The 144,179-nt window shown below is 40.1% G+C and overlaps 1 protein-coding gene across 2 annotated transcripts; it reads left to right on the top strand.

Annotated features, from left to right (window-relative positions):
- Positions 1-40,419: 40,419 nt before the first annotated feature.
- Positions 40,420-110,200, top strand: TMEM200A (transmembrane protein 200A). Of its 2 annotated transcripts, none has more exons than XM_032651869.1 (2): positions 40,420-40,632; positions 107,233-110,200. In XM_032651869.1, exon 2 carries the CDS (start codon positions 107,249-107,251, stop codon positions 108,722-108,724), a length of 1,476 nt encoding a protein of 491 aa, XP_032507760.1. In that variant the 5' UTR covers positions 40,420-40,632; positions 107,233-107,248; the 3' UTR covers positions 108,725-110,200. The 2 variants fall into 2 exon arrangements, with proteins under 2 accessions (XP_032507760.1, XP_032507761.1); XM_032651870.1 differs by lacking the exon at positions 40,420-40,632 and adding an exon at positions 91,589-91,747.
- The last annotated feature ends 33,979 nt before the right edge of the window (positions 110,201-144,179 follow it).

Raw genomic sequence — 144,179 nt, 5'->3', positions numbered from 1 at the left:
CATGCCACTCTCTCACTTTGTCCCAGCTTACCATTCCCCCTCCCCATGTCCTCAGGTCCATTCTCTACATCTGCATCTTTATTCCTGTCCTGCCCTTAGGTTTTCCAGAACATTTTTTTCTGTTTTTTTTTTTTTTACATTCCATATACATGTGGAATACAGTATTTGTTTTTCTCTTTCTGACTTACTTCACTCTGTATGACAGACTCTAGTTCCATTCACCTTACTACAAACAACTCAATTTCATTTCTTTTTACAGCTGAGTAATATTCCATTGTACATATGTGCCACATCTTCTTTATCCATTCATCTGTCGATGGAACTTAGGTTGCTTCCATGTCCTGGCTACTGTAAATAGAGCTGCAATGAACATTGTGGTACATGACTCTTTTTGAATTATGGTTTTCTCAGGGTATATGCCTAGTACTGGGATTGCTGGGTTGTATGGTGCTTCTATTTTTAGTTTTCTAAGGAACCTCCATACTGTTGTCCATAGTGGCTGTATCAATTTACATTCCCACCAACAGTGCAAGAGGGTTCCCTTTTCTCCACACCCTCTCCAGCATTTATTGTTTGTAGATTTTTTGATCATGGCCATTCTGACCAGTATGAGGTGATACCTCATTGTAGTTTTGATTTTCATTTCTCTAATGATTAGTATGTTGAGCATTCTTTCATGTGTTTGTTGGCAATCTGTATATCTTTGGAGAAATGTCATTTAGGTCTTCTGCCCATTTTTGGATTGGGTTGTTTGTTTTTTTGTTATTGAGCTGCATGAGCTGCTTGTAAGTTTGTGTATGGTGTTAGGCAGTGTTATAATTTCATTCTTTTACATGTAGCTATCCAGTTTTCCCAGCACCACTTATTGAAGATGCTGTCTTTTCTCCATTGTATATCCTTGCTTCCATTGTCATAGATTAGTTGACCATAGGTGCATGGGTTTTTCTCTGGGCTTTTTCTCCTGTTCCATTGATCTATATTTCTGTTTTTTTGCCAGTACCATATTGCCTTGAATACTGTAGCTTTGTAGTATACTGTGAAGTCCAGGAGCCTGATTCCTCCAGCTCTGTTTTTCCTTCTCAAGATTGATTTGTCTATTCGGAGTCTTTTGTGTTTCCATACAAATTGTGAAATTTTTTGTTCTAATTCTGTGAAAAATGCCAGTGGTAGTTTGATAGGGATTGCATTGAAGGTGTGGATTGCTTTGGGTAGTATAGCCATTTTCACAATGTTGATTCTTCTAATCCAAGAACATGGTATATCTCTCCATCTGTTTGCATCACATTTAATTTCTTTCATCCATGTCTTATAGTTTTCTGCATACAGGTCTTTTGTCTCCTTAGGTAGGCTTACTCCTAGGTATTTTATTCTTTTTGTTGCAGTGGTAAATGGGAGTGTTTCACTCCCATTGGTGGTGCTGAATTGTCTTAGCTTTTTCTTGTGTGTAAAGGTTTTAATTTTTCCATCAAATCTGAATGAGATCCTTGCTAGGTAGAATAATCTTGGTTGCAGGTTTTTCTCCTTCATCACTTTAAATATGTCCTGCCAGTCCCTTCTGGCTTGCAGAGTTTCTGCTGAAAAATCAGCCGTTAACCTTATGGGGATTCCCTTGTATGTTATTTTTCCCTTACTGCTTTTAATATATTTTCTTTGTATTTAATTTTTGATAGTTTGATTAATATATGTCTTGGCATATTTCTCCTTGGATTTGTCCTGTATGGGACTCTCTGTGCTTCCTGGACTTGATTATTTCCTTTCCCATATTTGGGAAGTTTTCAACTATAATCTCTTCAAATATTTTCTCAGTCCCTTTCTTATTGTCTTCTTCTTCTGGGACCCCTATAATTCGAATGTAGGTGTGTTTAATGTTTTCCCAAAGGTCTCTGAGACTGTCCTCAATTCTTTTCATTCTTTTCTTTTTTATTCTGCTCTGCATTAGTTATTTCCACTATTTCATCTTCCCGGTCACTTACCCATTCTTCTGCCTCAGTTATTCTGCTATTGATTCCTTGTAGAGAATTTTAAATTTCATTTATTGTGCTGTTCATTATTGTTTGTTTCCTCTTTAGTTCTTCTAGGTCCTTGTTAAATGTTTCTTGTATTTTCTCCATTCTATTTCCAAGATTTTGGATCATCTTTACTATCATTACTCTGAATTCTTTTTCAGGTAGACTGCCTATTTCCTCTTCATTTGTTTGGTCTGGTGGCTTTTCCCCTTGCTCCTTTATCTGCTGTGTGTTTCTCTGTCTTCTCATTTTGCTTAACTTACTGTGTTTGGGGTCTCCTTTTTGTAGGCTGCAGGTTCATAGTTCCCATTGTTTTTGGTGTCTGCCCCCAGGGGCTAAGGTTGGTTCATTGGGTTCCTTAGGCTTCCTGGTGGAGGGGACTGCTGCCTGTGTTCTTGTGGATGAGCCTGGATCTTGTCTTGTTGATGGGCAGGACTGCATCCCATGGTGTGTTTTGGGGTGTCTGTGACCTTACTATTTTAGGCAGCCTCTCTGCTAATGAGTGGGGTTGTGTTCCTGTCTTGCTGGTTGTTTGCCCTAGGGTGTCCAACACTGTAGCTTGCTGGTCGTTGAGTGGAGCTGGGTCTTAGCATTGAGATGGATATCTCTGGGAGAGCTTTCATCATTTGATATTATGTGGATCCGGGAGGTATCTGGTGGACCAATATCCTGAACTCAGCTCTCCCACCTCAGAAGTACAAGCCTGACCCCTGGCTGGAGCACCAAGATGCTGTTAGCCACATAGCTCAGAAGAAAAGGGAGAAAAAAAGAAAGGAAAGAAAGAAAGAAAGAAAGAAAAGAAAGTTATTTAAAAAATAATAAAAATTAAAAAGTAATAAAAAAAAACAAGATAGAAAGAAAGAAGAGAGCAGCCATAACAAAAATCAAATCCACCAATGATAACAAGCACTGAAAACTATATTAAAAAAAACCCCCAAAAATGGACCAACAGAGCCCTAGGATAAATGGTAAAAGCAAAGGTATAGAGACAAAATCACACAAAGAGGCATACACACACACACACTCGGCAAAAAAGAAAAAGGAAAAAAAATATATACCTATATATATTTTAAAAAGAAAGGAAAAGAGCATCCAAATCAATAAACAAATCTACCAATGCTAATAAATGCTAAATACTAAACTAAGATAAACATAAAACCAGAAACAAATTTGATGCAGAAAGCAAACCCCAAGTCTACAGTTGCTCCCAAAGTCCACCGCCTCAATTTTGGGATGATTCGTTGTCTATTCAGGTGTTCCAGAGATGCAGGGTACATCAAGTTGATTGTGGGGATTTAGTTCGCTGCTCCTGAGGCTGCTGGGAAAGATTTCCCTTTCTCTTCTTTGTTTGCACAGCTCCTGGGGTTCAGCTTTGGATTTGGCCCCATCTCTGCGTGTAGGTTACCTGAGGGCATTTGTTCTTTGTTCAGACTGGACGGGGTTAAAGTAGCAGCTGACTGGGGGCTCTGGCTCACTCAGGCCGGGGAGAGGGAGGGGTACGGATGTGGGGTGAGCCTGCGGCGGCAGAGGCCAGCATGACGTTGCACCAGCCTGAGATGCGCCGTGTGTTCTCCTGAGGAAGTTGTCCCTGGATCACGGGACCCTGGCAGTGGCGGGCTGCACAGCCTCCTGGTAGGGGAGTGTGGATAGTGACCTGTGCTTGCACACAGGCTTTTTGGTGGTGACAGCAGCAGCCTTAGTGTCTCATGCCCGTCTCTGGTGTCCTCGCTGATAGCTGTAGCTTGCACACGTCTCTGGAGCTCATTTAGGTGGTGCTCTGAATCCCTTCTCCTCATGCACCCTGAAACAATGGTCTCTTGCCTCTTAGGCAGCTCCAGACTTTTTCCCGGACTCCCTCCCTGCTAGCTGTGGCGCACTAACCCCCTTCAGGCTGTGTTCACGCAGCCAACCTCAGTCCTCTCCCTGGGATCCGACCTCCGAAGCCCGAGCCTCAGCTCCCAGTCCCTGCCCGCCCTGGCGGGTGAGCAGACAAGCCTCTCGGGCTGGTGAGTGCTGGTGGGCACCAATCCTCTGTGCAGGAATCTCTCCACTTGCCCTCCGCACCCCTGTTGCTGCGCTCTCCTCTGTGGATCCGAAGCTTCCCCACTCCACCACCCACAGTCTCCGTCTGTGAAGGGCCTTCCTAGTGTGTGGAAACCTTTCCTCCTTCACAGCTCCCTCCCACTGGTGCAGGTCCCGTCCCTAGTCTTTTGTCTCTGTTTTTTCTTTTTTCTTTTGCCCTACCCAGGTACGTGGGGAGTTTCTTGCCTTTTGGGATGTCTGAGGTCTTCTGCCAGCGTTCAGTAGGTGCTCTGTAGCAGTTGTTCCACATGTAGATGTATTTCTGATGTACTTGTGGGGAGGAAGGTGATCTCTACGTCTTACTCCTCCGCCATCTTGAAGGTCTGCCCCTGTCTTCTTATATTAAGGAATAGCATTCTATGAGAGTTTTCTGGCAGGCCTTTCCATTTGAGTCACAGAACCAGTTTCAGTGTGTTTATAAGAAGGTAAAACACCATCACCATAATTGCCTCCCTACCTTTATAAATATTGGAACTTCTTTAATATGAATGTAATCTTAGTAAAACCTATATTGCCTTTTGAGAAGACTTCATTTCATATGCAAAGCATTTTAGAACCCTTCATGGGTAGCATTTGTATTAGTAGAAATATTTCATATATTTTATCTCATTATTGGCCAAAGGAATGATTTATTTTACAAGGTTAATTATCTTTGTCTTCTAAAAGTACTTGTTGGTTAATAAAACTATTTAAATTCTTTTTGTTTAAAAATTAAGTCACAATACACCACACTGTAACAAAATGCCTATACATTGTGCATATACATAGCTCTGATTTTGATCTAGGGAACACAATTTTCTTGAATGTTATAGTTTTCTATTCTATTTTAGTATTATAATTTTTCCTGGCAATAAATAATGTGCTTCTATTGAATTCAAAGTTACAGTAAATGTGCTCACTGCAGATAATGTAACACCTGTAAATTCCCAAGCCCAACAATTGTAGATTGCATATCTCAAAGGCTTAAGGATCGGAATTCTATTGCAAAAGTAATGAGCTGAAGATTGATTGCAAATGTGTATCTGTTAAGACAGCCACTAAGTTTTTCTACTGCTTTGGATAGATCTGAGCATGAGGCATTCAAAAGCCACAGCAATGTTTTGGATTTAGCAGGTTTAGACCTTTAAAAAATAAACTAAAATCATAGCTAATACTCTTCTCGCAGGGATTGAGAAGGGAGAGTCGGTCAGTGGTAAACCCAATGGTAGGTACTAGCCAGGAGTACCTTAGGTATATGATCTCACATGGAGCAGTGCAGGGAGGATGGAATAAAGGCTGAAGCAGAGCCAGGAAGCCCTGACAAAGAACCACACATTCTGTGCTCCATCTCACCTCCTCTGCCAAATCACACAGCTACAGACAGGAGGAGCTGTATTTAAAAAGGAAAACCAATAGAATAAGCAAATAGAATCGACCTCCTCCTCATTCTTCTGTTTTTCATACTTTCAGAAGTGATGTTTTTGATTCGAATGTATTTGATTCGAATCTTTTCTTGTAATTGAGTCTTTTCTACTGTGAGTATTGATTTTATTTATCCAGTTATCAAAAGAGTGTTTTATTTTATTGTCAGAATCACAACATATTAGCCCTGGAAGGTTATTTAGAAATCACTTACATTTGATTAAAGATGCATTTGACAAGACATGAGGGAACTGGGGCTTGGAGAAGCTATGTGCTCAGCCAAAGGCCAGAGGCAAGGGCAAGCCCCAACCCCAGCACACTGACCTGCCCTGGACTTTCGTGCAGCCACTCTCATGGTACTGGGTGCCTGCACAGCAGTATTCTGAGTCTTCCTGAAAAAGCGAGGGAAGCGTCTTCCAGGGGCTGACCTTCCTATACTTTTAAAAATCAGCTGAAACGTAGAGCAAGGAGAATACCTGAAGTGTTAAAAATAAAATTTGTAAAGACGGTTGTTGGACTACTGTTTTCTTTTAGGCTTTTTCCTGATTCATCTCCTAGGTTCTAGTCTGGAAACATCCCATTGAGAAGGATCAAATATACATAAAAGGAAATACTTTGCTGAATACGCATTTCCTATCCTAAGGTTTGGATTCGGTCACACACTGGTGGGCTGACCCAGTTTATGGGGCTTCCAGTCCTAGATCCTTTTTCTCCCCAGACCATGACTGAGTTTTTAAAAGAGCAAACTACTCAGTCTTTAGCCAAGGGAAGTGTGGGTAGTTACAACCTGGAGTTGGAGGAGGGGATTTTTTTAAAATTTAGTTTGGGGGGCTGACTTACCACACATTTCCTTGTTGGAGCTTCCCACTTTCTTCCATGTGTATAATTGTACAAGTCTGTAAGAGCAGGATTCAATCTGCCTCATTGTCAACTTGGGCATCAATACAATAGGTGTCAGATATAAAATGATTGAGGCAAAGCCTCACACGTAGAACTTATGAAGAAAATATTTGAGAACTGATTCAATATTTTTTTGACCTCTTTGCCAACTTCAAATGTAAAAGGGCTGAGAGCAGGGCAACTATGAGAAGTTCTTAGAGAGAGTTGTTATACTGTCCCTTCATCCCCACCAAACACAGTGGGAGTCACTGACCTCCAACTCCACACTAAGTGAGTGAGGGGGCTGCTCAGAGAGCTTGGTGCCTGAGTCAACCTGAGAAAGTTTAAGCAGAATGGAGGTGGCTGTGTTGAGGACACAGGCTATGGAAGGGTTTTCTGTGGCCAGAAGCCAGCTGCGTTAGAGAGAGGGAGACGAAGAGCCAAAGGGAACTGGTCTGGAGTAGAATTTAAAGTCCTGTCCTAGAGGAACTTCTGCTTCTACTTGGTTGGACAACCAGAGGACCAGGAACCAAGATTGGAGAGGTAGCTAGAGGAACGGATTCTATCTCCCATCAGGAGAGGGGCCTCTGATGAAACCAAGGAAGTGTCCAGTGAGGGACAAGCCTGTTTGAAACCTCCATCGAGCCCAGAGAGTGTCTCTTCCCCTCTTCTTCCTCACTTCCAAGACCTCAGTTGCTAAACCACTGTTAGCACTGGTGGCAGAAACAGAGCAAAAGAGAGGAAGCCAGAGCTAACAAACACCTCTTCCTAATGAACACCTTCTTGCCTTTGTGAGTTGTAGCTGAAAGACAGGGAAGAGAATAAATTTGGAACAAATAAATATGGAAGTGTTGATTGATATACTGGGCTGGACATTTCTCATGTGTAAATTGAGACTGTGTTTCGTGACTCTAAGTGGTGGTGGAATATTTTGTTAGTTTAAGAGTGAGAGGACATGAAACTGCTGAATGTTTTTTTCCGAAGACAGGAGAAGACAACTTTCACTGAACAACTTTGAAAACCACAGCGGGAAACAAGAAGTTAAGTAGGCACTGATTCCCAAGTCATACATGCTCAAGATATTGTTACAAAATGCTCTTGCCTTGTCAGGAAAGACCTTCCTGGTCTCTAAGTTTTGCAGCTCCCCTCAGCCAGAGCTAGTGTCTCAACGTTTGAACCAACTATCTGTCTGGAATCAATTCAGTCCTTAGAAGATAATAAAGTCATTTAACTCTGTTCACTCTGGGATTCAGTATCAAGTTATCCTTGCTATAATTTGGGACCTAATTTTGAGGTCCCTGTTCTGATTTTGTGCCTTGTTTTTGAACCCCGTCTTATTTTGTTGAATATTCATGTATTAATATTAATTACAGGTATACCTCATTTTATTGCACTTCACAGATATTGTGATTTTTTTACAAATTGAAGGCATCAAGCAACACTATCAGCGTCACTCTTCAAACAGCATTTGCTCACTTCATGTCTCTGTGTCACATTTTGGTAATTCTTGCAATATTTCAAATGTTTTCATTGTTGTTATATTTGTCATGGTGATCTGTGATCAGTGATCTTTGATGTTACTACTACAACTCACTGAGGGCTCGGATGATGGTTAGCAATAAAGTTTTTGTTAATTAAGGTCACGCGTTGGTTTTGTTAGACATAATGCTACCGCACACTTACTAGACTACAGTAAAATGTAAACCTAACCTTTATACGCACTGGGAAACCAAAACAGTTGTGTGACTCACTTTATTGCGATATTTGCTTTTTTGTGGTGGTCGAGAACCAAACCTGAAATATTCCGAGGTATGTCTGTATAAGATTTCAGTGTGTGTGTATGTGTGTGTGTGTGTGTGTGTGTGTGTGTGTGTGCAGCTGACCCTTGAACAACATGGGTTTGAACTGCATGGGTCCACTCGTACATGGAGTTTTTTCAATAGTACGTACTACATGACCCATGGTTGGTGGAATCCGTGGATGCAGAACTGCTGATACGGTGGGCCAAGTTATATGCATACTTTCAACTGTGGGAGAGTCAGCATCCCTTACCTCCCTGTTGTTCAAGGGGCAACTGGACATATATGCACACGCATAAACCTTTTGTTTGTTTTGGTGGCTGACTTTCTCAATAATCTTTTGATGTATCTTGATGTTTGTTCTTTTTAAAGAGTAAAGCACTAACAAGCTGATGGTTCTCACGGGGTAGGAGTGGGTTTCGCATGTGATGAGAATATTGAGGAAGTGACAAGACTTTTGCGTGGAGGATCACCAGCTCTCAGCACCTGTAGGACGTTTTTCTTGGGTTGCAATTTCCTTAGAGCATTGGTTCAGCAATAGTTGTCAAACTGTAGCTGGATCAGGATTACTCGGAGGGTCTGTTAAAAAGGAGGGCTGAGCTTCACCTCCCTCACCGCCACACGCACAGTCCTCAAGGTTTGTGATCCAGGAGATCTCTAGAGACATCTAGGGAGAATTTGCATTTCTGTCAAGTTCCCAGTCATTGCAGATGCTGTTGATCTGGGGACCACACTTTGAAAATCACTGCCTTGGTACGGAGTTTCTCACACACAGCACTATGGACATTTTATGCCACATAATACCTCGTTGTGTGGGGCTGGCCTGTGCATTTGCAGGATGCTTAGCAGCATCCCTGGCTTCTACCACTAAGACGCCGGTACCGAACATGTCTCCAGACATTGCCAAAAGTCCCCAAAGGGGCAAATCACCCTGGATTGAGAACCACTGGCTACCTTATGTTTTTCTGTCCCCTGCCTGGAAAAGAAAAGCCCAGCTATAAGCAATCTGGGAGACAACGGGAGCCTTGAGAGTCTCACCATTCAGTTAGGACATTCAGTTAAGACATTCTGTTTAATTCCCTTAGTTTTGGTTTTGCCTTTCATCAATACCAACACACTTTCCATTTTCAACTGTAAGCCTCTCCAAAGATAAATCTCTTCAGTAGAGGTAGAAAAGGGCCAGACTCTTGGAGAGGGAACCTGGGGGTCTAACTGACTCTCACACAAACTTTCTACTTATCCTCCAGGTTGCAGTTTTGCTCTCAAGTTCTGCTTTCAGAAATATCTACTGTCTCTAGAATTTGTGCCTTTCTGACGTTTAGCAGAGCTAAGCAACTTTCTCTCCGGCAAGCTCACAGTTCTGTTATCTCTGATCTGTTAAATCAATTACTTTTCATCCATCTGCTTCCCTGAGCCCAAAGTTTTGTTGACATCTTTCATCTGCTGCTATCTGTACTTCCATTCTTTTTGTTTTTGTAGATTTATGCCCTTTTATGCATTTATTTTCATTTTGCAGTATTAGAAAGGATCGACAGTAAATGCGTGTGTTTAATTCACTCTGTATAACCAGAATTCCCAGCTACTTTTTTGATATTAGCTTTTGGTGAGAGGGAGGGTGGAAAGGGCAAAAATGTATGTGAATTGGGGAGGTATTATTAATGACTTTGGTTAAAGATGAAGAAGAGAAACTTAAAGATACAAAATACATTCTTTTCACATGTTTTGGCCTAAAGTCCTTAGTGTTATACTTTGTTATCATCTGTTCAATAAAAACAGCATTCGAAGTGGAAAATATAGGCCTTATGAGATTCTGAAATGGAGAAACCCAAAAAGCAAATATCTTTGAGCAAGACAATGTTTATTAAAAACCTTTTATAAATTTCAAATATACACCTATGTTAGGCTATAATTCCTCATTTAAGAATATAAAGATTATAGGTCTTAATTTACCCACAAAATCAAAGCCATATATTCTTATAGTAGACTTGTTCTCTACTTTGAAAATAACACTGGCAGTAATCCAAGTGGCTTAAAAATGAGTTTAAAAGCCCCTGAAGAATTGAGAGATTTTTAAAATTTATTGTTGTTATTAATATTCTAGTCAGCAGAATCACTTGGCTGCTTCCCCCCAGATACTAATAATCTGAAATCTGAACACAATCTGAATGTGTTATTTAGGTATTAGTCATACTTGCTCATGTATAACTCCTCTTATTGTTGAGAGAGCCCAACTTGTGACTTTTGGGGATCAGGTGGGATTTAGTCATAAGTAACCAAAGAGGTTATTGAATTTAAATTCAGTGATTAACAAAATGACAAGTGGAAATTCTTTATAGATACATATCTGGCTCTGGGAAAATTACTGGATCCCTCAGGAGTAAATCTCTCTCAGTAGGGGAACTGTACGAACATCACGGCTGAAATAGACTAAGTGTCCCATGTCTAAAGCTTTGACCTTGCATTTGACTTCTTTTGAGCTTTCTGCAGGTATAGTTGTATGTGACAAAATGCCCTCCAGCTACTTCTAAGAATGATCAGTGCTTTTTGAATACTAGCACTTTAAAAAGTTTGGTTAGCACAGAGTCATTAAATATAAGTGAATAGTTCCATGGCATTATGACTTATTTGGATCTCAATATATGGACAGACCAGTGGGCTCCGTTAAAATTGTGTAGTATATCTGCAGGAATTCCCTGGAGGTCCAGTGGTTAGGACTCTGCGCTCTTACTACCAAGGGCCCGCGTTCAATCCCTAGTCAGGGAACTAAGATCCCGCAAGCCGCACTGCATGGCCAAAATTAATTAATTAATTAATTAATAATAAAAATAAATTTATGTAGTATACCATGCTTTCAAGCTAACAAGCATTGAGAAATAATACAGTGTTCTTGTCCTTGATTTTCACAACATCTGTTGACTTACAATGGCATGTTGTATAACTTGAATGTGCTAGGATGGAAAGTCAATAGAAAGTGTGGGAGGGGAGAGAAGAGGTCATTGCCATCCTACAGTGTGCCAGAAATATATATGGAACATTTATATATTCTCTCTATATACATATATAATATATAAATGTATGTAAAAACAAATATAATTATATGTGTATCAAAAAGAAGTCAAAATGCAGAGATAATTTAGAATGTCGATGAAAACTTGGAATGGAGAAGGCATATATGGGAATAATTGTCATAAGAGCCAGTGATATATGGTGGTATATTCACTGGATTTGACATTTGGAGATCCAGTCTTGTGACTTCAGATACAAGTCATCTGGCTTCTCTGAAATTTCATCTTTTCATCTGTAAAATGAAGATAATATTTGTCTTTCCAGGCTCTCAGGAGGTTTGTGAGGATTTATTGAGATAATAGAGGTGAAATCACTTTATAAACTATATATATTACATGAATGTATGTTGGTTTTTTTTGAATTTTATTTTATTTTTATACGGCAGGTTCTTATTAGTTATCTATTTTATACATATTTTTGTATATATGTCAGTTGGGAGATTGTATGTTGTTGACAAGAATATAATCATAGAAAAAAACAGAACTGCTATTATCCATAAGAGATTGCTTGGTTTATTCACCTGCCAAAGCCATTCAGGAAAGCAACTTATCTGTATATTCCTTTATTTATTTTGATGATATTTCAATTTTCTCCAAACATTTAACAATTGTATCTATTAAAACTGGGCACAGTATTTTTTTAGTATGAAATAGTTTCAAAAATAATTTTAAATTATTAAAAAAAAAATCTATCATGTGAATGGGATTTTTCTTAGACATAAAGATGAGCTCCCCAAAGCAGGATCCCTTGATAGACTCTGGGGAAATTTGTGGCTTCCTTGAAATGAATGTGAAAGTGTGTGTACGTGCTAAGAGGCAACTTCTTGGGAAGAAGAGCCATATCTTTCATCATATTCTCAAAGAGATGGAAAAAAATGGGATATTAGAGGGGAGAAGAAGGAAGGAGAAGAAAATGTAAGAAAAAACGAAAGAGAAGAGAGAGGGAATAGAAAGTGTGAACGCATTGATGGGAAGAGTGTGCTTTCAGTGGCCTGTGCCCATCCAGGACCAAGAAAATGTCTTTTATTTAAAAGGAGTGAAGGGCTTCCCTGGTGGCGCAGTGGTTGAGAGTCCTCCTGCCGATGCAGGGGGACACGGGTTCGTGCCCCGGTCTGGGAAGATCCCACATGCCGCGGAGCGGCTGGGCCCGTGAGCCATGGCCGCTGAGCCTGCGCGTCTGGAGCCTGTGCTCTGCAGCGGTAGAGGCCACAACAGTGAGAGGCCCGCGTAACGCAAAAAAAAAATCTTCCAACAAACAAAACTGCAGGACCAGATGGCTTCACAGGCGAATTTATCAAACATTTAGAGAAGAGTTAACACCCATCCTTCTCAAACTCTTCCAGAAAATTGCAGATGAAGGAACACTCCCATACTCATTCTATGAGACTACCATCACTCTGATACCAAAACCAGGCAAAGATACTACAAAAAAAGAAAATTACAGACCAATATCACTGATGAATATAGATGCAAAAATCCTCAACAAAATACTAGCAAACAGAATCCAACAACACATTAAAAGGATCATACACCATGATCAACTGGGATTTATCCCAGGGATGCAGGATTCTTCAATATATACAAATCAATCAATGTGATACAGCTTATTAACAAATTGAAGAAGAAAAACCACATGATCATCTCAATAGATGCAGAAAAAGCTTTTGACGAAATTCAACACCCATTTATGATAAAAACTCTCCAGAAAGTGGGCATACAGGGAACCTACCTCAACATAATAAAGGCCATATACAACAAACCCACAGCAAACATCATTCTCAATGGTGAAGAACTGAAAGCATTTCCTTTAAGATCAGGAACAAGACAAGGATGTCCACTCTCACCACTATTATTCAACATAGTTTTGGAAGTCCTAGCCACGGCAACCAGAGAAGAAAAAGAAATAAAAGGAACACAAATTGGAAAAGAAGAAATAAAACTGTCATTGTTTGCAGATGACATGATACTATACATAGAGAATCCTAAAGATGCCACCAGAAAACTACTAGATCTAATCAATGAATTTGGTAAAGTTTCAGGATAAAAAATTAATTGCACAGAAATCTCTTGCATTCCTATACACAAATGATGAAAAATCTGAAAGAGAAATTAAGGAAATACTCTCATTTACCATTGCAACAAAAAGAATAAAATACCTAGGAATAAACCTACCTAAGGAGACAAAAGACCTGTATTCAGAAAACTATAAGACACTGATGAAAGAAATTAATGATGATACAAACAGATGGAGAGATATACCATGTTCTTGGATTGGAAGAATCAATATTGTGAAAATGACTCTACTACTCAAAGCAATCTACAGATTCAATGCAACCCCTATCAAACTACCAATGGCATATTTTACAGAACTAGAACAAAAAACCTTAAAATCTGGACACTATGAAACTCTTAGAGGAAAACATAGGAAGAATACTCTTTGACGTAAATCACAGCAAGATCATTTTTGATCCACATCCTAGAGTAATGGAAATGAAAACAAAAATAGACAAATGGGACCTAATGCAACTTAAAAGCTTTTGCACAGCAAGGGAAACTACAAACAAGATGAAAAGACAACCCTCAGAATGGGAGAAAATATTTGCAACTTAATCAATGGGCAAAGGATTAATCTCCAAAATATATAAACAGCTCATGCAGCTCAATATTAAAAAACAAACAAACAACCCAATCAAAAAATAAGCAGAAGAGCTACATAGACATTTCTCCAAAGAAGACATACAAATGGCCAAGAAGCACACGAAAAGCTGCTCAACATCACTAATTATTCGAGAAATGCAAATCAAAACTACAATGAGGTATCACCTCACACCAGTTAGAATGGGCATCATCAGAAAATCTACAAACAACAAATGCTGGAGAGGGTGTGGAGAAAAGGGAACCCTCTTGCACTGTTGGTGGGAATGTAAATTGATACAGCCACTTTGGAGAACAGTATGGAGGATCCTCAAAAAACTAAATAGAATTACCATATGACCCAGCAATCCCACTACTGGGCATATACCCAGGGAAAACAATAATTCAAAAGACACATGCACCCCAATGTTCACTGCAGCACTATTTACAATAGCCAGGTCATGTAAGCAACCTAAATGCCCATCAACAGCCAAATGGATAAAAAAGATGTGGTACATATATACAATGGAATACTAATCAGCCATAAAAAGGAACGAAATTGGGTTTTTCGTAGAGACGTGGATGGATCTAGAGACTGTCATACAGAGTGAAGTAAGTGAGAAAGAGAAAAACAAATATTGTATATTAATGCATATATGTGGAAGCTAGACAAATGGTACAGATGAACTGGTTTGCAGGGCAGAAATAGAGACACAGTTGTAGAGAACAAACATATGGACACCAAGGTGGGAAAGTGGCAGGGTGGTGGTGCTGTTGGGATGAATTGGGAGATTGGGATTGACATATATACACTAATATGTATAAAGTGGATAACTAATAAGAACCTGCTGTATAAAAAATAAAATAAAATAAAATTCAAAAGGAAAAAGACACTGTTAAAAAAAAAAGAAAAACGATTCCTTGAACCTGTGACTGCAGATGGATCAACATAACTGGAAAGTGTTCATTCAAAGTACATTATGGGATGAATGATTTTGTGAACAAGCTGGAAATCTAACAACCACTCATGATATCATTTCTATATTCAAAGGAGTTTTTTATTCCAAGCAATCAACGTATAAACAGAAATTGTAAAGAAATGTGGGCTTGAGATACTTGCATTACAATTTGTCAATCATGGAGGCTGCTGCTAAGACCCACTAGGTGGCAGTGTGTTCGTGATTTGCTGGTAAACACAGAAAATGGAATAACTAGAGTTGAATCTCAAGCTACTATTTCTTTCTGACATTTATAAATTTACAATAGAAAATGTTCCCAGAATAGTAGATGGAAAGTCAAATAATGACTATCATGCCAACAGCCATTGACATATGAAATAAAATTGTTTTACAAGTAGTTAACAATGAAGCATTTTATAAAAGTCAAAACAGCAAAGAATGTTGCCTGTTATGTTCTTTAGTGATTCTTCTGATAGATGAATATTAGACATATCTGAAGTATAGACAGGTGAGAGAATAGGATGATGAGTACCTCTTTGCCAACCGTTACAAAAGCCAGGTTGCCTAGCTGTGCCTAGCAGGCTTCAAGCGTTTTCTGTCCTCAGGCCACAATTCCTCTTAATCAGTCCACATTCCATTTCCTTTTGAAATGCTATTGGAGACAAATCCCTGACAAGTCACTTCATCTGACTTTTTTTTTTTTTTTTGCCCTACGTGGGCCTCTCACTGTTGTGGCCTCTCCCGTTGCGGAGCACAGGCTCCAGACGCGCAGGCTCAGCGGCCATGGCTCACGGACCCAGCCGCTCCGCAGCATGTGGGATCTTCTCGGACCGGGGCACGAACCCACGTCCCCGCATCGGCAGGCGGACTCTCAACCACTGCGCCACCAGGGAAGCCCCATCTGACTATTTTACTTCATTCTCTCCATTTGTATTTCTCTGAAGTTATGTACAAAGACACTCAAACATTTTGCACTGTTAATTTTCTCTATTCCTTTCTGTTTCTGGGACCACTACTTAACTAGCTAGCTGTGTGACCTTGGACAAATTACTTAACCCCTCTGAGCCTCATTTTCTTTATCTGTAAAATAGGATAACAATAGTACTAACTTCATAGGATTGTTGTAGGGCTTACATGAGTTAATATGAGCGCTTAAAATAGTGGGGCACATGGTAAACACCACACAATAGTTTGTTCCCCAACTGTTACTGAATCAAACTTGGGTCTGCTTGCCTGATGTACAATAAAGCCAATCTAATGACACCAGGTTGTGTTGTAGGAAATTACAGTGCATATTGCAGGGCTAAGCAAGGAGAATAGACAGCTCATGCTCAAAGGACCTGAACTCCACAATAGCTTTCTGGGAAGGGTTTTTAAAGGCAAGATGAGGGAGTTCCTCCTCAAGGGCTATAGATAATATACTGAGCCATATCCTTGCATTGTTTTGCAGATACTAAAACCCCCACCAGGTGGAAGAAGTTAGCTGCATGCTTACCATAAGCACATAGATCCCAGACCGGTTGGAACCAGAAGGTTGATGATGTTGACTAGGTGAAGTATCACCTAGTTACCTCACCACCAACCAATCAGAAGAATGTCCGCAAGCTGATCACAAGCCTTGCAGGGTCCTGCTCAGTTTCACCACCAGAATGTAAGGGAAAAGGGGAAAAAAACTGCATTCTTGTTCCCTTTTATTTGTGCCTTATAAGTTCTGGATATGCAGTATATGCTCAGTAAATACTTAAATCAATGAATGAATAAATGAATGGCTAAAATATGATGGTGCTTTTGAGATACACAAGGGAGGACTTAATAAATACAATCTGGCATTTAACTTTGGAACATTTTTATGAATATATTATTCTTGCATGATTTTTAAAAATATTATTTATTAATCTATTATTTATTTATTTATTTTTGGATGTGCTGGGTCTTAGTTGCGGCATGCAGGATCTTCGTTGCAGCATTCGGGTTTTTTTTTTTAGTTGCGGCATGCGGCTTGTTAGTTGTGGCATGTGAACTCTTAGTTGCGGCATGCATGTGGGATCTAGTTCCCTGACCAGGGATTGAACCCGGGCCCCCTGCATTGGGAGCACAGAGTCTTAACCACTGGACCACCAGGGAAGTCCCTTTTGTGATTGAAAAATAAAACGTTTAAAATTTTTTTTTAACATTTAAAATATATTTTTACATTTTATATAGATCAAATGTTATTAAACGTTAGGATAATAGCTAAGAAAGATTAGTTGAATCCCAAAATATTGATTTAGTAGACTTTATTAGTTAGAAACTAATTTTGAGATAATTAGGTGAACTCTCTCAAAACAAGGCCTTTAAATTCAGTAAATTGTTTTCTCCTTTTTAACCCATATTGCTGCCCCAATCTGGTAAAAGCCGTAAGTATGATGAGTATGTTAAGTGTAGTTGATTTTATTGTTTAAAAATATATGTGAGGAATACTCTTGGCATCTTATGTTTTTGTATGGTTGTATCAATTTATGGAGTACCAAAACATAATTAATTTTAGAACTGGCTTCTTTATCATAAAAATATAAAATTTTATTCTTGGATCTGTCTTAGACTGTTTCAAATTATGAAGCACTTTCTGGATGTTTGTACCAATTTACTGTGTGCTTTCCTCTTCCTTGAAACTATTTCTCTTCCCTTGAGGAAACTAGGTTAAATCTCTGCTTATCAGGAAAATTAGGCTTGGAGGGTAGATAAATGATCTTTTAAATATATCAAGTAAATTCCTTAGTTCAAAAGATTTGAACATTATTCTTGAAAATAACTGGAACTAAAATAACAAAAGTTACATTTTGGAAAAAATTTCTTGGAACAGAAAAATGTTAATTCATGCATAAAACTTGCCCAGACGCCATCACCTAATCTGGTCTGGGTGCAGACTTCACACAAGAACTAATCCTTTCCTTGTGTCTCACACTGGAACACAACCCGGCAAGCTTGCCAAGGAGTTAGGGCGTCTTGTGGGGCTTTTTTGGTTTTTTTTGTTTTTGTTTTTTTTTACCATTTTAAATGATAATCTTGCCATTTTTATTGAGTATCTTTTTATTGCCATAAATATCAGTGTAGCCTTAGATGAAATTCTGCAGGTGCAATTCGGCCCTGGAGAATTGTATCCATTTGCAAACAAAAGCTGTACCAAGCAGACTTTTAGTTTAGCAGAAATCTCACTGCCGTTCATTTAGAATTTATATATTTCTTTGTATTCTTGGCGTAGTTCAGTACTGAGATTATTCTTTAAATTTCATGGTTGAAGTGCTTCAAATTCAATGTGTCCTTTACGGAACTTGGCCTTGTCCGTCTCCTTTCCAGTATTACTGACTTCAGGGAATGCACCTGAAGTCTATCCAGTTGTCCATTCAGAAATCCAGAAGCCAGGCTGCATTGCTGTTACTTGCTTGCTTCCACATTTCTCAGGAACCTAATCCTTGAGTTTGTCTCTTGTGTGTCTCCCCTGTGTGATTGCAGCTGCCACGTGGGCAGGGACTTGGTCTATGAACTCAGAGAGGCTATCACAGTCTCTGATGTTCAATAAATATTTGAGGAATGAATGAATGATGAACATTTATCTACTCTATTCCCTCTTCTCCATTTCTGCCATATTGACCCTAGTTTCACCATTCACCATAGTCTTATCTGGATTATTGTAATAACCTCTAAGTTGGACTCTCTGACTCTATTCACATCTCATTGCATTTGCCTTAAGTCTAGCCTCTTCTTTCTTTACTCCTGACCTTATTTTATTAACTTAAATAGTATTGAGCTGGCTATAGCTCCTATATACCCTTATATTTCTTGCCTCTATGACTTTACCCATGATGTTTCTCTCTAGAAATGCTTGGTTATTTTTTTTTTATTTGCAAACTTGGTCATACACATTGCTCAGTCCATGTGACAAACTTCCCAGTAATTCTTTTCTGCAGTCCCAGCTTTTATTAAATGTCCCTTTTCTTTTGTCCCGTTGCACCTTGTGCATTTCTCTAACTGAACAGATGTCTTATAGTCTATTTTTGTCTTTAGCTGCATTTCCCTAACTGAATACACATATTATAGTCTATTTTTCTGTTTATCTGTCTGGCTTTCCTTCTATGCTCCTTTTGGGTGGGAATTCTCTCTTAGGCATTGTAATAAGTTCAGTGGTACACAAAAGTCAGTCCATAAATATTCATTAATTTGAAATGTAGGTATTTTTCTTTTTGTGGAATGAATAAACAGGAATTTAACATTGTTCCTAATTTTAAATGTGTCTACAATATCTTAAGGCCACTGAGTATATTGTATACATCGTGCTCCCTTGACTTTTATGTAAATTATACAAGTTACCCAACTACAGGCAGTTGCCCTGATGGAGACAGAGGAAGCAACAACTGCAAGATGATTATATTTTAAACTGAAATTTACTTTGGGTTTTTAAATATCAGATCTATATTCACTAAACAAATAAGTTGGTGATAATTTTTCTGATACTGTCTCTTTTCATAGGAAAACATTTGTCTTAACACGATCTATTTCCTTCCAGCACACACCTCATAAATTGTGAAATGTTTTACCTTTCTTTCCTGGACCATAGTCTCATTTCTTTGATTGAATTTGCAATCCCTGGAACATAAAGTTTGTATAAAGGGACAGATATAAGCCAATTGATTTCACTATGAAAAATAAACATTGGCTTGTAAAATAGTTATTTCCATCAAACGAATCAGTCAAAATTAGAACATTATTTTTTTAATCAGAAGATAAGGAGTTGATTCTAAATAAGCTGTCAGTAGAAAGATATTACCTTCCTCCAGATTCTAGAATTAGACTTAGTAATTGAATTTATCATTAAATTTCAAATTTATAGCTTTAAAAAAGACATTACTTTTCTCTAGGAAATAGGAAAGCTTAACTCTTAGAGAATTTAGGACTAAAAAACATGAAATTCCATATTTAGTAGCTAGCAAATTATAAATTAATGGACAATAAACCAGATAACTATTTCAAGAAAGTGAATTTAGTAAAAATAGCCATTAAACTTGTGCAACAAGAAAGTATCAAAATAGGGCTTCCCTGGTGGCGCAGAGGTTGAGAGTCCGCCTGCCGATGCAGGGGACGCGGGTTTGTGCCCCGGTCCGGGAAGATCCCAGATGCCGCGGAGCGGCTGGGCCCGTGAGACGTGGCCGCTGAGCCTGCGCGTCTGGAACCTGTGCTCCGCAACGGGAGAGGCCACAACAGTGAGAGGCCCGCGTACCGAAAAAAAAAACAAGAAGAAAGTATCAAAATAAAAATTGGATAAATGGTCAACTTGGCATAAGCCCTAGTGCAGACTTATTAAATGAACAGTTGGTATTTATAATCTGTATGGAACAGATATAGATATTAATATTTATAACAACCACCATATTGAGGGTTATATAACAAGCACTCTGCTCCGTGTTATGTACTTTTAATTTTGTCATTTTAATACTCAAAAGAATTTATAAGATAAAGATGATTACAATGTCCATATGATGATGGAGAAAATATATGTGTGAAGAGGTAAATAAATAAAATATGGAAGAATTGAATGAAAAATTAATCAAAAGGTAAATATTTTCAAATTGACAGTTAACATTAACGAGCCCATCATTGTCTATCCTTAGAAATGAGGTTAAATATAGACAAGCCAAGGAGGCTATAACTCTCCACATATGGTCCATTCAGCCCCTGTCTGTCCCTGCCTGTCTTCCATCCACTTTCTGAGTTTTCCACAGAAACTGAGCTTTGAAATTCACCTGCAGTTCATGTTGCAGATCTGGTATGGGTCCCTGGAAGTAGACTCATGGGCCAATTGACTGGTACCCTTCCCACAATTGCTACTAGTAGGCCTAACTGTGGGATGGACTCATGTCCAATTCTGACTCATATTACAGGACCTTCTGGGCCTGGAGCTATGTGCCCTGGACCCTGACTGCTGGCTACAGCCAAACGGTCCGGCCCTTGCCAACTCTCGCTTCCTGGTGGGCTGAACTCTGTCTCCTACCTAGAGGCACTGACTGGGGTTCTACTTCAGTCCCAAATTCCCTTTTTCCCCACCTATCTTAGGATCCAGATGCTGTCACTTACACGTCCTCAATGCCCAGGAAATACTGATTCCACACATCATCTAAAAGAGTAGACCTTCTGGATATTCACTCTAGCCCAGAAGGGAACTGAGTTTGCCAAGTCATCTTGGACTTGGAGCTTTTTACTACCAGACAACTACACACAAGATCAACCCCAAAGCAAGTTTGGTCCTCTCAGTTTCTATCCAGCATACTTCCAACTCACCTCCCTCAGCCCACAGTGCTGCTGCTAGGATCATAGGATGCCTTGAGGCCAAACCTGCTTAGCCAATAACAATCCTAGAACCTTGAAAATATTTTTCATTTGTTCCAGTCACCCAAATATTAACACAGTTTGCTCGAATTCTGTATTCATGGCATCTATCTATTGTCAACTTTAAGGAATACTCAGGATAAAACATGGAAAATCATTTGGGATCCCAAGTAGATGGATGTAATGTAGAGACATTTAAGCGGAGAGAAAATAAGTAAAGTTTACGAGTACAAAGGAGAGATGGTAGATTTGCCAAGATCAGGTTGATAGTTTCAGAGGGAAGTTAGAACATAAGAGATTGATTTGAGGTGGGCACATTTATATGTATTGATCACTGGATTAACCACTTCTGTTTTCTGTTTTTAATCAGGTAGACCATATCTTTAACAATTGTCTTTGGTATGGTGGCTGCTATCATTATCACTGCCTTGTTTATAATAGCTAAATAGATGGCACCAACAACAAATCTCAAAAAAAATGTCTGGTAGAGTTTAGCACTATTGATTAGGCTTGCCTCTATTACTGAAACTACATTCATTTTGGGGAACAATGACATCTGCCTGACATCTTTACCAACCACTTTCAGATACACAGCACCCAAAGTGAGGTCCTAAAGGGTGGTAGAATGAAACAGCCCAGTGACTCTGTTAAATGTGAGAACAATGAATAATTGCAGGATAATACATCTCATGTATCATAGAGTAAGGATAGTTATCTAAAAGTTAGATAGCCCCAGAGCATGGGAGGATATTGCCTGGGCTTGAGATGGATGCAAGAAGGGGACTTGTAGGATATGGGGACATAATATAAGGATGAAATGACATGTTAGGGTATTGGTGTAGTATTGGCATGGTATTGGAATGCAGTTAAAATGGCTATATTTTGTATTAAAAACTTTCCACTTAAACAGTATTTATGAGTTTATGTTGCCACCAAAGTTTTAATCTACATAACTAATCAAGAAATTACCAACATCAGGACTTCAATAGGGTAGAAAACAGTGAAGAAAATGTAGAAAACAGTGAAGAAAAATGTGAATAAAATATTCATGTACATCTGCTATGATCTGAATGTTTGTGTCCCCCCCCCGAATTCATATGTTGAAATCTCAGTGCCCTGTGTGACAATATTAGTAGGTATGGCCTTTGAGAGGTGCTTAAATCATGAGGGCAAAGCCCTTATGAGTGAAATTACTGTTCTTATAAAAGAGTCTCCAGAGAGATATCTTGACTCTTCTACCACACGAGGACACAGTGAAAATGCACTGATTAGGAAGCAAGAAACCAGTTAGGGGGCTCCTGCAGTAGGCAAGACAAAATATGAGGATGATTGGGTTAGGATGGTAGTGGTAGAAATGGAGCAAAGTTGCGGGTTTGGGGGTAATTTTTTAGGAGGTAGAATTGACAGAATGTGAGAATTCAGACGTGGAAGGGGAAGGAGAGGACAATGAAGTACAGCTCCTAATTTTTTTGTTTTGAGTGACTAAGGCTGTGGAAGGTGGCACTATTTACTGAGAAGGAAAAGACTGGGTAAAGAACATTTTTGGGGGGAAAGCAAGAGTTACATTTTGGACATGTTAAGTTTGAGAGATATATTACATATCCAAATGAAGATGTCAATCCCTAGATCTTGCTGAAGGTCTTCAACACTAAAAACGATTTTAATGTATATTTGATGCATGCAAAAGAGTACTTGCTATGCATGTGTAAGTTATGAAATATACATAATAAAAGGAAGCCTTGTGCTCTTACTGCCCATTTGAGATCTAGACTTTAGAACCTGATCCCAGCCACTCACACCCTTGCGTACTCTTCCCTGATCCCATTGCTCCATCCACCCCCCCAGAAGTAACCAAGATTCTGAAGTGTGTGTTGTAAGCCTAAGATGAATTAGTGATCTAATGCATCCTAACCCCTTCCCGCCTGATAGTTTCGTCACTACTAGCCATTATATTGTTAAATAGATCTGGATCAACTAGCAATTCTAATGGAAGCTCAGTATAATTTAGTATAGAATTTTGAGTAAATTTATATTTAATTCAAGTACACCGTGAAAAGGGAACATTATGACAGATTATAAACAACAGGAAGATGAGTTTGAGTAAAGCTTCCATATGCACTTGACTCTTGTTTGAGTCACATCCAGTACTGTAGAGCAGGGGTGATTCAGTCTATAAACTCTAGTGGCAGGAAATATCGCCTTATTTCTTATTTTAAATTCATATAAAATCTATTCTAAGCTCCCATACAGACAGAGGAGAAATTCAGTCTTAGTCATTAAGGCTGCATGAGAATCAAGGAAGTGTATGTAGTACTGACGAACTGAGAGAAGATTGTTTCATCTCCAGTTTGCCGTGGCCATCTTATCCTCATGGTTTACGCCCATGTGCTCTGTTTCTATGCCACACGGAGGCTGCAAAGCCTATGCTTGAGGCCCAGCCACGATGGGACCAGAGGACAGCCAGACCCCTTGTGGAACTGCCACTTCTCTGGGGCTCTGAGCTGGAGCTACACTCAGGTTCCTGCACACAGATCTCCCTTCTTTTCCTTCTCTGTTGAAATATTTCCACCTCCCTCTGTTAACCTCAAAGGCACTACTTTCTCTTTCATCTATCCTTGGACTTATCATAATAACGTCAAGGAGTTTAGTCTTTTAAAAAACTAGGAAAGTTCTCTTTTTAAAAAAAACTTTTTAAAAAAAAATTATTTATTTATCTTCGGCTGAGTTGGTTCTTCATTGCTGCACGAGGGCTTTTTCTAGCTGCAGTGAGCGGGAGCTACTGTTCATTGCGGTGCACGGGCTTCTCACTGTGGTGGCTTCTCTTGTTTTGCAGCACGGGCTCAGTAGTTGTGGCTCGCGGGCTCTACAGCACAGGCTCAGTAGTTGTGGTGTACGGGCTTAGTTGCTCTGCAGCATGTGGGATCTTCCTGGGCCAGGGATCAAACCTGTGGCCCCGGCATTGGCAGGCGGATTCTTAACCACTGCACCACCAGGGAAGTCCCTAGGAAAGTTCTCTGATTTCAAGTAGCTTCTGCTTTCCAACCTTTCACACATATCCTCTCAGTCCAAGGAGCATAGCCTTGAAACTGGAAGTAGGAGAAAAGAGGAGGAGGGAAACACATTTAAACAAATTACCATCTCAGTGAATAATCCTGCAACACTTCTATATAATGCATGGGCATGTCGTTAAAGAAACTGTTTTAGGGACCCAGCAAAGACCATCAGACCAGCTTGAAGCAAACCATAAGTGGGGACTGTTGACTTTCAGTGCCACCAGCATTCACCACCTGCCACTTGCACTGAGGACACTTGGGCACCTGGATCCACAATTATACTTTCTCCTTTCCAAACCCATCACTCAGAAAATACGACTTCTAAGAATTAATTCACACTGTTAGCTTCTGCAGCAGGTTGTTGGGTGTAGAAGAAAGAATATTACTAGTTTGGATATTTGTCCCAATTCAATGTAAGATGTTGGCCTTTCCCATTCAAATATTCTACATAATTTTCTAAGTCTATTTCTCTCATTTTACCTGATCAAATGTATCCTCCTAATGTAGTCCCTCAAAAGTCAGAAGACTCCTAATATCTTGAAAGCTCCCCCATAGGACTTAATATGTGATAAAGTAGTGGAGATATTTTGTAAATATAATCTTATTCTCCACTAAACTTATTGAGGGTGTCGGACCATAACTTATACCTCAGTATGTACCCTATCTTTAATGCAGAGATGGTCAAACAATATGTGTTTAATAGTACTTTATTTGTCATCTATTGCTGCTATAACAAATCACCACACACTTAGTAGTTTAAACAACACAAATTTATTATCTTATAATTCTGGAGGGCAGAAGTCCAAAATGAGTTTGCCTGGGCTAAAGTAAAGGTATTGACAGGGCTGGTTCCTTCTGGAGACTCTAGAGGAAAATCAGTTTCCTTGCCTTTTCCAACATTTCTTGGCTTGTAGCCCCTTCCATCTTCAAAGCCAGAAGCATAGCATCTTCGAATTTCTCTCTGACTCTCACTCTCTTATCCTCTCTCTCACTTACAAGGACTCCGTGTTTACATTGTGCTTACCTGGATAATCCAGGATAAAGTCCCCACATCAAGGCCATCTAATTAGTAACCTTATCTCTACCACAACCTTAATGCTTCATTACTATGTAACATAATATATTCACAGTTTCTAGAGCATTGGGGCATGGATATCTTTAAAGAGTCATTACTCTGCTGACCACAAATGTTAATCCTTTAAGTAAAAATAAGAAGGGTTAAGGTAAAACCAGGATGGATTCTCCAAACCTCATCTTTTAATTCTACAAGAATTCCTAGGAATCTCTAAAAAAAAAAAGAAGAAGAAAATACTAGATACAATCAAATTTGATATTCTGATCATATTTATATCATTTTGAGACTTTTTTCCACAAACACCTTAGTTTCCTGCTATTGTAGTCAGCCATATGGCATCTGTTATGATTAAGTTCAAGGTTATGTTGCTTCAAATTGTGTTCAATCTCTTCTTGAGACTTTTTTTTTTCTGATGATGTTTCATTTCCCTGATGCAGTCAAGCTTCCAGACAAGTGTGTCATCTTTGAGTGAAATCTGTCTGGAAGCAAAAACTGTTGCCAGAAGCCTTAAAAAGTTTCCAGTATATTTGGACCACACAAAGTTTTAGGTGCCGCTAACGACTGAGCTTTACTGACATTAGATTCCACAGACTCTCAGTGTTAAGGTTTGTTTGTGTATTGTTTGACAGTTTGCTGTCAAGAAATAAAGAAAAGCTAAGTGGTAATAACTAATATGGTCTGTCACTCTACCTTTCTTTACCACAGAACATGACATCAGCATTCGTCAACTAATTGACAACGTAGGCTATTCTATGGACAATGCAAAACGGTTAAACATGAATGACTTTTAGAATAAAGATGCAGTAGGAATGCCTAGTTCTTGCTTTTAATTCAGATTTTAGTTTTATTCATTTGTTGATTATTTTCTCACTTAAGAACCTACTGATACTTTTTAAATAAGAAATGGAATAAAATCAGGCTTCACTTGCCTCAAAAACAAACGAAGTCCAGTTAGTTGAAGCCCACTCCAGCTTAAAAATTCCATTATAAATACAGGTGAATGAGGATATTCTGGGGCTATAGATTCCATGACCCAGGTGATAGGGGTGTGTCTGTAGTCAGAGCTTTGCGTTGGTGTGGCGTGACTTTCATCTGTCCACGAGCAAGGACCCGGAGGGCGTCTTGGCATTGGTGCACTACATGTGGTGTTGATGGCAGCACGTGTGAGTGGGAAGTTGTTGGTATCATAGCATCTTGTTAAACACACTGAAGCATGCTCTTTTGGGAGCCTTTCAGGAAATAAATGGCAAAAGGATGGCATTTCATTATGTCTTCTCTACTTTCTCTAAGCCTACTGACTGGCTAAAAGATTAAAATGCATAATTATGCACTTTCTACACCCAAACACCTTCATGTTCAATAAATTTTCAGCTCAGCTGAAATTCAGCTCAATAAATTTTAACTATTCATAAACTATTTTAATGGATTAAACTTGTCAGGGAAGTAGTTCTTACAAAGCAAAGACATAGACATGTCTCTTGACCTTGACATAAAACCTTGACCTAGCCTTTGGACAGGGGTTCTTAACCTCAGGTTTATGGATAACTGAATGATCCTAAAGGACATCAGGCCAACTGTGAATTCTCTCCAAGCATAGGAAAAAATTTTGGATATGATTGCATGTGTATTTTTCTGGGATGAGAAACCATAGCTCTCATTTAATCCTCAAATGGCTCTGTGTCTAATAAATAATAAGGAAGAAAATAAAATGTTTAAGAACCAGAGATTTAGAATCTTTTTTTTTTAAACAAAACGTTGCTTACAAACCTCAGGAAAAAATTGTTTTAGAATCCATAATGAGCTGGTTTTGGCTAGCATGCATAAGCTGAGCAGCCGCTTTGGAAAATTAATATGAAAACACAAAAATGTAATTGCTAAGCAACCTGTGCATTAAGCATCATTTTCAACTAATTTTAGCTAAGAATTGGGCTATTAATTTTAATATCTTACAATCACATTCATAATTAATTGAAGTTAATCGCTTTAAAACTCACTTTAGAGGCTCTGCAAACCATAGCATGTTTTGATTTTTGCAAGGATTTCTCTTATTAAAAATATGAAACCCCATATCGTCTTGACAGAGTCCCACAATACTGGAAATGTATGGATCTTTTTCTTTAATGACAGCTTAAAATGTGAGACTCTATCATTCAAAAAGAAAATTATTTAACCCAATTCTTAATCATATAACGTTTTGCATGTAACTCAATATTTTAGTTGATTTTTAACTGTTCTTTATCTACTCTAAGAAGCTAACTAGCTTTCTTGAAAGGTAGCAGTAATAAAATTATTAAAATGTTATAAAGTTATCAAAGTCTTTAGTATGTAAAAGAAAAGGAGGTGTTGACCATGCTTTGGTAAGCAGTGTAGCTGATGAACCTAGAAAATTCAGACCTTGCTGGGGGGCCTTGATTCAAAGCTACTAGGAACAAAACCTGACTCTTCTAGAATGGAATCAAATAAGAAATTTTAGAAAACTTCTGGAAGAAGACAACTTTTTGGAAAAGATGATGGAATTTAATTACTTTGGGGATTATTGTTATTGATTTTTATGTACTTTGGGTATTTTTCTGTAATTTCATATTGAATCTGGCATAAAAGGCTATTTCAGGGATGCATTACCAACAGCTCTCAGAATCTTGTCAAATAAATTTTTACTTAGAAAAGATTTCATTTCACTGAACGTTCATTCTCCCTGACATCCCTCGAGTCAGCCCCAAATCTCCACAGCCTGAGGTCTTAAATGAATTACCTGTATTATAAGTCATGACCAAGAGATGAAAGGATGCTTTCTAGTCACACAGAACTTTGTTGGAGAGTTTGGGACAGCGCAAAAATAACATGCCAATGTATGGGTGGAGAAATAATTAATGAAAGGCATGTCTCAGCAGTATTGTTGCAAAGCTAAATGTATCCTATAGCCCTAATTCTCCAGTATTGTCCTGTTTCAAACATTGTCTACATTTTCCTCTCCTAGGGGTCAGAGGATGAATGCTGATTCACTATGAGGAGAGTTCAGTGTCAAGGGCAAAGGACAAGTAGCACAGTAGGATCCGGGCAAGTTAGAGGCTGGGAGTTCTGAGGGAAATAGCAGGAGACCAAGTGCCAGTCTAAGAAGAAATCACTGACAAAGAGTAATGGACACCTCTTCACCCCAGTAAATCCCCTGAGGGGCTTGCTGGAGTCCCCAAGCCAAGAGGCAACCCTCAGGGAGGAAACTATTTCTGGTTTTTGTTTTCCTTGTCTTATTAACAATTTATTTTTCTTGTTATAGAGTAGCAAATCTTCATTGTAGAAAATTTGGTCATACATATATAAGTGTATCCCTAACCAGTAAGAACAACTACTGACATTTTGTTACTTTTCCTCCCAGTGGTTTGCTACATGTCTATTGCTTTCCATCCATATGTTTGCACACTGACAAAATCCCAAAATCTAAGTGGTAATCCAACTTTATTCATTTAATGTATTATGTGTAAATATTTCTGCAGAGACACTTATTTCTGACTTTCCCTGGTTCTGATAGGTAATCCCTCCCTGCTGACACCCCACCCCCCATATATACATATACTTTTCTAAATTATCTGATTTTTAAATATATATTTATTTATTTTGCCTGTGCTGGGTCTCAGTTGCAGCATGCGGGATCTTCATTGCGGCATGTAGGATTATCTGACTTGTTTTTTAAGAGAAAAGTTGAGTATTATTCTCACAAAACCAAAAACAGGAAGGAAAGGAAGGGGAAAGGAAAAGGCAAAAGAAAAGACAGGGGCTGGTGGGGGAAGAGAGAGAGAGAGAGAGAGAGAGAGAGAGAGAGAGGAAGAGAGACTGTGTTAGTTTTACTTTGGCCTAAGAAATGTTCTTTCTGCCATTTCAGGACACCTGCCCCCTCTATGCCCAACTCACCCCCTCCATCTCTTCTGTCAATATTTCTGCACACTTTCTTTGAGCCCCAAACACTGAACAGTATACAAATGGAGGAAAGGGGGACCATTTATTGATCTAATATTGTGCTATGAATACATTTCTGTCAAAGTAACCAGTCAATTTGCTCCAAACCTCTTGAGGTGGGGCAATGATCAAGTGGCCCAATAGCTAATGAGCACTTAATGAATGAGTGCTGAATTGAGGTGAATGTTTTGAGCGGGGAGAGGGCAGGGAAAGGTGGGAGAAGCCTGAAGGCAACAGGAAGGCATTAGGCGCCTGCATGGAAGTGGAGCTAGTAGGGTCCCACTCAAGGGAGAGAGGTGTTGTAAAAGGGGGCCTCGGGATGAAAAAGACAAAATTTCAAAACCTCACCATCTCTTTTCATCAGTCAATCAGAAATGAGCATATGCTGACACCCACTGAGGCACTTCCTGTCTGGCAGCTCTGGAAACAACTCCTCAGCTTCTGCTGCCTAGGAGGGTGTTCCGCATCCTGAAAGGGGTGCTTTGGATGAAGCAGGAAGAGCTGTGTTAGTGTAGATTGAACTGCATTCGCGTTGGTGAATAAGAATCCCCTAGACTGAGACAAGCCTTAGGCAAAATCATGAGGGAGGTTGGTTTTGAGGAGGTGGAGATAGGGAGAGAATCCAGGTCTCCAGAAAGCCCCTCAGAGACAGCAGCATTCAGAGCGCTTTCAAGGCCTTGTACCTGGCACAGGGAAAGCTCTCGACACATGTTCTTTGAACGAGTAAACATGGAAACCGAGCCTTAGGCTCCCTCCCAGCAGGGAAGTGAGAATTCATCAGCTGTCCCCAACTGGCATAAAAGAAGTTGGGCTGCTTGACTTCACATATGAAAACAGGGAGCTCAAGAATAAAAAAAAAAACCCAAAAATAGAGAACCGACCCTCATAACTGGGACTAGAAAATTCTCAGTATCTGTCCTGGGTCATGGATCGTGCCCTGTTCCCAAGTTGAATGTTAGGACAACAAGTAAAGCAATTCTATTAGTGTCCTGAGAAAGGTTATAGAGAAGTCTAGAAAGGTCGAAAAACACACTAGGTTGCTATGGCAAGCTGAATATTTTGTATCTTATCTTTCTGTAAGAGGCAGCCATAGAAGTTTTTAGGCAAGAAAATGACCTGATTAAAAATTAACGCGGTCATTTTGAGAAAGAAAGGAGGGTCAACTCCAGTTAAGGAGCTAAGTTAATGAACAAAGATATTAAGTCTTTATGAGTAAAAGTCCATTAAAATGGACTTAGTTTAAAACCCAAGTGTGACTCACAACTTAAGGAGTTTGAATTGAAACCTTTTCACTTTATGACTTTTCTTACTATAAATAGAACCCTCACCCTTGCCAATAGTAACCACCAATTCTCATATTTGTGATTACAAATTACTTCCAATGAAAAAGGCCCTAACTACCCATCCTTTCAACACCAATGCTAATGTAAAATCAAGGATAAGGCAATATAGCATCACTTAAAGATCATCGAAGAATATGAAAATTTCTCCTTCTCAGAACTTATCATTGCAAGATGTCTGAGATCTTCATGCTCACTGAGTTAGAAATTAAACATTTTGAAGAGCAGACTTTTATTTTCAGTGGAACACATGGTTTCTGTGAGCAGCAAAGAAAGTATACACTGCTCTAGGGAGACGTACGTGTAACACCATGTCTTCATTCTGAGATTCTTAGAGCTTTGATATTAATGGGTCTCAGCCAAAAGGATCAATTGTGATATAGCTTATGTATTTTTGGTTTATAATTGTTGAAAAACTGTACTGTTGGAGGTGGTTGAAACATTTATCTTCCATTTCCTCATGTTTCTATGGGTAAAAAGCATAGTCAGGTGTTGGAGTACATACTTTTCTCTTTACTCCCTTTGGGGTCTCTGATGGACAGGAAGATTGTATTCTTGTTCTAGGCCTGACACTTATTAGGTGTCAAAATCTGGGCAAGTTAAACTCTTTGCTCCAACATTCCAGTGTTTATCTTCTCTCTCAAGGTTAAAAAAGTAATTTCAAATTCTCTATTGGGTAATTAATCAATCTGTGAAGGAAAACCTTCTGGCACACTATACACTTAAACACTGTAAAAGAGCATTGTTCATGATTATATTCGGTAAACTTTGTGAAAGCACTGTTCTCAATTTTTTGTTGGCACTTGTCAACTTTCGTTTAAGTAGTTAATGAGAAAGCCTATAGGAAGACAAAAGAGCTGATTTGGGGCTTCCCTGGTGGCGCAGTGGTTGAGAGTCCACCTGCCGATGCAGGGAACACGGGTTCGTGCCCCGGTCTGGGAGGATCCCACATGCCGCGGAGCGGCTGAGCCTGTGAGCCATGGCCGCTGAGCCTGCGCGTCTGGAGCCTGTGCTCCACCATGGATGAGGCCACAACAGTGAGAGGCCCGCGTACCAAAAGAAAAAAAAAAAAAAAGAAAGAAAAAGAGCTGATGTGACAAACACTTGAAGAATGGGGACTTATCTTGTCGGTAGGAAAAGAAATTCTAAATTTCCTATTCACTGGTACATGGTCAGTGAATAGGATTAATTTCTCTAAAAGCAATAATTATCACTTTCTGTTTTTTAAAAATTATTTGATGGTTGCTAATCAAATATACTACAGCAAAAAGTTGCATTCTCCCATAGAAGCAGATAATGCTCTTGCTAGCAAGATAACAGAAAATCAGGCAGCCATTACCTTATCTTTTTCCACATTTTGAAGTAAATTATTCTTTCACACATCTAAAAGAAAGAAAGACAATGAAGCTGCAGATTGATTGCATTTGCAAAAGATTCCTTGTGACTTTCATTTAGATATAATGAAAGTTCAGGAAGCTTTCAATTCAGTTTGCAGATCTCAGGAAGAATTTCAGAAATTTTATATTTTAGCTGATGAATTATAAGGTGAAACCTGGTTCTTAAATTTGTGGTTGCTTGTATATGTCAGTTTTGGGAAAAAGCTCTGAAAATATGAAGGTGAACTTCCTAAATCTGTCATTTATAAGTAAGATCCATCCTGTTGCTAGGTCCAGAGTTACAGAGAAGAGAAAGGTCTCCAAGGTTGTTATTGTCATTTTTTGAATGTTCATTATAAAAGTAACATAATGTCACTATAAAACCATTTTTATGACAGCCTGGAAGGGTGGGATGGGGAGAGTGGGAGGGAGGGAGACGCAAGAGGGAAGACATATGGGAACATATGTATATGTATAGCTGATTCACTTTGTTGTAAAGCAGAAACTAACACACCATTGTAAAGCAATTATACCCCAATAAAGATGTTTAAAAAAAAAAAAAAAAAAAAAACCATTTTTAAAAACTAAATTGTATAAAATAAAAATTAGAAGAATCCTCTCACTGTTTAATTTTATTCCCCATTGGTAGCCTCTGCTAATATTTTAGTATATATCCTTCCATGCCTTACACACGCACACACACACACGCACACACACACACACACACACACACACACTTTTTAGCAAAGATGGGATCACACTATTCAAGATGTTCTACAACTTCTTTTCTCACTTAACAGTATCTCTTTGACATCTACCCACATCACTGGTTTTAGATCTTTTCTGTTTAATGCTGCATGGTATTCCATTGTATGAACATCATAATTTAACTAGTGATGAGCACGGGATGATTTCCAGTTTTCACTGAGAAACAGTTAACATAGTTCTTGAGAGCCCAGACTCTGGCAGCAGGCTGCACGTGCTCATAAGCCCAGTTCCTCCACTTACTAACTTATTCAAATTACTTAACTTCCTAGGTCTCAGTTATTTCATCTGTAAAATGGGAAGAAATTATCACTTACCCTAGAAAGTTGTTGTGAAGAGTTAATAAGTATACAATGCTTAAATAGTGCCTTCCTCACTGTAAGTAATATGTGAAGGTTCACTACGGTATTTTTGTTGCTAGGGACAATACTGCAATCTATTGCTTTCATATATATCTGAATTTTAACTCTTGAACAGATCGTATGTTTTTAAGGACACAGAATTAGGCTGTGGTGAAAATAGCCCATGAACTCTTAGCCTTCATTTCTTATATAGCAGAAATGTTATGAACAGAAAAGGCAATACATTGCTCTGTTCATGGAACCCCAGTGCTAGAAACCATAAATAAAGACATTTATGTTCTGAATTTCTCCAATTTATCCCTATTTCCAAAGTCCTAGTTCAGTCCATCATCTTCCCTTGCCTGGGCTGTTACAAAAATCTTCTAACATCTTTGCCTGCCTGCTTCTGGGTCCCCCATCCCTTCCAACCAACCTCTACCACTGCTGCCAAAGGGACATTTTAATGTTCCTTAATTTCTCAAGGTTAAAATGTAAACTCTTTAACCTGGGATGCAGGGCCCTTTGTGAGCTTGTCCCTGCCTATCTCTCCAATCCTTTTTACAGCTCTGGCTTACTTCCATACTCCAGCCACACTGGCTTAACCAACACACATCTGAATGTACCACACTGTTTCATCCTCTGGAAATTGCATGCACAGTCCTCCTTCTTTGATTTCTGTACCCCCTTTGTCGATCTTTTGAAGCCTCCTTGTTTTTTAAAGCCAAGATCTTGTATCCCCCTGTCTTTGATATCTCCTTTGAACTATAGCTTCTGAAAGGATTTCTGATGACTTTAACTTTATATCACCATTTTCTACCCTAATTAGGCACTTTTCACACTGCAACTATATGCTTATGGAAGTGCCAAACATACCAGGCCACAAATAGGAAGAAAAGAGCTCGAACTCTGATTTTTATAAGATCCTAACTGAATATAATGCCCAGTACATTATGTGAATGCTTTCTGAATTAATGAATGAACAATCTAAAACTGAGGCTCTACTTATTTTATCGGAAACTGTTTCCTTAGGCATGGTAAGGCTGTTTCCTTAGGTGTGGAGGCATGGTAAGGCTGTTTCCTTAGGTGTGGAGGCATGGTAAGGCTGTTTCCTTAGGTGTGGAGGCATGGTAAGGCTGTTTCCTTAGGTGTGGAGGCATGGTAAGGCTGTTTCCTTAGGTGTGGAGGCATGGTAAGGCTGTTTCCTTAGGTGTGGAGGCATGGTAAGGCTGGGGAAATGTATATACGTCCAGGGATGTGCTGAAATCTCTCAGTCGCCTGGGGATTTTAAAACAGCCTTTCATTAGTCATGTTTTACAAGTGTTGAATAGCACTGAGTAGGAATAGAAAGACTTGGGTTATGATCATGTTCGCACCACTCTCTGGTTATATGATCCCGAGACAGGCACTTATCTTGTGTTCATAAATTTAAAAATGAGGGAGCTGAAAGGAATGACAGCTAAGGTATTTTAAAGGTTGCTTTCCAGCAACTTTAAAAACTGAATGTAGTGCCTAAAAGAAGATTTGACCTGCTCAAGTTCATTACAGCTCATTCCCTTATAGAAACAGGTGCTTTCAGATCAGCAATGGCACAATGAGCAAAGATCCTAAGTGTCAAAACTCATCAAATTACTATTGTAATAGAGCGGATGATCAGGTTTGACATTTCTTTTGAAAAATGAATATTTCAACATTTCCTAATGTTCTAAAATAAATGTGGGAAAGGGTATTCCCAGGGCTTCTAAATAGCACAGTTAAAGCTGCATTCTATTTTACCAACATCATGGCTTAATTAAGGTCCGTACATAAGTGTAAATGATTACTGTTTACAGAGTCAGCTGTGTGATGTACAGATTTCCGTTGGTAGTATAATTAAGACTTCCAGATATTTATAAACATTTTTTATTTCAAAATGACAAGTCATCTTGTACTAAATTAATAAAAATGATCTAATATAACTGTCAAGAAAGACATTATCTTTCTTTACTCCAGATCATAAATTATAGGTGGAATATTCATTACCTCAAAAGGGAAACCCTGAATTCATTTAGCAGTCATACCCCATTCCCTCTGCCACAGATCCTGGTAACCACTAAACTGCTTTCTATATCCAAGGCTTTATCTTTTCTGGATATTTCATATAAAAGGAATCATACAACATGTGAAATAAATTAAATTATGGGTGAAGAAACACTAAACTGAAAGATTTGGTAGGTTTAAAATTTTTGTTTTATTGAATATTATTAATTTAATGTGTATGTAATGTGCTATTGATTTGATTGAGCAGGAACTGGCGATTAAACTTCTTTACAATAAGTTTTCACCATGCCTGAGAATGTTATGTAAAGAGGGCCTCCACCCTGGTTAGAGGATGTAGCATTCACACAATGGTTGAGAGACATCTGCTATGTACCAGGCTCCTATTTTATTATCATTGAATCATTAAAACAGCATCATAAGGACATACTATAATTATTGACACTTTATGAGTGAGAACGATGAAGCTCAGAACGGTCAGTACAAGTTGTTTGATTCAAAGTCTATGCTCTCCGGGTAACACCACACGACCATCACCAAATAAAATGTAGCTAAAAGGGCAACATTTGGGGTATGCCTCTGGAGGGGACTGAATTGAGGGGTCATATAAGCAGAGAACTAGGGAAGTCACAAGGCAGTGAGAATTGTGTCCTTGTGTTAACACTTCTCAAATTTCAACAAGCAGAGTAGTCACTTGAGGTTGTTGTTAACTGCAGAATATCATTCAGTAGGTTTGGGCTGGGACTGAGATCCTGCTATTCTAACAACTCCTCAGTGATGCCAATGTTGCCGAACCTCAGACCACACTTTGGGCAGCCAGGTGCTCACGCACCTTGACTGGTTCAGTACCATGGACAGTAGAACAGGTGGGCCACCACTACCATCTTCTCTGCCATTTCTCTCAAACCTCTAATATTCTCTATGGGTAGATTCTTGTAACAAAACACACAGTCAGAAATTTTTAAAGTACTTCTTGGATTGCTAGCAGCTATGTGGTGATCCTTCCCTTTATATAAGTAGGTACAAATCTGTCCAGAGGAAAGAACTGGGGCTTTATTTATTTATTATTTTTATTTTTTTGCGGTACGCGGGCCTCTCACTGTTGTGGCCTCTCCCGTTGCAGAGCACAGGCTCCGGATGCGCAGGCTCAGTGGCCATCGCTCACGGGCCCAGCCGCTCCGTAGCGTGTGGGATCTTCCCGGACCGGGGCACGAACCCGTGTCCCCTGCATCGGCAGGCGGACTCTCAACCACTGCGCCACCAGGGAAGCCCAGAACTGGGGCTTTAGAAGGGAGAGAGGGTGCCCGCGTCTGCATTTTAAAAGTGTATGCCACTAGTGCTACTCAGGTAGAAAGAATCTAATCAGGTTTATTATCAAATAGGGAATTCATAAAATATTTAAGTAATATCATCAGCCTCAACATTATAAAATATCTATTTGAGATATCTGAGTTGCATATTTGATGAACAGAAACTAGCAACATCTTTCTGCTGTTAAATCTACTCAACTATTAGCCACTTGTACATAATGAGAGGGAAAAATTTTAAATATGGCAAAATGCTACTCAAAATAACAGTGAAATTAAAATGATTTAAAATTTTAATTCTAAATGTATTTCTGCTACCTTTTACTTTCTTCTGGATTCTTTCCACCTAATTCCATATTTTAAGGATGAACTCAGGCAGATAATTTTCTTTGACTTTGTCCTTCTTTACCCCTTACTTTGAAACAGCAACTCTGGGTGCCGGAAAAGCTTGCTCAGGGGCTTTATGACTATCAATCTATTTCACAGCTGGAACAAAATAATTCAGATAAGAGTCTGGCAAACAATTCCATTTGTTTGCCATTAAAGATATTTTTATTTTCTGGTTGAGGAATTTTTTCCTTAGGTCTGGAGATGCTATGGGCTACATTTATGGCAAAAGCAAATGACTACCATCCCATATAAACCTTCTAATAAGCCTTCCCTTAACCTTGTTACACGATCTGCTTATGAATACTTGTTCTTTTTCATTTTAATATATGTTTTCAAAATGAATTCATTCAAAATGTTTTGCCATCCATCGGGCTTATATTTGTAGTGTACCAAGAATGAAAATGTTGGCTTCCCTGGTGGTGCAGTGGTTGAGAATCTGCCTGCTAATGCAGGGGACATGGGTTCGAGCCCTGGTCTGGGAGGATACCACATGCCGCGGAGCAACTAGGCCTGTGAGCCACAACTACTGAGCCTGCGCGTCTGGAGCCTGTGCTCCGCAACAAGAGAGGAGGTCATGATAGTGAGAGGCCCGTGCACGGCGATGAAGAGTGGCCTCCGCTTGCCGCAACTAGAGAAAGCCCTCGCACAGAAATGAAGACACAACACAGCCAAAAATAAATAAATTAATTAAATTTTAAAAAAAAAGAATAAAAATGTTGAACTTCACATTTCAACATTTTTTCTCAAGTCAATTCTTGATTCCAGAGGAAGAGTCTTCTTTTTTACTATGTTAACAGCATTAAAACAAGTTTGTGGTGTGTAACTAAATATGTGTTGAGGAACTGTGTCACAGGTAAAAAGAGTCTTACATGTATTATTTCATTTAATCTGTGCAAAAATACTTTGAAATAGGTTTGTTCCTACTTAAGGGATGGGAAAAATGAAGTTTCAAGTCCCTCTGTTAGTACATAGTTGAGCTTGAATTATAGGGAATGTTCTGTTCCCACTACGCACTCTTGTAAGATGGGTTTGTTCTAGTGGAAATTTACACATCTCAGAAGGACACTGTAAAAAATATTATATGTGAAGTGCAGTGCAGCTTGATGGTGAGAGCTTCCATCCATTACCTCAAAAGAAAATATGGAGCTAAATTCAAAATCCATTACTGACCTGGTATTTTTGCTGCACTTTTCCCAGATGGAGGGATACTGGCCATTAGCAGAGATTAAATAATTTACCTGAGTTTGAGCACTCAATGCCAGGGAAGAATTTATAAATAATATCTTGGGAGTTGCTTGGTCTACTGAATTGCAGATAATCCTCTGTTTATAGAATATTTTACCCCATTTTTTCTGAGACTAATAGTAATTATTTTTAACAGAAATGTAAATAATTCCCCTTTGGTGATCTTATGTAGTCCATTTTTCGGCTTCTTTTTTAAAATCTAAGTTCAGAAATGAATCATCAATATTTGTGGCCAAAAGAATGTGCTTATTCCTTATTTCATGGCCTGCATCTTTGAGGGAGGCTCAGTCTTTCACTGTGTAACATGGCTAGATGACCATTTTAAATGTGTCACTACTTGTCTTAGGATGTCATGTTTAATGGTCCTGATGGACACCATGAGCCCATTCTTCATTTCCTAGAAAGCTACTGAACATAATCAGGAGGTATCCTCTCTCAGGAGCTTTACAGAGAAATGTGGGGTTCAAGATATTTAGTCATAAAAAGTAGAGGCTACGATTGGAAGGAAGGCACCATGGAATCACACTCCTTTAATGGGATGCCTGGGGAAATGTGTAAGAACACCTAAGTGAGTTGAGCAGTTGGCTGTGGGCTAAAGATTATAGAAACAGGTGGGGCAAAAATAAAACCACAGATGGTTTACAGCGGTGACTCATTTCTCCGCCCCCTTCCAACTTCCAACCCTTTTAGTTTTGTTTTTAACATTTCGATTGTGAAATTTTTACTAAAAGTGCCAAATCTCCAAGTTCTTCTAGTCGAGACAGGAAGATTGTACCAAAGAAATCCATTTCTACAGCAGTCTCTCTTCACTGCCCTATCTGATTTCCAAGATTTCTTTTAATGTTAAAGTTTTGCATGGAATTCTATTCTCTCTCTCTCTCTCCCTCTCGCATACATTTTCCACATCCAGAAACAAACCCTTCTTGAAAATGAGATCAGCAGATTGCACATTGAAAGACACAAATACACTGCACTAGAATGCCATACTTGCCCTCTAGTTACCAGCTCAAATGCATTCAGGAGACACATAGGTACAACCCACTCCCTGCGCTGGTGGATTGTATGCTCTGTACCTGCCAGGGTTGTGGTTGGAATATCTGGTAATCCAGAGTTTTACATAAAACTTTATTTATTGAATTGACCGGCATATATATAACCATCAATTCTGTCTCTGCGGAATAGGAGGTAACTATCATAACATTTTACTCTATGAATAGGGCACAGTCCCCACTCACAGGATGTTTGGGGGCAAGGAGGATTAACCTACACCCCTCCTTGACTGTGATGTTTGGAGTTGAACCTAAGCACTGCTCATCGAAGCCCTCAACGATCCGGTTCGCCCTTGTCCTCCCTGCCCATGACCCTCGCCCCCGAGCCGCTCTCCCGGAGCCCCTTTCCGGGCTAGATCTGGTGGGCGCTCCAGAGCGGTGTAGCTAGCGGACGTTCGCGGTGTCCGCTCCGCACGGTGTTTGGCTCCGCTTGAGCAGCGCCCGCGCAGCCCGCCAGGGGGACCCCGACCCGCCCAGGCGGCGTCTGATAAGAAAGAGTCCGAGGGGCGTGGAGCCAGGGTCCTGCAGCGCCTGCTCCAGGAAAACCGGGATTCAGCCGAGTCTTCTCCACTCCTCCGGGGACTGGCGGGACCCCGGCTCCGAGACCTGGGGTTCCAGCGAGAGGCTAGCCCCGAGGGTGGGAGTGTCCGTTTCCACCCTCTGGCCTTCCAGCCCGGAGAAGAGCTCCTGGAAGCTGGTATTTTGTTCTCAAAGATAGGTTTTTGTCTGCGGTGATTCCCTGTTCTGGAAGTGCAACTTTGCGGCCGCTGCACGGGTCTTGGGTGCTGGGGGTCCTGGAGGGAGAGGATTGGATTTTGTCTGCATCCTCGAGGAGGAGGCTGGCGGCGAGATTGGGGGCGGCCGGGCCGGGGGAGTGCCCACGGGTCGTGGACGGCTGGAGCTTGGCGTGCACCAGGTCGCGATCGCGTGGCCACGCTCCTGGTAGCCCGCCCGGCCCCCTGCACCCCGTCCCCAGCCTCCTCTTCGGCGCTTGGGACGTGAGGTTCGGTGGGCATCTTTCAGGAGCCGAGCAGAAAACTTTTCCCTTCCCAGCCCCCGGTCCCTTTTGTCTTTCTTGTGCGGTGGCGGCGACGACTGAGCAGCGATTCCCTGTCCCCTGCCCGGCGCACCGCGCCGGGTGACCTCCGAGGGCGGGAGCGCTTGGACTCCGTGCGCCCTACGGCTGCGGCCGGCGTCCCGGCGACCCACGGCGGGCACAGACAGCGACGCGCCCCCCGCCCAGAGGCCGCCGCCGCCACTCCCCTCCGCCGGCCCGCACACCTCGCCGCCCGCCCCCTCGCCTGACTCATCCGCCTGCCGTGGCAGCGCCGCGACCGCTGCCCGAGCCCCGCCGGGATGGGGAGCGAGACCGCGACTGCCCGCGGCTGCCGAGCTTCCTGCTGACGCCCCCGACCCCGTCGCCTCCTTCGCTCGGCTCCGGAGGCGCCGGACGTCGCACCAGCTCCGGGAGTGAGAGCCGCGACAGGCGCCCGGACCCCCGAGGCCCCGAGCTCAGGACAGGTGAGGGGGAAGGAAAGGGTGCTGCCGGCGGTGGGGAGGTGGGTGGGCAGTCAGTGCAGCTGAAACGGGGCGCTGCTTTATTACCCCTCCCCCGCCCCGCTTGGGACCCCGGAGTTAGGGTAAACACTGTCTCCTGAAGTTTGCGAAATAAACCAAGCCCGCCGTCAGTTCCGGGCTCCCCAGTCCTCAGAGCGCAAGAGGAGCCGTGAGGGGCAGCCTCTCAGAACCCGGAGCCTTGGAGCGCCTGGCTGGGTTTCTCCAAGCTACACCCTCCTTTGTTTTCGTTCCAGAGACTCAGCATTCTCTGTAAAGATGTCCACAGCGTAATTTATAGTAGTCCTTGGCAAGAGCAAAGTGTGGTCAGGGTTTCCTAAAGCAATATCTGTATGTGGTAGTATCTTCGTAGGCGAAATGGAGACGCGAAGCAATTGTTTGCCAAGTTCAGCACTATTCTTCTCCCTATGGAGTCTGTCCTTAAGAGAAAGGGCTGAGGGTTTGAAAGATTTTCTCCATTAATCATTCTTTTGCTATAATTAATTGCCCAAGCCAGCATTTCACATTTTGTAGGTACAAGCTCTCTGTGTGTATTTACTGCTGCTAGATTTCGACTGAGAAGTATGTGTATGTGTGTGTGAGGTGATATTTGTAATAAGAACAGTTCACTATTTCAATACCAGTTTCAGGCATTGGTAATGCCAGATAGTCAGATGCTTCACATTTATGTAATTTACTCATTGAAGTCAGACCAAGTACACCTTAGTCTGGTGTTGGACTAAGTATGTTGGGCTAAAGTGTCTCTTACCCGGATTTTTCTTCTAAAGACCTTCAGAAGTACTTGTGGACAACTGTACATACAGAAAACATTTCAAGAATCAACAACTATTCTTATTTGTCAGTAAGAATATTGAACTTTTAGGTTTTGCTGTCAAACCGAGTTCTGAGATACACTTTCTGTAGTGCTTTATGAATAAATTATTACCAGCTCCTATGAAAGCTATTTACTTTGCTGGTTTGTCACGTCTTGCGTTATGGAAACTCTTATGACCTTCAAGTTTGTTATTTGGCTACTGATACTAGAATATATTACCATTTTGTAAAAAGTAGGCTAAATTTCGGAACTTCTCAAATCTTACTTTATTTTTCCACTACTTTTTCCCCATACAGAAGCATCTGCTTTAGTTTCATGCTTTTCAAACAGCTTAAATGAAGAATAGGCATTCTTCTTAACAGAAAGTAATGCTTCTATTAAGTAGAAACTATAGTTAAATGCTTTAGTAAAGTAATGTTATGAGATATTTTTCACTCAAAATATATATACTGAAGGGTTAGGAATGATTTTCTCTAATGAAGTCCTACCACAGAGCTCATAATTGTGAGATGATTTAGGTATCATTTGTAACCCTGGTTATAATTAGCTTTGTATCCTAGGCTGGGGAATCTTTCAGTGAAAGAGAGTTGTGTGGGGAGCTTCTGTGTGCAATTTCCAGGCAGCTGGCACATAGAGATTTACCTGCTGCTTCCGAGTCAGGTCCAGAGAAACACATGTAGTATTCCAAAGGCACCCATAAGCAGAATGGATTCTTCAGGAAAGATCATTGTAAAGAATGATGGCTGCACTTGTATTCCAACTTGGAGGAATTATTAGTGAAGCTTTTGAATCTTCCCAGAGTGAGATCGCTATACTTGGACTTTTGTAGTTTCAGAATTTTGACAACAGCTCATTGGACGGAGAAAGATAACTACTGACATACAGAGGGAGTGGATTTGAACGGTTTAAGTTCTCTTATTCCCATGATAATTCTCAGCATAAAGGAAAAGAAATTCATTTTAATTTAGGAAAATAGATAAGAGCAAAAATAAAAGCAGATGTCACTTTTTACATTTATTAAACAAAATTAGTAGAAGATAAAATAGTCTTCATGGTAATGCGTATTACTTATCAATAGAACGTACAGTCTAAAAGAGGAGGCAGTTTAAAAATAAATTTCATTTAGTGTTGGTCTCCCTAAATGAGAGACTGCATGGGGAGTTCTGTCAAGCAGAACACATCTGCAAAAAGAACTTGTGTAGAGATGGAAAAAACAAATCTGCAGTGAGATGGACCCCTCATTTTATGATGGAAGATATGATTTGCAGTTTTATCAAGTGTATTCATTTCAGCACTTAAGATATGTTTTGTCTGCTAAGGTCTGATATGTGCCCAAGCATTCAGAAAACATGGGTGAACCCTTGTTATGGTGCCAGGCTTGCTGAAGGACAGCAAAGTAGCCTCTCCTATGGGAGCTTACAGGCTGGCGGGGAGGGGACTGGAAAATGTGCCATAGATCGCTGAGCACCTGGAGGAGTCCTTGAGCATCAGGGGACTGGTTCATACTGGGGGGCAGGACGGTGGATTTCCAAGGACACTGGATGGGGAGTTGGAAAAGCCAAGTTTTTTTCCTGGCTGAGACACTAATGATGTGGCCCTGGGTGTGTTTCTAGGCTTTTCTGAGCCTCTCTGGTTTCATCGACAGACCAAGAACTTCGGACTGTGATCTTCTCATCCTCTTTTTAAAATGCTGCATTATGAGGAGAAATCAGGATGAGGTGTGGGTGGTGGTGGAGTGGGTAAGTAGAGTTTGGGTTGGGGAAGACAGGCTGTGCTGGACACAGGGAAAGAATAATGACCATGATAATAGAAGGTCAGGGAGATCTGACCTGGGGCATCTGGCCCATCGTTGATTATATGAGTTTAAAATACATAACAGGGGCTTCACTGGTGGCGCAGTGGTTGAGAGTCCGCCTGCTGATGCAGGGGACACAGGTTCGTACCCCGGTCCGGGAACATCCCACATGCCGCGGAGCGGCTGGGCCCGTGAGCCATGGCCGCTGAGCCTGCGCGTCCAGAGCCTGTGCTCTGCAACGGGAGAGGCCACAACAGTGAGAGGCCCGCGTACCGCAAAAAAAAAAAAAAAAAAAAAAAATACATAACAAAGTAATAAATAGCAACATTCACTTAGTACTTGATGGTTTTCGATGACTTTTCACACATAATGCCAATCGATTTTCATTACAACCACAAGAGTTTATTCAAGCAGAAAGGTGATGAAACCAGGACTAATTTCTCAAAGCACGTTTGCACCAGTACACTCCATTGCCTTTCTGTAGAAACAGGAAAAGCTAGAACACACTTTGGAAACCCTGTGTAAATGGGAGAGAGATATAAGGGTGGCATCAGATTTTAGTGGAGTTTCAAATTTCTGAGTAAAAATTTAGGTTACATTCTGGAAGGTAAGAATCTCCAATTGTGAGATCAAGACCTGACACATCTGGAACTCTGATTGTTAACCTTTAGTTTGATTACTCCTGTTCTGGGCTTCCTCCTGATCTCATCTCCCTCCCCATTCCCAGCAGGAGTTCTGGTGATTTGATTATTACAGTCATTGATAAGACTTTTCCAAGAGTTTTGAGTGCAATAGGAAAAAGGAAATTCTCATACAAAGCTGGGGATTCTTGGACCATTGTACTGTTAATTAATGGGATATGTTCCAATAGCAAATTGTGCTTTGGAAACTGTCACCAGAGGTGAAATTACACAAAATTCATGGGAATGTGAGCAAAGTGTGAAGAGGTGGATGTGTGCATTCCTTCCTACAGTGTCCTTGTCACTCTGCTCCAAGCACTAAAGGGGTGTCAAGTGCACTAAAGGGGGTCAAGTCCCCTCCCCCTCCCCCTGTGTTCCTGTGGAAGGGAGCTGATCAGGATTCATCTGGTTATACACTTGAGGGACCTACATTTAACTGCGTTAGGCAGAAAAAGTAGATTTATTGGCTCATGTGACTGGAAAGTCCAAACATGGACTTTGCTTTAGTCATGGCTGGAACCCAGAGCCTCACATGACTTTGTTAAGGTTCTTTCTGTCTCTCCTCATTTCTCAGCTTCTCTTCTTTCTGAATCAGCTTCATTCTGAGGCCTCTTTCTACGTGCTAAGAAAGGTGACCATTGGTAGTTCCAAACCTGCATCCTTTGGCTTTTGATCCATAGGAAAGAGAGGTCTTGTCTCTTCCATGTCCCATTTATAGAAATCTCCTGAAAGGGCTATGGTTGGCCCTGCTATGAACGTCATTGAATCGGTCTCTGCGTCCAGCAGACAGTGCCACTGCGACAGTCTTGGACTGGATCATGTGCCCAACCCTGTATATATGTGATGCTAGTGGTGGGATGGGGAAAAGGAGACCGGTAGAGGCACCATGATTGACATGATCTCTGTTAAGATCATATAGATCTCCCAAGACAATGAGGCTGCCAATCAAAAACAACATGCCTATTATTGTGGAGAATTGCCCCCTCCATTTTGAGACAGCCACTTGCACAACGATGTGAAGTTTGCACATGGAAGCAACTCAGGTGACCACGGCCATGCAAATTCCAGAAGTGGGACCTTCCTCCCAGCCAAGGCAAAGCTAGGTGATGAAATAATTCCCTCCATGTCTAGACTTTGCTAAGAGGATCCAGAATTTTTTTTTTTTTTTTTTTTTTTGCGGTACGCGGGCCTCTCACTGCCGTGGCCCCTCCCGTTGTGGAGCACAGGCTCCGGACGCGCAGGCTCAGCGGCCATGGCTCACAGGCCCAGCCACTCCGTGGCATGTGGGATCTTCCCGGACCGGAGCACGAACCCGTGTCCCCTGCATCGGCAGGCGGACTCTCAACCACTGCGCCACCAGGGAAGCCCCCAGAATATTATTGAATGAGGAGCCCACCATTTATCCATGTCCATGTGCTTTTAGCAAATACCCCTGTGCCTTATTTCCAGCCTAGGGATTTTATTTCCAGAAGTCCTGGTCTTCTAGGGATCATTTGATTAGAGACCCCTACTTCGGGCATTATGAGATTAGACACCCAGTGACACAGTGACAGTTTGAACAAGGAAGTAAGGTGATGAACACAGAACTATTGTTTATACAAGTTTATTGAATTTGTGGAAAATGGGCAGAGGGGAGGCAGCAGGCACAGATTAGGGTTACCACTTAGGAGACCTAAGGTAATAGGTCCCAAATTAGAATATTGGCATGTGTGAGCAACATTATTAAGGTCTGGTGAGGATGAAGGAGCATCTGTGTTGACAAAAACATTGGTAGGTTGAAACAGATCAAGGGGAGCCAAACCAGGAAGGTAGGCTGGGCCAGTAGATGAAGTGGCTGTGTGTTGTAGGTAGATTCATAGCAACTGGACTGTATCGAAAGGAGGCCTGTGGCCACCACGTGTCCTAGGGGCAAAACATTTTTATATGTAGCACTGACATTTATTAAAGACCTACCTAGTATGCCAAGTCCCATGGTAAATGCTTTACATTCATTATGTTATTGAAATCTCATAAAAGCCCTCTACTGTGAGAAAGCTGAAAGTTAGGGAGGTAAATAAGTTGCTCAAGGTTATGTGGTCATTAAGTAGTAGACCTGGGATTCAAACCCTGGCAGTCTGAAACAAAAGCCTGTGCTTAAACTACGCAACACCACCTCCCAAGGTCAAGGTCAGAATCTAGTATATCAGGCCAAATTGAAGGGTGGGCCCCATATTGGGCCTCCCAGTAGGCAACCAGAGTGCCAGGAGTCCAGGTCAGACAGAGGGGATGGAATAGAGGCTATCAGGGTGAAGGTGTAGAGCATTTGTGCTCAGTGGCAAACTGGACAAGAGTGCCACAATAAGAATAGAACAGGCGTAGATTCTTGGTTTGGGGTTTGGGTACAGGGAGGAAAGTGAGTGGGAACGGCATCAGGAAGTTGAATAGGTGGGCAGATCAATAGAACTAGAGCTTGATTGTTGATCTGAGAACAGGAACTCTGCCACCTGCCCTGCTTTAAATATCCTTCGTGGTGTAAGTCAATAAGAATACGGCATGGGCAACGGGCAACTCCTTAGAGGGAGACGGAGTTCTATTAGTTGTCAGGTACTATTAAGGGAAAAAAAAGCTAACATTTGTAGAGCATCTGCCATGTGCCTTAGATACATAATCTCACTGAGTCTTCATTAGACTCCTGGGAGGAGGTATATCTTGGCTTTTTTTTTTTTTTTTTTTTTTGAGCAAGGAAATGAAGACTTAGAGAAGTTAAATTACTGCCTGAGCTCCTGGAGCCAGACTGGAAAACCAAGGAGCTGTCATGGAAACCGAGATATATCTGTATCTCCACCTCATCCTGGATCTTCAGGGAGACATCCTGGTCCTGGCAGGGCAAGGTCAATTTCAAGTCTGGGCCATAGACAGGGGGAAGTCAGCAGGGTTGTATGGTTGGGAAGGGACATCGTGAGTGAACGTTTAGACATCTTAATGTGAGCTGAGAGCAGGTCACCTGAATGGCGTTGTCCAGCAGGACTATATCCGGCTTTGGCAGAAAACTTAATAACCTAGTAGGTTTTTCCCCCTCAGTGCAGAATCGCTATCATCATGCAGGATAGATACGTCAGCAAGTCAAATGTTTGGAGGGCTTAATTTTAGTCACTGACTTCAGTTGAAGAGAAGGGACCTCTGCCAGCTGCCATGGCCTGAGTTTACCTTTATACACAAAGGTACTTTTCCCAGAAATATGATAAATAAGAAATAGATACATATATGGAGAGAGTTGGAGAGAGAGGAAGAGCATTAGCACATACTGAATGTAGCAGGTATGTGGAATACACTCCAGCTATAAAGGTCTATACTTGAAGACGCTCTAAATGAAACTATTTACTGATGAAATATGAGTGATATATCCTTCCCCAACAAATGCAAGGTCAAATCGGTCTCTGTGTAATTTATGACTGGATGTAGATGTTCGCTGTGTGCAGTGAACTGTGTATACATATGATGAGAAGAAAGGGGACGAAAAGGTAAGTGAAAAGAAATATTTGAGACATAGTTTTGAGAATTCATAGCCTGTTTGGGGAGGTAGGACAACTCATGCGTAAACTTTTAAAGCAGCACGATGGCATAATATGATTTCGGAGTTGGCAGTACTTTTCAGAGTCATCAGGATCACAGTGCCAGCCAGTATTATGAAATACAAACTTAATAGTAGTAGGTGAACATAAATGTTATGGAAACTAAAAGGAGTGGAACCATCTGAAACCTGGAAGGCTGATCACGGGAAGCTTCTGGGAGTTCCGATAAGTATGTGTGGGCAGAAAGAAGAGACAAGCGTTTTCCAGGTAGGATGACTAAACTTCTCAATGAGCCAGAGACCACGGGGAAATGACTTGTAGTTGAACAGGTTGGGTTTGCTACTTGTTACAGTGAGGGAAAAGGTACACCACAGGAAAACATGGGGTGTCGCAGTAAAAGGGTGTTAGAAATGCGTGATTATAGGATTTGGTCTTGTAAGTGATTTGGGAGAGGGTTTAAAGAAGCAGGACTGGGCTCCCCTGGTGGCGCAGTGGTTGAGAGTCCGCCTGCCGATGCAGGGGACACGGGTTCGTGCCCCGGTCCGGGAAGATCCCACATGCCGCGGAGCGGCTGAGCCTGTGCGTCCGGAGCCTGTGCTCCGCAACGGGAGAGGCCACAACAGTGCTAATGCTATGAGTTTGTATCTTAATAAGTCTCATCTAGAAGGAGCAAGACTAGAGACGCTGACATTATAATTGGCAAAGATGCAGCAAATAGTCATTAGCCAGATTAGGGGAATATTGGTCATTTTGCGGGTTGGATAATATTTGTGGGGTTTTTTTGTGTGCAGATAGGATTACACAGTGGTCTTCTTTCTGTCCTGATTCACCACGGTCACAGAGTGGCCTTGTCTGGTGCGGATGCTCTGTGAAATCATTTCCATCCAACAGGAGGACTTCAGGGCCAGCTCCCGGATATCATGTCTACTGTGCTCTTTCATAAACTGCAAATGATATTCCAAAGTGTACCCGATTTCATGCACCAACTGAGATTCCCATTACAATATGATACTGTTAGTGAATTCTTCTCTTGGAGTTATTGAGGTGATTTTCTTCCTATTTTTTAAAATTTTATTTAATAGCATTTATTAAGTTCCCACTGTTTACCAGGTACCCTGTTAGATTCTGGGGAGGTCAGGATGGCAAGGATCTCAAGAATCTCATAATCTAATGAGAGAACTGCATGCAAGTCAGTGACTATGATGCCTTGAAATAAAGCTGGTAGAGATATGAGAATAGGTAAAGAAGAATAGGGGCTCCTGGGATGAAAGTGATGCTGAGAAAAGTGATGCTCTTTTACAAACAGTGAGCTAATCACAGAGGTGCTCATAGGTTGGCAGCTGCTAAGGTATGTTTGCAGTTTTGAGAAACAGCATCTTTGGGCTGAAATGCAGTATGAACCCAAAGATTCTCAGTCCTCTCTCTAAGCTGATCTTGGTATAGAAGAGGCATGCATTTTTGGCTCACTTGGCAAAGCAAGTATCAGATCAGCTCAGTGCAAGTATGAGAACATACATGTGCAAGTATTTGTGATACAGTAGACTTAGCATTTCTGAAGGGGTGTTATTATTTCTAATAAAAGCAATACATGCTTCTAATGAAAACTCTGGAAAATACAGTAACTGTAAAAAAAATCAGGGAGACAATTTGCCTATAATCCCATGACCCCAAAACACCCATAAGAGTCTGGCATTTTTCTTCCCCTTTATATTTAATGACGTTTTTCCATAGTTAATAACATATTACAATGAGCTCTGTTTGCTTAACCTTGTGTCCTAAATATTTTCCAGCTTCTTGGCAAGCTTTATTAATGTTGTATAATATTTGATTGTATGATTTACCATAATTTATTAACTATTCCCTTAAGATTCGACCGTTAGGCTGTTTCCAAATAACTGGTCTTATAACTGGCATTTTGATGAAATCTTTGTTCATATTTCAGATTACTTCTTTAAGCAAGATCCATGGAAAAGTAATTCCTGGGTCAAAGAGTATAAATATTTTAAGACCTTTGGTACTTAATGCCAGACTGATTTTCAGAATAAGTGAACTTGTGGTTGACAGTGCAGGGGAATCCCCCCTCACCGTGCCTGCACTAGGGGTTTATTTATTTTTTTCTTAAATGAGAAAAGCTACCATTTCAAAATGAGTAACAGTTCCGCCAACTGCTGATTTGGTTCCTTTGTACCCAAACCTCTCTTTTAAAGTGGAGGTTGGTCCAATGTTGTGATGGACCACTCGATTTAAAAAAATTTACTCACAAAGTGGTCCTGAATATTCAGATAGGGACCCATGACAGAGAGAAAATTAGCTTGTGAATGACTTTTTAAAGCCAATGACAGGCAGGCACATCGTGCGAGGGCACACTTCAGACCGTGGCGTGGAGAACCTGTGAGTGAAGGTGATGCTGGACAAAGGCCCCACTTTTGGGAGCAAATGCTCTGCCAAGCCCGCCTCTGTGGCTTGGCAGTCAGGTCCTCGCAGTCCTGGAACTGTGGAACATTTGGAACTGTTGAGCTCGTGGTCCCTACACTGTGTGAAGGGGCTGTCCCCCAGGGAGCATGGTCTGTTTTGTTCAGGGCTGTGCTCTCAGCAGGCGACCCAGGAGCAGTTAGTGCTGATGGGTAGAATCTGAGGTCGGCTGTGCCCTAAGGTAGGATGTGAACACCTGAGAGATCTCTCCTTCCCGAGCCCCGAGGCCCTCTTAGTCACTGATCCGCGCAAAACGAGCCAAACAAAGATCCTGAATTTGGAACCTTCTGGTTTTACTCCCTTTCCCAAAGGCAAGCCAACCATATCGAAGTGTCTAGTTTTTTTCGTTTGTTTGTTTTGTTTTTTGGCGGTACGCGGGCCTCTCACTGCCGTGGCCTCTCCCGTTGCGGAGCACAGGCTCCGGACGCGCAGGCTCAGCGGCCGTGGCTCACGGGCCCAGCCGCTCCGCGGCACGTGGGATCTTCCCGGACCGGGGCACGAACCCGTGCCCCCTGCATCGGCAGGCAGACTCTCAACCACTGCGCCACCAGGGAAGCCTGAAGTGTCTAGTTTTCAGAGTGATAAACCTTGCCTTATTGCACAAGAAGGAGGAACTTGGAGTTTATTCAGACCTCTGTGGGGTGTTTATTGCAAAGGAACTGTTGAACTTTACCACAGCAGCCGATTTGAGGTGGTTTCTCAGTGCCTGTTTCAGTTTTTCCACAACTGCCCTTTTGCTGCAGAAATAATTCACAACTACAATACAAATACTTCTGGTTTTCTTCTAAAAGTTGGAGAATATTATTATAGTGTTACGACTCCATTTTCTTCTGTGGATCTCAGTCAATAATTTGAGCAAAATTATTTTCATTCATTTGTTCACCAAATCATTATTTACTGAGATTCATTCAGTAGTTGCTGTTGAATTATATTTATGACCCATTTTGTCAAATGTGAGGTGTGCCTTACACCATGATAGTGTAGAAAACCAGGTAGGAAAGTATGACCTATACATTTATTATTTGCTCTCTGATGAAACATGTAAAAGTTCTCAAATCATCATGCATAACGTAGTAAATGCAAGCTCTGTAGGAAGTTGATTCACTAATAATTGATTCAATAAATGTTATGTGCCGGGGGCTTCCCTGGTGGCGCAGTGGTTGGGAATCCGCCTGCCAATGCAGGGGACAGGGTTCAAGCCCTGGTCCGGGAAGATCCCACATGCTGCAGAGCATCTAAGCCCGTGAGCCGCAACTACTGAGCCCACGTGTCGCATCTACTGAAGCTCGTGCGCTCTATAGCCCGTGCTCCACAACAAGAGAAGCCACCGCAATGAGAAGCCCGCACACTGCAACGAAGAGTAGCCCCCCGGTCACTGCAACTAGAGAAAGCCCACGCACAGCAACAAAGACCCAACACAGCCAAAAATAATAAATAAATTTAAAAAAAATGTTATGTGCCAGGAGCTGGGGATAGGGTAAAGATCAAAAGAAAGGTTGTGGTGGAGTGTACATCCTAAATGAGGAAGACAGGTCAGTTTCAGGAAGTAGAAAGTCCTATGAGAAAAGGAAGGAACCTGACGTAACAGAGTGCCTGGGGTTCTGTAGATCAGAAGGTCAGGAAAGACCTCTCTGGGTTTGTCATTTGAACTAAGACCAGCCTTGCCTATTGGGGAGGGGAGGTAGGCTTTATTTTCAGGGCACTGGGAAGCCGTTAGAAGGCTTTTTCTTCTGGAGCATGATGTCTGAGGTCATTTATTAAAAATAGTGGTTGAGGTTTAGAATGCTAAGCAATATGGTGATGATGGTGTTGGAGCCGGGAACAAAAGCAACGTTCGCGTTAGGAACTCCCTGTGTAGTTCCGCTCAAGATGTGCCCTGCATCATTATGTGGCTGAAGGCATTCCATAAATAGTATCTCCACCTTCAAAGGGTTTTTAATGTGACTACAAATATTCTATATTAATGTAAGTATAGTTCTGTCCACTAAATATAAACAGCTTAATCAGTCCACTGTGAAGTTTTTATGTAAAGCTTATATTTTTTTAACTGTGCTTAGCGTAGTGACCTGTGTATTGTACGCATTCAGTTAATGTTTGCTGAATTAATTATATTGAATCTTCTGTACTGTCAGTAAAATATCACCCTACGATATAAAATCACATTTAAGACAGAGTATTTTTATGAAAAGACCAAATTATTTCTTAGAAAAAAATTTAGATAAAATGTTAACTGTACTCTGAATATTAATTTTTAATTATAGTCAAAATTAAAAATTGAAATATTGAAAATAAAAATCTAATTCACAGCTATAATTATCTTCTTTATAGGCAGTATAGGTGGAAGTCTCTGGAAAGTCCACATGTTAGATAAAGGTTTCATTAGCAACAGTTGGTTTTATCACACTCTATTTAACACATGTGGAAATTCCTTCTTTATTTTATGAGTCTCCCTATCGTTGAACCAACCTCTATTCAGAACTCTTCTGCCAACACTGGCGTAGTGGAACATAGATGATAATAGCATATAATTAGTGATGTTTGTTAAGCTCATTGTCTTACGGGAGACCGAGTTCAAAATATACTTACTGAGTCATCAGACATTTATGGAGAGTGGGCCAAGTGCCATCCACTGTGGTCGGTTCTGGAAGTTAACAGGCTTCTCGCGAGGAACTCACAGTCCAGAGAGCAATCTGGTACGTACTTAGAGCAAGGGTGAGAGTTTTGAAAGATGATCTTTGGGTCTCCCTGAGTCTAAGCTTGGGGAAAGGAGATGGTAATGAGTGAAACTGTGCATTATTTCACAGAAGCCTTCAATGTGGAATTTGGTTAGGTTTTTTTTTTAAAGACAGATTACAAAAAGAAGACAAAGACAAAAAAAGGCAGCACGTGCTATCCATCTTCTGGCAACAAGGCCACCTGCGTCCCGATTCTCATTTCTACTGATATTACCCTGGGGGTTCCCCAGCTGCCAGTGACTCAGTGTTCACTTGGCAGGAGACCCAGGGACTGGCAACACCCCCCTGCCTTCCCCAACACACAACCCCATGAACCCTGCCCCTTTGGCTCACCAGCCTTGGGGTCTAGGGACCTAAGCTCGTCCTGCACATCCTCATGGGCACCACTCCTCCAGACCTTCATATACTCCTGCAGCTTTAGATCTGCTGTCTTGTCGGTTGCTAATAGAACATCACTTATTCATTGCTTTATCCATCCACTCATTCAATAAATATTTTCTGAGTACCTACTAATTTAGGCACTGGATATATAACAGGAAACAAAATGAAGTTCCTCAGGAGAGAGACAATACATGTATACTTTCTTGTGACAAGTAATATGAAGAATGAAGCACAGCTCAGGGACAGAGAATGCTGGGATGGGGGTAGTGTAGCCTGGTCACGGAAAGCCCCTGTGATCAGGTCTGAATGAAAGGGAGGGAAGGACTCATTAGAACGTCTGGGGGAGAGGAGAGTGCCAGGCAGAGAGCAGAGAGTGCAAAGGCCAGAGGAGGCAGCAGGAGAGGTGGGAGTTGGCTTGGAATGTTTGAATAGCAAAGATGCCATATGGGAACGTGTATATGTATATGTATAACTGATTCACTTTGTTATAAAGCAGAAACTAACACACCATGGTAAAGCAATTACACCCCAATAACTGTATATGTATAACTGATTCACTTTGTTATAAAGCAGAAACTAACACACCATTGTAAAGCAATTATACCCCAATAAAGATGTAAAAGAAAAAACAGAGCAGGGGCTTATAGAGGGCCTTGGGGCCACGAGGGAACTTTGGACTTTACTCTGAGTGCCATAGAGGCATCTGCCAGGGTCCTAACCTACAGTGGGGGCTTTGCTGGGCTCAGTCCTCATGGTCCTTAACTAGTCTCAGAAGGGAATATGCAGCGAGTGGAGGCCTAGGTGTTCTGCCCCCTCGGCTGTAGGCCCGACTTGATGGGCCTGAACTCCAGTTCAGAATTCTCAGCAGTGATCAAATGAAAGTGACACGGATAAAGACTTTGAAGCAAGGATAACCCAGAGAATTCCAAAGGAGACGTTTTACTTTGGGTGTGAGGCGAATTTTGCTGTAGATTGGAAACTGCATTCACCGATCCAGAGTGTGAGAGCCATGAGGAAACGTTTTCATACAACAGTAAGAAATCTGAAGTCTGGAGAAGCAGTCCGCTTTTGCTAAAGTTCACTTACTAAGTATTAGGTGCAGATACAGGATTAAAATCCAGGCCTTCCTCCTCCTGATCTTGGCTCTTGAAGAACGGGGTGACATACATGGGTTAAGGAGGAGAAACACGGTGATATTTGGCCTGAGATTAGCTACCTAATAAGAACCAGGACTGTCAGGGTTAACCTCCTTAAATATCAGCATTCATTTGGTCAAGAGATGCTCGTGGAGCAACTGCTGTGTTCTGGTTACTGACTGCGTGTGGTGCAGGGGGAACAGCGAGCTGTGTTCACAGGGTGGACAGGGAGCTTATGCTCTAGTAATGGGGGCAAAAAATTACATCATAAATAATAACTGTGGGACTGCCCTGGTGGCGCAGTGGTTAAGAATCCGCCTGCCAATGCAGGGGACATGGGTTCAAGCCCTGGTCTGGGAAGATGCCACATGCCGTGGAGCAACTAAGCACGTGCGCCACAACTACTGAGCCTGTGCTCTAGAGCCCGTGAGCCACAACTACTGAGCCCGCGTGCCACAACTACTGAAGTCTGTGTGCCTTGAGCCCATGCTCCACAACAAGAGAAGCCACTGCAATGAGAAGCTCACGCACCGCAACGAAGAGTAGCCCCCACTCGCCTCAACTAGAGAAAGCCCGCACGCAGCAACGAAGACCCAACACCGCCATAAATAAATAAATAAATAAAATTTATATTAAAAAAATAAGTGTGATTCGTGGCATGAAGACACACAGGTTTTTAGGAGAGAGGGTTGTGTGTCAGAGGGTCAATGAAGGCTCCCCTGAGAAATGTCTTGTAAGATGGGACCAGAGACGAGAGGAGCTTGTCTGGAGAAGATCCTTGCCAGAAAGGGAAACCCAAGCAGGGAGGTTGAGGAAGGAAGGAGTTGGGTTGTTTCTGAAGGACAGAAAGCAAGCCCTGTTATTGGTCAAAGTGAGCAGGGGAGAGACGGTGGAAGGAAAAGCTGTAAGCTGGGCCAGCCATTATGCAGTGCCCTGAGGGAAATGGTAAGGGTTTGGTACTTGATCCAAAGAGCAGGCTTTGCAAAAAAGAGGAATGGTGTGAACTGATTTGCATTTAGGTATCATTCTAGGAGTTTCCTGGTGAAGGAGTTGGAAGAAGCAAGAATGCATAAAGGAAGAGGTAACAGGGCCTTCGATCGGGTGGTGGCAGTGATGTTCGAGAGAAGTGGACAGTTAAAGACAGGTTTTGAAGGCAGAACCAGCAGACATTGGTAACTGAGAGCATGTGGGAAAATGTGGTCCAAGATCCTCCAAGATTTTAGCATGGATGGTGATAGTATTCATATAGGTGAGGAAGACTTTTCCTAAGTTCCGTTCATGAGTTCAGTTTTGGACATGTTACATTGGAGTTGCAGGTGAGATATCCCAGGGGAAAGGGCAGGTAGGCTTTTGGACAGATGGGTGTGGAGCTCAGACGATAAATTTAGAATGGAGACGTAAATTTGAGAGTCCTTAGCTTGTAGTTGGTAATAAAGTCCTGGAGAGGATAGAGACCAAGCAAAGAAGGTGACTTAGGAGCATGCTTTGGGGATTTCCACATTTAAGGGTGGTTAGAGAAACATACAGAGAAGTAGCAGCCCTGGAGGTAGGAGAAAAGCCAACGGTGTGATGTCATTTATGAAAGGTACGTGGTATTAGCAAGAAAGCTTTGTTTGCCTGCTCCTTCCTGAGCCCCTTCTGAAGATTTAGGTTCAATTTCTTTCTCCAATTAAACTTACAAGTGCAACCGTGATGTAGTTTAACCTATAAACTTTTGGGTGAAATGGGATTAGAAATTGCTGAAAATCTTTTTTTGAATTCCATGTCATAGTTGTTGACGCTAAATTAGAACAGAATAAATGCACGAATCATACCTTCACAAAAAAATCATGATAGAATAGCATATCTGAAGGTCATTTTCATTATCATGCTGGTTACTCATCTATTCCTACTATCAATTCCACTGCTGCCTTCCAATTTGGTAGGTCTTTGAACTTTTAAAAGCATTTGCATATACATTTTTAATTTAAATTTTTAAAAAAATTTTATTTATTTTTAAAATTTTATTTATTTTTTAAAGATTTATTTATTTTTGGCTGCGTCAGGTCTTAGTTGCAGCATGCGGGATCTTCATTGTGGCGTGCAGGATCTTTCACCACGGCACGCAGGTTTCTCTCTGGTTGCGGCGTGCGGGCTTCTCTCTAGTTGTGGTGCACGGGTTTTTCTCTTCTCTAGTTGTGGCACGCAGGCTCCAGGGTGCATGGGCTTTGTAGTTGTGGCGTGCGGGTTCTAGAGCGCATGGGCTCTGTAGTTTGCAGCAGGCAGGCTCTCTAGTTGAGGGGCGTGATCTCAGTAGTTGTGGCACACAGGCTTAGTTGCCCCACAGCATGTGGGATCTTAGTTCCCTGACCAGGGATCAAATCCACATCCCCTGTGTTGTAAGGTGGATTCTTTACCATTGGACTACCAGGGAAGTCCCTATATATACTTTTTAAAAATTGAGGGCTTCCCTGGTGGCGCAGTGGTTGAGAGTCCGCCTGCCGATGCGGGGGACACGGGTTCGTGCCCCGGTCCGGGAGGATCCCACGTGCCGCGGAGCGGCTGGGCCCGTGAGCCATGGCCCCTGAGCCTGTGCGTCCGGAGCCTGTGCTCCGCAACGGGAGAGGCCACAACAGTGAGAGGCCCACATACCACGAAAAGAAAGAAAGGAAAGTAAAAAAAAATTGAGACATAATTGATGTATAATATATTAGTTTCAGGTATACAACATAATGATTTAATATATGTATGTGTTGTGAAATGCTTACCACAATAAGTCTACTTAAATTAACATCCATCAAATTAATGCATAGTTACAAATTTTTTTTCTTGTGATGAGAAGTTTTGAGATCTACTCTCAGCTACTTTCAAATATACAGTACAGTATTATTAACTATAGTCACCATGTTGTACATTACATTCCCCAGGACTTATTTATTTTATAACTTTATTTTAAAGCATTACTAGGTCATATGTTATCTATGTGACAGGCATTTTAAAGCTATTTTCTTTTCCAGGACACTATAAGGAAAGTATATAATTTAAAAGAGAGTTGCTTGGATAGCTAGCAGAAGACTCAGAGGATTACCCTGGCTCTTATTACAATTGCATTTTAGCTCGTTAAAATTGAAGAGAAAAGACACCTGTTATTTGAGGTTGCCTTTAGCCTCCCCACTTGGGAGCTCAGCTTAGCCCATTCTGTGTGTGACAGTGGACCCTGAGGGAGCATCGCATCCTTGTTTTTGTATTTTCCTACAGGAAAAGACACAGTGGAAATTCACCAGTAGTACATGAAACGAATGTGCAAAATTAAAAATCACCCTTGTGTGCGCATTGTCAAATTGGAGGGGATTAACTACATTTACATTTTCTCTAATCTTCTAATGTAGTCTTATCATTTTTTAACATTTTTCTTCATATTAAAAGATTATTTAAGATTCAGGAATGACCTTATTTATAGTATGAAGTTATCAAAACACTTAATAGTGCTATTATGTCCATAGTACTTTCTTAAGTTATGATTGAAAAGTATATAATAAAAAACTCTCCTGGACTTTGAGTCCTTTGGGAGTTTGCACCTTGCTGCCCAGGGTCCCCTGTGTCAATGAGAATCCTCCAGACCTCCTTTGGCACCTTTCTTTTGCTATTTGAATGCTTAGAAGGTGAACTTACCACTGGTTTTATCCCTCCTGGCGTAAGTGTCCATCAGTTACATAAGACCTTCACAGCAATGTGTCCTGAGAACTAGTGCCAGATACTCCTGGCTATATTTGATGATCTGTCTTCATGCTTGCTCCCAACCAAAAAACAATTTTTTTTTTCCCACATCTGTGCCTCTGCGTGAACCATTTCTGAAGATAACCTTTGAGGAGAGAAGTGGGGCCGTTTTCTGGTTCAGAGAGGACTTTTTATAAACTAGTCATGGAAGTTGACTTCCCTGTGGATAACTATGTCTGGTGCAGAAGATGAATGAGAAATAACTGTCAGCCCTGGATTACTGTGCTGGGGACTCCAGTAACTTTTCTGCAAGTGCAGTTCTTTTAGAATGTCAGCCATCTTTCTGTACAACTGCAGTACATTGAGTGACAGTCCCTAAGCTGCCTTGTGCTATGTCAGACACACATTATAGCATGATATTATTCCTGCAGAGTGGGAGAAAGCCTTTTTTTTTTTTTTTTCTGTCGAGGTGCACATATAAAAAGCAGTCTGTGGAAAGAGGCAGAGTGCCATTTTTAAATTTAAGTGTAGGCACCAGAAAGGTTTATATGGTTCTTATCCTTTAGTTCTATAGTTTAGCCGATGAGATTTGAGGAATTGCTAATTAAAGGTTAACTTTTGAAAGGCTGGCTCCCGGACCTGCTGGACCATCTCTGAGTGGGATCCCATCTCTTACCTGCGTTTTCTCTTCCATTCATTCCAGAATCCCTATCACCTGGCTGAAGTGGCTCCCCTTCAAAGATATTTTTTAAATATAGAGTCAACTTTTGATTATCTGGGCTATTTATGATTTAAGTGAGATTTTGTTTGAAAAAAAGAGTCCCATTGCCAGGGATAATTTGAAAAGCACTGGAGAATTCGTGCTTTACACCCTAAAAGCTATGTGATCTTGGTCAAGTTACTTAACCTCTCTGAGCCTTAGTTCACTCTCCCTAGCGTGGGACAGCATGACTTCCTTGGAAGCATGGTTGGGTTATAAAAGGTCATGTAAGTAAAGGGTCTGGCACAGTGTGAGACACGAAGTGGAAACAGTATGAGGTAGCAAGTCTGGGCGTCCTGTCGTTCCAGAACATAGCCAGAGGGGGAGTGTTCAGTGACAGTAGATAATCCAGTCCTTTCCTTGGCCTTTTTCATTTTGATGTTTTGAAACATCCATGGAGGTATCTTAAGAAAACTGAAAGTTGAACACTTGAATGCCTGGCAGTGAGAAATAATCGGCTTCCCAAACATAGTTCATAACTCAGCTGTGTATCTAGATATTACTCCCCAGTCTCTCTGAAAATACTGATCAATAAAGTATGAGCTGTCAGGCTCAAAACCCAATAAGTGTCTTCAGTTTCCATTTTTAATGTTTTCGCAAATCACATTTGGCTGGCATAGAGATAAAAATGAATATCAGAAAGTGGGGAATACTGTCTTCATTATGAGTACAGAGGATTATCATTCTCTTTTAAAATTTTTCTGAATAATTCTGACAAATATTAAAACTTTGAGGGCCAATGGACCCAAAGAATTTTACAGGAATAATATACTCAAATAATAGGAAAAAAGAAGAAATCATTTCTTAAGTACTTTCTCAACATTGTAAGTTGTCTTTATCGGTACTTTATAAAAAGTAAATTTATTCTTTATGAATTTTTTTTAGTTTATTATAAACATTTGTCATGGTACTGAAGTTTTGATAAACATACCTTTCTAAAGGCTGCAATGTGGTCTGCTACCAACGTTTTCAAATTATAGTTTTTAATTAATTAAAAAGGAAATATTGATTCTTGTGATATTTAAAACTTTCCTTTGCAATTTCTTTGCAATCTTGGGAAAGAAAAGCATGTTTTTCAGATGTATCATTGGATATTTTGGAATTTTTTTAATGAAGCTTAACATTTAACGTGAAGATCGGGTCACACTTGTTAACTTGTCAAGGGGCAGATAACTATCCCCGAAAGTTTTCCGAAGGAATTTTTTTCTCTTAGAAGCTTCACGGTGTCAGACACTTGGGGATTATTTTTGCTTTTCTTCTAATATTACAACAGTTAACATCTGGAGTACATTTATTATCTTTTCGTAAAAGGATTTATCTTTATTAGCATCTCATCCAGTGGTAGAGAGAAACACAGGAAGACTGTCAGGTTTAATACAATCTTTTGGATATAAATATGGAAGAAAGTAGTCAGAAAAAAGTCTTTATCTAGAAAGGGGATTTTCTTTGTTAACATTTTGCTCCATGCATGCATTTTGGAGGAATTATCAGTTATGGAGACCACATGATAAAACTTTTAACTTCTTATAGCCTGAAGCTAGTGCAAGGTCTGATGGGGACCAGGGCTCCTTACTGGGACTCTGTGCCTGGAGGTGAGTGAGCGACAGTGTAGGATGACATCGGGGCCCTGGAGGACATGGTCACCTGGAAGGTGGCTTTCTATGATTATTTTTATTATCTGTTTATTCTTTCAGGGATCTAACAAAGTTCCTTTAAATTCCTAACAGTTTATTGTCAGGGATTTGGCAGGCCATTGCTTTTGTTAACCTGATTATATAAAGCAGTTGTCTTATTTTGCCAAAACTTCTCCAGTAAATACTTTTAATGCACAATAAAGATAGGCTGCTACTCTGGTGAAACACTCACTGTAAAAAAGTTTGCAGATCACTTTGTTGAGGAGGCTGTTTAGCAGGATTGCCCCTCATTCCTCCAGGTCTTTGCTCTCCACCCAAATCCCCAAAAGAAAATGTCCTTAATTAGAAGCTCATTGTCGAAAAGAAAAATTAATTTCTCTGCACTTCTGTAATTGTAAAGCTACATTATGTTCTGCTTGGAATGAAAGGAGGTCTATAACCTTGCAACCACTGATCTTGCCTGTCATTTTCCTTTTTGAAAACCTTTTCTAAGAGTCTGAGCCTCAACTAACTCATAACGCTATGTAACCTCACATTATTATAAATAAACCATAAGAAGAATTTTCAGATGAGTTTTTCGGGGCGACCTTTTGCCCTTTGGTCATGCTTTGAAATGCAAAATGAACAGTTGAGAATATTATCCTTCAGTTGAGAAAGAAACTCCTGTTCTTCTGAAATCATATTGATATTCTAAGGAAAATTGTTAATATATTTGCGAGCAAAGGGCTCTTACATTTACATTATCTAGAATTTTCCTGTATTCTTTATTTCACTCATGTGTATGTATCTGGGTTTATACAGCAACTGTATAGTCGTTGGGAAAAATATAAAGTATGGAGAAGTATTTCACCCTTTTAGGACAGAAAAGAAACAGTAGGTCTTTTTTTTTTTTTTTTTAACATCTTTATTGGGGTATAATTGCTTTACAATGGTGTGTTAGTTTCTGCTTTATAACAAAGTGAATCAGTTATACATATACATATGTTCCCATATCTCTTCCGTCTTGCGTCTCCCTACCTCCCACCCTCCCTATCCCACCCCTCCAGGCGGTCACAAAGCACCGAGCTGATCTCCCTGTGCTATGCAGCTGCTTCCCACTAGCTAGCTACCTTACGTTTGGTAGTGTATATATGTCCATGCCTCTCTCTCGCTTTGTCACAGCTCACCCTTCCCCCTCCCCATATCCTCAAGTCCGTTCTCTAGTAGGTCCGTATACAGACTGCCAACAAACACATGAAAGAATGCTCAACATCATTAATCATTAGAGAAATGCAAATCAAAACTACAATGAGATATCATCTCACACCAGTCAGAATGGCCATCATCAAAAAATCTAGAAAGAAACCGTAGGTCTTTAAAAGCTACTCGAGGTCATTAGCATTGAAACACTTTTTCTCCCACCTCCCCACAGCCAAAAAAAAAAAAAAAACCAAAAAGAAGAAGAAAGAAAGAAACTAGTAAAAATGTAATCTCAGCAGGTGTGACCTTGGAACATTTTATAGTAAATTTGCTTTGCAAATTTTGCTTTGTTATTTTAAAACTTGTGCTCAAAACTCAGTATTCCTTTTTCTTCAGCAGCAGCAGTTGAAGGCCAGATCCTTTAACGGATTTCCCTGCGGGACTCCCAGGCACTCCCTCACTGAGAACCTATTTCTAAATCGGAAACCTTTCAGCTGTGTTGAAGGCAGTCTCACAACATGGCTCACTCATCAATAATCCTCTGATGCTGAGTGAGTGGGTAGGAGAAGGCCCTTTAATTATCAATTCTAAGAGGATCTGACCTTTATGGTCCATTCTAGCTCTATCATCTTGTGATATAGTATGTCTTCCTTATGTGCAGTTGGTGGTGCAAGACTCTGAAATGCATGAAAAGAAAGAAGGAGGGGTTACCTGTAGGTAACTGTCCCCCAGCCCTATTGTGTTTATCATAAAAATATAAATCACATAACAACATTAAAGGCCTTTGGGAAAATTCCCATAATTCCTTTGTAGCAGAAAGGCTGTTTTGTTTGGGTAGTGTTTTAAAAGGATAGGTCATTGGGTGTGGTCTTTTGAGTGTGGTCATGTGGACTCAACCACATGACTTTTCAAGTTTGTTTACAAATGGCTGAGCTAAGGGAACTCAAATCTGTAGAGGGAACTCTAGACCAAAATCATGGTACAGTTTCCATACCCTTAACTGTGTTTCCTTGGAACAGTCATAGCTGAGGCTCTTTGGCTATTGGGTTTGGGAGTATTTAGGTTTAAACTTTTTTGTTTTAGAGATTTTCTGATATATTCATTGTTTTGTATATTTATTAGGTTTAAATTTTCTGATTAGAGTGACTCAGAGTGCTGTCCAATTGTTTTCTCTTTGGAAGTTTCAAAAATTCTGTTTCCCTTTGTGAAAGTAAGAAAGAATGCAAAGATGTGAAGGGTAGGTATTCCAGTGTCTCAGAGAATTGAAAATTTACAGTTAGTTTCCACTTCTCAGGAGAATTTTCCCTTCACAGGTGGACATTTTCATAATGAGTATATGGGAGTGGAAGGGAGAAAGGCAAGTTCCACCCAGGAAAGAGGAGAGTGAAATTTTAAATATCAGTAACATCCTTATACTGTACACTAGTGGAGATCATCCTGTCCACTTCAGTAATCTCCAAATGAAGAGGCCGTGAGGGAGTTGATGTTCAGATGAGCAATAAGCCCTGCTTAAGATGTTGCAAAATGTGAAAGGAACTAGGATTATTCTGGAAAAGAGAAAGTATATTAATAGCTTTCAAATGTAAGAATCAGATACCTCCCTCTTTAGGGAAAAAACAATTCGAAAGGAAATGTGCTTAAATTACAACATTAGGAAATTAGCTATGTAGACACTTCCTAAGTTGATAACCTACAGAATGGATAATCAAGAGAGGTATTATACCTGTCCTCAGGGAAAATGGGACCTATTTCCAGAGTATGACAATTCATTGCTTAGGTAAGTTCAGTGTCTGTTGATGTTACACGTGCATTCTTGATTATGTGTGTTTTCACTCCCTAATCTAAACTCATATAGCCCTATTTTTTCTACTTCTGATAAGGTGATTGATTTAGTGAGTGGCATAATTAGATAACCGTGCTTTCTCAATCTTGTCACTAGAAACAATGACTATTGATTTTTATGTACGTTAAGTACATATTTGATTTTTTAAAATAATTCCAGTACTTGAAAAATACGTGCATCAATCAATTATAAACACTAAAATCACTAAGACTGAAAAAAAGAAGCATTTCAGTATCCTTACAGAAAGCATATTTATTGCAGTTTATGTGAATTACATCAACCTCTGCAGGTATGTGTGCTTACAAAATCATATAACTCATGGCACTCACTGAATGGTGGTAATTTTAACACTGATCACTACGTTAAAGGAGAAGACAAGAAAACTTATTAAAAAAGCAACTGCTCATCATTAATCTAATAAAGGTAAATTGAATATAAATATAAAATAAACATAATTCGAAAATACTACTATATTCTAGCTTCATTATGTTTAGATAATTAGATAAGCCAATGATATCTTCATGGCCTCTCAACAAATTAGAACCTTAGGATATAATTTTAGGTTGTAACTATAGATTGTTGGATTTAGGTAGACTATAGAAGACCTTCTAATATAGTCCTCTGATTTTACATATGAGAGAACAAAGATTTAGAATTGGGATCCAGTCATACTGCAAGATATTAGTGGAATATTAGTGGAAGCAGATTGGGAAGGGCCTGAGGGGTCTCCTGTTTCTCAGCCCAGGGCATGTTCTACTGTAGTGCACTGTCCAGAATGCCAGGTGTAGACTTTGAAAAGGGCAGTGAAGGCACATGCTGGGAATAATGTTGAACAGAGTAGATATATCAGTGCTTGTACCATTAGGGGAAGAGGGAGGTGTGAGCCTGCAGAAAAGGATTGAGGAAAGCTTGGAGCAGGAACTTTGATTCACCAAGCCAGCTCCATTGTACATGACCCCTGTGAAAGGTGGCCTTTCCAAATGGAAAGGTAAATATTACTTTAGAACTTGAATTTCATCTGTCTGTGAAGGAAAATGCCTAACATTTGTTAGTGTGTACTCTGTGTACCTTGCTAGGTACTTTGTCCATGCCTTCCCACTTGATTCTCACTGCACCATGTGAGGTAACAATTGTGCATCTAAGAATATTCTAGAAAAGTGAAGGAACTTGTCCATGGTTGCTCGTCGAGTAAGGGGTCTGTCACTGGAGCTCTTGCTCCTTTGACATTATGTTGCCTCCCTCAACCCACAACTGTACCATCATCTTATGAAAAATTGAAAGTAAACGTTATATACTGGAGAGTAATATATAAGGTTAATGTGGATCCCAGGGCCCTCCACCAAAAATTTTTGAGTATGATAGGAGGAAAGCAGTGATACAGCTCCAGAATTTTGAGAAACCATTACTTTTATTTTTTTAATTATTATTATTTTTTTTGTGGTACGCTGGTCTCTCACTGTTGTGGCCTCTCCCATTGTGGAGCATAGGCTCCGGACGCGCAGGCTCAGCGGCCATGGCTCACGGGCCCAGCCGCTCCGCGGCACGTGGGATCTTCCCGGACCGGGGCACGAACCCACGTCCCCTGCATCAGCAGGTGGACTCTCAACCACTGCGCCACCAGGGAAGCCCGAGAAACCATTACTTTTAGATATAGGAGATCACAGCCAGATTTTAACACCATCAGTAGATTCTGATGATTTACTGAATTTCAGATTTTCCCAGAAATTTCAAACTGTCTCAGAAAAATTTCCAGGTTAGTTGTGCTAACTAAGTAAAGGACATATGTTCAAACTTCTGTGGGCTCATTACATGGGCCCACTTTGTCACAATAAAGCTATAAATTCTCCACCCAGTTTTTTGTTAATATGCTTCCTTAGGAAGGTTTAACCAGGTAAAAATTGCTCATATAGACAATTGAGTTACTAATAAAAGTTATCCTGCTTACAAGTACGTGAAGCACACCTCAAGAATGGCCAGAAGTGTTTTGATTTCTTGGATGTTCTGCTTAACTAAAAATTACTCTGAATGCTTTATCAGTTTCCAAAAAACTGTATGAAAAATTAAATGCCCAACAGCCTTCAAACTATTTTTGACTACATAATTTAATTTTTCTTTGATTATAAAATTTCAGCCCTGATAGACATAATTATAAATCATACAATTTTACTTCTTTTATCTCAGTTGTTTGGATTCTGGAGAAACGAGATCTCATTATACCTCTCAGTCATCTAGTTATTTTTGTTCTTTTTCTTTTCTTTTACTTTATTTTCATTGAAGTATAGGTAATTTATAATGTTGTGATAGTTTCAGGTGTATATAGCAAAGTGTTTCAGTTATACATATATATATTTATTCAGATTCTTTTCCATTATAGGTTATTATAAGATATTGAGTATGGTTCCCTGTGCTATACAGTAGGTCCTTGTTGTTTATCTATTTTATAGGTAGTAGTGTGTACCTGCTAATCCTGAACTCCTAATCTATCCCTATCCCCAGCCCCCCAGTCATCTAGTTTTAACCAGGAAGCATTCTGAAGTTCTTCACTGTAGCTAAATAGCAAACTTGACTGAGTCCCATTTTGGTGAAATACCAGGTGCCTTGTGTCATGTCAGGTGAGTGTGAGCTATGTTCTGCAGGGTGCTATCACGCAGAGGGCGGGAGAAGCAGAGGGTGACATCAGCGTTTGGAGCAACACCACCACTTTCTGTGTGGTCTGAAGTATGTCATTTAATCTCAGTGAGCCATTAATGAATTGACAAAGTGAGGCTAGTACTACCTGCTTCACTGGATTACCCTGAGGCTTCAACGATAAAGTATGTGAAAAAGCTTGCTAAATTAGCTTTCTTTATACCCTTAAGAGTGTGAACCCTGCCTTTCTTATGAATATTTCTCCTCCATATCATGGGGGGATTGCATTGCATATACTAGGTGCTTAATAAATGCTATTAATAAATGCTAATAAATGGATTGGGACTGTGAAAAAAATACGGCTCGGCAAGGAGCACGGGTCCACTAAGATCAGATATCCACTCATTTCCTGGCAGATTCCTTCTGCTGGAATCCACTCCAATGCCGAGGTTGCGCTGATCCTCCAAGGCAGCCCCTTGAGTGTTTGGTCCCTCTGCCCTGGACTTTGCTCTCCTCCATTAGAGCAGAATTTCTCAACCTTCCCACTATTGATTGTTTGGACCAGGTAAACCTTTGTTGGGGAATGTCGTCCTGTGCATTTTTGGATGCTTAGTCCCATCTGCCAGTAACTTCAGCGTTAAGAGCAGACCAAGTTGAACAGTAAAAAATGTCTCCTGACATTGCCGCTTGGCCTCTGGGGACAAAGTTGCCAGCAGTTGAGAATCACTGTATATCCAGCATCCCTGGATTTGTACGTAATAATCAGCTTGCCTGTACCTCCTCCCAACCAGACTGCCAGCCCCTAGGAGGCTGCACTGTGTCTTTCTCTGAGCCTCGGCTCCCACACAGGGCAGGGGTGCATTGAATATGGAAAGAAAAGGAAAAGACACTTAAAGAACTAATCAATTATAGTAACTGCGTTGGTTCATTATATGAATTTTTTGTTTTCTTCTGGACCAAAAGGGCAAGGATCCACCATAATCTCAAGTCTCTTTTCTGCTACCACCTCGTTCTCAATCTTCCTTTCCCCCATGCCCTGATAGTTGACAGAATTATGCAGTGTGTTCACTCAAAGTGGCATTGGATACTTGAGACTTTAGGCTTCAAGGTCCAGGCAGAGATCAAAGGCGCCTCTTTCTCTCCACCTCTTTTTTTAAACTTTATAACACTTTCTGCACCCAGGCTCCAAGTACCACCTGTACCCTGAAGATTCCTAAACATGTATCTTTAGCTTAGAACCTCCCTATTAATTCCAGAATAATGTTTCCTAGCCCTACTAGAGATCTTGTCTTATATATTTCACAAACTCTGGAAACAAAAACCCAGCGTGTATCCAGTTGAAATCATGATCTTACTTCCTTGCCCCTTTTCAACTTCCTTCAGGATTCTTTATCCCAAGGACTGGTGCAGGGCTCTGGAGTCAGAATCTTCCTTTGTTCTTTGATAACTCAGTGACCTTGGGCATATTATTTCTGCTCTTGTTGCCTCATCGTCCTCCTCTGTCAAACGGATACCGATCTTCCAGGGTTATTGTGAAGATCAAATTAAGTAATGCATGTAAATCACTTAGAAAATATTGCCTGGCCTGCTTAATAAATGGTAGATGTTGTTATTGTCCAAAAACATGCCTTCACCAGGTATCTGAGAATCATCTCTTACTCCTTTGCTCACCATTTCCCTGGTCCCACCCAGCAAATCCCTACAAATCCCTTTTGTTAATCCCACCTGTCATTTCAGTTCAGTGAGGCCCATTCTTATCCATTTTAAGTGCAATGGCTGCAGTAAAGACTTTGGTCCTTTCTTGCTTAGATGGTTACAGCAGTCCTTAAAACCAGCCTTTCTGCCTCTAGTTCCACCTTCAGCCTATCTGTTCTTTGTTTTGCTTCCTGGGTGGGGATACTCCTTAGTGTTTCCCGTTGCCTTTATAATGAAGGTCAGCCTCTCAAGCATGACGTGGATGGCCCTTGGTGACCTGCTTACCTTTTAAGGCTCACCATGGGTAATATCCCAACATGCTTTAGCAATCAGACCCTAACATGCCAGGTTCACTCACGCTTCCATGCCTATGCCAACTGTTCCCTCCTCCTTGTTTCTTCTCTTTTCTTTGTTAAGCTAACGTCTATTCATCTTTAAGTCAAAGTTCCATTGTCTCTTTATCTTAGAAGCAGTATTTGACCACCCTTTGCTGAAATAATTTGTCCACTATGTGCCTGTGCTCTTACCACAGTAACACTCTGCATAGGTATCTTCTGGCACTTACTGTGATGACTTATGTTTCTTGATTGTGTTTCCCACTAAATTGTGAATTTTTTTTTTTTTTTTTTTGGCCTTGCCACACAGCTTGTGGGATCTTATTTCCCTGACCAGGGATGGAACCTGAGCCTTCAGCAGTGAAAGCACGGAGTCCTAACCACTGGATGGCCAGGGAATTCCCTAAATTGTCAAATTTTGACATTGCATTCATTTTGATTTCTCATCCATTTTGGTTTCCCTAGTGAGTAGCTCATTTCTTGGCACAAAATAAGGTGACGACTGTAAATAACTACTATTTATAGTTGAGTAAAGCTAGGGTTCCATAAGATTAAGTCAGGCAGTGTAGACTCACAAAACTGCAGGAACAAAATTGAATCAGAATAAATTGACAGAATTAACCAGCAAAATTAGGAATGAAGAAACCATGTAGGTATCTCTATTGGATAGAATCCAGCGGTCAGTAGTTACAGAAGCTTAAAGCTGAGATCAGGTTAGAAGTCTTAACCGAGAAAGCTCACCTGTAATAGATAATAGAGGGAGGAATTCCAAAGGGTCTGGGTGTTCAGGCATGCTGCCTTCTCTTACTGTCGCTGAGCACTAGGGAGACACACCAGAAGGAAAAGTGAATCAATGCTTATAATAGAGTGCTATTTAAAAAGGTATACACCTAGTGTTATGGCAAGAGAGATGAAGTAATTTTGCAACAAATGGAGTCATTGCCTGGGGGCCAGAAATGACCAGCTCAAACATCAAAGGCACATGCGCAGTGGGCAGATAGTTTACAGCAGTTTCGAGCCTCCAGTGCCAGTAACAGCTGTGTATAAAGAGCCTGATCAAAGATGGGGTTCAGCAGGCCACACTGCCTTGGGATCACATGGCCCGAGCCACAAAAGGTACCAGTGTTTTGTCATTTTCTACCTAAGCGTTTTTAGACTAGTTCGCTGCTAAAAAGCAGTAGTCTCAAGAGTCCTTTTTCAGGAAGATCATTTTTCAGGCCTGACATACAAAGTGGGGAAACATGGTGTACAGCTTTCTCAACATTAAGGAGGTGACCAAAATATCATTTAGTGACATCACTAATTATTTTAACCCATGATTCCATCGAAGGAACCGTGTTGTTTTCTGGTTGGGCAAAGGAACACATTTCTTTGTTGTTCAAATATGTGCCTTTTATAAATTACATTTGAAAATTCTCTAGTCATGTTTTATCGTTTGAAATGTCATCTCATCTTCTCAGGAAGGATTTCTCTCCCTCTTTTTGATCTGACATATGGAACAGCACATGTTGCCCTTCAATTAGAGTAATGAACAAGTTTCCACGCCCGTTATTTGTACATTGCTTTGTCACTGAGGTGAAATAGCAGTGAATTGCATCCCTGGTTTTATTTAAGGGATTCAGTAAACTGTATTTGTGAGTCAGCTGTTACGAGTTTGACGTCAAATTTCATCCATTTCTGAAAAACCTTATACCAACCCCAGATTTGGGTCTCGACTGCTCTGTGTGGAAAATGCCAACACCCTTCCTCTAAACCCAGCTGAGAATCTGTAAGCCTGGGACTGCTTCAAGGGAAATGCAGAACTGCTGCGCAAGGAAGACCTTTTATCAAGGCTTGATCTGATTTTGCTGTTTCACAACTGTCACACTGAAATTCCCTTCCGTTCCTGCAGAAGGGAATACTTCCTTCTGCCAGCAGGTTCCTGCCAGGAGCTGGAATGCATCCCTGTAAATACTCAGAGTAGCGGGGGTGGAAGAGCTTTCTTCTCTCCCCACGCTGCTTCTGCTTCGGGCAAAGGTTTGGGTATTGGCAGGGGCGCCCCGCCTCTGCACAGTCTGCTCTTGGAGGTGGGGAATTCCTCTTACTTCCAAATTACCAGTTTCTTTACACGTGGGAGGACATTTTTGGGCACGGATTAGCCTCTTTGCTTCATGTCTGGCTGACAGAGCCCTTGCTGATTTATTTTTTGGCATTTTTTATGCATTTGTTAAGATGTCAAATGGTACATACAGAGCATTGGAGTGAAGGCTGAATTTACATTCTGGAGCTTCCAGTAGGTATGGGATGTTAGAAGTTCTGTCTTGGGAATGAAAGTTATAGTACTGGGTAGATAGAGGGTAGTGGGTGTGATTTACTTGCCTTCTCGCAAAAGTCTCAAGACCCTTTAGTGAACAGTGAATCACAGAATCCTAAGCTTGTAAGTGGGTCAGGATTTGAAAGTTCATGTGATCTATTGCCATGTGATCTGTTGCCTTCATTGAGGCTAAGAACACTTAAGTGACTTACCGATGGCCACCCAGCTGGCCCGTGCTGGAACCTACGCCAGAATACTGGTCTTCTCTCTTTGTCTTGCATTATTTTCACTATATCTCAATGCTTTGAAAGTAGTACACTGAGTAGAGCACTCAGTACATTTTATTAGGTATATCGAATACCTTCATTGTAGTTTCTGCATATAGGATGAAAAAAAAAACCCTCATCCCTTTCCCCACCAAAACAATCCTGACTAGCTGCATAGCCATACTGGATGGATTGGCTATAATTCTTGCAGCTAGATTGAGTTTCCTGGAAAAAGGGTCATTTCAGTAGTTTTCCCTTCTCCCAAGTGGCTGGAACCCTTAGTTGAAATGCCAGCCAGCTGAAACATGTCAAAATCAATCTGTAATTTTGGAGCAGTTCCAATCGCCTGCCCTGGACAGTCTGTTCCATTATACTATCTGAAACATTAATAGCACATTTGTGAAAGCATACTCAGGAAAAACAGATCTCACAAATTGTTTCTTCAGAGGGAATGATTACATAAACAACTAATTTGTGTGAAAGTAGCTCAGAAAATATTTCAGGTTCTGGCTGAGAATCTTAAATGCTTAATTAAGTAATTTTTACAAAGCTCTTATGAAACCTGGCATCAGGAAGTGTTTTTTTTTTTTAAATAAAAGGTGAATAAACTATATATCTGTTCATAACAATTGCTTTTAAATTCACTGGTCAGCTGGGGAAGGTTTTGCTGGTAGTGATGTTAGAAGAGGCTCGCCACTCATTTCCTTGACTGCATTGTGTTATGTATTCAAGAAGGTTACTAGCTGGATCAAAGTCTGATTGGATTTTTTTAAAAAAACACTGATCTTCTGACTTGTAGTTTAGTGCCCTTTACCTTAGAGCCCATGATTTTATTTTATTTTACTTATTTATTTACTTTGGCCACTCCACACAGCATGTGGAATCTTAGTTCTCCGACCAGGGACCGAACTCGCGCCCCCTGCATTGGAAGCACGGAGTCTTAACCACTGGACCGCCAGGGAAATCCCCTGATTGAATTGCAAGCAAATGCTGCATATAATGGTAGTTAAAATATAGAGAGCATAATGGTGTGGTCTTTTTTGATGGCAGTTCTAAAAAGGGCAAGGATATCAATTTTGTGATGGTGCCCTTAGTAGCTAAAACTTAACACTTTAATGTCTTCATCTTCCTCCTTGGACTAAGTATGAAAATGCTAATAAGGGACATTTGGTGTTGAAATCATTTTCAAACAAAAGTATCAGACATACTTTAATTATGAACTTGTGTGCAAAATCTATACGGTTTACATTTTTAGGGGCCTTAAAAATATCAGCGAAAGCTTTAAAAAACGTTCTCCACTCTCAGACTTTATATTTATTAGTGTTTCTGACATTAATGGACATGGGGCCAGAAATTTCTTACACATAGTGGGTGTTCTGCAGATACTGGCAGGTGATAATATAAAAAGATATAAAAAATTTAAGGAAAATCTTTTGCACCAACTTTTTCTCTATGTATTTTCTAAAATTTACTTTATTGAAATATAGTTGATTTACAATGTTGTGTTAGTTTCAGGTGTACAGCAAAGTGATTCAGTTATACATATATATACATTCTTTTTCATATTCTTTTCCATTATGGTTTATCACAGGATATTGAATATAGTTCCTTGTGCTATACAGTAAGACCTTGTTTGTTTATCCATTCTATATAGAGTAGTTTGCATCTACTAATCCCAAACTCCCACTCCCTCCTTCCTCCACCCCCCTTGGCAACCACAAATCTGTTCTATAGGTCTGTGAGTCTGTTTCTGTTTTGTAGATAAGTTCATTTGTGTCATATTTTAGATTCCACATATAAGTGATATCATATGGTATTTGTCTTTCTCTTTCTAACTTACTTCACTTAGTATCATAATCTCTAGGTCCATCCATGTTGCTGCAAATGGCATTATTTCATTCTTTTTTATGGCTGAGTAATATTCCATTGTATATATGTACCACATCTTCTTTATCCATTCATCTGTCAATGGACATTTAGGTTGTTTCCATGTCTTGGCTATTGTATTATTTATGTATTTTTGTTTGCTTATATTGTTATTGGAATTTTGAGAAAATCCTCAGACATTTTGGGCTTTGACCAGTTTTATTTTTGAACTAAGAATATTCCAAATTGGTGAGATAAAAGTTATAAAAAAAATCAAATTTCCCAAGAGGAAATGAGGGAGTTGGTTTTTGAGACTGTTGTTGTTGGTTTTGTGAAAATAATACTCAACTTTTCTCTTAAAAAACAAATCAGATAATTTAGAAAAGTATAAAGAAATAAATACAAGTCAGTGCAACCTTCATACTCCAAATCTGCAGTGGCTTAATTTCATATTATTTCTGTCACTGGCAGCCTTGCTTCTCTCCTTCTGTCTCTAGGTACAGCTGCACCAGGTAAAAACATTTGGGAAAAGCACATGGATGGAACATTCTTTCTTGTACTCCTCACACTAATGGTCCCCCCCATGCTGAGAGGTATCTGACATGTGACTGCATTAGTGATCACTAATTACTACTTTGAATTCTGTTGATAAATGTAACAGAACATTCACAATAATTAATTTTTGATGACAGCAGATCACAGATTTCCATGAGGGATCTTCCTGGACCAGGGTTCGAACCCGTGTCCCCTGCATTGGCAGGGGGATTCTCAACCTCTCTGCCACCAGGGAAGCCCAAGTCATTCTTATTACGGAAACTTTGAAGAATTGCTTTACTCACTTAAATCCACTGCTGTAGCAGTTTGTTTTGATTTCTTCTTACCATGCACTTTCCATTAGTTGATTTGGTGTCATGGTGGGAGAGTCACTTCAAGATGGAGAAATGATGTGCATCACATCCTTGTGAACAGTCACTCACCTCTGACAGCTGGATTGCTCAGGGCTGCTGGAGACAATGCCACAACCTTGCACATCACTGCCCTTACACAGTTGTGGTCTCCAGCCCCGGGTGTGCTTTCAGCACTGCTCAGAGGTCCTCTTGGGAGCCTCTTGTCCTCTTCCTATGCCAGCTCATACCGCCCTCCCCAGGTTTCCTCACCCACTGCTTTCTGGTCCAGATGACAGACTTGCAATGCATACCACCTCACTGGACCACAGCCTCTCCACGTATTGGACAGATCCATATGAAATTGCCAATGTTTGACTGGTTTTGACTTGCAAAGTCAGCAGCTGCATCTGCCTCAAACTAATGTGTGCTTCTTCTCATATTTTCATCCTTCTGTCATTCCCTGACTTCTAATAAGGAATAGATGACCCTCTTTTCCAAGGTTCATTCATCCATCTCAGGAACCCATAAATCGTTGCTCTTCTGGGATCCACTTCCAACAGTTATCCTTGTCTTTTCATAACTTCCATTTCTAACTTTCACCTTGGCTCCTTTCCATTAATATATAATATAACCAAGTTATTTCTGTCCTTTTATTTGATTTTGAAAACTATATACAACATACCACATGTATAAAGGAGAAATATAAAATGTATGCACAGTTTAACACACACAACCTAGCTTAAAACTAGACCATTTCCAATACATCTGAACCACTTGTGTACTCTGATCCTCTTCCTTCTCTCCCCCAAACAATATCCTGAATTTTATATTATTTTCTCCCTTTTCTTTATCATTTAGTCACATGTGTATGTATCTCTTAAAAATCTTTTTGCATCTGAAGATGCTTAAACATATTTTAAGTAACTTCTGAATAACTATGATCGAAGCAAAATTAATTGGAAAAAATCTTACCGAATGTTTCCTTTTATCCAGGGATTCAATCACTTTGGAAAGTGACAGGGATCAAGATTGTGAAGTATGACACATGTTTGGCATCAGGATTAACAACTTCTTCTCATTTGGGCCAGGGTCTTACTATAGTAGGATTGCTGTGCTTAAGAGATATATTTTGTCTGCATTAGCAAAGATTATTAAAATAATGATCTAGGTAATTCAAAACCAAACCTTTGTTGCCTAAATTATCTCTATTCAAATAATTATCTCAATAATTTAACATCAGTTACACCTTTACATGAAGATACTCTTTACATCTATGTACACCTATGTACATGAAGATACCTATGTACATGAAGTTACTCGATTTGGCCAATATCATAAATGCCTACGATGTTTGAAACACTGATTTGGGCTGTAAGAAACCCAGCAATGAATAGGAGAGACAGCCCTCAAGTTGCCACCAATCTAGAGGAGAAAAAACCCAAAGTAGACAAATAATGTATATTGCAAATCAGCCTAAAAATGGCATTTAATAAAGAGAAAAGGTATATAAAGGTTCATGTGAAAAGGGAGCTTGACTCTCACAAACTTTGAGACAATTTTCTTTTGAAGCAGATTTAAGACTACATCTCAGACCTGATTTTTGAATTTTCTGTCCTCTATCCTTTTATTTTTATATAACAACTATGCTGATGTATTACTTACATACCGTCGGTATTCTAACACTTGTGATAAATTCAGTTCATCAAACTTGTGTTGGTACTTACTATGCTCCACTACAAAGTGCAGGCATACAATGCTTGATAAGATGTGGCTGAGAAGTTCAGAGCAGTAAGGAGATAGATGTGAAAACCGTGGAATGGAGAGCAGGGGAAGGATTAGGAGTTTGGGATCAGCAGATTCAAACTATTATATTTAGGATGCATAAACAACAAGGTCCAACTGTATAGCACAGGAAGCTATACTCTATCCTGTGATAAACCATAATGGAAAAGAATATGAAAAAAGGATGCATATATGTATAACTGAATCACTTTGCTGTACAGCAGAAATTAAACACGACATTGTAAATCAATTATACTTCAATAAAATTTTAAAAACAGAGACCATATTCCTAGTACAGTTTAAGTGCCCCAGTGTACACAATACTGTAGTGACCCAGTGGAGAGAGTCAGGCGGGAGCTCTGATTAGATCAGGTTGCAGAGGCTTCAGGACCCAGTGGGGCTCTTAAAGGATGAATAGAAACTTACCAGAGGGACACAGAAGGGGGGTGTTCCAGGTTTTCTGCCCAGGCGGACATTTTTCTCCAACTACACCTGGGGCTGGTGAAAGTCTATGACAGACCTCTTTCCAGACATTTTGATTAGTTCTAGCCTTGCTCTGGTCTCCACCCTGCATCCTCAGATCCCGACCTCCTATTTCTCACCTACCTCCAGAGCCCAGAATGGATTTGTCAGGAGTTGCGGCTTAGATGGGGTTGGGGAATCAGACACAACAGGAAAGAAGGGAGCGTGTGAAGAGTCAGAGAAGCAAAACTGGCATGCGGCATGTGGGGCATGAGTAAATACGCCTGGCTGGAGCACAGGTAGGATGCTTGTGAAGAAGAGGTGGAAATGGAGTTGACCAGAAAAAGCAGGATCCAGATCCTGAAAGAACATATGTGCTTTGCTGAGGAGTTTGGACATTATTAGGTCGAAATGGGAGAACCCTGAAAGGCTTTCAAGTAGCAGAATGACATGAAAGACTTGTGTAGTAAGTATATTCATACTGTTTAGCTAGTTTTATTGTTTCTGCATTGAAGCCGTTGATGAGGTTTCTGTTCTGACCTACCTTCAGGAGGGAACTGCTGTAAGAGTAGTTAGCCAATAGCCTGTAGGTGCCACATCTTCTGATCTGCCAAAACATTCCCCTCAGGGCCACACTCTCCGGGGGCTGCTCCCAGCATAATGACTGAGCGGAGCCTGGGGCCAGGCCAGTTCTGCCCAACGGGGACTCTTCCAGTGGGTGGTCTGCTTGGGGCTGGCCTGGCAGAGACTTTCTCAGAGCTGTACACATCCGAGCCTCCTCCTATTCAATCCTTCTCCTTCTTTTCATGGGTGCCAGGGGTTTATGATGGTCTCAGGCTTCCTCTGTCTATTCCTGAATCCCTCGCCCTTTATCTTCAGGAGTTTCCCCCAGTGATCTCTTTTAGTTCTAATTCTGTCTTGACATTGGCTTTCCATAGGACATGAACTGACGTAAGATGCCTCAAAGCCTACTTTTAAATTTTAGCATGCACCTTTAAGCGGTTCTTTATATTTTTACTCTCTGAACTAGCATGCTTTCCTTTATATGAAATACACTGTTTTATGAAGTCAGAGGTAATCTTAAATAAATGATCTCAGGACAGTTTGGATTCCTGGGCATGCCAAGCTTCTCCGCACAAGTTTGTCATTACAACTACCTGGGATCTGACAGGCTTCTGAGGAACTAGGGCAGAACTGGCAGCCTTGCTTAGTTCTACTTAGTAATGTATTTCCTACATCCCATCGTGGCAGGATTGGCTCAGGTTCAAAGAGTTGATGAACAGGAAATGCTTCAGACAGAGAAGACTTTTTTCCTGACTCTCATTCTTATAAAGTATTTTGATATCTCATGACTAGCAGGTGGTTAGATAAAAGAGGAAGATAATTCAGCATCTTAAAAGCCCGTGACCTAGCATTTGGGGGGACAGGATTAATTATAGCAAATCACTGTATGATTTTTGAGGCAGCGTTTCTCTCTAGAATATGGTGCCTTATATATGAAAAGCACTACCTCTCTCTCTCTTTAATAAAAATATCACTTTAAGTAAAAACAGTGAATCCTGTTCTTGAAGTAGGTTGTGATCTTCAAACATAAGAAATCTATGGAAGTTAATTTTTTGTTTTTAGAAGGTCTGTCATATTGCAGTTTATATAATATGGCTAACAGCAAAATTGTGTACTACATTTATTTAAAATGAAATGCTAGGTTGAGTATCAAGATTTTTGAAACTAAAATGAATTTGTTTGAATTAAGTTGTAGAATTGAGCATTATCTAATCTCCTGGGCAGATTTTCAAGTGTTCCTGTGATCGGAGGTCTTTCGTGAATTCTCTGTGACCGGGGATTCCCTGTGTGGTCCAGGAGTTAAGGAGGGATTGAGGACCAACCTCATGGTTTTAGCTGCACTACTTTGCTCTCATTTTACACACAGAATCTCTTCAGTAGGTGACAACTAAAAGGCTGACAGAAATTCAAATGGATTCAAACTATGCAGAATGATAAAATGCTAAATACCTTTAACATTAACTTTTCCATTAAAAAATGTATATCTATTAAGCCCTAATGATGTAACTGGAGTTGTGGGCATTATCTAGTAAGTTTTCATTTAAAGAGAATACATAGTAGTTGCTTAAATGTGAAAAGAACCGTGTGAAGAAAAATCTCCTATTTCTCTGAACTTACTTAATAGTGCTAAGAAGTTTATCTGGTGAAAGGATTTTGTGTGATATAATTTTGCAGTATTAAGACCCATGCACAATTGAGATGTTGCTCCTGTTCCTGTGGCATATCCCTTCTTTAAAAAAAGCTAAATGATAATCAGTGAACATGACAAGAGCGATTACTTCAAAAGCCCAAGTGAAATACTCATGAACTTATGTCTTAATTCTGATAAGATTGAATTTCAGGGGCATGACCTTATTATTCAATTAAGAATAAGTTATTAATCATAAAGATCAGATCAGAAATAAATGAAAAAGAAATAAAGGAAACAATAGCAAAGATCAATAAAACTAAAAGCTGTTTCTTTGAGAAGATAAACAAAATTGATAAACCATTAGCCAGACTCATCAAGAAAAAAAGGGAGAAGACTCAAATCAATAGAATTAGAAATGAAAAAGGAGAAGTCACAACTGACACTGCAGAAATACAAAGGATCATGAGAGATTACTACAAGCAACTATATGCCAATAAAATGGACAAACTGGAAGAAATGGACACATTCTTAGAAAAGCACAACCTTCTGAGACTGAACCAGGAAGAAATAGAAAATATAAACAGACAAGTCACAAGAATTGAAATTGATTAATACTCTTCCAACAAACAAAAGCCCAGGACCAGATGGCTTCACAGGCGAATTCTATCAAACATTTAGAGAAGAGCCAACACCTATCCTTCTCAAACTCTTCCAAAATATAGCAGAGGGAGGAACACTCCCAAATTCATTCTACGAGGCCACCATCACCCTGATACCAAAACCAGACAAAGATGTCACAAAGAAAGAAAACTACAGACCAATATCACTGATGAACATAGATGCAAAATTCCTCAACAAAAGACTAGCAAACAGAATCCAACGGCACATTAAAAGGATCATACACCATGATCAAGTGGGGGTTTATCCCAGGAATGCAAGGATTCTTCAATATATGCAAATCAATCAATGTGATACACCATATTAACAAATTGAAGAATAAAAACCATATGATCATCTCAATAGATGCAGAAAAAGCTTTCAACAAAATGCAACACCCATTTATGATAAAAACCCTCCAGAAACTTAGAGGGAACTTACCTCAACATAATGAAGGCCATGTATGACAAACCCACAGCCAACATCCTCCTCAATGGTGAAAAACTGAAACCAGTTCCACTAAGATCAGGAACAAGACAAGGTTGCCCACTCTCACCACTCTTATTCAACATAGTTTTGGAAGTTTTAGCCACAGCAATCAGAGAAGAAAAAGAAATAAAAGGAATCCAAATTGGAAAAGAAGAAGTAAAGCTGCCACTGTTTGCAGATGACATGATACTATACATAGAGCATCCTAAAGATGCCACCAGAAAACTACTAGAGCTAATCAATGAATTTGGTAAAGTAGCAGGATACAAAATTAATGCACAGAAATCTCTTGCATTTCTATACACTAATGATGAAAAATCTGAAAGTGAAATTAAGGAAACACTCCCATTTACCATTGCAGCAAAAAGAATAAAATACCTAGGAATAAACCTACCTAGGGAGACAAAAGACCTGTATGCATAAAAATATAAGACACTGATGAAAGAAATTAAAAGTGATACAAATAAATGGAGAGATATACCATGTTCTTGGATTGGAAGAATCAACATTGTGAAAATGACTACACTACCCAAAGCAATCTACAGATTCAATGCAATCCCTATCAAACTACCAATGGCATTTTTCACAGAACTAGAACAAAAAATTTCACAATTTGTATGGAAACACAAAAGACCACAAATAGCCAAAGCAATCTTGAGAAAGAAAAACGGAGCTGGAGGAACCAGGCTCCCTGATTTCAGACTATACTACAAAGCTACAGTAATCATGACAATATGGTACTGGCACAAAAACAGAAATATAGATCAATGGAACAGGATAGAAAACCGAGAGATAAACCCACACACATATGGTCACCTTACTTTTGATAAAGGAGGCAAGAATATACAATGGAGAAAAGACAGCCTCTTCAATAAGTGGTGCTGGGAAAACTGGACAGCTACATCTAACAGAATGAAATTAGAACACTCCCTAACACTATACACAAAAATAAAGTCAAAATGGATTAAGACCTAAATGTAAGGCCAGACACTATAAAAATCTTAGAGGAAAACATAGGCAGAACACTCTATGACATAAATCACAGCAAGATTCTTTTTGACCCACCTCCTAGAGAAATGGAAATAAAAACAAAATTAAAAAATGGGACCTAATGAAACTTAAAAGCCCTTGCACAGCAAAGGAAACCATAAACAAGATGAAAAGACAACCCTCAGAATGGGAGAAAATAGTTTCAAATGAAGCAACTGACAAAGGATTAATCTCCAAAATTTACAAGGAGGTCCTGCAGCTCAATATCAAAGAAACAAACAACCCAATCCAAAAATGGGAAGAAGACCTGAATAGACATTTCTCAAAGAAGATATACAGATTGCCAACAAACACATGAAAGAATGCTCAACATCATTAATCATTAGAGAAATGCAAGTCAAAACTACAATGAGGTATCACCTCACACCTGTCAGAATGGCCATCATCAAAAAACCTACAAACAATAAATGCTGGAAGGGGTGTGGAGAAAAGGGAACCCTCTTGCACTGTTGGTGGGAATGTAAATTGATACAGCCACTATGGAGAACAGTATGGAGTTTCCTTAAAAAACTAAAAGTAGAACTACCATACGACCCAGCAATCCCACTACTGGGCATATACCCTGAGAAAACCATAATGCAAAAGGAGTCATGTACCACAATGTTCATTGCAGCTCTATTTACAGTAGCCAGGACATGGAAGCAACCTAAGTGTCCATCGACAGATGAATGGATAAAGAAGATGTGGCACATATATACAATGGAATATTACTCAGCCATGAAAAGAAACGAAATTGAGTTATTTGTAGTGAGGTGGATGGACCTAGAGTCTGTCATACAGAGTGAAGTAAGTCAGAAAGGGAAAAGCAAATACCGTATGCTAACACATTTATATGGAACAACAACAAAAAAAAGATGTCATGAAGAACCTAGGGGCAGGACAGGAATAAAGACACAGACCTACTAGAGAATGGACTTGAGGACACAGGGAGGGTGAAGGGTAAGCTGAGACAAAGTGAGAGAGTGGCATGGACATATATACACTACCAAATGTAAAACCGATATCTAGTGAGAAGCAGCCGCATAGCCCAGGGAGATCAGCTCGGTGCTTTGTGACCACGTGGGATAGGAAGGGTGGGAGGGAGGGAGACGCAAGAGGGAAGAGATATAGGGATATATGTATATGTATAGCTTATTCACTTGGTTATAAAGCAGAAACTCACACACCATTGTAACCAATTATACTCCAATAAAGATGTTTTAAAAAAGAAGAATAAGTTATTAGTGATGTCACAGGTCTAGGGAAAACACAGTGGATTGTAGACTTGGCTACTATCGGGAGGCTGCCTTTGTCAAGTGGAATTTTTGGAAAACTCAATATGGCATCTCACATTGACACTCGAGATTTGTTTCAAACCAGTAATTGACTATGTTGGGATGACTGGATGGTGCACTAAATCAAATCAATGCCATTTTGGGAGGTGTTTATTTTTTTTTCAATCTCATGCTTACAGAAAATTTTCAAGTATAGTACAAAGAACATTTTTTCCTAAGCCACTTGAAAATAACTTGTTGGCATGATACGTTCACCTATAATATAACCATCAAATTCAAAACATTCCCATTGGCACATTACTACCGTCTAATTTTCTGACCCTATTCAAGTTTTGCCAGTTGTCTCTATAACGTAAAGGATCTAGTCCAGAATCATGTGTTGGATTCAGTGGTCATGTGTCTTTAGTCTCCTTCCATCTGGAATGTTTCTGTAGTCTTTCTTAGACTTGCATGATCTTGAAAGGCCAGTTACTGTAAGATGTCTCTCACTGTGGGTTTGTCTGATGCTTCCTTGTTGCTAGATTCAGGTTTGGTGGGAATATCACAGAAGTGTTGTTGAGGTGGAAAATCACTTCTCCTTTATTGTCTTTAGTTCAGTGTTTGGAGGCCTTTGAATTAAACTAACAAAAGACAGATTAGCGAGAGGAAAGAAAAACAGATTTAATGCACGTATGCACAGGAGTCCTCAAAGAAATGTGACTCAAAGAGGCAGTTAGGATTTGGGGCTTACATACCATCTTAATAGAGAATCGGAAGGGCCAGAGAGATATCTCTGGGAGAGCAAATAACTTCTTAGAAGGGAAGTGGAGAGAAAGGGCACTTAAGGAAAAACAAATGACATTTTGGAAAGATAAATGGGCCTTAGGAGAATAGATAGGATATGTAATAGTTTTGTGACAGTATCTGTTTGGCGGTAGTGCCAACTTCTCTTTCTGAAAGAGAAGATTGGAGTTGTTCCCAGGGATGGGATTTATGACAATTGAATTTTTTGAGTTCTTTTGAGAAGCTCTGCTTTTAGGCAGATAAGGGATTTCAGGAACTCAAATGGCTTTAGCTTAAAATAATTTTTATGCCACAGTGGCTTATTCTGGATCCCTTCATGGCGCTGTATTGTGTCATGTGGTGTGTGATTTCAGTTCATCTCATGATAATGACGTTCACTTTGATCCCTTGATAAAGGGGTATGTGCCACTGTAAAGTTTCACATCGTTTTCCATTTTTAGTTAATAAGCATTTTGTGAGGGGTACTTTGAATTTATGCCAGTATCTTTCAATTTACACATATGTGAGTTTATATTATTGTGGTCTCATGGTTTAATGGGTTATAATCTGTTACTATCATTTATTTTGATGCTCAGTTATCCCTTATTTGGCCAGTGGAAGCTTATTCAAGCTGACTTTTATGCTGACACACCCCCATTAATCTTTGAGCATTTCCTTGTTTTTGGGGAGGCACATGTTGCTCCAAGAGCATCTTATACTTTCCCTGCCTTAGCTCTGAAATTAGCCATTTCTCCCAGAAGCCCTGATTCTTTTTAGTGGAAAATGGTATTTAGAAACCAAGATCTGGATGATAGGTGTGCTCATCGCTATCAGGGTGTTGCTGCTGCCCACAGACTCTCTCAGTAGGCACACAATCTCTCATCACTGCTGCTCCCAACCCACCCCTTGGGGACTCCCTCTTCATTGTCAGTGCTCTGATTCCCTGCACTAGGCTACTGTGCAATAGCACTTCTTCCTCGTGCTGCCCAGGTCTCAACACCCACGTCAGGCTACCTTGTCCCCTCCCACAGGGAGTCCTAGCTCACCTTGCTCAGGCTCTGATGCCCTGTGCTGGGCCACAGTCCCAGGTAGAAATGCTTCTTGCTTTGCTTGGGCTCGAAACTCTGTGGCTAGACACCTCCCACCCCACAGCCCCATGCCCTGCTGTGGCGATGCCTTCTTTCTTCCAATCAGATTTTGACACCCTGGTTGGAGCTGCCACGCCTATGAGTGTACATCATCCTCATCCTAGCCAGCCTTTGACACCCCACTCTCTGTCATCGTGGCTCCTCTACTCCTGTGTGGATTTCTGCCTTCCTTAGCTCCACCACATGGCTTCAGGAATGAATTGTTCATGAAGAGGAATAGAGCTCAATGCCATTTTAAAGTGTGGAGTTAGAAGTTACCTAATAATTTACCAAAGTCGGAAGATCTGTGGTCTTATTTTTTAACCAAGATTCTGGAACATATAATTGAAGAGAAATGATTTCTTGAGACTCCTTATGTCGATTTTTTTTAAGATTTATTTTTAATGTGAAAATACATATTTTAGTAAGGCAAAGGTTTGATGTTTGATTCTGCATTCAATGAGAAACTAACATATATTTATAGCATGTCTTCTCCAAAATATACATGTGCATTAATTACTTAGGAGTAAGTTATCTTCAGAGGATTCTGTATCCAAAATCCATGATGAAAATTTTGGAATCCAAGTACCAGCAGTTCCTCATTTACATTCCATCAGATCTGTACTTTTTTCTTTTAAAATTAATTAATTAATGGCTGTGTTGGGTCTTCGTTTCTGTATGAGGGCTTTCTCTAGTTGCGGCAAGCGGGGCCCACTCTTCATTGCGGTGGGCAGGCCTCTCATTATCGTGACCTCTCTCTTTGCGGAGCACAGGCTCCAGATGTGCAGGCCCAGCAGTTGTGGCTCATGGACCTAGTTGCTCCGCAGCACGTGGTATCCTCCCAGACCAGGGCTCGAACCCGTGTCCCCTGCATTGGCAGGCAGATTCTCAACCACTGTGCCACCAGGGAAGCCCAGATCTGTACTTTTAAATCAGACAAAAGGTCTAAGGTACTCTCCGTTCTACACATGGGATGTATACTAAGGACCCTGAGTTTATATTTCCAGCCCAGATCTTGGCCCTAGAACTACCTTCAAACTCCCTCTGTTTTGGACTACCCTTTAGTCTCAATTGTGCTAAAACTTTGTCATTGAGATGGCTATGAGATATAAAATGCAGATGTCAAGTAGGCATCCCCTATGCTTCATGCTCCTATAGCCAGTGCCTATGTGACATCTCCATTTTGATGTGTCACGGGCATCTCAAACTCAGCATGCCCACACCTGAACTCTTGAATTCTGATACTTCCCTCCATAGCACAAATCTTCTACTTCTTCCCAGTCTCAGTTAATGGCACAACCATCCTCCCTTGCCCCCCACAAAGCCCCAGCCAGAGATCTGGAGATGTTCTCAGCTCTTCTCCTTTATCCTTTATGTAGAATGGATCAGTGTATTCTGTGGTCTGTTCTGTTCTTTTCAGCACTTCCTGTCTCAAGCCTAGTCCAACCCACCAACATCTCTCGCATGGTCTACCTCTTACTCCATTCTTGCCACCTTGTGATTCATTATCCTCACAGCTGCCAAAGTGATGTCTGCATATTGGATCATGTCACGAACCTACTTAAACACACTTAACAAATTCTACAATTCTTATGTACACCTGCATGACTAGCCCCCTATTCATCTCTGCAGCCTCACCTTGTGCTATTCACCCCCAAGCGCTTGGCCTTCTTTCTGTTCCTGGAACATATCAAACATTTTGCTACCTTAGAACTTTTGAATATCATCTATCTAAAATATCATTAACTTCCCTATTCCAAATAGAACCTTTGAATCTTTACACTAGAGCCAAATGCTTACTGATGAGTGTCATTTGGGGACTAATCTCTGTGCTCTTACATATTATTTATTTTGTACTTGAAGGAGAATCTCAGTGGCAATTAGTATGAAATAATTGTTAAACTTAATTTACTATTAAGAAAACAACAAGAAAGAGTCTGCTTCCAACTGCTTCCAAAATAAAAATCTTAATAAAAAATCAATGTAATTATGACATTTAAAATGTAAAAAGGAAAAAAAGGCACTATGTCTATAAAATATTCAGTATATGAAACACTTTGAAACCCTGGAAGAAAAGGGAATTCAATGTATTATTGTTACCAAATTATTACTAGTTTACTTTTCACATGACTCATTTCAGTAAAGATGGTGAATTTTTATTAATGGTGTTTGTAAATACTATAATTCCTTACGTGTACGTTGCACAGTCCAGTGTACAAGAATGTGTGCATGCATTGTTTTTCTTTTTTTTTTTTTTTTTTTTGGCTCACGGGCCCAGCTGCTCCGCGGCATGCGGGATCCTCCCGGACCGGGGCACGAACCGGCGTCCCCTGCATCAGCAGGCGGACTCCCAACCATTGCACCACCAGGGAAGCCCCGCATTGTTTTTCTTGAATTCCAACCTCTTGAGCACAGAGAAGTGACTTGTTGTAGCATCACTTGGCCAAGTCCAGTTCTCTAGACTTATCTTCATTCAAGAAATGTTATCTGAGAGTATATTGTGCATCAAGGGCTATGCTAGGAATTTATGAACAAAAATGTTCTCTTAGAGCTCCTGGCCTGATGGAGTAGATGCATAATAAACAAGTCAGCCAGCAAATGCATACATGTGGCTGGAGGGATATTTTTCCTTGTTCATACACACTGTTTTTCTGGAGCCAGGAATGTACTGAACTTCCAAACCAATCTTTGGATTTTAAATACAAAGGAAGGGAAGAGTCAGAGACTCTTTTGGCATTATTAACTCATAGGAGGTAAATCATTTTACGGCATTATGAAATATTTTATTGTTTTGTAAAATATTTGGGGGCAGTATAAAAGGTTTTATTTTTTTTTATGGATAATCTATCCATGAGAGCTAAAAGCCCACCCCTACTGCCCCATTCAGAATAGAATTCAGTGGAATGTAAGGGCTTGCAAATTTAGCCTCTGAAGAAGTAGGAGCAAGGGGAAGAGAGTCAAGGAGTTAGAGACAGTGGGGGATGTAAAGAACAGAGGTCTAGCCCAGACAGGGAGGGATTTTTTTCTCCTTCCAAGTGCATGATAAGGTGCCAAGTCAGGAGGATAAGCAGAAGAGAGTAATTCCCCCTGCACCCTGTAGAGATGACAAGATGAAATTGGAAGCTGAAGAGATGAACCATTAGTATGTGCTTCTCGATTCTGTGTGCTTGACTTACCAACAGCAGGCTTCATTATTAATGAATTGCATCATTACTTGGTGAAGAAGCTAGCTCTTTATAATTTAAAGAAAACTACATGTCAGTAGTTAGAAAAAAGAGAACCAAAATCTCCATAATGTAATAGACCCTTAACTTTTGAAAGGACACTGGGACTCGTTTGAACACCATTTTTATAGTTTACTAAATAATTACGATAAATGTGTCACCCCTTTCCTGCTCATGAGATCTATTTCTCTCTACTGAAGTGTCATTAGATGCCTCCTTTCCTGCTGCCCACAAGACAATTTTTAGAGGGTGTCTGAGGTTGTGCCCTTATTTAAAAGAAAACTGCAATCTGATGTATAAATGAGTTACTGTGCTATATATGTGTAAGGAAGTATTGTAGTATTTATAAGCATCATTAGTGAAAATTTATCTTTATTGAAACAAGTCATTTGAAGATTAAACTACAAATAATCTGGTAACAATAGTACATTGAATTCCCTTTTCTTCCAAGACTTCAAACTGTTTCATACACTGAATATTTTATAGACATTGCTACTTTTTTTCTTTTTGCATTTTAAATGTCATAATTACATTGATTTTTATTAAGACATGTATTTTGGAATCAGGCTTTTTCGGGTTGTTGTTTTCTTAGTAGTAAATTAAGTTTAACAATATTCCATACTAATTGCTACTGAGATTCTTTTTCAAGTTATAAAATAAATAATACTGTAAGAGAACATAAATTAGTTCCAAAATCACATTCATCATGTAGTATTTGACTAGTGTAAAGATTCAAAGATTCTGTGTCACTAAGAAAAACAGCATCATTATGATTCATAGTCATTAAGCCTCATGCTTGTTTTATCGATGGATTAAATTTTCAGCTTTTGATGAGTGTGTGTGTGTGTGTGTGTGTGTGTGTGTGTACGTGTATCGTCAGTTAACAGTAAGTCTCTAGGAATGTAAGATCCAATACCATGTTCAAAGCTAAAATTTCCCCTCCAGCAGCTTCTTTCTATTTGTTCCTTATTTTTCTAAAAGGTGCCATTATCCACATCCAGTTGCTCAAGCCAGCAACTGGGCATCATCTCGACAAGTTTTTCTCCTTTATCTCCCACATCTACTCTAATGCCAGGATCTATTTATTCTGCCTTCTAAACTGCCTTCTCAGTTCTGTCCACTCATTGATCCCATAGGCGCCACCTTCATTCAAGTTACCACCATCTCTTACCTGGATTGCCACAGGGCTTCTTAACTAGTCTTCCTAGATCATTTGTACCTCCTTTCCATATGGCAACAAGAGTCTTATAATAATGCAGATCTGATCCTAGTCTCTCTCCGCATAAAGCCCATTCATCATGTCTCCTAAGATAAAGTTCAAAGCCCTTAATATGATCTATGAAACCTCATGTGATCTTGCCCTTACTATCTTTTCACTCACCTCCTTGCCTGAGCCACATTGTTTCTGTTCATTTCTTTGAGAACCTGCTACTCAACCATTTCAGAGTCCTGGAACGTGCTGTTCTTCCCTCCCTTCTCTACACTATCTCAGTGTAAAGTCACTTCCTCATACTTCTCGGACTGAGATAGGTCACCTTGATATTCACTTCCATGTCATCTTACACTTTCCCTTCTTAACACATGTAACTCAGAATTATTTATTCAAAGTCTGTCTTTCCCACTCAACAGGTAGATCCAAGGAGGTGAGGATCAAGTTTGAGTTGTTCATCATTTTATCCTTTTTGACATTATACTTACTTTTGACATAATGACAGAGTTAAAAAAAACCCAAATAATTAAAATTTGAACACAAGTGGGTAGTGCTTGTTAAAAATTTGTTTGAAAGTATCATCAACAGTCACGTTTACTCAGGTTCAAATTGACTTGGCAATGTATGGGTACATATGGAAAGAATCTTCCAGGTGAAGAAATTTCAATATATTGGTAAGCCCTGAACAAGTGGCCTCTTTATGAGAATGTATGTGGAATGTAAAATCTAGAAGAGATTTATTTTCTTGTAGTCATGCTGCATGTATCTAAACACATAAAAGAGGTTCCAGTATACTAACTTTACACTCACTGGAAATTTGCAGACAGATTAAGAGCAGCAAAACAGGAAGTAGACACACACCCCAAAAGTCAAAAAACAAGTCAAGTAGATGTCATAAAGCCCAAAGCGTATGTATCCTCAAAGCCTTCACTCCAACTTTGCTTGCTTTTAATTTGTAGATAGTATCAATAAATCTATTTGCTTGGCTTTCTCATTTCTAAGGCCAAAGCGCCAAACAAGAACTGGACAGGGAAAGACGGTTGCAGGAACCCACTGTTCCCAATGGCAGTGTCGGCTGACAGCAGGGTCATCTCGCCCTCCTCCAGACTGGTGGGACCTTACTTGTGTGACAGCACTAACCATATGCTTTCAACAAGTGGCATGATTGTGCTTTCAAAAAGTCATTTCCCATTCTTGATCATAAGCTCTTAAGGGGAAACCTTGACTTTTTACAAGACTTTCAGAGTATCACACAAAACCATGTCATAGTTGATACTCATAATTAAAATAAAGCAAAACAACTCTGAGTCATCAAGAGAAAATTGAATTATGTTTAATATTGTTTGAGGAACCTGGAATGAAATATTATATTTTAGAAATGTTTTTATACCTAATAATGGAAATGAAAAGCTTTTCTTCTAAAAGAACTGAATACAAAGTTATTACTTCCATTTTTTAGAGCCACTTATAAACCATGGAGTGTCTCAGAGCTGAAGTTTTACTATTTACGACTCCTAATTCTATTGATGTATAGTTTGCAAACCCTTTAAACAACCTATCTGACAGCAACCTATGAAGAAAAGAGAGTAAGTGTTCTCACTTTACAAATAAAATCCCTGAAGCTATAACATAAATTATTACCTCAAGATTACAGCTATTAAGGGCCAGAACTTTTAGTCTTTCTGGATACATTTAACCATAAAACCAATGTACCGTTGTGGTAAAATCACAAGCTTTAGTGTCAGAAACATCTAGATTTGTCTTCCTTTAGCCATATACGAACTGAGTCACAGTGGGTGATGTGCTTAATCTCTTTAGATGAGGGCAAACTGAGCAATTATTAGTCATGTGATATATCAGTTTGGCAAAGTATGAACTGGAGCCACAAGGGGGAATCTTTGAGGAATCAACTAATGAATTCCTTTGGGTTTTGAAGCCAGAGGATCAGGTATTAAACAAAAAGACATTTCCTCGTGACACCAACCTTCTGTGTTTTAGTAAGGCATTTTTCAGTCCATCTGACTCTCAGCTTCTCTAGGTATAACACTGGAATAACAGTAGTACCTATCTGTATCAGTCAGAATAGGTTATGTGCAGTAACGAAGAGTCCCCAAATCTCAATGATTTAAAATAAGATGTATTTCTTACTCACTCATGTCTGTTGTGGGTTGCCCAGTAGCTCTTTCACATCACCCTTATATGAGAACCTGGGATGATTGTCTTTTCATTATCTGGAAGGTTGTCATTATGGCATTATGACCATTATGGCAAGGGGAAGGGATCACAGCAAATCACACACGGGCTCTTAAAGGTTTTTGCCAGGAAAGGACATACATCTCTTCACTCACATTTGACAGACCAAGGTAAGCCACCGCTCTTGCCTAACTTCATGGGGTTGGGAAAATGAAAACCAACAGTGGGCCTGTGAGCCTGGGAAGAGAACTGAAATATTGATGAACAGCCCTAATGATCACCACCTGGCCCTAGTAGGATTGCCAGGAGGGTTAATTTAGTGAATGTAAAACACTAAGCTTAATGCCTGGTACCTTACAAGAACTAAGTAAATGTTAGGGATTGTTATGACTTACATTGGTTACAAACTTTATTCATAATGATGATTTGAACCTTATATCAGCTTGTTACACGTAGTGTAACAAGGAAAATAGAATTTTTGAAATAGAGCCTGTGTCTGGAAGAAAAATAGAGCTGCATGACTTCCTAACCTTGCATGAGGGAAATGCCTCAGTGTGCTACACAGACACAGCATCAGGACCCAGCTGACTTAGGTGTAACAGTAGTCAGTTATTCTTTTCTGTCCAGATGGGAAATTTGTTATTTATAAACTGCTAAATAACAAAGAGGATTGGAATTATACATTTCATGTTACAGAGCCAAGTTCATTATTTTTGAGTGTCCAACCCTGTTTCTGCACATTCCTTTGCACTGTATTCAGCTGCAAAGCCCTGCTTATGGTTCATAGACTCTTCCAGGTTGATGGTAAGCAAGTCATACTATAGTCAAAGCCATTTAGGCAAAAACAGGTCCTCTTGGTTTTTAGAGTCCTCTTTTGTCTTCCTTTTTCCTTGGGAGGAGACATTTCTCTTGCCTTATTTTTTCACTCTTTTCCGCTAAACAGGAAAGAATCGGTCATTGGGTCATTGTGGTGGATGGTTGATTGATTACATTTTACCACAAATGACTTCGTGTGTTAGTTGGCACTTTGATCTTAAATGTGTTATTCTGGCCTGCGAGCTTCTCTACAGTCATCCTTTAGCCTTGGGTCCCCAATGCCCAGAAGCATCTGGAACTTAGTTGGTCTTCATTAACCGTGAATGAAGGACAGAATGACAGGGCAACAAAGGTACAGTCCCCAATTAAAGGAATTTCAGGCATAAAGAGAGAACAAGGGGACATTTTCTCAGTGCAGGGACCCCTGCAATCCTATGCTAATTATCTTTTTTCCTTTCTCCTCATTTCGTTCATCCTCATGGCTGGCAGTGACCACTGAGGAAGCAAGGAGGGGTCTCCCAGATCCTACAGCACTGCTGGACATTGTTGCCTCGAGCCATATTTCTCTAACAACAGCATTGCCTTCCCCACCTCCTTCTATCCCTGAAAAAGCATCCTGTTTTAGAAGAATACAGTCAGCCGTCCCCTCCCCACTGTTGCATCGGAGTAAAGACTGGGTCTGTTAAGGAAATTCCTCCATCTCAGTGGCTCTCAAACTTCAGTAGCGTCAGCATCACCTAGAGGGCTTGTGAAAACAGATCACTGAGCCCATCCCCAGGGTTACTGATGCAGTAGATGGCAGAGGGCCCATGAATCTGCATTTCTAACAAGCTCAGGGGTTATACCAATGCTGTGTTACTTTGAGCGGCACTACTCCATCTGAACTGTTCTGCTGCTCCTTCCAGAAGGAGCACTAATTTTCCAGTGCTAGTTTCTTTCTAGGTACTGGTTTTGCTTCGTTTTTCATGTTGCTTTTGAACTGGTGGAATGTTCCTAATTATTTATCTTTCCGATATCATAATACTTGTCTTCTCTTTTATGTGTCTACCCAAATGTTGTTTTGATTGTTACGGATTATGAATTCCTACGCACGGGAGCTGTCTCATCCCAGAAGACCTTGTAGAGAGAGAAAGCTGAGGGAGTTGCCTGCCCAGCGCTTATGAAGGCTGTATTTGGTCAGTAAAGGGATGGTTTCCTTGTAGCAAACATTTGGAGCCTTTAACCAACTATTTAAGAAACTCATGAGGTTTTTTCTTTTTTTATTATACTCCTGGTATCTAGCTAGTTAGCTGGTCAGCCTTTTTGAAATCATTAAAAAGGAATTACTTCAGCTATATTGGTAGGAGATAAAATTAATGTGTCTGCAGTGTTGCACAAGGAGTTTTATCATTTAGTTGACTGCTTCAAGTTTTAATTTCATGGTATTAGCTCTTAAGTTGATCTTGACGTAACAACAGAGTAATCTGACTTTTGACAATAAAGACACACGTGAGCCTGAAGAAATGAAAGTCCAGATTTTAAGCGATTTTCTGTTTGAGATGTTTATTAATAGATGAGCAAACTAGAAATTACATTAGTTAGACCATAAAATCAGCTCTTTTCCAAATGGCTTATCTGGGTATTTTCTTTATGTATATCTTTTCTCTATGTATATCTCTAGTTACAACAGGGGAATTTGTGTAGCTTAATCAGTACACTGTAAACAGCTGTGTACATTTTGGTGTCTGTTCTCCAGCCATGTGTGTTTGGGTGTGTGTGTGCGTGTATGTAAAATATAAATTTTCGAGTAAATGAGATTGCTACCACATTGTTCTTTTTATATTCAATTAGCATATTTATTGAACATTTCTTCCTGTCATTAAATGATTTTCTAGATTTTAAAACTGACTACATGGTATTCCTTTATTTGAGTGTATTTTATCTATGTATTGGGTGATGTGGTATTTGGGTATTTGTGGTATTTGGTTTTGTTTTGTTTTTTGTTTTTTTTTTTGAGGAACTTGATTACTTCCCACATACTATCTTGAAAATTTGTATGTGTTTCTTGTAAAGGTTAGAAGCTGAACTCATTTTGTCATCACCAACAATCGCAAGTTATTAGTTGATCAAATCATTGTGTTAATATAATTGAAAGGAAAAAAAAATCATGTCAAATTACCCTCTGGAAAGAAAGAAAAAGCTTTTGTATAAACAGTGCTAACAAAAGCCTTTTGCTAACATTTCCTTAGTTTATACTTCTCATCTGATACTTTAGGTGAAAAGTGAAATCTTTAAGATGATTGGGTTTTAAAATATTATCTATAAGTTTAGGGTAACAGGAGTCAGTTTTTCATATCCTTAGTTTTGGAGCGAGATGGTAAAATCTGTAGCAGTAAAAAGATAAAATACCAAAACTTATGCCTCAAAGTAATAAGATATATAAGAAGCTAAATAGATTGAGTGTTGCCATCCATTACTTGCTTTTGGGGATATTTGATCTTTCTTTTATCTATGTATTGGGTGATGTGGTATTTGGGTATTTGTGGTATTTGGTTTTGTTTTTTGGTTTTTTTTGAGGAACTTGATTACTTCCCACATACTATCTTGAAAATTTTTATGTAAGTGGCTCTTGTAAAGGTTAGAAGCTGAACTCATTTTGTCATCACCAAGAATCGCAAGTTATTGAGGGCGTGGCACTATGCCATGCAATTCAGAGATGCATATGATTTCTTTCTTTAAATAATGTATTTTTTCTTTAGTGACACCTTTGTTTTCTATAAATAATGTATTTTTCCTCACTACATCCTAAATTCACGATGGTAAACTCTTCTTTCTCCCCCTCGTGTCCTTGTTTACTCTCAACATTTCCAATTATGCCTCCTTCCCCTAATCCTATTTCTGTTAACAAGCAATACAATTGAAGGAGAAATCATATGATTTTAAGCTAAACAGATCTGGGCTTGAAATCTTGCTCTTCTACTTCCTGGCTGTGTGGTGTTGAGCAAATTACTTACCCTAGCTGAGCCGCAGTGAAACGGTACAGCTTTTCCTCTCTTACAGACTTTTGCTGAAGATTCAATATGATAATATGTATTAAGTTCCTAAAAAAAAAAAAAAAAATCAGAGCTCAATAAACACTAGTACCTTTCTCATTTTTAACTTTTTATTCTTTTCTCAATTTACATCCTCTCCCCCAAAGTCTCCAGATAAATCATTTGAACTTCTTGGCAGTGCTCTTGGAAAAGATTCAGGATAAAACTTTTTCCCTTCTTTCTGGGATTCATTAGTATTAAAAAGTCACCATTTGGGCTTCCCTGGTGGCGCAGTGGTTGAGAGTCCGCCTGCCGATGCAGGGGACACGGGTTCGTGTCCCGGTCCGGGAAGATCCCACATGCCGTGGAGCGGCTGGGCCCGTGAGCCATGGCGGCTGGGCCCGTGAGCCATGGCCGCTGAGCCTGCGCATCCGGAGCCTGTGCTCCGCAATGGGAGAGGCCACAACAGTGAGAGGCCCGCGTACCGCAAAAACGAAGAAAAAAAAAAACTCAGATTGAAGTCATGTGAATTTATAGGAAAGCTCACCCTTGGCATAAACTCATCTTAAATAAGCCCAGGGTTGTTAATGCCTTGAAGAAAAGTTCAATGTAAATATACCTTCTTTAGGTTCAGATTAAGCAGGGAAAAGGCACGTATGAGGTAATCCTTGAGTGCAAGGGTGGTCTCCTTCCTGCCCCTCCATCCAGCTCCTGCCATAAGGCCCTGCCCAGAAGGACCCTCCCACTGGGATGACTCATGGGTCTCTGTAGACACTGGGCTGTGCTGCACACAAAGGATGAAACAGGGTAAATGGAGGAGACAGACAGAGATTTCACTGCAGAGCATGAAAATTAAATAAAATTCAGTCTTGCTCCGTCATCTGTACGAGGAGATAAATATAAATCAGGCTAAGTGGAAGACCCCTTTCCGGAGCCCCAGCCCAGTTTCCCCCTCATAATGAAGCTGAAGATCTCTGTCCAGACTTGGTGGCTGCATGCTTTATGAGAATGATAATTTTGAAGTTGCCAGATAATCTCCATAAGAAACCCATTTGCATAATTGAATCAAAGTTGGAAGGTGAGAGTAACCAAAGGCTCTCAGCAAGGACCGAACTCTGGGGAAAGAAATCAAGCCACACCCCCTCTGAAAGCCAGAAGGGAGTTGTGTGAATAGGTCAGGATGACCCAGGCACAGAGAAAGCTGATCAATCCTGATAAAAGATTTGCTTTACAATATACAGCATTATCCTTGAGCATGTTCTAGATTATAAATTGTTTAAAGGCAGATACCAATTCTTAATTCATGCTTTATGTTGCCTTGCACCCAGTAAATGCAAGCGTTGCCCGGGTAGGTAAGAATTGTTTCCTGTGCTTCAAGATTATGATGTACCATAAGTAAATATTTCATTCCTGAATTTCTGGTTTAGTCTGGTTAGTGATTTTCACCATTTCCTATTTTTTTCAAGTTCTGCATTTTTGCCTCAAAGGCTACATTACACCTGTTTTTAAATTAGCAAGTCCACCGAATTACCCAAATGTCTATTGGGTTGGTCTCCTTTTTAATCTTATTTGACAAGTTACAGCATCCTTTTTTTTGCTCTGTATTTAATTAAGAGTCCCCAAATGGAAATGAAATAAAAGCAGTGCACGCTCCTTGCAAAAACGTGAATAATTTGGATATGTAGAAAGTGAGCATTCTGTTAGGTAGCCCCCGCACTCCCACTCTTCAAACATAAGCACCGTTAACAGTGAGGTTGCCTCCTGAGTTACTTCAGTGCATATTCAAACACGTCTGTATGTTTGACATCAACAGGCCTGGACTCTTATTTCTGTTGTAAAATCTCAAAAATATGATGTGAACATTTTTCTTTATTGGTCTATATCAATCATTTTTGATATCTGCATAATATTCTATTACACAGATGCAGCACAAGCTTCTGTTGATGAACCTTTAAGTTATTTCCAAGCTGTTGCCATTACTGGAGCACTGAATGCATGATTTTATGTGTACTTCTGCAAGTCTTTCTAAAGGATGTCTTCACAGAAGTGAAATGGGGGGGCGTGGCAAGGGGAATGGACAGTTAAACTTTGGAAAGTCATTCCCAAATTAACCTCAAAAAAGTACCAATTTGTCCTCTCATTGCCAGCGTATTAGAGTTTATTTTCGTACACTTCACCAATAAGGGGCATAATCAATCCCTCTTTTTTTCATTTGTGCCAATTAGTAAGTGAAGTTATAACTTTACTTTTGATATTGCTTTAGTTTGCATTTCTTTGCTTGCTACTGAGTTGCCGTTTTCATTTGTTAGCTGGACATTTGTATTTTTTTCTTCTGTGAATTGACCATTAATGTCTTTTGTCCATTTTTCTCTTGGATTGCTATCTCTCACAGGAAATTACCAATGAAGCAAACCATTCTAAAGTATAACTGATATTTGAAGCTGAAAATATCTCAGGCATGATCCCCAAATACCCTACCCTTGTAGAAAGTCGTAATGTGCCTGTGTAATGTTTTTAGAAACACAGTTTTATCCCCTGTTGATGTTAGGTTAGGTCTCTCTTGAATCATTTTTACTGCTAAGCATTCTTTCCAGTCTTTTTCATATTTCTGACATTTCATACAGTCTATCATTCTTCTCAATTTTTCCCTTTTAGCTAATATATTTATTTAGAGTCAGGATTTGTAGAAGATTCAGTCATCCCAGCAACCCCAGGAGGACAATTCCTGTCCTTATATAAATGTTTCTTTAAAAGAAGAGATGAAAAGAAGTAAGGACCTTTAAGGAAATATACAGGAGTTGTTCATGCTTTCAGATAGTTAATGTTTGCACTAATAATCCACAATTTTCTCCCCCAATACGTTTCTCCATCTTGTCCTCCACTTTTCCCACCTTTCCCTCTTCCTTCTTTTCTGCCCTTTGCCCATTTTCTCTGTCTTCCTCTCCCTCAGCAGCTCTGAATCAGTTAATTTTGTCTCCTGGAATTCTAGGTAAAAAGTCTCAGTTAAAACAGGCATTGATTGGTACTTTTTCAGGGGTGAAACAGTAGGCATTCCCATTCAATAGGAGCGAGGCAAGGATGTCCTTCCTGTTGTGTACTTGTTTACCCTTGGTCTCTGGGTAGTGGGGGATAGTTAGATAATAAATTGTAGGTTTAAAATTGGGAAAGGGGAGGCAAAAATATATCTGGATGACATAATTATATTTCTAGAACTAAGAGAATGAATTGAAAAGTTTGTTTATTTAAGTGAGCGAGTTCCGTAAAGTAGCTTAGCACTACATTAATGTACAAAAATCAGTAGCCTTCCTACATCCAAACAACAATCACTTGAAGATAGAAATGATACTGACAGAAAACACCTCAATGTGCAATAGAAACCCAGTGACAAAACACCCAAGAAATAAAAAGTAACAAAAATTAAGAAAGATCTATGTTTAAAAAAACTATAACGTAAAATAAAACCTTTTAGATAAAATGCTGCTGTGGTACAACAACGCCAAGTTTCCCTATAGTTATGTAGAAATTTAGCATGATCCCAATAAAAATACTAACCGGATTTTTAAAAAATCAAATTCTAAAGTTCGTAGGCAACATAAAATGTGTAACAATAGACAAGAAACTTTTGGCAAAGGAGAATGAGAATGGGCTAATCTTATCAGATATTCAAATATGTATTTTAATACAAATGGTAATTAAATGAGTTTGGTTCTGGCAAACTAATAGACTGATTAATGGAGCAGAATGGTAAGTCTTTTTTTTTTAATTTAATTTAATTTATTTTTTTATACAGCAGGTTCTTATTATTTATCCATTTTATACATGTTAGTGTATATATGTCAGTCCCTTAATATTGATCCATATGCACCTGAGATTTGGTATAAGTACTGCTATATGAAAGTAATACGTAATGGAAGTAGCATTTCAAACCGAGAAAGGAGTGACTGATTACCTGTGAACAAAGTAGATCCCTATCTCAGTTCTTACACAAAAAGGAATTCCAGATACATCAGAAAATTAAAATGGAAGATAATTGGCATATAAAATTATTAGAAGAAAACATGGGAACATTTTTAATATAATCTAACACTGAAGAAGGTCTTTCTAATGATTATATGAGGCCATCAATCAACATACTGATAAGGTTAACCACATACAATTGGAATCTTCTGTTTGGTTAAAGATACAATGAAAAAAAGTAAAAATATAAATTGAATATGTTTGCCAGGCATATCACTACCAGAGAGCTGATTTCTTCAGTATATAAACAACTTGTATAAATCAATTGTGAAAAACCAAATGAGAAAATATTCTCCCCCCTCTCTGGAAATAGCTAGGAGAAATCCAACATTCTGCTTACCTCTGGGAAAGGGAACTAGAGAAAACAGGGGTGGGAGAGACTTCTTCACTTTGTACTGTTGGGTTTTTACCCTGAGCACAAGTAATTCCCAAATAGAGAAGATAAGAAAAACACAGACTGGCCAACAAATACTTTTTTTTAAACTGGAAGCCTAAAAATATGTTTTCCTCAATTCCCCTTGCTGCCACTAACCTGTACAAATAGGAGAAGAGAGGGAAGAAAATGAAAATAAAAATAGTTACATGCATCCCCACTGCCGCCTGTATTTTTTTTTTCAATACGTTTACCAATAGTAGAGTTTCTCTAAAGGACCTGTGGCATATGTCCCCTAAATGCTAAGGGGCTTTTGTATTTCCAAGCTTAATAGATTCTTTTTTAGTGTGAGCTGTGGAGTCTGGTCTTGCCATCCCTCACAAGGCCTCTCTTCATACCACTTTCTATTTTGCCTGAAAGGCAATCCTGCTCAGATTTTACTTATGGGGAAAAAAGTAAACTCTCTAGATGGACTTTGAACTATTTCCTAATGTTTTTCTAGGGTTTTAAAAATGCTATGTAGCTTAGAGCTACTAAGCTACAGTTGGAAAACTTTATAAGAAATTTGATGTGCTACCGTACTGTTACCGTGGATTAAAAGATGACATGGCTCACTGCTAATTCAGATGGTGTTTTTGCTCTGGTGAGAGGTGGTTCCTTCTTTACAGTAGAGAAGAAGGTAAGACCTTTTGCATCCTTAACGGTATTGGCACAGCTGTGTTCCATGCAAAACTGACAGACATATACAAGATATTGGCTAGAAAGTGGAGCAACTGGGATTGAAACTTCCTACTGCCCTCCAGCTTTTTCCCTTGTCCTATAGGAATGTCAGCATGTGTTTGGATTTTCCAGACATTTAAAATCACTGGAAAGGACATTACTACTTTTTAGAGTCACACTTTCCAATATCGTCTTCAAAAACATGGTCACCCTACCTGTAAGTGAAGTTACGAAATATGTTCTCCTGCAGAGCAGGGATCTATATAAAAAGTCCAATTTGTGATTTTAAATACTTCAGCTCTTTATGCAGAAATATCTCAGCTAATTTCCTGCATCTTAGTAAATTTGTGACTTCTTTAGTGATAGCTTCTTTACACCAATTTCAAGTCGACTTCCTGTCAGGAAACAAAGTGAACAGGGAGTGTGACGATCCTTCTAAGGACTTGTCCAGATTTGAAGAATTGGGATCCAGGGCGGGGAGTATATTTCTGCTTTGGGGAAAGAGGTTCTGATTTCTTCTGTTCCTGTGGAAAATGTCTCCCACTGGCTCTCAGCAGAGTTTTTTCTAACAGCTCATTATGGATCTGTTATTTGGCCTCCTGAAGATCTTTGTGTTCCATGGGCTTCCTGGCTTTTAGCCCTTGGAAAGAAATTGTTCCACGTCATTGTTGCACAGCTCATAATTGGTTTAGGCCCATATTTTATAGTTTGTCAGGCTGGCAGGTTATGAAAGCATCAATAACAAAAAACATATATAGATTTCCAAATGCATTTTCCATTCCTAGCATTTCTGCATGTTTAGGAGGTACTTGACCATAAAATGATATTTTATCTTTAATGACTGGGTATCACGCTGCTAATTATCAAAAAATTCTGTATTTCCCTTTAGTTCTAGCATTCACGTGGAAGTAGAGCTATACTAAGTATTAAGAAACCGTTCTCGCCATGGTAGGCCAGCAAAGGTCTTCAGAATGTACATAAAATCATAGCTTAAACTTTTTGTCACAAAATTCACATATTGTAAATTTTCACTTTATGTCACCCTTTCAGCATCTTCTCTAGTTCTCATATCCCCAACCCATATTCTTCATTTTTGGTCTGTTTTATGTCCAGGTGTCCCAATGGAAACAGAATGGTGCTTGCAGAATTCATCAGATTACTCAGGCATATGATTTAATTGCATCACTAAGTAAAAATAGCAGATGAACTGGTGTGGGTTTTTCTACCTTGTTTTTATTATTGCTATTATTTTTTGACAGAGACAAGTCTCCAAATCTCAACAAACAGAATGAATTGAAAAGAAAATCATGCTTTGTTCTCTCTGTAACATATTTCCCACCTGTCTCTCTCTTACATACGCTCAACTCTTCTTTGCAACCACCAAATTATTAATGCTTCTGCCACTAAAATACACAGACGCCACTCAGATAGTTTTTGACTCTAAATCCCAGGACAAACTTGCACTCATAATTTCCTTCCCATGTACAGTGGCCCATCATTAATTATTTAACTCAATATATTAAAATATATTTTTAGTTTGCCCACCTGAGCAATGAAAGGGTTAATAATAACAACCAACGAAGAGTTAATAGCTATTGTTTATTGAGAATTTACTGTAAAGTGTAATAGTGAACACTTTATATGCTTCATTTTATCCTCAAGAAGACCTTAAAATCAGACACAGCTGACATCACTGATGTAGACCTTAGTTCCCAGGCACTGAGCTGTGCTTTGCATTTATCATTTCCTTTGCTTTACAACAACCTTATTGGTATTATCCTCGTTTTACAGATGAGGAAACTGAGGCTCCAAAGGTTGAGCCAGTTTTTCAAGGATGGCTATTAAGTGGTGGGTAAGGATTCAAGTCCCCCCAGGTCTTCTGCCCCCAGTGTACTGTATCCTCTGTATTAAAGACGGGTTTTGCCGTTTTATACATGAAGGAACTGAGAGGAGAAAAGTTTAAAACAACTCGTCCAAGGTTGCATGGCTATCAAGTGATAGAGCAAGGGTGTGAACCCGTCGTTCTGATTTCAAGGCCCATGGGCAAAACCATTATGCTACACATTAAAAAATGATTTCTATTCTATTCTTATTTTTTAAACTTTAATATGATTGAGCTATCTGTCACCCATAGGCATTTTCTCTTTCAGCTCTGGTAAAGATATAGATTAGAAATCCTCCTCTAAAAGTTTAAAATGTCTCTACAGGGAAGGAAGTCCTAAAACTGTTCTAGCTTGAACAGAAAATATTTCCATCTGTCACACCTGTGGATACCACATGGGGTTTTAATACAATGCTTTTGTTTGGTCTTGAAGTCATAGATTAATTTTCACTTCCTGTTGGCAGATAGCCTCACTGTCAACTTTTTAAACCTCGAGATTAGAATAAAAATTCAAAGTATACGTAAGACAATATCCAATATATTTAAAATAATAGGCACACTTCAGCTGAGAAGATGAAGAAAAACTGTAGGGCGAGGACTCTTGTGAAACAGTGAGGAACGAAAATGCCTTAGAATCTGCATGGCAAACTCCTACTGATGCACCAGGTCTCCATGAACTGCTGCTGCTTCTTGGAAGCTTCTCTCGATTCCTCCAGATAGTGTGGAAGAGCATTCTCTAGTATAGCTCCATCAGAGCAGTTCATTCATTCTACTTTAAACGTGTACTTTGCTTTCCCACTGGACCCCATACTCCTTGAAATCAAGGATCGGGTGTCGTTATCTTTGTGTCCCTAGTTACTAGCATATTTCAGTCATAGTCAAGCCTTCATCAAGGCAGTTCACAGTCAACAGATAAACTTGCTGAGCACTTAACTACATTCCAGGCACTGAGCGAGGCATGAAAAATAATACAAAGAGGAATATCTAACCAAGAATGAACATTGGCCTGGGAGTCTGAAAACTTAAATTCCAATCCTATTCTTTCTGCTAATTCATTGTTAGATCTTAGACAACATTCCTGTTTTTAGCTGGCTAAAAGGAATGTCTGGATTCAAAGTCTTCTAAAGCTTTCAACTCTGCAAGTCTATTTACTTACCATTACCTTAGATATGAGCATGTGAATGTATTTAGAATCACATCTGGTGTATAACAGGGTCACGTGTGGTCAGAATAGTAGGTCAGTGTGGTCAGAAGAAGACTTAAGTGTACAGAAATAAACTTCCATGGGGCTGTGAATATTCAAAACTTGTATGGATTAGGGCTGTGAAAAGCGAATTCCAGCATGTGCTTAAACTTGTAAAAAGGGTAAAGGACAACAACAATAAGACTTTCAGAAGTATAATCAGAGCAAGAATAGGAGAGGATAAACCTGACAGTTAGATGCGATGGTGTAGTGTTGATACGTGATACACAGGCAGAAATCCTCCTTGTCAAGGAGAAAGAGCTTTCAGCTGAAAGGTGTACAATAAACATGGTCCAGAGGAGAGATGAGCCCAAGGTAGACGAGTAGATGTTAAGTGTGCTTGAAAGAATGCAAGAGTCTGCGTCTGTAGTGGGAAAGGTAGCAAATGAAATTGAATTCCTACTGATGATTTCTGAGCTCTACGATGAGTGGGTACGATGGCAAAGGCCTGGAGATAGCCCAGCAGGATCCTGGTTTGCACAGTGAAGAAGCGGGTGTGTTGTGTGAAATTTTAGCTGCTGATCTTTATAGCTGTTGCTAGAAAGATTGTAGCTGATTTATGAACACTGAGAATGAAAAATAGGACGATTGATATGTAGCTAAAAGTTAACCCGAACTAATTTTTTTTGTTTTGTATTGTTAACAGAAGAATATCTGTCTTTTAGCTTGGCGTTTGACAAAATCGTGATATCTCTTTGGAGAATATGGAAACACTGAGTGTAGCTGACCCTCTCGTTAGGCTAGTTGAATGACCCCCTCAAAAAAACAGCTGCTAATCGTTATATTCTTTAGGCCAGGACACATATTTTGAGCCCTATATCTACTACAGTACCAGATATCAGTTTTTACTGATTACGTGAATGAATATTTACATAAATTAACAATGTCCACCTAGGAGGAGGTCTCTAGGGGAATACCAGAGGGCTTTCTTCAAGTTTCAGAAGTTTGGGTGAAGCCTTGGATCCAGAGAGGCTGATAAACAAAAACTCTGTGCCCAAGTTAACAAAATGAAATTCAGTGTAGAAAAATCCTTCACTTGGATTTTTGAGGAAATAAGCCCCAGCCCTACCCTATCCAGGATGGTAGAGTAAGGAGGGGAGTCGGGGTGGAGAGTGGTCTGTTCTGAGTCTGCACCTTCATATGCTGAAGGTGATCTAGACAGATGTGAGAGGGCAGTGCTCACCCAAGGACGGGTCTTCACCCTCACCTACTCCCCATGAAATGGAAATGGAAGTCAGTTGGTTCATAGTCACAGTTTTAAAGGCACAAAGCATTTTTTAGGGTCTGGTGTTCTGGCAGAAACAGGAATCAAAATAAGAAAACGGACAGGGAAAGAAGACCTCAAGCAAAAGCAAATTCAGAGCAAATTTAGAGGCCCAACCCCTTCTCAAATTCTGTAAGAGCATACGCTCTGGAGCCACCTCTGAGCTGTGTGACCTTAGGCAAGTCACCTAAACTCTCTGAGCCTCAGTTTTCTCATCTGCAAAATAGAGATCATAATGATCATAATGATTGTGTCCACCTCCAGAATTGCTATGAGAATAAATATGTTCTTATACCTAAAACACTTCGAGTGGTGCCTATGAGCCCTGTGTGTCAGCTATTATTACGATTATCGTTATTGTTATTATTAAAACTTAGAAGGATGCTATGATTTGTTACGATAAGAAAACTGTAGTTAACAGGGCCCCTATACTCCAATCCCTTCACCACCAGCAAAAAAAGAAAAGTCGTAAAAGTGTAGGATGGAAGAGACGTGGCTTTGCAGCATAAGTAAAGAAGTAGACTTAAGCTGTTTTTGCATGTACCGAACACAGTGGACCAAGCTGACATTGCAGTTTGAAGATGCTGAGGCCTGTGCATTCACTGCCTCTAGGTTTTATAGTTTCACTAAGTTTCTTATTGCAAAGCTGCCTTTAGCGTCCTCACGCTATTTCCCAATATCAGTCCCTCATTACGGCTTTCATCTACAAGTTGAGATTCATTTTCCTAAGATGACAACAACTGTGTTTTGCATCTTCCTCCAACTCCACTGAGTGTGAGTGTAGCATTCAAGCATTCGGGAATGACTCTTACTCCCTCCCAAGACTTGGCCCTCCCCTTCCTCTCTAGCCTTGCCTGGTTCCCTCCCTCAGTGCCGTGCTGGGTGCCAAAGGCTGGGCAGAGCTCTGTTCCCCGGCCTTTCTTTTTCTTGACCTTACCCGAAGTGCCATTCACTTGATTTTTTTACCGTGATAAATGTTAGAATGCTCTCGCCTGCATGAAGCCTGCTGTCAAGGTCCTCCCTGATTGAAACTTTTATTCTAGGGGTTACCACATTATGTTTTATGTAGGTGTATGAGCCCCTTCATTAGCTTGCAAGCTCTTTGAAGCAGGGACTGAGTTTGCGCACTTTTGCTTTGCCAACTCAGGGTCAGCTTGGGGTCCTGAATCCCAAGAGAGGCTCACGTAGTGTTGAATTGCCTTGATTGGAATCGAGGGAGGACAGACACCCACCCTGAGCTTGCCGATCCTTGGGCGTGTTGGTGCCCCTGTCCGGCTGGCCAGGGCGGACTGGCTGAAGAAGCTGTGTGAGCCTCTGTCTCCCCCTCATTCTCATCTTGATTCATAAACTCCTCCAGGAATCTTTCCTCCCTTCGTTCACACTCTTAAACGGCCCTTGCTTTTTCTTCCTGTCTCTTCTGACTGGCTGTGCTTGCTCACAAAAGAGCCCAGTCACTCACTGCACTTTTCCACCTTCTCTCCTCATCTGTATTTCTCAAACTATTTTTTTTCTCTTCCAGCCCCTTTTCTTCTATCAGCTTCAGGAATAGAAAATGGCATCACTAGCAGAAAATGTTTTCCCAAGTTGGGGAGGACTGGGAATGTGTATGGAATGGGAATTAACCGAGGCTGCTTTTAAACCAGATGCGAGTCTTTTGCCCTTGTTTTCATTCTATTCAGAAAGAGTTTAGACAAAATTCTTATCCTGCCATTATGGAAATAATTGAGTTAGATGGCTCCTATGTAATCTAAGCATTTTTTCAAGAGCTCGAAGCTGTTTTTCGTTCAAGAAAACGTAGGTTGACACTAAGCTTTGTTTTAGCCAAGGTTTGGCAAAGGTTCTAAGCTACGGTATGTATACTTTGATGAATTTCACAGACTAGAGCTATGGGTTATAATATGGTTTGTTCTTCCAATACTCAACTAACTTTAATCTAACTTACAATTCCAATGAAGGCTGGATTTACTCACCAGCCAGTTCAGCTAGCTAAAACTACAGATACCATCCACGACCCTGTTATTTAAGGACAATTCAAAAATCATAAATAGAAATTCAAAAGGAGAGCTTGATTTTGCAAGACAGAATTCGATGCCATGAAGCAACCCTCTCAGAAATTTGCCAGAGACCTTGTGGTTCTTAAAATATTCTCTGTTTTCTACCAGCCAGATTTGGCAGCTTGAGAGCTATTCATCACAAATAATGACAAATATTTTACCAAGTCACAAAATGTTGCTGTTTATTTTGGCATTAAATTTGTTCAAATTTTTAACTAGGAAAGTTAGTATAGTAATATTATGATTATGTAGCAAATCTCAGGAAACGTATTACTCCCTTACTGAGCATTTTAGCAAATATCTCTTGACACTAGCTATGTGTAAGGTATTATATTAAATCTTTCTGATAATAAAAATGTGGATTGAACTTGATGTTTGACCACGAGAAGTGGAAGAACTAAGACATTATAATATGGTGAGTGCCGTAGAACACTTGCTAAAATGCTCTGAGGGATGAACTCGTGTAGGGGTTTGCTTAGTGAGTCAGAGAAGGCTTTATAAAGGAAGTGGAATATCAGCTTCAGCGATTAGCCAGAGGATAATATGTGAAATATGTGAAAAGGGGGATCTAGACAGATGAAACATTATTAACAGAGTCTCAGAAATGGTATAGTATGGAGTACAGGCAATATGGTTGCGTTTTAGTTTTTGTAAATGAAAGAGAGCAGCTGGAGATGAAGCTATATGCAGTAGTTGAATTCATGGGTTTGAAATCCCAGATTAAAACTTTGGTAGGTAGTGGGGAATATTTTATCCATTCTTCCACTCTTTAAACAACTTCGGAACTGTATTTTAGGATAATTAATCTGCCCTCAGCGTGTGAGCTTGATTGTGGAGGAAGAGAAATGGAGTTTGGAAGACCAGTTGGGAAGTTATTATAATGGTCTAGTAAGAGTTCATAAGACCTGCACTAGGCTGGGAAGAGCAGGATTGGAATGAAGGGGTAGAATTGAGAGACATTCTCTAGTGAAAATTTCTAGGAGTTAGAACCTGATTGGAAGATGAGAGGAAGAAGGAAGGGAGGAGTTAAAGGTAACTATGGAGAGTCAAGCCTGAGAACTGAGAGCATTGAAAAAGTCAGACAAGTCAAGTAGTATGGGTGGAAGGTGAGTCCAGCTCTGTGTGCTGTGGGATGGAAGGTGAGTTCAGCTTTGCTAGAGGACCATGAATGTACATATATATGTCCCCCAGTGGAGAGCTGGAAATGTGAAATTGAAACTCAGGCTACAGTTTGAAATACAGACTTGGGACTCATTAGCTTAAAGGAAACGGTGGAAAGCGTGGGAGGGAAAATGAATACCAAAGGAGAGCATAAAGAGAAGATGGCCAAGGACAGGACACTGGAGGGAAGGTGGTCTACTTGTAGGTGAGAGAAGGTGAGCCAGAATCGAAATAGTCAGTAAGGTCAGGGAAGAGACAGAAGACTTAGTATCATAAAAAGCTGGACAAGAGAGAGTTCCAAGAAAGGAAGGGCCAGGTAATATCCATGGAAAGAGAGAAGTGAGGAAGATGAGAATTGAGCAGGAGAAATTAAACGTGGTAGCTAAGAGTTCATTGGTGACCTTCACAAGAATGGTCTTAGAACTGTGAGTTGCTGGAATGTATTCTATTTGCAAATCTAGAGTTTGTTTGGGGCCTATTAAGTGTTCTGGATTTTTCTGTTTCTTTAAAATAACAGATAATGAAGGACGATTGTGTGTGTGTGAGAGAGAGAGACAGAGACAGAGAGAGAGAGAGAGAGACAGAGATAGAGAATATGTGTATCTTGTGACCAAGGAACTGTTTTATATAATAAGTGATAAAATTATTTAAGTAAACTATACCTTGAGCTCACATTTCATTAATAATAGAAACACTAATTCAGCCAAAAAAGGAAATCTCCAGAATTTTACATTAGTCAATTAACAAAACTTCTACCCAAATTAAAGCCTTATTCCTCGGCCCCACTGCATTACACGAAGCAATAACAACAATATACAGCGTTGGCCAAAACGTTCGCTCGGGTTTTTCCATAACGTCTTATATAAACAAGTGCTGAACTGCTCTGCATACCGCAGAACATACTTAAGATTGTCGTCTTTTTCTCTTTTTTTCAGCATAAAAGACTGAACTATGATAGCAACTGGTGGAGTGATAACTGGCCTGGCCGCCTTGAAGAGGCAAGACTCTGCCAGATCGCAGAATCATGTCAACCTCAGCCCGTCGCCTGCTGCCCAGGAGAAGAAACCGGTCAGGCGTCGACCTCGGGCCGACGTCGTGGTTGTTCGCGGCAAAATCCGGCTTTACTCCCCATCTGGTTTCTTCCTCATTTTAGGAGTCCTCATCTCCATCGTAGGAATCGCAATGGCAGTCCTTGGATATTGGCCTCAAAAAGAACGTTTTATCGATGCTGAGACGACATTGTCAACAAACGGAACTCAGGTCATCCGGAGCCAAGGTGGTGTGGTGGTTCGCTTCTTTGAGCAGCATTTGCATTCTGATAACATGAAAATGCTTGGCCCTTTCACAATGGGGATTGGCATTTTCATTTTCATTTGTGCTAACGCCATTCTTCACGAGAACCGTGACAAAGAAACAAAAGTCATACATATGAGGGATATCTATTCCACAGTCATCGACATCCACACGCTAAGAATCAAGGAGCAAAAGCATATGAATGGCATCTACCCTGGTCTAATGGGGGAAACGGAGGTAAAACAGAATGGGAACTCCTGTGCCTCGAGACTGGCAGCAAATACCATTGCTTCTTTTTCAGGTTTTAGGAGCAGTTTTCGGATGGACGGCTCTGTTGAGGAGGACGAGCTGGTGAGAAACCAAAGTAAGAGTTTTGGACATCTTATGCCACCTTTGCTCTCTGACAGCTCTAACTCTGTTTGTGGCCTCTATCCACCTCCTTCCCAGACAACTGATGATAAGACCAGTGGCCCTAAGAAATGTGAAACCAAGTCAATTGTGTCATCGTCCATCAGTACTTTTACTTTGCCCGTGATCAAACTCAATAATTGCGTCATTGATGAGCCCAGTATAGATAACATCACTGAGGATGCTGACAACCTCAAAAGTAGGTCGAGGAATTTGTCAATGGACTCCCTTATGGTCCCTTTGCCCAATACCAGCCAGTCCTTCCAGCCAGTCAGTATGGTGCTCCCAAGGAATAATTCTGTTGGGGAGTCACTGTCAAGTCAGTACAAGTCCTCTGTGGCCCTTGGACCTGGGGCTGGACAGCTCTTGTCTCCTGGGGATGCTAGAAGACAGTTTGGGTCCAACACATCCTTGCATTTGCTCTCGTCACACTCGAAATCCTTAGACTTAGACCGGGGTCACTCCACCTTAACCGTTCAGGCAGAACAACGGAAACATCCAAGTTGGCCTCGGTTGGATCGAAGCAACAGCAAAGGATACGTGAAACTAGAGAACAAAGAGGACCCGATGGAGAGGCTGCTTGTACCCCAAGCCACAATCAAGAAAGACTTTACCAATAAGGAGAAGCTTCTTATGATTTCAAGATCTCACAATAATTTGAGTTTTGAACATGATGAGTTTTTGAGTAACAACTTGAAGCGGGGAACTTCTGAAACAAGGTTTTAATGTTGAAAAACATATCTTATTTTACAAGGCTATATATTCTAAACCTATTTTCACCAGTGTTCCCTTGTTAAAGCCTTGGTTATAAGCCTTTTTAATCAAATGGTTTGTAGTGTATTAGACCTGGCTGCTTAATTCTGTAATGGGGATGGTTATATGTTTGGATTACTTCGGATTGCAGTACTCTATATTACTACATATGAATTAATTTTTTTCCGTCCCCTTGAAAGCATGGGTTCTTTCATTAATATGAATACAAGATACTTCCATCCAAATTAAAGTTCCTATTCTTTACTTTAAAGTTCTTTCACTGATGGTCATATTCATAGAGCAAAGTGTCCAGTTTAGAAGAGGCAGGGTATCAAAGTGTAGACTAGAAGTGCCAAATTCAATGCAAATCTTAGGTGTCATTTTCTGAAAAATTGCTTTTATATAGGATCGGTTAAATTATTTAAAAGGAAAATGATCTAGCTTCTGTACAAGCTAAATAATGTGAATTGGGTAAATTGGCTTAGTTCTGAGTAGCTAATTGACAAGAATTGGTTGAGTTTGGTTGTGACTAGTACCCTGAGCTCTAGGTAGGTAGTATTTTTTTCAACATCAGTTCTATTTTAGTGATATTTTATTAAGAAACCATGTATTCAAGAGCCATGGCTGAGAATGCCAGATATTCTTAGGGGTAAATATCAAAATGCTCAGCTATAACTTTAGATATTCAGAATCAAAATTTCTTTGCAACTGACTTGAAAAATGAATGAACCAATTTAGTGTTTAGAAGCGCTATCTTGAAATAATTATATATATAAAGAAAAGATTGACTAATGGATAAAAATACATGCTAGTTAATGCTAACTAGTCTCAGTACCTTTTCCTAGCCGTCTCTCTTATCATCTAATATCCACTCACTCCCACATCCTTGTTTTCCCCCAATATCTTTTAGATCCTGTTATTTGGAAGATAATCAGCTAACCTTGACATTTCTTTTATCTTTGCATATCACTAAGTTGGTGGTTGAAGAAAATTTAGTCCTTGATACATTGCCTTGAAATTTACCTTATGCTAGAAAGCCTTCCGATAACTCCGAAGACTTTCTTATGGTGTAATAGATATTTTGGATTGTGGTTCTCAGTTATTGAAGATAATAAATATTAAAATGGATTTTCCATCAGAAAATGTTCATGTTTTCCATTAAGGTAACCTAATTTTAAAAAATTGTTTGACGGAATACTCAGGAAATTTTACAAGTTTTTCCCAATGCATACACATTTCTGAACGTCAGTATTGCAGTTGTTGTGGAAGAGGAGAAGGAAGATAGCTTTGTATTTGTAGCTCCCCACGATTCCACCTTGTATTAGCATCACGAGCTTCCTCGGACTGAGGCACAGTGTTACTTGTTAGAACATCAAGCCTGTGTATTGTAATGGAGTGGGCTTAATACTTTACGATAAAGCATCTAATAAACCTCCAGTCTTAATACTAGTGTGTGTTCTTCATACATTTCTATTATTTTTTTAATAAAATACATTTCTGTTCAAAGTACCATTTTTCAAACTTTCAGATACATTCTACTGAAGGTGCTTGATACCCTAGCGTCTGCATTGGGTGCTCTGGCTTTTATTCTTTTGCTTCTATTAGGGTAAAGAGCTAGGTCCATCCACCTGTTGTATTAAGCTATTTTCATATTTTGTTATTTGGATGTGATGGTTAATTTTATGTGTCAAGTTGACTGGGCTAAGGGATGTCCAGATTTCTAGGTGTGTCTGTTAGGGTGTCTCCCGAAGAGACTAGCATTTCAGTTGGTAGACTGAGTAAAGATAATTGCCCTCGCCGATGCAGGTGGATCTAATCCAATCCACCGAAGGCCTGAACAGGACAAAAAGGCAGAGGAAGGATGAATTCCCTCCCTCTACTTGAGCTGGGGCATCCACTTTCTCCTGCCCTAGGACATCAGTGCTCCTGGTCCTCAGGCCTTTGGACTCAGACTGGGACTTACGCCATTGGCTCCCTTGGTTTCTTAGTCTTTGAGTTTGGGCTAGAATTACCACTTGCTTTCCTGAGCCTCTCTAGCTTGCAGGCAGATGGCAGAGACTAGGATTTCTTGGCTCCAGAGCCAATCCTTCAAAATAAATATGTGTGTGTGTGTGCGTGTGTGTGTGTGTGTGTGTGTGTGTGTGTGTATGTGTGTGTGTATAAATGTCTATCTATCTAGCTGATCTTCTATTGGTTTAGTTTCTCTGGAGAACCCTGCCTAATACATTTAGGATGATTTTCACTTAAAATTTCATTGACTTTCAGGAAAATAACCAGATACATAGCATCTAGCAAATGTCAGTGATACTCCCAGATCTGAAAACAATGGCTCACAACACCCCTGATGTGACAAATGACTAAAGCCGTATAATTTGTTCAGCTCACCCCTGAAAGAGCTCTAGCAATTTGAAGAGGATTAAACAGCATGGGTCTTGGAAGATTTGAATAAAGGAATTGGGAGCTCAAAGCAGAGATTTCTGTTCAGCCTCCACTACATCAAAAAGCCTGAGTTTTTACTTACCAGACAAACCAAGTTTATTAAACAATAAATAATTTTCTTATTTTAAATTAATCAAAGACAGGTTGCTAAGTAAAATTTTAGACGCATATGAAATAGCTGATGTCGCCATATTGACTTGATGTAATTCCACCCCAAAGCAATGGAACCTGGAATTTTAGTTAGACTCTATTTTGTACATTTCCCTTAGGCTTTTATAAATATTGCAGATTACTTATAAACTCCATTTCTTCCTCTGGGAAACCCCAGGAATCTGGACCATGAACTAGCTGCCTCTAGTCCAAAGAGTTTCTAAGGCCTGTGGCCTATCCGGGGTATATTAGTTTGCTCAGGCTACCATACAAAATACCACCGATTGGGTGGCTTAAACAATAGAAATTTATTTTCTCACAGGTCTGAAGTGCAAGATCAAGGTATTTGGCTTGTCCTGAGGCCTGTCTCCTCGGCTTGCAGAAGCTACTTTCTCACTGTGTGTCTCTGGTGTATCTTTGCCTTATGACCACACCAGTCATGCTGGATTCAGGCCCTACCCTAGAGGCCTTATTTCACCTTAATTACCTTTAGGGTTACCTTCTGAGGTACAGGGGGTTAGGATTTAAACAACGGATTTGGGGTTGTGCCCATCACATGAGGTGTGCCCTTGAGAAGCAGGAAAGCTGCGTGTTCTTAGCCTAGATTAGGTGACAAGAGCACAGTATGCCCCCAATGGCTTTGCCACCCTCGCTGTGTAGCCTTGAATAAATCACTTCATCTCTGCATTTCAATTAATTCAATTTCAATTAATTTCTTAATTTCAAGCCTTCATTCCTCAAGTGGGAAATGAGATGGGTAAGAACATAAATTTTAAAGTCCTTTCTAACTCTAAAAGTTAAAGATCTTAAAGTGGGGGAGATTATCCTGGATTATTCAGGTGGGCCCAGTGTAATCACAAAGGTCCTTGTAAGAAGGAAGCAGAGGAGACGATGATGTGACCCAAGCAGCTAGAGAATGGAAGGCCAAGATCCTGGCTTTAAAGATGGAGGGAGGAGCCATGAGCCGAGAAATACAAGGAAGGAGGCTCTAGAAGCTGGTAAAACCAAGGAAGTGGATTCTGCCCTCAGCGCCTCTCTAGGAACCAGCCCTGCTGGTTGACCTTTACTTTAGTGCAGTGAAAATGATTTTGGACTTGCAGCCTCTGGAATTGTAAGAGAAGAAATACATGTCGTTTTAATCCACTATTTTTGTGTAATTTGTTACAGCAGCCATAATGAACTAATGTTTTCCCCCAGTCCAGATGAACTGCTTCAGACCCATGAGCCAGTAGTCAGCAGACTCATAAGCAGGGTCGAAAGTGTCTATACTAGGTGAGGGCAGGTGGCCCAAAGCAGAATGTATGGTCAGTTTAGATTTATGTTAACACTGATAATCTTAATGTAAGTATAATCATTTAAATAAAAGTGGTAGTGCTTTTTTGAAGCAGGAAGTACTGATTTTTATACATAATAAAAAATAGAAAACCCTATAGTTGGCTTAGAAGTAACCATCGATTATAAAAGCTTTCAGGCTCAAATTAGTGTTCCCATCTACATAATTTTAGAAGAAACAGTAAAAATCATTAAAAAAACCCATTTTTAGCACAACTTTGTATCAAAGTGGATATTATGCCAGCATTTAACAATTTACTAGATGAAGATAAGTTTTTAGCTACTTGTTTTAGCAGTTCAAATTTAACCCTTTTCAATCATTACAGGAACACACCATGAATAACTAAAGGAAGTAAAATAGGCTCTTAAAAAAATCCGCCAGTTTACCAAAATTTTACTTATAGCATTTTAAATATTAAAACGTTGACCTGCCCGGTGGTATATATTCAACTGCTATGGTATTTAGATTGTTCAAAGATCTTAATCATTTGTTCCCTAAGTAGGAACCGTAAGAGCCATACACAGATTATTCTGTCTCTTACTTTCAATGAATTGCCCTGTTACCCTTCCCCCACCTTATATGTCAACCTGTTTTAGACCTTATGTCAATAATAGGGTACATAAACTTGATATAGGATCCCCATTTGATGATTTAAGTCCTTTGTGATCTGAATTCAAACTGAAATAATTCAGTTCGTTTCTCTCTATATGCTCTTTCTCCCAGGATGATGGCACCAGGGAAAAAAGGTCCACTTCACTGAAGTGCCTTTTACTCAATAGCTGATGTCATCTTGAAATAGTCATTTAAAAATCAAAGGATGAAATATTGCCGTTTGCAGCAACACAGATGAACCTAGAGAACCTAGAGAATATTATACTAAGTGAAGTAAGTCAGAGAAAGGCAAATGTTATATGATATCACTTATATGTGAAATCTATTAATTTACTTACAAAAGAGAAAACACAGACACAGACAGACACACAGACACAGAAAACAAACTTATGGTTACCAAAGGGGAAGGTGGGGAGGACAAATTAGGGGTTTGGGATTAACAGGTACACACTACTATATATAAAATAAACAAGGACCTACTGTATAGCACTGGGAACTATATTCAGTATCTTGTAATAAGCTATAATAGAAAAGAATCTGAAAAACTATGTATATATCTGAATCACTTTGCTGTACACCTGAAACTAACACAATATTGTAAATGAACTATACTTCAATTAAAAAAAATTTTTTTAAATAATAAAATTCATGTCTGCCCAAGAATAGGGCTCATTAACATGACAGAATTAGGTCACTCAACCTTTATATGTTAATATAAGTCAATTCCTATTCTTGAAACACATCTCTGGTAAACTTATTTACATTTATGTTTGTTATTTGCTGACAGTATAAGAGAAAATAAGTCATAAAGAAGATATAGGAAATCTCTGCACATAGGATCTTGTCATTCTCACTTCAGTTTGGCTATCCTCACAGTCTTAAACTTTACGTATACTCTTTCTATTGTTTCCCTCTGCTACTGGTTGATCCAGCCCTTGTTTTATACCAGAAATGATTAAGAAAATTACTTTTATTTCTGTCTCTTCCCTTATTAATTCACCATTTAATAGTTTGAGACTTCTAATAATTCTCTAATTCTTTCTCATCACTGAAGAGTATAGACTGTGTCTCCAGGATGATGTGTACTCTACAAATTAAATGCAGAGATTTTGTTGGCAGTGCAATGGTTTACAGTCTAGGCAAGGTCACAATATTTGTGGTACAAATGATAGAATACTTGCTAATAGAAACATCCCAATCTGGAATCAAGAAGCAATAAGGACATGTGAGCTGACACACAGTGGAACACACAAGGTCATGGCAGAGGCAAGACTTGAATCCAGGACTGTTGATTCCCAGTATCACCATCAATTAAAACCAAACCAAACTTTTTGAAAAAACCTTTTTAAAAAACATACATTCAAAATCCAATGAATAGATTTTGGGTTTATTAGGACTGGTAAAGAGAAAAGTATCTAAAATTTCAGGCAGAAAATGTAATTTGAATGCTTCATCACATCGTAGAAGTGTGTGTGAGGTCACGGGGTGATATGCTAGGGGCTGACGTTAGAGAAGGCACAGAGTTTGGAACAAGAATTTTCAATACTTATTTTATAGCTTGATTTCCTGTGTTTGATTTATTAACTATGCAACTCTGCCATGAAAATTATGCCAGTATGCCCTTCTGAGCCATTATATTATCTTTGAAGATCTATGGAACTAAAATGAGTCATTTGCACCCGTATTCAATAAAGCACATGTACTAGAAGGAAGGCAGGAAGACAAGGGGGAGGGAAGGAAGAAGTGTGGGATTTGGGGGCTAGAGAGAGAAGAGAATGCCATATGGTTTTTCTGTTTTGTTTTGTTTTGTTTTTCTGCTTATTGAAAACCCTTGCCCAGCAAAAGGCATTCCATTTACACTTTATTTTGGAATAAAATCAAGCTTATAATTTTTTTTTTTTTTTTTGCAGTACGCGGGCCTCTCACTGTCGCGGCCTCTCCCGCTGCGGAGCACAGGCTCCGGATGCGCAGGCTCAGCGGCCATGGCTCACGGGCCCAGCCGCTCCGCGGCATGTGGGATCTTCCCGGACCGGGGCAAGAACCCGCGTTCCCTGCATTTTTCCCTAAAGCATTTCCAAATTCCAAATGTGTTACCTTGTGTTATCAGTTACAATGTTAATAATCTAAGAAGTCACATTAACTTTCCAGCCAGTTAGTTGAAGAGTTAAGGAAATGTCTTTCAAAGGCTCTTGCATTTTATGAGTTCGCTATTATAGTCTATTACTATGTCAGGGCATTAAGAGGGCATATGAGCAAAAAATATGGAAGACATTTAGAACCTGGATCATATTCAATATAGGCTATAAATAATTGTCCTGTAAAGTGTAGCATGCTCCTTATCATTTAACAGAGAGGAAAAAAATATTATCTTATGAAGTAATCTAAGTGAAATATATTCACTTTGCTGTGTGAATACTACATTGTATTTTACATTGGCTAAGAAAATATTCAGCAACTTACAAAATAAATTTAATGTAAAACATTCTTTTCTTACTCTAGAGTTCTAGCAATGATATACACTAAGAAATTCTGACACAAATTTATTGTATATTTATAAAATTATACCAAAAGGGTCTAGTCCTACAAGTATAGCCTGCTCTCAAGTATTTAGTGTTTAATCTGTGGATTATTCACACTCTTCTCTTTCAACTTTTAAAATTTATTTGTATATTTTATAATTTACTCTCATTAACACAATGTTATGGTTATGTTCTCTTTGGGTGATGGGTTAAAGGAGAGGTAACATTGAGTACTGACCATTCTGCAACATGATAACACTGCCATGGGTTCACAGTAGAAGCAAAGGAAGGAAATCTGAGAAGGTGCTACAGTGGGGTATTCAAATTATGCATTTCATATTTGTTATTTTTGTTCTTTCACTTCTATTGCCACAGTCTACCAAGAGTTGACTCTTGGTCAGAATGGAGGTTATTGTCAATTCAGGTATGTCATTGAATTATTTGTATATTGGAAAGTTCAGGAAATTCTGGAACTGATTTAAACAAATTCTTTGTAGACTCTTTTCTCAATATTTCTAGACTTCAGACTTTATTCATCAAGATGCATCAGTCTTGCACAATGCTGGTACATACTGGACTCCCAGTGGAGACTGAGAGAATTAATTTACTTTTTGTTCATGGTAAAAAATATAGGCTGTATTTCATTGCCCTACACTTATGGATAGGTCAGTTCCCAAAAGACCCTATGATAAGAAAGGGAGAACGTATGTGGCTGGTTATAAAATTTTAAGTTTTACTAGAATATAAGGCATGGACTGGCCTATAAACCAACTGCTGGAAGATAAAGAAGGAATTAATGCAGTGGTACTCTTGGTATTTTGATCCTAGAATGAATAAGGAAAGTAATCTCAAAAGCTGTGTGTAGGGGCTTCCCTGGTGGCGCAGTGGTTGAGAGTCTGCCTGCCGATGCAGGGGACACGGGTTCGTGCCCCGGTCTGGGAGGATCCCACATGCCGCGGAGCGGCTGGGCCCGTGAGCCATGGCCGCTGGGCCTGTGCGTCCGGAGCCTGTCCTCCGCAACGGGAGGGGCCGCAGCAGTGAGAGGCCCGCGTAACGCATAAAAAAAAAAAAAAAAAAAAAAAAAAAAAAAAAAAAAAAAAAACTGTGTGTATCTTTTTTAAAACATGGAACATATCAATAGAAAACTATTTTTGTAATGCAAAAGCAATTCAGTACCTGTAGAGTTGGTCAATGGCCTTTCTGAAACATTAACTTTGTATTATCTTTGTGTCCCATATACCTACCTTTTAATTTTAATGCCCAAGCCCTATTTGAAATAAAGCAGTTATTTCCATTTCATCAGTGAAACAGTTACCCAGGTATACATAATGTTTCAATTTCATGAATTTATCTGTCAAAAGGATCATCTGCGGTTAGTGTTTCTAGAGAGTCGGAGGTTACAATCCATTTACCAAGGTCTTGTGATTGGTATAGCACATCTTCCTCATTCTCCAGTCTCCCAGGAATTCCGACATTACCTGAGCATGCAAATTACCTTCATTTCATAGATGTAAACCTGAAATAGAAACTTGCTCTTAATGAAATTTTATACCTATGAGCTAACAGCAGATACCAGAAGGGAGGGAAAATAGAAATTTAAGATGTAAATATCTAGTCTTCCAAGTTAAGTGAGAAGGAATCCAGATCTTATTCATTTTATTAAATAGATAAAGAAATAGATTTTTTAAAAGACTCTTAAGAGTCTTATACACACTCATGGGATGCTGTTGACAGCATTGGAGACCAGCTATGAGAGCTGCCCTATCCTTAACACCCTGAAGGAACATCAAAAAGAAGGTAATGCTCTCTGGGAAGAAACAACTTGAGGTATACTCTGAAGGATTTGTATGAATCAAGGAAATAGTTCAAGGGCAATCTTTTAGAGGGAAATACCTCCAAGGTTAAGACCCAGAGCCAGGAAGAAGTAAAGCCTGCAAGACACATGGCCTGTCTGGAGCACTGAGTTTGAAATGGAGAGAACAGAAGGTAAGTTGCAAAGGAACACGGAGTTCACATTCACAACAACTTCAAAAGCCAGGCCAGGAACTGGTTCCTAGACTCATGGTAAGACCTCCTAAGCATAAGAGGAATACATCAAGGGAGGTTTTCTAGAAATATATGCTTAATGGTGATCTGCAGAGTGGTTTGGGAAATATTGGAAGGAAGGAAAGAGTAGTTGGGACCTGGATCAAGGTAGTAGCAAGGAAAAGGGAAATATTGATTCTCAGTCATTGTCTTACTAATTTACCAGCTTCATTTTGTCTGTTTTTCTCTCCCTCATCTTTGGTTTCTTGGACAACATATCCTCCTGATTGTTTTTCCTGCTTTGCTAGTCCCTTCTTCTCAGTCTCCATGGCTGGTCTTTCCCTTTCTTCACTAACATTGGAGTGTTCTAGGGCCCATTCCTTGGTTCTCCTCTCTTCTGGATCTACCCTCACTCACTTGGTGATCAGATGGCTTTTTAAAACATCTCATGCGCATGACTCCCAAACTCTCCCTTTTACTCAGACTCTTGTCTTTTCCACTTGGCTGTCTACTAGACAAATGAAAGTTAACATATCAAAATTGAACTCCCATCTTTCTCTCTAAACCTGGTCTATCTGTAGTCTTCAACTTCTCAGTTGATGGTGACTCCCTCATTCCATTTGCTTAGCCCCAAAACCTTACCATCATCATTGACTCTAGTTTTTATTTCATTACACACACCCAATATTTCAGCAAATGCTGTAGGCTCTGCCCTCAACATATATAATCCAAACATTTCTTACCCACCTCCACTGTTTACTTCATCATCTTATCTTATCTGGAATTCTGAAATACCCACATAACTAGTCTTCCTACTTCCATCCTGGAGTGTAGTCTATTCTCAACCTGGCAGCTGGATTAGTCATGTCACTTGTCTTCTCATGCCCTGCCGTGGCTTCCCAGCCCTGGCAGGACCTACATAATCTGTCCCTTGTTACACCTCCAGCCTCATCTATTACTACCTGCCTCACTCAGCTCCACCCACTCACTTTCCTTCCTGATCATTGAACACAACAAGCATTTGCCCGTCTCAAGACTTTCCACGGTGTGTACCTTTTGCCTAGAATGCTATTCCTTCAATATCTGCCCCTGCCAGAAATCAAGTGGCATGACATGCCTGGGGCTTCCTTGAGCCACTTCTTCATTTCAGAGCCTGAGATAAGTATTTATGGTTTACTCTTTTCTCATGCTCTCTTTCTTCCCCTGTCCCCACTAGGCATAGCTTGAATTCGCATCTGGGTCCTGACTCATTTGGACGATGGATGCTGATTCCTACCAGAGCTGTCTTCCACATCTCTCTCTCCTGCTCTTCTTGCCAGTTACTATATTCCCTGTTTATTTAGTCTCTCATTCGTGTCTAGGTTTTTCCTTTTGATTTGACACCCCAAGCTACTGCTTCACCTTTGCTTTCAGGACTTTCTTCAACTATTATTCATACATTTAAAATTATTTGCATGGCATTACTGGTTATGGAAACAATCCGAAGTCATTATTTTTAAAAAACACACATATTCCAACAAAATGGAACTGTAAAACTTAGAAATTGAAATTTCTCCCATGATTGCACTCTTGGATAGCCACAGTGACAATCACTTTTAGAGAGCCCAGGGTGCACTAGGCATTGTGTTAAGTGCTGTATAAACAAAGCAAAATAAGACATTGCCTGTCCTTCAAGGAGTTTACAAGCTCAGATAACCAAGTTCTCCTTCACTGCATGGGAATAGCCACTATGCTATGACCTTTAGCTCACACCTTGCTCTGGACACTACCAGATGGTATCTACCACCCACTCTGTAGATACCCGTGCTAGCCCTGCAGATACACAGAACCGCCTGCTGACAGCAAGAGGGACGAGGAGGTGGAAACAATGGGCTTAGAGTGAAGAGGCTGGATGAGGCCAGGAGGACCAAAGGCAAACAATTTTGAAAAGACTGTTTCTGATATGATCCAGAAACTGAAAAATTATTGTCAAGTCACCTATACTTGAATGGATTTGAGTATATTCTAAGTTTCTTTCTTTCTCAGTGACAGATCTTCTCAGAACTTTAAAAATCATTATTTTAAAAAAAGTCCCTTAAGCCGAAACAAAGTCTTCTCAAAACAGAAATAGACTCACAGACTTAGAGAACGAACTTATGGTAGGGAGTTTGGGATTGACACGTGCACGCTGCTATGCTTAGAGTGGATAACCAACAAGGACCTACTACTGTATGGCACAGGGAACCCTGCTCGATATTATGTAACAACCTAAATGGGAGGAGAATTTGAAAAAGAATAGTTACATGTATATGTATAACTGAATCACTTTGCTGTATATCAGCATTGTTAATCAACTATACTTCAATATAAAATAAAAAGTTAAAAAAAACACAACTTGAGAAGCAGAGTGGCACACAGTCTTAACTACACCTGAAAAAGCATCCAGGCAAGGAGGGGTACTTGACCCAACCCAAGGGGGCCCTAGGAAATTTTTAACATATGTCTGTTTGCAAGTCAGCCTTTGCTACTCTCCTCTTCCTATCTCTACACGTGGCTCTTTGGAACAATATCCTCCATCCTCTGTGCTTCCAAGAGGAAAAGATCTAAAATGATAATTCATGCTAGTTAACTGATTAATTGATTACACTTTGATTTTTAGCCTTTTTATCTCTAACTGTGGAATGAATGGCATTGTTCTCCAGTAAATTATCCCAGTCTTTGCAAGAAGTTGGGGCAGAGGAAAATAATACTTCTGCAGGCTCTACTCTTCTTGAAACTTCTTTCTCAAGAAGGGAAAACCAGGGCTGGCTTAGCTGCCAGAGAACTTTTCCAGGAATTGCTGGGAATGGAGGAGCTGAAGTCCCAGATCACCTGTTCTTCTAGGACCTAGAACCAGTCTTCATTCCCTCCATGCCAGCCCCTCCCCCAACTCCTCCTCGTCTCTTCTCTGCCTGAATTTGGATTCCATTCTATCTTCTCATCCCTTCGCCTTATTTTCTCCTCCAACTTCCTACCTCTCTATTCCAAGTCTCCTGAGCATATGATTTATGGTTTTCATTACCACTACAGACTGACCTAAGCCAATGTGGGCGCAAATAACCATGAAGTTCTGGGTCTGAAAATTAAACTGACAAAGGCAGATTAACAGGAGAAAAACATACGAATTTTATTAAAGTTTTACATGTACATGGGAAACTTCCCAAGAGAATGAAGACACCTGAAGAAGTGACCAGAGCAGGACGATTTTATAGCCCTTTTAGACAAAGAAACAATAAATATGAGAAGAATTGACAAGACAAAGGGGTTTGGGCTGGGGATAGTAAATGATGAAATAACAAAATTTGTTCATACAGCCTTTCAGCACTATGCTCCCTATCCGTGGGGACATGTAGGGAACGTAAGAATGTCCCTGTCCTTCCAGATACAGAGAGGGTGCCTTTCGCATGGGACATTTATCTCCTGCTTTCGGGGAAAAAATGTGAGTGGAGGGTATCAGAGTGACCTTCCTGCTTCTGCCGTTTTCTCAAATTTCTTCATCTTAAGATGTTCAGTGTGCTGAGGTGCCATATTTTGGGGTAGCGTGTCCTGAACCCCCTCAATATCCTCCATGACAGTTTCACTCAAGGCAGACACGACAACGATCTAAATAAGGGGTTCTCAAACTTTTGGGGCTCAGGAACTTCTATATTCTTAAAATTTATTGAAGACTGCAAAGAGATTTTGTTTATGTTTCTTATATCTATGGGTATTTATTGCATTGGAAGATAAAACTGAGAACTTAAAAAAATATAAACACACCTTCCTCTAGCTGCCAGAGCAATGCTGTTTTCACATATCATGGAGACTCTGGAAAACTCCACTGTATACCCATCAAGGAATGAGAGTGAGAAAAGCAAACAGAACCTTTTCATTAAAAAAATAATTCTGACCTCATGCACCTCTTTCAAGCCTTCAGGGCCCCCAGATGTCCCTGAACCGTACTTTCAGAATCACTCTTCTACAGTCATGATCCAGTTATTCAAAAAGGAACAGATGCAACCAGAATCTTCTGAACCGATATCTTGGATGTAGGGCAATTTAAGAATAAAATCCTCAGGCACCATCCCTATGGGTAAAAGATGAAGAATGAAATAAAACAGATCTCAGGACTTTAAAACCTGTTCATAAATGTGTAGGAGTAACGCCAAAACATTTCAGCCAATTCTCTTGGCTTGAATACCACAGATTTCACAAGCAGAAGCCCATCTCTCACAGCTATTTTGCTTTTAGAAAGCCACTGATTTTAACAATGGAAACTCATTTCTAACATCATAATACTAATTAGCAAAGTCTCTGCTGCTGAGTGATTGAAAAAACAAAAAGATAAAGGTCTCACCCCAACTACCGCTACCTCTGAATTATCTTGGAGCAAGTCCCAGACACACCATTTCTTCTGTAAATGTTTCAGCATTTAGCCCTAAAGGAGTCTTCTCTCATCTTAATTTAATCACAACATCATTATCACACCCAAAAGTGTAACAAGAATTTCTTAATATTATCAAATACTCACTTGGTATTAAAATTTCTCCAACTGTTTCATACTTTTGTTTCCCTGTCAGTTTCTTCATATCAGGATTCAAATAAAGTCCACACCTTACCATTGATTAATATATCTTAAGTCTCTTTTAATCTTTAGATTTCTCCTCCTTTTTTTTCCTCTTGCAATTTCTTTGTTGAAGGAAACAAAGTATTTTTCCTGTATCATTTTCCACATTCTGGATTTAGCTGATTGCATCCCTCTGGTGTTATTTGACAGGCTTCACTGCCCCATATGTCCTATGTATGGGTTATCTGATCAGTGAGGTTTTTTGGCAGAACATTTTATAGATGGTATTGTGTACTTTCCACTGGATCCCCTTAAGGAGGCACATGAAATCCATGGACTCTTTTTGTAAATTGAAATAACAGGAAATATCTGTAAATGGTCTCTGCTCCCAGTTCCTGGCACAGGGCTCCTGAAACCCTTGTCGTTTCCTAAGTGATAAGAACACGTAGGAGCATCTTTTGTTTTAATGAGGCATCTCTGGGTGGGCTCATGTATGACTCCTGTGTGGGGACTGGTTACCAGAAAGACCAAGCCATGATTAGAAGCTTGGAACTTTCAGCCCCAATCCCTATCCTCCAGAGAGGAAAGAGGGAGCTGAAAATGGAGTTAATAATTGATCATGCCTACATGAAGAAGCCTCCATAAAAGCCCAATAGTAGGGGGTTCAGAGCTTCCATGTTGGTTGAACACATCCACACCAAGAGGGTGACATGTCCCAACTCCAGAGGGACAGAAGCACCTGAGCTCAGGGCCCTCCCAGACCTCTTCCGATGTATCTCTTCATCTGACTGTTCATCTATGTCTTTTATCATATCCTTTAAAAAACTGGTAAGCTTGAGTGTTTCCCTGAGATCTGAGAGCCACTCTAGCAAATGAATCAAACCCAGGGAGGGTCTTTGGAACCCCTGATCTATAGCTGGTTGGTCAGAAGCACAGGTGAACCGGAGCTTGTGCCTGGCATCTGAAGTGTGTGTGTGCAGGGGCAGGGGGTCTTGTAGGACTGAGTCATTACCTGTAGGATCTGACACTATCTCCAGGTAGATACCATCAGAATTGACTTAAATTGTAGGACACCCAGCTGAGGCTGCAGAGAATTGCTTGTCATGGGGAAAAACCTCCACATATTTGGTGACCAGAAGTGAAGTATTTTTGTGAGTAGTAATGGTAGACTCACAGGGGAGAGAAACACAGTAGGGAAGAACTGGGTTTTTCCTTACACAGAAAGGAAAAAGAGCTGAGTTTTTCCAAAATAGTAATGTTACGATTAAGTGGGCTGTTAAAATTGGATTGTGTAGGAATTGAGAAATAATCTTTATTGAATTAAACCTCTGCAATTTCTCAGATTTTCTGCTACAGAAGCCATGTTGTTCCTCAATATTAATACACCTAAGGTAATAAATATCACTTCATCCAGGAGGATGTATCATAAAGTAAATTATAAACATCTCAACAATCATCTTTGACATTATCAAGTTTTAATAATATTTTTAAATATTATTTTTTACCTGAAAAACACAACTATTTCTATAATTATTTCTCTCTCTGATACTTAAATTTCGAAGGGAAATATGTAACTGAAACACTATCTTTGTTGATAATGACTTTATGGTCTTTAAAACAAGGACAGTCTAATTTTCAACCAACCATGCCCAGTGACAAAGGTTTTTTTATTGTCTTGACATTCTGTTAAGAACTCTTTTGTTTACACAATAATAATTTCTTCCTGTCCAATAATAGACTTTCTTGATAACATCTTAGTGTATTTGATGGTTTTGGCAAAGCTCTCTCAAGCAGGGCAATCTCTGTAAAAGCCACAAACTTTTAAAACCTCAAAGATCATAATAACCTAGATTCACCTGATTCTCAAAAGATAAAGTTGTATAGAAAAAGGAAAAAAATAATAGGAAAAAAATGCTTGAGAGTTTTCCTTTATGAGGTGGACTTTCTTTTCTGCACCCTGACAGAGTCATTCAACACCCGCTACGTTTGAACGAGAAAAAAGTTCTTCAGTAAATTAAAATATAACTGTTTACCAGGAGACTTCTTTACTCACAGAGAACAAAACTTGATAATACTTACGTGGTCTGGAAAAGAGGATTTGGGCTCATGGGCCTTTATAAAAGTGTTTGCTTCTCTTTATTTGATCATGATTAATTTGGCCAGAAATGATGTGATTATAGCCTCCACTGTTAGCCCTATGGGTATTAATCATCTCCAAGGTGATCTCAGTTTCCATGACAACTGCAATACTTAGTCTTTCACTATAGCACTAGCTGGTCTCCAGTGTTTGGAAGGGCAGAGTAATCCTGAAATGTTAAGTCTCAGTCATGAGTTTCTCATTGCTGATATTATTAGAAAGCCAGTTCACTTCCAAGTATTATTACTAATCTGTATTCAGATAAGTGAATTACAAAGGTGTTCTGAGACAACTCTGTCCTTCAGTTCCACATTCTCAGGCTTTAAGGTCCAAAGGGTTTTTGCTGACTAAAGAAGCTCCTGGTATTTGCATCCAGATTTTCATGATAACTTTAAACATACATAATGTATCACTCTCATATTTATATGGAAGTAGACTGAGGAGGTCTAGGTATAACTCTCTCAAGGAAAAAGAAAATAAATATTAAGTATAACTTTATATATTCTTCAAAACAGAGATATCAATAAAGCCCAACGGACATTGAATTAAAGTTTCTGAATTTCGTTAAAATGAATAAAATTCAAGAGTGAATTGTAAATAAGAAAAATTCTCTGACCTTTCCTGTCTTCCCCAGAAGTCATAAATATTGTATCAGTTATCAAAATTTTCCTAGAAAGAGTTTCCAGAACAATGAAATCGAGCAGGCTCTCTTACACCTCGGTGGACTCAAAGGTGGAAGAAAGTCTTTTCTGAAAGATGGCCTGGGGCAAAATTATAGATTCTTGGTCCCTTGAATTAACAGTGTCAGTATTCCTGGCACGTTTCTTCAAGTTGTTTTCATCCTGTGTGTCTTCTAAAATATATGATTAACCTGTTAGACTAATACATTTTAAAATGATAGCTCTCCTAGGATTTAAAAAAAACATGCCATGGAAGCATCTTCCACCATGATCATGCACAAAATTGGCCCCATCTTTTTCCCTGCCAGAAGGTACTGCAGAATGGCACACTGCCCTCTCAGAAACCTGTTTTATCGTCTCTGGGATAGGAGGTGGGGAAAGCTGCAGCGGGGGCAGAGAGGGGTAAGTGTAAGGACAGAGAGTGAAGTCATTAAGATTCAGTCACTTTGTGGGGTCTCACTGCTGTGTGCACTGGGACTCCTATCCTGTCCTGTAACGAGCTCTGCCTCTGCTAAGTTCAGAAGTGTCCATGCCTGGTGCCTGGTGGCTGCAGAGGAGATGAGGGTTAGGGAAACTGAGCACCCAGAAGAGGGTCTTTACACAACACATGCTCAGAGGACAGGCTGCAGTAAAATGTAAGGAAAAACTTTAGTCCAGCCAAAGGGCACAGCTTTAAACAAAGAGCTCTTGCGGTACATGGTACTCTCACTGTTGTGGCCTCTCCCGTTGCGGAGCACAGGCTCTGGATGTGCAGGCTCAGCGGCCATGGCTCACGGGCCCAGCCGCTCCGCGGCATGTGGGATCTTCCCGGACCGGGGCACGAACCCGTGTCCCCCGCATCGGCGGGCGGACTCTCAACCACTGCACCACCAGGGAAGCCCTAAACAAAGAGCTCTTAAATTGGGAGATTGGGGTTGACATATACACACTACTATATATAAAACAGATAACTAATAAGAACCTGCTGTATAGCACAGAAACTCTACTCAGTACTCTGTAATGACCTGTATGGGGAAAGAATCTTAAAAAAGAATGGAAAGAACTTCCCTGGTGGTGCAGTGGTTAAGAATCCGCCTGCCAATGTAGGGGACACACATTCCAGCCCTGGTCCATGAAGATTCCACCTGCCGCAGAGCAACTAAGCCCATGTGCCACAACTACTGAGCCCACGTGCCACAACCACTGAAGCCTGTGTGCCTAGAGCCCGTGCTCTGCAACAAGGGAAGCCACTGAAATGAGAAGCCCGCGCACCGCAATGAAGAGTAGTCCCCGCTCTCCACAACTAGAGAAAGCCCGTGCACTGCAATGAAGACCCAACGCAGCCAAAAATAAATAAATTAATTAATTTTAAAAAAGAGTGGATATATGCATATGTATAACTGATTCACTTTTCAGAGCACAACATTGTAAATCAACTATACTGCAATAAAAATTTTTTAAAAAGAAAAGTGACCCCAAGCAACTAGCTAAAAAAACAAAACAAAAGAAAAAAAACAAACAAAAACAAACAGTGAACAATCTCAAAATTCAAACTTTTTCTACTGTATTCCTTAATTCAGACACAGTGGACATCTCCAAATATGAAAATAGGACCATGCAAAATGAATCCCAACCTGAGTCCCTGCTCCTTCCTCCAAAATTGGAAACTCAACAATTAAGTGGTTCTATTTCTCTTTCAGTGCTTCCAATATAAGTAGGGGGGTGGGGACAATAAAATACTGCCAGCATTGGGACACAGTAATTAGGTCTGCTTCTCTGTGATGTCTTTATGCTCCTATTACGGAAAATCCCTGTAGAATCTCAGACTGATTTCAAAGTCTGCTGTCATCATGATAAAAGGAATCATTTGAATTAGACATGAATGTAATTAGCTCAGTTCTCTTAGAGGGAGCGCTATACCTTTGAAGTGGCTATTCAGAGAGTGGACACTCCCGGAGGGAAGTCTTTGCAATAGACAAGATTGATGTGATTCTTTAAAAGCACATTATTTTATGGAACAAACTCCAGAGTCTGGGTTCCTAGTGGTGGCTGCTTTCTATTGGATGAAAGGAAATTGGGGTTTCCTGACATCGCTCTTTCAGGGTGTGTGTGCGTGTGTGCAGAAAACGAGTCACTTCCTGTGTGGAACAAGTTCTGCCTCCTTTATTTCTCTTCCACTTTGAGCATTTTTCTGCTTGTGTAACTGGCAGGTCTCTGTCCCAAACATGGAAGCACAAATATACTTAACTGATGTTGGAGTGAAGAGCTCACACGGCACAAGACACAAGCGCCTTGGAATGAAAGCTCACCCTCCCCACAGACTGGCACTTTGCACAGGAAAACAGGTGTTAGTGGCTCACTTAGAGCCAAATCCTCCCCAATGATAATTGTAAGCGCACCAACCTGAAGTGGCGAGAGACCCTGAAGTAAATACTAGAAAAGCCCTCAACTGCAGCATTTTGGATTTGCAGGTGGCTTACAGGCTGAAGGAAGAAAAGAAGGAGCAATCACTGGTGGCCCTGTTCCTTGGCAGCTCTGTCTGCGGCCTCAGACCAGTACTGGCCCTCTCGGGGTGTGTCCTACTGTAAAGGCACAATATGTTCTGAAGACAAATATAGCTCAATTTTAGGTTCTGATTGACATCCCCTACATGACTTGAGGAGATGGAATTTGGGGGACGGCAAGCAGTATACCACGTAACACAGTGTGCCAGCAACTGGAAAAGTCACATTGGCTTAGGTCCTGCCTCTGAAGGTACCAGTTTTCCAGACCAGGTGAGATGGGAGAGCAAACACAAAGGAAGTAAAAGATGACAGAATCATGGAGGCACAAAATAGAACAATATAAATAAATCCTAATGTTAATACACTTGATCGGACACTAAAATCCTACTGTCTGATCAGATACCATGTGTTCCCTCTCTGGCTCCTGTTTGAAATACAGCCAAGCTTGCTGACACTTCTCTCCAGGCACTCAGCTCTGACAGCCGCCTCCCTTTCAGCCCTCACCTCTCCCCCACACTGTCAGGTGACTGACAGCCTCCTCTGGGGTCTCTGCAGGGCTCTAGAGACTCAGCCTTCCCTGCGGGGACGCAGAGCTACAAAATTCACTTGGAATCATTCTCCTGGCCTCCCTTTTATTTTTTTTATTATTTTACTTTATTTTTTTTTGCGGTACGCGGGCGTCTCACTGTTGTGGCCTCTCCCGTTGCGGAGCACAGGCTCCGGATGCGCAGGCTCAGCGGCCATGGCTCACGGGCCCAGCCGCTCCGCGGCATGTGGGATCTTCCCGGACCAGGGCACGAACCCGTGTCCCCTGCATCGGCAGGCAGACCCCCAACCACTGCGCCACCAGGGAAGCCCTCCCTTTTATTTTTAAGTGAGTGAACTCAGATGAAAGAGAATGTCTTAGAGGGGAAAAGAAGGCACAAAAGGGAGTATCCAGCAGAAAGGCGGAGCATAGAAAAATAAATCGGATGCCTCTGAACTTTGTCAAGGGCTCCAGCCCACGTTGGCAGCAGCTGGGAGAAATGCCTCTTGTTCCACCGTCTCTGAGATGCCCGGTCTTGCTAACTCCATCTGCATTCCTCCTGTCCCCATCTCACCCCCGGGACCGCTCTGCTCCTTCATCCCACCACCCACCTCCATCTCGGCAGGCAGATATGACGCAGATAACATAGAAGCCCAAATTGTAAACCAAATCAAAAGCCATGCTCGACCTGTAGAAGCCTGTGAACCTCTGTCCCCTAGAGGGTATTTTCTAAGTCCAATTCTTTGGAATCTAGGCAGCCCATCCTGCAGGGGTAAGAGCATGGGTTTGAGAAGAGAGGTTTGCATGTAGGCCATGGTTCTGCCTCTAAACTGGAGTTTTCTCATCTGCCAAGGGGAATAATAAGAGTGCCTGCCTCCTAGGGCTGTTGAGAAGATTAAACGTGATAACGCCCATTAAATACGTAGTAAATGCATTACAAATGTTAGCTGTGGTTATTGGCAGAGTTAGCCGTAAGCAAAAATGGAAGGCAGGCTCTGTTAATTTTTAGAGTCTTTTTGTTCTACTTTCAGTTCTCCCACATCTTAGTGGGCAGCTTCCATCTTCCAAAGCCCAGAGGAATGTCTGTAGACACATTCCCTGTAACCACCAGAGCCAGGACTCATAACGTAAGCCCCTTTCCAAGTTAACCAGGAACATAGTGCCCAGCCCCCCATGAATCAAAGAATGTTAAGACTGAGGCTGCCTCCACAGAAGTATCTTAAGAGATTGTCTGGTTAAAAAAAAATTAATTTTTATTCAAAACTCAGAAAACATCTCATCCCTCATCTAGATGGAAATGTCTATTTACATCCCTCTATGCACTATGCTAAAACTAACCTTAAAACTAAGTGGTATTAAGTTTTAAAGAGTTTCGTCTACCAGGTAATATGTTTGCATAGTAACAGAGGATTTCTCGCTCAAACTTACATAAATGTCCAGTGGTAGGATTTGCAGGCTTTGCTGACCAACTAGAGTAGAAGGGACATTGATTAGTGTAGTAAGGAATGTCAGAGCCAGGTAGATGACTGCATTTTATTTTGGAAAATATTATGTTAAGGGACTCTGCAAGGGTTAGTTATGATATCAACAAACCCTCACCTTGAGACATGGAAATGCTTTCTTAAACAAAATTCTGTATTTAAAGGAAATTGATTAAAAGTTTTACTTACGGCCCATTTATTATTGAATTATCAAAACAAATCCCTATTTCAAATATTAGTGAAGACGATGGTTTGCAAATTTCATGTATATAAGAATTTCTTAGGACACTCATCAAACATACACATGCTACCATCCCAGTGATTCTGGAATGGTCTCTGGGACTCTGTATTTTAATGAGCACACCAGGTGTTTCTGATGCAGGTAGGTTAGAAAAATGTCTTGGGAAAAACTGCTGTCAACACATTCTATGTACAGTCGTTCCCAGTTGGAGGTGAATTTGCCCCCAGGGAACATTTGACAAGGTCTAGAGATATTTTTGATTGGTGGGGTGGGGAGCGGTGCTACCGGCATCTAGTGAGGGCAGGTCAAAGATGCTACCACACATGCTACAGTGCACAGGACCGCTCTCTGCAACAAAGAATTACCTGATTCAAAATGATAACGGTGCTGAGGTTGAGAAAACCTGCCCTATAACTACACTGACCTTGGCAGACTTGGGTCCCAAACTCTGAACATTCTGCCTTTAGTTCCAGGTTCCCCACACGTCAAGCCTGGTATTGGTGACTGCTCACCACTCACCCCCTCCCATGTCCGCTCAGTCTCAGGAGTTTACTATAGAGCATTTTGACAACCTGGGTACCAAGATTTAGGATGGAAAATGCCAACTCGTCTCTGACCCTTTGGAGGCAATTAGACTCGGAGGCTTGAAGGACGATGGGCTTGCTCTGTGGCCACTCCTGAGTCATCACTGCAGTTGTCAGACAAAGTCACGCTGGAGAGATTTCTCTGTGAATTTCAACTCCAATTACAGTTCGGAAACAGTGGAGTTGGAATCAAAGTAGATGATCGAAAAGCATGGTTAAGCTAGAAAGCTGTGGAGGCTTTGCTGACCAATTACATCTGTCTCGTTTCAGCTCAACAATTCAACAAAGGATTCTGTGCCAGGCAAAGTGTAAGACAGAGGGAAAGACTGAAAATTGGATAAGACTGTCCCTTCCTCAAGGAGTCACAGCCTCAGCGCCCTCTGCCTTTCTTCTCTCTGCTGTGTACTTTCTCCCTCACCCACCTGAAAAGCCCTTCCTTATGACTGACTTCAATTTATTGGCTGCTTAGGATCTAAGAAGCTAAAAGGACCTGAAGAGACCAATCTCGAAGTCCCAGAAAAGGCAACAGAACAATATCCCTCTTTATAGAAAGGTTCTGGTAATTTATCATTTACAAAGAAACAGCCTTCGATGGGGCTATTAAATACTGACACTATGTAAGAACTATCTCAGTCAATGCCTCTAATTTGTAGACAGTGACTGTTTGCAAGTGAGGTTACTCTGCTTGCTTAGGTGGAATAGCCATAGGACCTGGGTTTCGCTGGGAAAAAGATGCAAAAGACATTAAACTGTAACATACTGGAGTCAGAGTAAGAACAATAACACCTCCCAGCCCACTCAGACCTTACCAATGTACCCAGGAACCACCCAGCTGACTATGCAGAAGATACAAAAACTCCATGACATTTTCTTGAGGAAGAAAAGTCGTTCAAGGAAACCCTATCCACTCCCCTTTCACTCACATCATTTACCCTCCTTTGCAGTCTTTTGAAAAGCTACCTCGTATTGCTGGGCTGTAAGTTCAGGATACAGGCTTCCTTCCCAGGGCAAGAGAGGCAGTCCATGGAGGGCACCCACAGAGCTTCAACAGTAGGCAATATCCTTTTCCTTGAGCTGGGGGGCGGATATATGATGTAGTATAATGCATCAATCTTTAAATATTTGTGATCTGTATTCCTTGGGATATGTAAACTATTTCACTGTAATGAAAAACAAAAGTTTCTAAGGTAATTCTTACAATCGTCCAGATGTACATTCTGTATTGTTTCTCCAACTTTCATCGCTCTTCTCTGCTTCTTCCAAACTCCTATTCCTCTGAACTCCTATTCCCTCCTGAACTCTCTGTCTGTCTTTCTCAATCCTGTATCTCCACCTGCCACTTCCTCCCACTGCCTCCTCTTCCCGTCTGGCTCCATGTCCCATTTCTGCAAATCCTCCTACTCTTTCTTCCCACAGTCTGGGCATCTGTGAGGAGGGAGGGGCTGGTGTGAGCAGGCAGTCAGGTTAATTCTAGACCAAAAGCTTCACTTTGAGATTGCCCACATGGTCCCCTAATCCTCAGATGTTTTCATAGCTATACTTCTTTAAAAGTGTTCATTACTTAACTTTCTGCACCAAGGATTTGAGATTAATTACCAAAATACATAGACTATAGAAAGATTGAATAAACAGTTGAGAGAATCAGAACAAAGTTCCCACCACTTTGTCACGCTGGGTTTGTATTACATCGTTCTGTTACCATCTTAATTAAGCTGCAACTGTATTTCTTAGAATCCCCATCCTTAGATGGTTCCAGGTTAGAATTGGCCAAAAGAGAACCTTGTATAAGATAACGGGAGGCAGGATTTAGCAGCAGCCTCCCTCTCTGGATGTCGTATGGTCAGAGGGGCCAGTTGGTTCTAGTTTCAACTCACTCTCCTCTGCTTCTCTGTCAACCATCCTTCCTGACTTCTCACCGTTGACCAACAGTAGCCCAAGCCTATCTCCAGACACCTGCTGTGTCTAGGCTTCTCTGCTGGCTCCGTCTGTGCCTGCTTGTGTTTGGCTTCTCAAATTAACCGGTCAGGCACTCTGTTGATCCTTCAGCTCCCCCGTGAGACCATCACTTCCCCAGCACCCTCTCCCTCCCCACAATTGTGAAAGGTCTAATTACTGTAGTAAATCTATTGTCCCCTAATTCTTAGAGGTTCGGCTTCTTGGATAGACACAGTGAGAACAGTGTTCAGGATCAAAAAGATGATACAGATCAGCCATTGTCTGTGAAGCATTGACAGTGGCACAGTAGAGGCGATCTAGTCCACTAATCTCATTTACAGATGAGAATATGAAACCCTGAGACATTAAATTACAATCATCATCCATCGAGGTCACAGCTACACTGGCAGACACGGGAATAGGACCCAGCTTACTGACTTGTAGAGTTTCAATTTTTTTTTAACAGTGACTACTGTCATATTTTAAATTACTATTAAATCAGTTTGCTTAAAAAAAAAAAAAAAGAAGAAATGATGTGTCAAAGCAGGAATTAGGAGACTTCCCTGGTGGTCCAGTTGTTAAGACTTCGCCTTCCAGTGCAGGGGGTGCAAGTTCGATCCTTGGTTGGGGAGCTAAGAACTCACATGGCTCACGGCCAAAAACCAAAACATAAAACAGAAGCGATATTGTAACAAATTCAATAAAGACTTTAAAAATGGTCCACATAAAAAAAAAAAAAAATCTAAAAAAAAAAAAAAAGCAGGAATTAGTACTTTGACACTGCTTGGATCATCCTTTTAGAAAATAGAGAACTGTTATGATTATTTTGTTTAATAACTGACAGGAAGCTAGAGGGTATATCATACAGATGCTGAATTTCATTTCTTTAAAAAAATCAATAAAAAAATTTTTAGAATGAAAAAGATTCTGAGCATATGAGAACCTCAAAGTTGATCCTGAATCTAGTTACCATGGCAACATTACTTAGAAAAATTGTATGTATTAATTTTGTAGTTCATTGAAGATATTAGCATCTTTAATATTTAAAAATAAACAGTCTCAAGCTGTTCCTGTTTATATATTTTCTTGGATTTTTGAATTTTATTTTTTTTTAATACAGCAAGTTCTTATTAGTCATCCATTTTATACATATTAGTGTATACATGTCAATCCCAATCTCCCAATTCATCACACCACCACCACCACCACCCCGCTGCTTTCCCCCTTTGGTGTCCATACATTTGTTCTCTACGTCTGTGTCTCAATTTCTGCCCTGCAAACTGGTTCATCTGTACCATTTTTCTAGGTTCCACATATATGCGTTAATATACGATATTTGTTTTTCTCTTTCTGACTTACTTCACTCTGTATGACAGTCTCTAGATTCATCCACGTCTCTACAAATGACCCAATTTCGTTCCTTTTTATGGCTGAGTAATATTGCATTGTATATATGTACCACATCTTCTTTATCCATTCGTCTGTCGATGGGCATTTAGGTTGCTTCCATGACCTGGTTATTGTAAATAGTCCTGCAATGAACATTGGGGTGCATGTGTCTTTTTGAATTATGGTTTTCTCTGGGTATATGCCAAGTAGTGGGATTGCTGGGTCATATGGTAATTCTATCTTTAGTTTTTTAAGGAACCTCCATATGGTTCTCCATAGTGGCTGTATCAATTTACATTCCCACCAACAGTGCAAGAGGGTTCCCTTTTTCCACACCCTCTCTAGCATTTGTTGTTTGTAGATTTTCTGATAATGCCCATTCTAACTGGTGTGAGGTGAAACCTCATTGCAGTTTTGATTTGCATTTCTCTAATAATTAGTGATGTTGAGCAGCTTTTCATGTACTTCTTGGCCATCTGTATGTCTTTTTTGGAGAAATGTCTATTTAGGTCTTCTGCCCATTTTTGGATTGGGTTGTTTGTTTTTTTAATATTGAGCTGCATGAGTTGTTTATATATTTTGGTGATTAATCCCTTGTCCATTGATTCGTTTGCAAATATTTTCTCTCATACTGAGAGTTGTCTTTTTGTCTTGTTTTCAGTTTCCTTTGCGTTGCAAAAGCTTTTACGTTTCATTAGGTTCTGTTTGTTTCTTTTTATTTCCATTATGCTAGGAGGTGGATCAAAAAAGATCTTGCTGTGATTTATGTCAAAGAGGGTTCTTCCTGTTTTTTCCTCTAAGATATTACAGTGTCTGGTCTTACATTTAGGTCTCTAATCCATTTTGAGTTTATTTTTGTGTATGGTGTTAGGGAGTGTTCTAATTTCATTCTTTTACATGTACCTGTCCAGTTTTCCCAGCACCACTTATTGAAGGGACTGTCTTTTCTCCATTTTATATCCTTGCCTCCTTTGTCATAGATTAGTTGACCATAGGTGCATGGGTTTATCTCTGGGCTTTCTCTCCTGTTCCATTCACCTATATTTCTGTTTTTGTGCCAGTACCATATTGTCTTGATTACTGTAGCTTTGTAGTATAGTCTGAAGTCAGGGAGTCTGATTCCTCCAGCTCCTTTATTTTCCCTCAAGATCACTTTGGCTATTTGGGGTCTTTTGTGTCTCCATACAAATTTTAGGATTTTTTGTTCTAGTTCTGTAAAAAATGCCATTGGTTATTTGATAGGGAATGTATTGAATCTGTAGATTGCTTTGGGTAGTATAGTCATTTTCACAATATTGATTCTTCCAATCCAAGAACATGGTATATCTCTCCATCTGTTGGTATCATAAATCATTGTTGAATTTTGTCAAAAGCTTTTCCTGCATCTATTGAGATGATCATATGTTTTTTCTTCTTCAATTTGTTAATATGGTGTATCACATTGATTGATTTGTGTATATTGAAGAATCCTTGCATCCCTGGGATAAATCCCACTTGATCATGGTGTATGATCCTTTTAATGTGCTGCTGGATTCTGTTTGCTAGTATTTTGTTGAGGATTTTTGCATCTATATTCATCAGAGATATTGGTCTGTAATTTTCTTTTTTGTAGTATGTTTGTCTGGTTTTGGTATCAGGGTTATGGTGGCCTCATAGAATGAGTTTGGGAGTGTTCCTTCCTCTGCAATTTTTGGAAGAGTTTGAGAAGGATGGGTGTTAGCTCTTCTCTAAATGTTTGATAGAATTCACCTGTGAAGCCATCTGGTCCTGGACTTTTGTTTGTTGGAAGATTTTTAATCACAGTTTCAATTTCATTACTTGTGATTGGTCTGTTCATATTTTCCATTTCTTCCTGGTTCAGTCTTGGAAGGTTATACCTTTCTAAGAATTTGTCCATTTCTTCCAGGTTGTCCATTTTATTGGCATAGAGTTGCTTGTAGTAGTCTCTTAGGATGCTTTGTATTTCTGCTGTGTCTGTTGTAACTTCTCCTTTTTCATTTCTAATTTTATTGATTTGAGTCTTCTCCCTCTTTTTCTTGACGAGTCTGGCTAATTGTTGATCAGTTTTTTTTTTTTTTTTTTTTTTGCGGTATGCGGCCCTCTCACTGTTGTGGCCTCTCCCGTTGCGGAGCACAGGCTCTGGACCTGCAGGCTCAGTGGCCATGGCTCACGGGCCCAGCCACTCTGCAGCATGTGGGATCTTCCTGGACCGGGGCACGAACCCATGTCCCCTGCATCGGCAGATGGACTCTCAACCACTGTGCCACGAGGGAAGCCCTATTTATCAATTTTGTTTATCTTCTCAAAGAACCAGCTTTTAGTTTTCTTGATCTTTGCTCTTGTTTTCTTTGTTTCTATTTCATTTATTTCTGCTCTGTTCTTTATGATTTTTTCCTTCTGCTAACTTTGGGTTTTGTTTGTTCTTCTTTCTCTAGTTCCTTTAGGTGTAAGGTTAGATTATTTATTTGAGATTTTTCTTGTTTCTTGAGGTAGGCTTGTATTGCTATAAACATCCCTCTTAGAACTGCTTTTGCTGCATCCCACACTGTTTATATTTTTAACAAATAGATATGTAGTCTATGGAGTATATTTTTGCTGTCATTTAGACTCACAAACACTGGAATATCCTCAGTTCCATGTTCGAAATATTCCCTCCTAAAGTCGAATTTACATTGATGAAAATATAAACAGAATATGTGTTGATTGAAACAGCAGTAGTTGCATGACATTATTTTACAGGTATGAAAGAAAAGAAAGACAGAGATAGTGTAAACCACTGTTTCTACAGCTCCCAGGTAAGATGTGGAGCCCAACAGTCCTACATGCTGGTTAATGGGGCTGATCTTCAGGTGGCTCATGGTGGGAGAAGGGGCTCTGGCTACCAGCCCCTCTGTGTCACTCACTAACTGGGTAACCCTGGGAAAATCACATCATCACCACTCTAATCTGTTTCCTCATCTGCAAAAAAAGAGAGGACATCTGGATAATCTCTGAAGCACCCTTCTCTCTGTAAGTCATAAGCCTCATTTTTGTGTTGTGCCAAGACATAGAATGATGGTATAACTGAATTTTTAAAAATTGAAGTATAGTTTACAATGTCATGTTAGTTTCAGGTGTACAACACACTGATTCATATATATATATATATATATATATATATATATATATACATACATATATACATGTTCTTTTTCATATTATTTTCTCTTATAGGTTATTACAGAATATTGAGTAGAGTTCCCCGTGCTATAGAGTAGGTCCTTGTTGCTTATCTGTTTTATATATAGTAGTGTGTATATGTTAATCCCAACCTCTTAGTTTTCCTTCCCTCACCTTTCCCCTTTGGTAACCATAAGTTTGTTTTCTATGTCTGTGAGTCTCCTTCTGTTTTGTAAATAAGTTTCCTTGTATCTTTTCTTCTTTTAGATTTCACATACAAATGATATCATATGATATTTGTCTTTCTCTGTCTGATTTACTTCACTTAGTATGATAATATCTAGGTCCATTCATGTTGCTGCAAATGGCATTATTTTATTCTGAAATTTTATTAGGGCTATTGTACTGGTATAGATATACTCTTTGGTAATTCATATAATTATAATTCTGAAAAATTTCTAGATACTTTGGCAATCATTATCAAAAATTGACTTTTTCCAGGCATCTATGATGGAGGCAGGACTGACCATCAGATCAGCCTTTGGTCTAAGATAAACTTAGCTCCATCTCAGATAATATAGATTTTTTTCAACTCAAGTACCTAAAATTCCCTCTAAAGCATTCTGGAACATGCTGATGCACACCCTATGGCTTGGCTACCCAGAGCCATTCACAACTCCTGCCCCTTCCTTTTTTCCTCTACCATAAGAATCCAGAAAGCCACAACACCCACCTGCCCAGGCTTTCTTATGTCTGAACTGACAGTATGATCCAGTTCTGGCCAGTGAAATTCAGACAGAAATCACTGAGAAGAGCTTTTGAAACACATTAGAGAAGAGACAGGCAAGCTGGCATTCTCCTCTGTCCGTTGGCTCACCTGCCTCCCACCTAAGATCTGGACCCAAAACTGAGAGGTGCAGTAGTCCTCCTGTCACCACGAGGCCAAGGCCACACACTAAGGAAGGGGAAGCAGTCAGTAGGAATCTGAGCCTTGATGGCACCTCTGAGCTGTTATCCAAATTAATGCACCCCAGACTCCTTTTTGGGGAGAACAGAATCCTGATTGGTAGAAGCTTTCACTGTGCTGTTGCTTGTAGCCAAACACAGTCTAACTAGTACACATGGACTCTGTGGACAGTGTTAAAACAGGGTCTAACTTGCATGGCTTAAAGTGGAGAAAGGTGACCAATAAGTTTGGACCGCTACACCTCAGTGCCATCATCCACAGCCACAGATTTTTATATATATGTAGTGAGAGCAAGAAGAGTCCCACAAACAGAACTGCAGAGAGAACACCGCTGCTTTGTAGAGAAGATGAGGGGCAAAGCCACACGAGAAGTGGAGGGAAACAATGATGAGGCTCATCCTGAGAGAGGTGAGGAAGTTAGTCCTGCTCTTCCTTCCCTTCCGTGAGGACTGCACCTAAAACAGCAGAAAGACTGGAGGAATGTCTGTTTTTGAATTGTTAGTTAAAAGGGAAATACAAGTTTTTAAAACTTTGATCATAATAATTCCTATCTATTCATTACTACTCCTGGGTTGTGTAGGACAATTCTCATTTCTCCACATTCTCAACAACACAGATGATTCCCAATCTTTGTCATTTTTTCCAACCAGGAGACTGGATTTACAGCACCTTGGATTTTTACTGACTACGACAGGCTAAATAACGGTGCCTCAAAGATGTCCACATCATAACCCTTACAACCTGTGAATATGTTACTTAGTAAAAGGAACTTTGCCCATATGACTAAGTTAAGGATCCTGGATGAAGGACCTTGAGATGGGTTACTTCCTACACAGATTATCTGAATGAGCTCAATGTAATCACAAGGGTCCTCATAAGAGACAGACAAGAGGTTCAGAGTCAGAAAAAGGCCACGTGATGAGAGAAGCAGAGAAAGAGACTGGAAAATGCTATGCTGCTGGTTTTGAAGATGAAGGATTGGGCCATGAGCCAAGGAATGCAGGCCTCCTTACCAAGCTAGAAAAGGCAAAGAAAGAGCCTCCAGAAAAAACAGAGCCCTGCCAACATCTTGATTTTACTACTTCTGACCTCAGGTACTATAAAATGATAAATTTGTGTTGTTTCAAGCCATTAAATTTGTAGGAATTTGTTACAGTAGCAGTAGGCAACTAATACACAGAATTTTTGCACCTCAGAAGAATCTACCTTGACCATGCCAAGCTGGCAATACCAAGCTAAGTCCAGGGTGAAGCTCAGACAGTTTTTTTGTTTGAGGATTGAGAAATACTTAACATAAAATTTGGGTTTTTTCCTTGTTTACCAGCATTTGAGATATTATTGACATATAACATATATAAGTTTAAGGTGTATATTGTGATTATTGGATATATGTATATATTACAAAATGATTATCACAATCAAGCTAGTTAACACCACTATCCCCTCACATAATTACAATTTGTGTGTGTGTGTGTGTGTGCGCGTGCGCTATGATAAACGTAAGATCTATTCTCTTAACAACTTTCAAGTATATAATACAGTATTGCTAATTATAATCGCCATGCTGTGAATTGGATCCTCAGATTCTATTTATCTTATAGCTGGGTGTTTGTACTGTTTGACCTTCATCACCCCATTTCTCCCACCCCCAGCCCCCGGCAACCATCTTCTCTACCAGTTCAACTTTTATTAGATTCCACATGTAAGTGAGAACATATAGTATTTGCCCTTTCTCTGTCTGACTTATTTCAGTTAGCATAATGCCTCAAGGTCCATCCATGTTGTCACAGAAGACAGGATTTCCTTCTTGTTTATAGTTGAATAATATTCCACCATATACATTTTCTTTATACATTCATCCATTGATGGACACTTAGGTTGTTTCCATGTCTTGGCTACTGTGAATAATCAGACAGTGTTAAAGTAAGAACTGGGCGGGCTTGTTTCAGAGGTCTTTCTTTACCTATACGTGATCCTTTCTCTCCACAGGTGCCCCAGGTCTCCCTGCCCTGTCTCTCTTACTCTGTGAGTCCCAGGTCTCTTCTTCTACTTTCCTAATATGTGTTCTCTGTCCCATTTCCTCAGGAAGATGGGCTGCCTTTTGTCCACCCAAGGTCATAAACAAACTCATCAATATAAAGTAAGGTTTAGGAGTCCCAGCTTTGGAGTTGGACTGCTAGGATTTACTAGCCCTGTGGTCTTGTGCAAATTCACCTAGGCAAAGTAATACTTTTCTTCATTTATGAAATAGGGATAGAGCAAATATAGGGATGGGGTGGAGATTTGAATATTTGTGATGTGTTTAGTATGGGCACACAGTCACACTCAGAAAACATTAACAATGAACGCTGATGCTTTGGTGCTATTTCATTCAAGTCATTTGGAGTTTTAAAAGGGCTTTTTCAAGATATCACCTTAACACCAATCACTTCATTTCTTATTACAGAATTTCCCTTGTGACACATTAGTTTGGATGATGTTGGGGAAGGAAGACATTCTCTGGCCCATCATATCTATCGGTCAATCTATAACTATTCATTAGGCATCTTCAATGTGCTTGGTGATGCAATAAGCCGTGTGTGTGTGTGTGTGTGTGTGTGTGTGTGTGTGTGTGTGTGTGTGGTGAGGAAGCACAGATGAACAAGAACGTCCCTCTAGGAGTTCACTGTGTCACAGGCCATCTGGGCTTCTTCCTCTAGGGTCATCCTGCCCCCATAGATCATCCAGTGCCCTGGGTGAGGGAGGATGATCATTCTGGCTGCAATGAGGCTATCAGGGAAGTTAACCTGCTGCATTTGGGAACTCGATGGCAGGAACAGAACTGGCTCTGCTTTGTGCAAGTCAACTTTATTATCTACCTACTGTGGGACCACAAAGGACACCTCAGATGCTCCCACAAAAGGAGATGGTTTTCTGAAGTCCACAGCATAATTACCTGTATTCTTAGCCTCTGACAGCCTCTTTCCACTATTAGGGTGATTTTCCACATTTTCTAGATTTTAGTCTAACCAACTTAACTGCCCATAGGGGTAGGTTGGAGATGGAATGAGAGACTATGAATCAAAAGTAGGACCATTTCCACTGACATCAAACAAGAGTGCCAAACAGGTAATTAAGCCTAGCATGTTTCTAATTAAAACTCTGATTGTGTCAAGCTCTTCTAACTCAAATAGCTAAGGGACAATTCCTACTGCTTAATGAAAGCAAAATTCTTACCAATCGATGCTCTAGCCTAATGCTCATTCATTTATACAAAGGTCAATTGCCACATAATATCCACTGCTGATTGCCACCCACAGAAAAAGTAGTAGGAGGGAAAAAACTCATGTGATATTGGTTACTGTTGCCTAGTTTTCCAGCTTTTAAAAATACCTGAGTCTGTGTGATGACTACACCAGGAGGCCTTGATTGCGGCCCGTTTTTATGTAACAGAAGGGACTTTGCTTTTTAGCCGTTCTAATATAATATTGGCTTGTACCTACAGGACAGCGAGTCCTTTTGTTTGGTGTCATTATCACGGTTAGTCATAGAGAGCATCCAGCACAATTTCTTAAAATGTCTCCATTGCTCATTGGAAAAGCATTGTCAGACATGATTCATGTTCCCACCTGTCAAATTTCAATCCAATTTTCAGACAAACACTTATGGAGCAAGATAACATAGTATAACCAAATCAGAAAAACACTAAGATCTCAAAGGAGCTGGCAGCTGAGTCATGAAGCAAAACACTTCTCTCCAGATGCTTACCTGATTATCATGCTAGAAATTGTAACTGCTCTGCTAATTAGCTGATGCCGAATGGCAAAGCAACATCCCACAGCTCAACAGAGCATGGGAATATCTTACAGAGTATAATGTAAGGAGCCACTTTTTTTTTTTTAAATCAGGGAAAAAGTTATTGGTGAGTCAAGTTTAGCAGTGAGAGGTCGTACTTGTGTTTCTGAGGCAAATTCCAAATATCAAAGAAAATTTACTGGAAAGTACTCCTCTGAAAAGCAGAAGGGAAGCCATACAAGTGGGTTTATTTGTCCTGCAAACAAACATAATGTTCTAGAATGGAGTGAGAGAATTCAGAGCTTTCTCTAAGATACTTAAATCACTCGCATGGAGGCATGCCATCCTGCGATACAGTTGACAGATGCATGTTTCACTTTTCACCTGCTTCTTTGGGGACCCTTGTTTCCTCTCCTATCTGGAGTCCATTGTCAGGGCTACCCGGGTCTCACTTCAAATACCTATGGGCTCTTGTCCCATTTCCTACCTGTTCATGGTTTCACACTACAAAACACCTTGGACCTTTCTTCACCCAAAATTTACCTCTTCTGTTCAATTTTTCTCTCAACAAATGCTCTTATTCTCCAAACCTCAATGAACCTATTTCACCTAAAGTGTGCATGGTCCTCCATGGTTTCACTGTGTGGTTACACCCCCGTTGTCCCCCTACCCCCCATGACCACCAGGCACTGGACTTGCAGTTAGAAAGGAGCTTTCTCAAATTAATATCTTAATGTCACCATATCTTAAAATAGAACCTGTGGATACAAATTGTCCTGTGAGCAAGCACTTCCCCCCAACCCCAGAGCTCCACACCAGTCTCAGGTGGAGCTTCTGGAGTGACTGCAAATACCCCGACTGCAAAATGGGGCGGAAGGCAGGAGGCTTTTACGGGAGAAAGAATGAGGAAGAAGGAAGAGAAAAACAGAAAATGAATAAGGGAATGAGTATATAGCCCAGAGCTGGCCTGGTGTTTGGGGATTGGCTGGATAGGCTGCGTTTCTGGTCAAGCAGAGCATTTACAGGGACACAGAAGTTATCTAAGCTTTGGTTTGCTGACATGACACCCCGTGCAGGAGAGGCTCCATCTTGGGCTTAAAAATTTATTTCAACAGCCCTCACTTATCTTTCCCTAACTCCTTGCTCTCCTTCCTGTTAAGGAAAAAAACAAAACAAAAGATCTAATACTTGCTAAAATGGTAAGGAATGCTTTATTCAGGACTATTGCAGTCGGTGTCAAGGCTATCGGGATAGGGAAGCTGGCCCAACTCTGAATACAACAAGGACAGTGGGAATTTATAGCCAAGGGGCCGAGTGAGGAGATGTGTGGATAGAAAACTACTAAGAGGGGATATCAGGGTAGGGGGATTCTTGCTAAACTGACTTAGCAGAATTCTTTCCAAAACTGGGTTAGGCAGATCAAAGACAGGGCTGGGGAGGGTGGAGCCAGGGGCAAGGCCTATTCAAGGAGAGGGCTCAGCAGAGACTGACTAAAGTTTGGTCAAGGAGAGGGTCATTGTCACTTCCCAGCCTCCCAACCAGCCTCCCTTCAGGTCCTCCTGTTTCCTGTTCTCCCTCCTTATAAGGAGTATTCTTCACTTCTCCCAGCACCTACTCATCACTAAGATGTCAGCTCACGGGTCCCCTGCCCTTGGAAGTCTTCCTTGATCTTGCAGACCCCAGGCTAGGTCTTTGTAACTAAAGATCACCTAGAGACCTTCAGACTGTTTCCTTCATTAGCAAAGTATAGGATGGGGTCTCTTTATTACAATCTGAGCCTGTAGTCACAAAGGCATCACCCACCACCAGAGGTTCTGTGAGCAGAGCACAAGTACAGACGACGCTGTACAATTCCTGGAAGCCTGCTTGGGTATTTGTTTAAAAGTCTTAAGTTAATGAAAATTATTTGTTACACTATTTTGCAATTTAAAGATAAGGCAGTAAAAAATTATGCAGAGGCCTCAATTTTTTGATAAGATTCAAAACCAAGTTAATGTGCTGCTTTGAACTCCTAGTTCTTTATCTAGCTCTATGACCACACCAAAAACTGCACTAATTTAAAAAGTACTCACAGATCGTTTGCCTCATTTCTTGTAGAATACAGTTTTTTTTGTTAATAAGAAATAATAAAGTTAATTTTAAGGAAAAAATGCAATTTTTTCTGCACTGTTTGATGGTATTTTCATCAGCATTTAATGACATTATCTGAGGTGACCATGCTTTTCAGGATTATAACCTTCTAAGGCATCTGACAAGGAAATGCGTGTAGCCTTTTTAATTAAAAAAATTTTTTTTCTAGCCAACCTACTTTATTTGGTGGGAATCCTGGAGGCACCAGGAAGGAAGAGGAAAAGTGAGACAAAGAATGGAAGTCAGTCAATAAAGGGTGTGTTACCAAGCACATTACCACTGGGGTACCTGGTGCTTAAT

This window comes from Phocoena sinus, chromosome 12 (assembly GCF_008692025.1).
Source record: "Phocoena sinus isolate mPhoSin1 chromosome 12, mPhoSin1.pri, whole genome shotgun sequence".
Taxonomy (NCBI): Eukaryota; Metazoa; Chordata; class Mammalia; order Artiodactyla; family Phocoenidae; genus Phocoena; species Phocoena sinus.
The sequence above is the reverse complement of the archived record's forward strand: the minus strand, read 5'-3'. Positions and strand labels throughout refer to the sequence as shown.

What these genes read in the sequence shown, in the direction of transcription:
- TMEM200A (XM_032651869.1), top strand. Translation starts at nt 107,249, where the DNA reads ATGATAGCAACTGGTGGAGTGATAACTGGCCTGGCCGCCTTGAAGAGG.